The sequence below is a fragment of the Poromitra crassiceps genome (genome assembly GCF_964638095.1).
Source record: "Poromitra crassiceps genome assembly, chromosome: 4".
NCBI lineage: Eukaryota > Metazoa > Chordata > Actinopteri > Beryciformes > Melamphaidae > Poromitra > Poromitra crassiceps.
The window spans coordinates 33706574-33850583 of record NC_139626.1 but is presented as its reverse complement, the minus strand read 5'-3'; the positions used below and the strand labels follow the sequence as shown (position 1 = coordinate 33850583).

At 44.7% G+C, this 144010-nt stretch overlaps 3 protein-coding genes across 3 annotated transcripts in view; all 3 read right to left on the bottom strand.

Annotated features, from left to right (window-relative positions):
- Nucleotides 1–23808: 23808 nt before the first annotated feature.
- Nucleotides 23809–64646, bottom strand: mrtfba (myocardin related transcription factor Ba). Its single transcript, XM_083636204.1, has 16 exons — nucleotides 64542–64646; nucleotides 59283–59530; nucleotides 48533–48598; nucleotides 48263–48318; nucleotides 46853–46928; nucleotides 42546–42707; nucleotides 42056–42231; nucleotides 41495–41617; nucleotides 41139–41386; nucleotides 39286–39457; nucleotides 34969–35889; nucleotides 33377–33499; nucleotides 31869–32021; nucleotides 29208–29345; nucleotides 27819–27879; nucleotides 23809–27579 (listed from the first exon to the last, which is right to left on the bottom strand). The coding sequence occupies exons 2-16, from the start codon at nucleotides 59443–59445 to the stop codon at nucleotides 27074–27076; spliced, it is 3144 nt and encodes a 1047-aa protein (XP_083492330.1). The 5' UTR covers nucleotides 59446–59530; nucleotides 64542–64646; the 3' UTR covers nucleotides 23809–27073.
- Nucleotides 64647–67212: 2566 nt separating this feature from the next.
- ercc4 (excision repair cross-complementation group 4) lies at nucleotides 67213–79768 on the bottom strand (the record flags this gene model as incomplete). Its single annotated transcript, XM_083635893.1, has 12 exons — nucleotides 67213–68307; nucleotides 68557–68669; nucleotides 68821–68913; nucleotides 69008–69245; nucleotides 69703–70059; nucleotides 71081–71197; nucleotides 71654–71767; nucleotides 72103–72283; nucleotides 74913–75120; nucleotides 76269–76464; nucleotides 78465–78645; nucleotides 79589–79768. The coding sequence occupies 12 exons, from the start codon at nucleotides 79766–79768 to the stop codon at nucleotides 67550–67552; spliced, it is 2736 nt and encodes a 911-aa protein (XP_083492019.1). The 3' UTR covers nucleotides 67213–67549.
- A 23510-nt stretch (nucleotides 79769–103278) lies between these two features.
- The window catches only part of cpped1 (calcineurin-like phosphoesterase domain containing 1), a 92081-nt gene continuing 51349 nt past the window's right edge, over nucleotides 103279–144010 (bottom strand). The window contains exons 6-7 of the mRNA XM_083635370.1: nucleotides 105729–107383; nucleotides 103279–104754 (exon numbers count right to left, since the gene is read on the bottom strand). Of these exons, the coding sequence (XP_083491496.1) occupies nucleotides 107157–107383 (227 nt within the window). The 3' untranslated portion in view covers nucleotides 103279–104754; nucleotides 105729–107156. The remainder of the gene's footprint in view (nucleotides 104755–105728; nucleotides 107384–144010) is intronic.

The window sequence follows — 144010 nt, the reverse complement described above, 5'->3', positions numbered from 1 at the left end:
TTTATGAACGAAAGGCCTGAGAGCACTCACTCATAGGGTCTTTCAGTGGCCTACGGCCTTGAAACTCGGTGGGCACACCAGTGCCAACACCCTTAGGAACTCTACCAATTTTGGCCTTGACAGCCCAACGAATGACAATGCAGTATTGATTATAATTTTTGCTAAGCTAACCGCTAACGTCTAAAATCACACATTAATGGCATCTAGCTACTACTCATAAACAGTGAATCGTATTCACTCCCGATCACTTGTGGAAGCCTCTCACAGCGGTCTTGAGTGATTTTCTGATGCGGGTGCTGTATAGGCTAGCCTACTAGGCGGTGGCTGTAGCTACTGTGAATATCTTGAGGCTGCTTGCAGCTTTAATTATGGATTGTTTTATCTAAATGTATGATTATGATACCTGTTTTACTATACAATGGCATTGATTGGACACACACACACACACACACACACACACACACACACACACACACACACAAACACACACACACACACTCCAATCCTCCTTCTAACAGATAATCTGTGATATCATGTCCAGCAGGAAGCTAAAACCCAATGTACTACCAAAGCTCAACATCACTTTAATTAGGCTACCTAAATTCTGCTAGTTTTCAAGGTTGTGACTATTTTAACTGAGCAAGTGCATTCTTTGGGGAAGGCACCAGGAAAGTATCTCCGCTAATATAAACCCAACAAAAGCATTCAAAAAAGGAAAATGTCTCAAGAATAAACCATCGTGCCTCCAATTAGAATTTCCTTTAGTCTTCAACCTTGAATAAACTTGTTGGTTGAATGAGATATTAGCACAGGGATCTGAGCTGCCCACACCTTGTAGCTACATGGTACAGTAGGCTGCTTTTACCCAATTTACAATCATGCCAGCCTAGTGCATACACATGAATTTCAACTGAATATGTTTCCACCCTGTGCCCACTGGGTGGCAGTGTTGTCTTTCCCCATTACATATAGTTTACTATTAGGGGGATAACTAAGAGTAAGTGTTATAATTGATATACAGTAATGACATATTGCTTATTGTATTTCTTATGTCCGAATTGCTATCAGAGGATCCATCCATTAATTTTGATTGATTCTCGCAGTGAGGGTTGGGGTAGCGATAACTGGGTCAAATAAATGCTTATTTCTGCATATAGCTGCCAGGTGGGTTGATATGATAGATTACTAATACTTTTCTGTGATGGTCAACTATGCCCACCCATCTGGCACCCCATGCTCACATTTATTTGCATTGCAAATACTGTTTGACCCAGTGGAAATGAGTTCTTATGTTATGACCCAGGGGAAATGAGTTCTTATGTTATGACCCAGGGGAAATGAGTTCTTATGTTATGACTATGCATTCAAAGGACATCCCCATTTACTTAACACATAATGCAGCATAACTCATTATGAACACCTCAGAACCCAAAATCGGGCTTTATAAATCAACGCGTGATGTTCATAATAAATCATTCACTCATTCAGTTTTGTCCCAGAGTCCTACTGGTTGATTACTGTAACTACACCATGTTTTTGCATATAGCTACGTGTTTGGAGTTAAAAATCATTTGTGTTAATTGAACAGCCATATGGTAATGATAACATTTCAGGCTTATAAAATCTCATCCCATACTTTTTGAACTATACAAATATCACAACAAAACTTTAAATTATCATGAAGCTACTATGTGTCAACAATAAATTATATTATCCCTTTGTACTACCATTGGAGACAAAATAATAATAATACAATTGGGCTAAGGTTACGGTCACAATACATTTACAATTATTACAGATAGGCTACACTGTACGTCTCTATATGAATACATGTATATGAATTAGCCAATATGATCGTTTTTGTTAAGTGTAGTGGGCCAGATGCAAACCAAAATCACCCATTTACAATTTTAACACATAACTAGCTTGTATAGGGGCATATGTTTTTTGTCCATTAGATGGCGATGTTGACCATAAATTCAGACTAGAAAGTGTTGGGATGAGTATGGGATGAGACATTTCACAAGAATAAGTAATTCATTTTCTCAAGCTTCCCAGCAGAAATTCCTAGAGTCGTTGAGCACCAAGCAAAAGTTTAATAAATGCATGACACAGTGCAGCAAATTGTTTTATGAGGGTGGGCAGGGCAGAATCTTATTCAGCTAATGAGGACACTGTGTGATAGCCTACTGTAGCCTGGGTAAACCCAGCCCTCAGTGACCTGCTCTCAGGCCCTGCTTACAGTCACAAGGTGGCTAGTGACTGGGAACTGAGAGAGCAGGTCACGTGGGGGCTGGGTTTACCTAGGCTAAGCCTACTGTCCCTCCTTTTCATGTGTCTGGGCTGCCTGGCTCTGCAGGGACCTGTGTTAGAAGCAGCAACTTTAGGTCATTTTAGACTGTGGTGGTCCAGTGGCCAAAGTGTGTTGTGTCACCTCGTCTTTAATCTGATTGTCTCTCTCTCTATATATTTATATCTTGCACCATTTCTCTTTCTTTCCCCTCTCTCTCTTTCCTTGTGCAAAGTCCCCTGCTGGTGTTCCCTGCTGGTGTTCAAAGCGAGTCAGAAAAAAAACGTTGCTGTTAGCTCCCAGAGGGAGTCCAAAGGGACTAAATGATGGAAAAACGAGAGTGAAATCATTTTGACATTTTCAAACACACACACGCACACACTCACACGCACACACACGCACACGCACACGCACACGCTTGACGCAAAACAAGTTTGTGCCACTGTGTACTGTGTCCTGTGTCCGCTGCAGCCTCAATTCATTTGTATATTTTAGACAGACTTACAGTCCCTCATTTGGTTGTGCACACTGTTTACATCATTATCTAACCGCACTCAGTGTGGGCTGGGTTTTTGGGCTGTGAGATCCACCATGCAAGACATTGTGAGTGAACACAGCACAGCACAGCACAGCACACAGACCAGTGACCTAACATGGAGGGAACAGGAAACATTGTTCAGGTTGGTTGATGGTGTCGCTTTCACCACCTCAGCTTTGCATTTTTAGAATAAGCCGGAGAGAAGGTTACTTTTAATGAGACAACACTGACATATTTCGATACCGACGTCCCTGCCCTTGATCATTCAACATCCAACGTTGACATCCCAACCTTCTGGGCTGGATATCTGATGTAAAATCATGTTGGAATATTGCTCCAGGAGGACTCCATTCTGGGTTTGAATGTGATCCATTTGTGACTGTGACTGTGAAATCAGATCAGTTTTTAGGATTAAATAGTAAGGTTCGAACTGCTTCAGAGGTCTTAATTTTTTCAGTCTTGGTGTCGAATCCAGACCCGATCGTGGTAAACTTCCAGGTCTATGGGTCGACAGATCCTCCAAACCTGAAGAAGAAGAGGAGCAGGAGATGGATAGACCTTCTGGTTCAGAACCAGAAGAAGATGACTCTCCAGTCCAGGAGATGGGCAGACCCTCAAAACCAGAAGAAGAGCAGGAGTTGGACATACCCTCCAATTCAGAACCAGAAGAAGAGCAGCAGAACTCCACGGAGGCTGAGTCTCTGTCCTCTAGGCCTGGCCAGGAGACACCGGAGGCGGGGAGAGGTCCCACATCGGCATCGATGGCCCTCATTGAGCTCCGCAGACAACAGCTTCACAACAGACGTGTCATTCTGGTGAAGATGCAGCAGTTTAGGAAGAAGAGCGGGGAACATAACAGGGCCAAAGAGGAAGGTGAGTAGGCTAATTCCTTTAATTTTCTCCCATTTTACACAACATTCATTTGTTTAAAGGCCCAATTCAGGATTCTTATGTGTAACCTAAAAACGTTCTGGTAGAACTTGTTCGAAAATAATCTCTTCAAAGGTAGGATCTCATTTCAAAACACATTCTGATGTATCTCTATAGCGACCATATGTTATCTATTCTTACACTGAGTCATAGTCAGATGGTCAAAACAAATCCTCGGTCAAATCATAAAAGCCAGTAACAACTACAGTGCAAAGGTAGCCTCCAGGGCCGGCCTTTTTCTATCAGTCTGGTTTTAGAGCTTTACACAGTACTTCCTCAATGGTCAATATTGGGACCGATACTTTTTGACATCTATATGCTGCCCTTCGGTCAGGTTATTAATAATGTTCAATACCATTGTTATGCCAAAGATACCCAGTTATCAGGCACGGCTCCAGGAATTTTTCTAAGGGGGGGCTCGGGGGAGGCTAGACCAATATGTGGGGGTGCTAAGAAAATAGTCGATTTTCATGACTTCAAAGTTACTTTATAATGAATTAACTTTTCACAGTGCACTTTGAAAAGTTCGACCTGTCTGGTTTAACTTTTTACAGTGGGCTATTCAGCAAAACCTCTCTCTCTCTTTATCACTCTCTCTATGTCTCTCACCAAATTTCAGCACTCTCACCCAATTTCAGCTGTAAAGCAACATACATCTGTCAATAAAGTATACAATGGCTGAAAATATATTTTATAAATTATGGATGGAAGACAAAAAAGCACAAGTTAAAGGAAAATAACATAAAGAATGTGATGAAAGCACCTGACTTTAGTGTAAATATAATTTAACTTAATTTATTATTTAGCGTTGTTATTATTAAAAAACTATGATTATCTGCACTGTCAAACAATATTATTAGTTATTTATTATTATTATTATTATTATTATTATTATTATTATTACTGCAATTAGAAGTGTAATAAAAACTAAAAGAAGATTGTTACACCTATTTCCACTTTTATTCAAATACAAATAACTTTGCTGCCTCAAAAAGCACAGATGAAAGTTCAGTCTGTGCACATCCCAGGTTAGAGTTCACGACCTCTCTCTCTGAAGGCAGCTGACATACACAGTGAACCACAAAGTCACTGCCACTGATGCTGTATTTCTCTGTGTATGACTTTTGAAGTGTCTGGCTATAGGTCAAAATCTGGAAAAGGCTATATTTTAGCTTTTAGTCAATTTAGATATAGTTAAGTAGACTCGGTCCTCTCTATCCTCTGGCTGTCGCCATTCAAAACTGACTGAGACTTGAACCCACGACCTCAAAAGTGATTGAGGCCTCAATACTGCTGGGCAACAAGCTAACCCTCTGTGCCACCAGGCAGAGATGCTCACAAGTCATTTTTTGCAAGTCTAAGTCAAGTCTCAAGTCTTTGAGCTCAAGTCCAAGTCAAGTCTCAAGTCTTTGAGGAGCAAGTCCAAGTCAAGTCTCAAGTCTTTGGTCACAAGTCCAAGTCAAGTCTCAAGTCTCTTATGGATGAGCGTTCTATCATCTGCTGCATGCCATCCATTCTGTTTAGAACACTGCATAGCTAAAACCAAGGAATTCAAAGCATGTACTGTATTATCCTCACTCCTTTATCTATTAGCATACATTATCAGCATTGATTGGATGACATCAGTATAGATTTCCTTAATGTTAATGCACCAAAAAAATTAAATAAAAAATAAAGATTGTTCACAAGTCCCAAAACTCAAGTCCAAGTCAAGTCTCAAGTCTTTGAGGACGAGTCTCAAGTCAAGTCTCAAGTCACTGTCAGTGAGACTTAAGTGCGACTCAAGTCCAAGTCCCAAGTCCAAGTCCCCATCTCTGCCACCAGGTCAGACTTCTCAAGGCTGGTTTTCTCAGTGGTTTTCACTCTTTCCTCTGGCTGTTGCCATTCAAAAGTGAGTGAGGGTTGAGCGGGGAAGGGGGGGCTGACTGTCTGTAGGAGGCGCTTCCGGGGCAAATTACGTCACGAAAAGTCACGTACCTGTTGAGCTCTATGGTCGCATTGTTTAGTGACCTTCGTGTTCCTGTGTGGTGGCTCAGGGAGCAATGAGGATGCAGACCAGCCAGGTGAGCTGGAGGCCATCCAGAGGGAGCTGGAGGAGCTGCCACAGCAAGAAGGCGGCGCTGACCTGAGACCAGATGGAGGTACTGTACAGTAGGGCCGGCCAAGATGCCTCTCCTGTCAACTCTTAGAACCTACAGTTCAAACTGAGGCTTTAATCAGACATATCTGTTTCTATCATTTTTGACCAGCTGCTTCTTGCCTCGCAGGATGTGGTTGTGAGTGTTTTGTCTCACTTTTGTCATGTAGCATGCTGCATGCACACTAATACAGTTTAAAAACATCACATACATGAACTTCAAAATTACTGGAAACCTTTAGGCTACATTTGATTCTTGTCCATATTTTTCCACTCTAAATCAAATCAAATATAATAGCAGTGTAAACTGTAAAACATCACAGTGGTGAATTGCAGACACTTCACTATTTACGTTTCAAAGCCACCTGCAGTTCACCATAGCAGTAGCCTATCAAATGGTGCATGTTAATGTCTGCATCCAGTGTGTTTGGGCCTTTACAGAGTCACTTTAGGATGCATTACCTATACTGACAGTGACGGAAAGTTCTTTCATGCAGCTAACCTTCTAGCCGGAAGATCTTGGCTACATGGGGGCATCTACGTGCTGCCACAGGAAGTGACATCAGAACCACAAACTGAGCCTGAGCCGGAAAAACCAACGCTCACTCCAGGTGGGTCACACAAACTCACTCACACACACACACACACACACACACACACACACACACACACACACACACACACACACACACACACACACACACACACACACACACACACACACACACACACACACACACACACACACACTGTAGCAGTACACACAGGCACACACACATCAGACCATGGTCACTTTTCAGGACATTACATTACATTCATTCCCTGTCTGTGATTGTTGTCTTGTTGTAATTAAGACAATTAGTAATTGTGCATATTGTCTATTGTCTAGTGCATATTGTCTATTGTGTCAGTCATGCTGTGTTATGTCTGATGTTACCTGACACTGCTGTTTTGAGCTGACCAGTGGCGTGTGCAGGCCATTTTGACTGGGGTGGCCCAGGTGGGTCACAGACTCATCAAGGGTGACACTGAGTGCTAGACTGGTTACCCCTTCCGGTCACGTGAACTCATTCTGTTTCATTCTGCATTTCCGTCTGGCCTCCAGCCCTAGGCGGGCATTTTCATTAAGTACAGAGTTCACTAGCAAATCAGGGACCTGTCTCGTAGTTGACATCGTAACCGGCCAATCAGGAACGCCGCTGGCAAAAACAGTAAAGACTGGATCCATAGCTCTCCAGCTCGAGCAGTAACGTCAACGTTTGTCGAGTTTAAACAGCCATAAGTGCAGTTATTGTTTATATAGTTTAAACAGCCATAAGTACAGTTATTGTTTATATAGTTTAAACAGCCATAAGTGCAGTTATTGCAGAGATAGACTCAATAACAACAATTAAACAAGAACAGGAGTATAAGCAACAGCAGTTTATCGGCCGATAAGACATTATTTCGCCATTCTTCTAAATGGATTTGGATTGGACTGGATCCGACGCTGATTGGCTGAAGGACCGGCTACTTCCACCCACTGAAATGACTGCACAGTGCTGAGTCCAGACGGATCCACTAAACGAATCAGAATGTGAGTTCACAGATCCAGATGGTTTGAACCAGGCTAACATGAGTGCAGCATTTAGGAAGGATGTAGACACGTTTTTCCCTCGCCAAAAGCGTTAGCCCCCTTCCCAACCAGCTAGCATGACATTGGAGCAATTGATAGCAATGGCTGCCTTAAGTCTTCTAGTTCTACATGTCAGTATCTTCACTCTAGTTTTAAAAATGACAGCATGATGTGACATAACATGACGTGACATAACATGACAGCATGACTTGACATAACATGACGTGACATAACATGATGTGACATAACATGATGTGACATAACATGACAGCATGACTTGACATAACATGATGTGACATAACATGACAGCATGACTTGACATAACATGAAGTGACATAACATGACGTGACGTGACATAACATGACGTGACATAACATGATGTGACATAACATGACAGCATGACTTGACATAACATGATGTGACATAACATGACAGCATGACTTGACATAACATGACGTGACATAACATGACAGCATGACTTGACATAACCTGGAAGCTCTCTCTCTCTCTCTCAAGTGTTAGGTGTTAGATTCTTATTTTTTTATATTTGTGATGTATGTTAGTCCAGTAAGGCTGTCCTCTGTCTCTCCTGTGTTGCAGTGGACAGCCTCGCTCGGACCCCGGCCGTAGCCCAGTGCCAATCCTGTTTTGAGGTTGTCACCACGGAAACCCACAGCAAAGTGGGTGGAGCAGCGTGGTTAGTTTGTTGGGTGTCCTCCATGATAGGGTACGATGTCCTCTTGGACCTTTTTCCTTTCTGATTGGTTGTCGAGAGTTTTACCTGGCCGGACTCCTGGGTTGCCAAATTAGAACTAGTTTTAATTTAAATGTTCATGGGTTTAATAAGAAAATAAGCTTGTCAGTTCTTGGAAATTGTTCATCTATCATGATCATGTTCATCGATCATGATCATATATCATGTTATCTTTGAGGGCTTTAAAAGGGATGACAGATGAATACATCTGGGGGCCGGGGCTATTAAAAAAAAAAAAAAAAGAAAAAAAGATTTGGGGCTAAAACATTTGGGGCTATCCACCTTATTTCTAGCTGCCATGATGCCTGATGGGTGCTTCTTCCGCTTCCGGTGTAATAGACTGTTTTAACTTGACAAAAAAAACGTCTATGAGGATTTTACAGCAGAGCCATTCTGCTCTACAGCCGTGTTGTTCGGGTGCGGGATGTTTTTTTTTCCCATGATGGCGAAGGCATGACCCGCCCCTCTCTGCCTCTGATTGGCTGACTGTACTCGGCTGCTCCCACCTTCTTTCCAGGCGAGCCAGAAGTATCTCAAACGTGAGCAGCAGGTGCAAAACAATAATTAAATCAACAAGCATGAGTTATTTAGGCCTACATAGCCTATTGCACAGATGTGTAATTTTTTCTTGTCATTCCTAATTTAATCACATTGTTGCTCTGATTAAGTAGAAGTACAGTTATTTGTGTAAAAAAAAAGACTGGTAAAGCAGAAGTACTGATTCAACTTAATTACTCAAGTAAAAGGAAAAAAGTACAGGCTCTAAAATGTACTCAAGTATAAAAGTAAAAGGTGTTCTGTGCAAGGTGAATAGAAACTCACGTCATATTAATATAATTCAAATACTATTCAACTTAAAAGGTCCCTTCAAAACATATTTTAAGATAAAGATAAAGACTATACTTTAATCTTCTAATCTTAATCACTATGACCCACTAGCTCAGATAGTTGGATTACTGTCTAGCAGTTTGGAGCTTGTGGGTTTGCGCCTCAGTGACTTTTGAGGTTGTGGGTTCAATCCTCAGTCAGTTTTGAATGTCGACAGCCAGAGGAAAGAGTCATTTAAAGCCCTGAGAAAACCTCATTCAATCAGTCTGACTTGGTGGCACAGAGAGTAGGCTTGCTGCCTGGCAATATAGAGAGCTCCAGGGATGACGTATTTTTGTAGGCTGAATGCGGAAGTCCCGAACTTCCTGGTTCTTCACTGTTTCTGTCTATGGGATTTTTGAATGGGTTTTTGGCGCGATGCTTCAAATAATGTCTGTGGGCAACGCAAGTTTAATCAAACGCGAACCAAGGTTCAGCGGGATAATCTTCACACATGAGGACCACTTTCATGAGTTTTGAAGCATAACTGCGAGCCCTAGAGGTAAAAAGCTTGTGCTAAGATAATCCAGAACTACACACAGTGTCGCATAGGCGTCCACGCATTGATTGCGAGACAGAATTTCCGCGTTCACTCGTGATGACGTATAATATCCGCGTCGACATTGTAGTCTCATTTAGCCGTTTGCTAGCTAGCCACCCTTTTAACGGCACATAAAAGCTTCAAAACTCATAAAAGTGGTCTTCATGTGTGAAGATGATGTTACTAAACACTGGTTCGCATTTGATTAAGCCAGCATTGCCCAGAGAGATTATTAGAAGCATCGTGCCAAAAACCCATTCAAAACTCCCATAGGCGAAAACTGTGAAGAACCAGGGCTGTTAGCATCGATGATTTCCGGATTCGTTCCTGGACCTCTCTATGGAGACCTCAGCCACTTTCGCGGTCGTGGGTTCGAGCCTCAGTCAGTTTTGAACGATGACAGGCAGAGGAAAGAGACAAGAGCGCCCGGAGAAGAGCTGTGAGTGTGAAGGGCAGCTGGTGGTGTGAAGGAATAATACACACAGAGACACCGGGGCCAGAGGTTGTGGGTTCAATTCCCGCTCCGCTGCCACTACCTGGAGCTAAGGGGGAGGGCTGCTCTCCTCTGCAGAGACATGAGCTGAGGGTTATGAGACGGAAAGCGACAGAGAGCTGAAATTTCACTGACATCGGAAGTAGGCTACGTTTTAAGTTTTTGTGATGTGCCCTGGCTGCCGCAAGGTGTAAAAATAACTTTTTGAAAAACTGCTCTAGACTCTGTATAATGACATGTCTGTCCACAGTGTCCATTTCTGTGGATCTGTAGGAGGCGCTGTGTCGCTCTGTGTATCTGCCTATAGGAGGCGCTACGCTGGTGATGTTAACTCATTGAATGCCATGGACGTCCTTCGACGTCCAATTAAATAGTGACGTAGAATGCCACGGACGTCCTTCGACGTCCAATGCGTTTTTTGACGGTGGGACGTCGATCAAAGCCTTCCGCAGCTCCTGTACAACTATAGTAGCTATTGGAGGTGTATAACCTATTTTACGGACTCATTAGGTGGCGACAGTGCTTGCTCGGTGCAGTCCAGATTAGAGACAGGTCCGAGAAACAGCCTAAAAGCCGTGGATCAAAGACAAACCGATACATGCTCCCAGAGCCATTTGCTCTGTCGCGGGAGATTGGCTCCGAACAGGAGTCAATCCGCGCTCACAACTGAGCCCCTCTGTCCCTGTCTGTCTGTCTGTCTGTCTGTATAGTTTCCCCACCCGATTAGCAGACAGGAAAGCAGCCCCTGACGCCAAACCATTCAGCAATCCGGGTTGGCTCTTCCCTGCTGTGGCGCTGAGAGCCGACAGCAGCACACAAACGCAGCAGTCCGAAAATATAATGGTTGCGTGAGGCTGTGTGCAGTGTGGGGAGGAGTTTACGGGGGGAGGGGGGGAGGGGGGTGGTGCCGGGTGGTGCACGCAGGGCATCACACAACAACTACGTCACTACATCAGAAAATATTATCTTCAGACTCAGTGAATGTGCTTGAAATGCTGCATTTCACAAAAGGCGGATTATCTCAGCTAATAATTTGAAAAGCCTGAAAACGCTGAAAACAACCTATCTTCTCCGGCTCATAACTAAAGAACGGAAAATGGTATCAATAAACTTTTTTTTGCTGATGATACAATAGAGCCAGCTCGTTCTTGTGCGTGTTCGGTGTTTACATAGTAATATCACACAATATTCTGTGGGCCTCGAGAAATCACTGAAAACGCTCTGAAAACTCTGGCACTGGGAGCATCCGTTCTCCAAAAGTGGCTGGCACTGAATGAGTTAAAGACAGGGCAGTGCTGTAATATGTCTCCTCCATCGGGAATCGAACCAACAGTCTACCTGTCAGACCGAGACAGTAACACAGCCGACTGAGCTATGAGCTGTTGGGAGTTAAAGGGATAGTTCAGTTTGTTTGAAGTGGGGTCCTATGAGGTACTCTCATACAGTCAGTGCACTGGGTAAAGCACTCTGGACACATCATGCACTGAGATAGGAGAACTGCACTCCAGCTGTGGCAGGCACAGAGAGCTGTCTGCTGAGTGCGATGGGGGCCATGAGCAAAAACATACAAAACAACAGAAAGAATACATAAAGTGCTTCCATACTGCTCACCTGGCATAATGCAAGTCTCCACAAGCCCTGTGATGCCAAGTTGACTTGAAAATATGTCATTTACACCCTGTTTTTAGCTGAAATCGTCACTGGAGCTAGCAGCTGAAAGTTCAACAACTAGGGTACAACCTTGCTACAGTGACGATTTCAGCTAAAAACAGGGTGTAAATGACATCTTTTCAAGTCAACTTGGCATCTCAGGGCTTGTGGGAGACTTGCATTATGCCAGGTGAGCAGTATGGAAGCATTTCATGTATTTTTTCTGTTGTTTTGTATGTTTTTGCTCTTGGCCCCCATCACACTCAGCAGACAGCTCTCTGTGCCTGTTGCAGCTGGAGTGCAGTTCTCCTATCTCGGTGGGCGATGCGTCCAGAGTGCTTTACCCAGTGCACTGACTGTATGAGAGTACCTCATAGGACCCCACTTCAAACAAACTGAACTATCCCTTTAAGCTTCTGATTTCTACACACTGTATTTACACTGACAATAACACAGAGCATGAAGAGCGAGACAGGTGAGATTTGTACCAGTGAGTTGAGCTAGAGTCAGGGACTGACTAGTCTCCTTCATCAGCTTATTTCTATCAGTGTTCAAACTACTGGTGAGGATAAAGAAGGATTACTGCTGCAGCTTATAATGTGAGTACTTTTTAAGAAATTGCCCGAGGCTGGGATTGAACCAACAACCTTTGCATAACACACAACATTCACATGTTTATCTGCTATAATCCACTTTCTCTTAAGCTCTTATCATATTTAGTCAACCTCATCCTGATTTTATTTAGTCAAGTTTTCATCAACTAAGTGTCTAAGTATTTTCATCTCATCTTAGTCAAAGAAAACCGTAACTATTCATTAGAATTTCCAAACTTATTGTAAAGATATATTAATCTGTTATTCTGGATTTGTTTTAAGGTTTGAATGTGCAATACAGACACAGATGTTTAACGTTGTCTTCTCTTCTGATTGGATCTCTTCCCAATTCGTCCCTCCCTAACATTTTTAGTCTAGTTTTCACCAGTGAAAATAGGTAGTCGACTAACATTTTTCCTCATAGTTTTCGTCTACGAAATCAACACTGCTATGGATGCATGTCTCCACCTAGTGGTGCACTCCTCTTCCAAACTCACACACACTTTTCCACAACTACACCATGTAGCTGAAACAATGTTTACTTACTGTCAATCTCATCAAAGTTTCTGAAGACCATCTCCACGTGATCCCACTCCATAAAGCTGCATTTCCCAATGAAGGGCTGGGCAAACACCACATACTGATACATATTTAAATTCAAATACATGTCACTCTTGTGTTAGAATGAGTAAATGGGCATTGACACTGTTTTTATATAACCCTTGATCAATTCTCATTAATCTTTTATCTTTTCTTTTTTATTCGTCTGTAGGCTACATACGTGCACTGTCGAGAGTAGCGGCAGCATTCTAAACCAGAGACCAGACTATATCAAAAACATAAACACACAGTGGCGTCTTTCATGCATGCTAGCAAGCGAAACTGCTGTCTGTCTGACCACAGACTGTAGAAAGAGATGCAGGATAGCCAAGCGAATGTGATTGGATGAACGTTTGACGCTAGGCCAATCACAAGCAGAGAGGGTGCCTCCAGCCTTCGCCATCATCCGAAAAAAAATATTGCTTCGGGCGCTGGGATAACGTAATGCATTTTCGGTAGTCGGCTACTGTGGCTAATGCTAGCGGCTAGCGTAATAGTTACTTTACATGGCAGTAAAACACCACTGAATGACCAAATTGATTTAACTTTTAACCATTTCGAGTAACACTGTTTCCATACGGACCCCCGGCATTGGTTAGTTGTTTATAACGTGATTATATTTATAACTTTTATAACGTACCCCAGTTTCCGGTTTATAATTCGGGTCTGCAGCCAAGTATAACAAAGGAAATGGCAAGCTGCAACAATAAGTCACGTTAAACCGGACCTTGTACCCACAATTATTTTTTACAGTGGGGCATTAAAAAATAAGGTGGCTAGAGCTCAACAGTCACATGACTTTTCGTGACGTTTCCCATCCCGGAAGTAAGTTGAACAATTCATTTTCTGCACAGGAAAATTCTATTCACCCCCCCTCCCCTGGCTTGGTTCCAGCCTTAAAACTCGTTCTATAAGGATTTTTCAAAATGTCTATGGAGAAAATGAATGGGGAACTCGTCACGAAACGTCACGTGACTGTTGAGCTCTATAGCCCCCAGCTGCAGGGCCAGGGCCTAACGGCAGCCATGGTAACGCGCCGTCTGTGTGTTTTCTTTGGGACAACACACACTTGTGCTACTTTTCAACACAAGATATGTTCAAACAAATATGTGAAAAATATGTTGTAAGAAAAGTCAAGTCACTTGGGTCACCCCTTTTGAACAGTGGAACAACCTGAGCAGTCTTAAATACAGATGGGATTTCACCAGAAATAAATGTTAAGTTAAATATGTGGGCAAGCGGAGAGGCAACCTAATGAGCACTAAGACGGAGGAGACACGGATCAAGGTCATCCTCAGAGTAAGTAAAGAATCTGTGTACTTTTCCCGTCTGGTTACAGGACAAACTCTCGCCAGTAGTCGACTCAGCCTGCATGTTAACCTTTTGTAGGACTTGCTCCTCCCCTCCCCTCTCTGTCCTCCTCAGGTGTGTTGCTCTCTGTCCTCCTCAGGTGTGTTGACTTGCTCCTCCCCTCCCCTCTCTGTCCTCCTCAGGTGTGTTGCCGGCTGCTGTTTGATCCCGTTCTTCATAGATAGTCTGAGGGACGTCCATCACCAGTGTCCCCGGTGCCACTCACACATACACACCTGCGAGCGGCTCTGACATCAGTGTCCCCAACCCCCTTTGGACACAGTCTTGGAATTGACTTGGACTCAATTAAGGTGGTCTTGACTAACACCCCTGGCACAAGCTGTCCAAAGACTCATAATTACAAATCTCATTCACAAATGTGTTTTGTGATATCTGTGCCAGGACCCTTTTCAACAGCGATACTTCAACCTCTCTTTTAGACTGATTGAATGGGTCAGCCTCTGGACTCTGCATACTGTCTGAATAACAGACCTTATTCTTCAACACTGTAATAATGTAAATAATATTTACTCTGCAGCTCTTGGTGCGGTGACATTATCCACAATATATGTGTAAACAGAAAAGGGAATGAGAAATGCTCATCTCAAAACAGTTACCGGTAGATTAAAACACGGTGTTGACTTGGTTTGAAGCAATGCCAAATGGTAATAATAGCATATTACAGCTGCTGCATAATTGCCAAATGTTGTTCTGAATTGCTCCAGAGGTTATTCTACTGCCATCTGTTAAAATATAATTCAAATCTGATAAGGAGCAGTGAGGTGTGTCAAATATGGAAATATATTTGGAGAATGTATGTTATCTAAACAGGGAAGTGGAATTGGAACCTGAATAACCTGATAGGCAAAACGTTGTCTATCACCCAGTAGGAGGTACTATCAAAGAACTTATTTATTACAGTCTTCATGTGGATATATGCTATATGCTGCCAAATAAATAATGCAAAGGTAATGCTTTCCCTGTTACAGAGGAAGAGAGTATCAATTATTGATGATTCCATTATATTAAAACATGAAAATAATTCATTCAGCGCTTTTCACAGTACACCAAATTTTATTGACACACAAAGGCATACAGTACTTATATACATCTTTGAGACGAGTATTTACAAAATAGAGAGCCCGTGGATGTGTTACATGTATAAAAAATATGCATTACATCTATATAAATATGTACACAATGTGCAAAACATATGGCATACAAACAACGAGAGGCATGGCATGGTGGTGGTGTGGAAGAGAGGGAGACTAGACGGACGTTAAACTGACATGAACGACCTTCTCCTTTGAATCTCTGCGTCTACTTTGAAGAGAAGTCTTGTACAGAGATCGGTTCTGAAATTCAGCTATTCTGCTGAGAAGTCGACAATTGAACTACAATGATTGAGAACTAAGCGGATCAGAAGAGCTGAAGTCAAACACCTGGGATGACGATGGGAAAGCCCAAGCAGATATCTATCAGCTCCTTATACTGTACACGGTGAAATGTAAGGAGCTGATAGAAAAAGCTTGAGGAACCTTTGGGGGTTCTTCAGACTACAATCAAAGGGGAACCCCAGAATGTTCCCTGAGGAACCCCTTTATAAACGGGCTGTACTTCCACAACTCTCTAACATATGGGGATTCTTCTAGCAACCCATTAGAGATATAAACCCCAAATGAACCAATCAGATATGAAGTGCTTTGACTGGAACAACTCACAAGCTGTTGTATGACTTTGTGGTAAAGGCTCTTATGTTAAATACAGTACAGTATATGGAGGGAGAGCAGCCATTACACTTATTGCTTTTAGCTGTCCCTGTCTGGCCAATCAATAACCACGGTGGCCAATGGTTAAGTGGTGTCACATGATTGAGAGTAAATCGGTTCTAAAAATAATACACAGCAAACGTATCGTCGCTGTCGGGCAGAAACATTGCATCTCCAAAAAAGCTCTTTTTCACAAGGAAGAAAAAACATTGCCATTTTAACGTAGTGTAACAGTAATAACATGAATCATCAGTAATATAACATATTTCGCTGGTCCAAAGTACCTGAAACGTTCACAGGTGATTCTGGCTACCCACTAAATCCATTAATGAGGGGAAAAAGAGAAGAAAATGGCCGACTTTGGAGATACAAGGCCAACAGCGGTTTGTGTATGTTGGATATGAAAAGTTAACATACAATAGAGCACCGCAGGAGCAACACAGTCTCTTAGAAAATTGTGAAATAGCAACATTGGTCCACAGCCAAAAACGTTTGTATTTCACAATTTCGGCTCTAAAATTGTTAAATGGAAAAGTTTCTTTTGAATGGTAGTTTTTACAGGGGTGGGAGTTTTGAGAGGGGTGGGAGAGGTTAGATGTAGGCATGGGGGGGTGGGAGACGTTAGGTTTTGGGTTAGGGTTAGGTGTGGGAGAGGTTAGGTTTAGGCATGGGGGTGGGAGAGGTTAGGTTTTGGGTTAGGTGTGGGGGATGTTAGGTTTAGGCATGGGGGGTGGGGGAGGTTAGGTTTAGGCGTAGGGGGTGGGAGAGGTTAGGGTAAGGGGTTAGGGTTAGGCATGGGTGTGGGAGAGGGGTCCCCGACCCCCCCTACGACCCTCTAAACCAAAAACCCACCCAAAAAAAAGTTTCCATTTAAAAAATGTTTTTTTGTGAAATAGAAAAAATGTTAGGCCGTGGACAAACATTTCTATTTAACCTTTTTTTTAGACTGGGCTGGCAGGAATTAGTCCAGAAGTAACATGTTGTAGCTTACGGGAAAAGTGAATGGGGTTTTAGAATGGGGATTTCAATTAAATGCATAAAATTAGGTCTGTGGTTAGCAAAAGTTTATGGGAGTGGTAATTTGTGTTCAGCAGGATAATCTTCACAAACGTGAATTACTTTTATGACTTTTGAAATGCATTTTTTTAAACTCGATTTTTAGGAAATGCTTCAAAAGGCATAAAAGTGATTCACATTCGTGAAGATTATCCTACTGAACACAAATTCTGACTCCCATAAACTTTTGTTAACCATAGACCTTATAAAACCCATTCCCTTTTCCCCATAAGCTCCAACATGTCCGGGACTTCTGCCTTCCGACTACAAAAATACGTCATTCCTGTGGTACTCCATTAAAAACAAAAACAAACTATGCAAAGCAAAGATTTCTTTTACAGATTTTACATATGTTGAAAAAAGATTAAATGTTTTATACAAACCCTCCAAAAAAGTGATAAATAGAAAAAGTGTGAAATTAACAAAAGATACTCAACATAATATGTTCCACTGCCCTTTTTAGCAACACAATATGTACTTTGATAGCCATAAAGCGGACAGACGAAAACCACCACTATTAAAGATAATAATGAAAAATCATGAATTAAACACTGACGCTTACATCCTACACAGGATAAAAAAAATAATAATCTTGTAGCGATGTAAAAAAAAAAAAAAAAAAAAAGAGAAAAAGAAAAAGAAAAAGAAATACAAGCAAGCTCAGAAGCAAATGACAACACAAGCTCTTCATCGTAAATATTGAATGTGCAGTATTTGGCATTATTCTCTCAGGTGGTCGAGCTCACTGGATCACAATGCAACCAAGAGATCCAGTTTTGGAACTTTCAGATCTGCCAGTTAATGTGTCCGGCCCTGATCTCACAATAAAAGATGTGTCCGGCCCTGATCTCACAATAAAAGATGTGTCCGGCCCTGATCTCACAATAAAAGTGGAATTGCGGCAACAAGAGCACCATATTTCAGACAGACAGTAATGACATGGCCCTGCTTCCACCCCCCCATATCCAATCAAAACCACTAAACTATTTGGTTAGGTTACCCTAAATATGACCAACATTAGCAGCTAAATTGCATTTTACAGGCAGAAAATAACCTTGTTAAAAAAAACCAAAATCACCTCTTTTAACTCTTTTGTTGTTAGAAATCACCCTGAAATACCAAAAGCTGTGGAAATGAGCCGCAAAGCCACAACAGAACAATCAGAGGTGTGTCTCCCTCTAGTGCCCATGGACGTAATAACAGAACTCAAGTGGTTTAAATGGAGATGTGATCTAAAGATTGATTAAAACAACTGAATTGAGAGGGAAAAAAGCCATTGTATTTCAAAGTGCTATAGAGTAAAACTGTATCAATCCTATACAGCATTGACCAGAATATTTGGACTGAGATACTCAATCAGTAACTCAATAATTAGGTTTGACATGACATAGCAAGTGGGACTTGAGGAGATAATTTTAAAGGTGCAATCCATCAAAAATAAACATCTAAACCGCATCACAGCCTCACACGCCCCACTGTTAGTCACACGTCAAAGGTGTCTGTGCGTTTTGACTGTATAACAACCAAACAGCTAAAAAAAAAAGTCTCAGAAGCCTTTTAAAAAGTAAGGCTTTGAACATGTTAACCGGATAGCAAATGATTTGGTTTTATAGATATTAACCTTTACCAAATATCTTCAGACGGGTTGAAGGAGATGGCTGAGAAAGAGCCCCAAATAGCCCCAGATTAAACATCAATACAATCATGCACACGGAGACACGTAGACATGTACATGCAAAAAAGACAGGAAGACAAATTCACACGTACAAGCATACATCAACATGCTTACTTGCCACCAATATCTATCTATCTCTCTCTCTCTCTCTCTCTCTCTCACACTCACACAGAAGAAATGAACTTCTTTGTCCATAGGTCACAGTGGCTAGTGCATTTTGGGATGCACCAGTGACTAGCCACTTGTTTCAGCCTATTTCACCAGCCAAATATTATTTTCCGAATAGCACAAGACCTTCAAACGACGATTGGTTGAGTGTAATTTATGGCAGGGCGCTTGAACACTTTTGATAAGTGTCTCTCGACAGAAATAAAAGTCACACAGTTTTAAATTTATACTTCAGTGACAGGTTTCAGTCATCTCCACGGTAACAGCGAGCCGGCCGAGTTCAAATCACTGTGAAAACATCTTGCTAAATTGCTAAATTTAAAAAATAGCCACAGCCCCTCCATCTGCATCTCCCCACAACGGCTCGCCTCACTCCTCTTTTCAGAGAATCGTTCCACCTCCTCCAGACCTCCTCCAGACCTCCGTCCACACCAGTCCTCTCTCGGTTTTCCTCTGGGGAAGCAGCTGCTGGCCAGGCAGGCTGGCTGCCACACCGATACAATGACTGAACTCTCTCTCTCTAGCCAATCACAGTGCGTGACAAAATGACGGTGTCCACGACATGATGTTCTCCAGGTAGGTCACACCAAAGAAAAGTGTGGAGAGACACTTTTTTCTGTCTCTTCTGACATCATATCTGTCAGGAGAGATGGCATAAATTGGGCTTTACCTGCCACAGTGGCTGGTGGAGTAGTGATTCCCGACCAGGGGTATGAGTACCCCTAGGGCAGGGGTGCCCAATACGTCGATCGTATTGGGGGGGGGGGGGGGGGGGGGTTACATAGTGCCGTAGTGAGGATGGATGATAGGCTAATAGGCCCATTTGCCACTTGATTGACGTACAGGTAGCCAGTCAGATCTCATCTATACTGCGCATGCAAAAGTTAGCAGCCTATCATCCATCCTCACTATGGCATTTGCCACTTGATTGACGTACAGGTGCGCCAGTCAGATCTCGCTGTGGCAGCCAAGTTTGTATATATATATAAATAAATATGTTTGGTAGATCACTTTGACTTGGTCATTTTAAAAGTAGCTCCCAAGCTGAAAAAGTGTGGGCACCCCTGCCCTAGGGGTACTTGAGCAGCTTGCAGGGGGGTACTTGGAAAGTTGGGGATTACCATTTATTTCCAAAATGATAAAACAAATATCCCAAGTCATTTCATAATACCATTGCTAACATGGTACGTGCACGCCACAGCTAGCTCCCCCCGGCAGGTGTCAACTGTAACACTACTCTGTAAAGAGTAGCATGTCAAAACTGTGTGCAAAGCAACTAGCTACGGTAGCAACCACCATAGATAAATGGCTCATAGAGGCCATTTACACCTGGCATTAACATGCGTTTTCTGCCATCAGATTGCAATCAGATTGTGCTTGACCACATGAAAGTACAGGTGAAAACGCCCCCAAGACACATTGAAGACAGATTGCAATCTGATCAGCCAAACCACCTCCGGAGGTGGTCAGGGACGCATTGTGTACACATTGAACACAAGTGTAAATACAATGTGTCCTCTCAATCTGGATACAGCAACTGTATGCGGATTGAGAGGACACCCATTTTGGGTGATCAAATTGCCATCAGATTGCAATCTGATCACCTAAAACGCATGTTAATGCCAGGTGTAAATGAAATCCGGCTAATGTGGTCAAGCACAATCTGATTGCAATCTGATCACCTAAAACGCATGTTAACGCTAGGTGTAAATGGCCTCAAACTGTTTTCTTTGCAAGAACACAGGAGTGAGGGGGAACTATTGGCATTGGCAAAACCACTCAAGGGGAACATAAGACGAAAAAGGTTGGGAACCACTGATTATACCAATAGCCCTTTCACACCAGAGCCCTTTTCCCACATGCGCTTTGTACCGCAAAATGACCGGAACGTGGTCTAATGCCTGCATGTGAGAAAGGCGCCGTGCCGGTATAAGCGCGACCCCGTCGTCCCCGACATTTCACCACTTTCGACCCAGTCAGAAGAGCGGTATGCGCTTTAGCGGATACTAGTGAGAAACGGGTGCAGTCATTTTCCGCGACACTCTCATGGGCGAGGTGTACACACGTTGCTTAATGCTCCAGCGGGCATAATCTAATCATTCGCGCACATTAAAGCAAACTGGCGAAATGATCTTGTGATAATAAGAGCAGTAGCCTATGTCAGCTTCATGTGTGGGTGTGCTGATTTTCCCCTCTCCTCTCTGCTCGCTCTCTGGCCACAGTCCGTCCTCCTCCTTCAGTCACAGCCCGACAGGGACTAAGCAAATGCACGAAGCGAATTGTGGAAGTATTTTGCTTACGTTGCCGACAGCGAAGGCAAGCCCCCCAACCCCCCCCCCCCACATACAGGCAATTTCGCTGGTAGATTCCGACATGCGAGAGGAGAGGTGTGAAGGGAAATGTCCGATATTGACTTACAGGTAATTTTCCGGTATGCATGTGGGAAAAGGGCTCAAGAGTCGAAGCAGGTTGATTTTGTGTCTCATACCACTTTCATACCAACGACCAGGGTTGGGTCAGGGTTTCCTGACTCTTCTTTTGTGAATTCACAGCAAGTCAGTCGACACGGGTTAATCCCTGGTCATGACAATTCCCATAGGACCTGGGTCACAACCCGGGAATGACGCGTAACAGTGATCATAGGCTATTAGCATAACAAATATAGGGTCATATGATTCCTGCAAAACGGAAAAAAACCACGGATGGAATCATGGAATTTGGTAATAACAATTGAATCAACTGTATGTAAAACATGGAATATTGCAGAATTTTCCATCATTTGGCTGAAATTGATAAAAGTAGGCCTAATTATCGAAAATCAAAAGTAGACCTAAATAATTGTAGTAAATGAGTTCATAATTATAAAATTGGACTAGAGAAATAATTCTGTTTTCGATTTGGGTGTTTTTGAGAGGGGGTGTCGTTCTTGCGTGGGACCCTTACGTCACCTCACCATTTGGTTTTCACTTTGAGAAACATGTCAAAGAGACTGTCTGAGAGAGCCAAGTCTCATAGATAGGCATATATATATATAATATATATATATATATATATATTAGGGGTGTCACGATACACTCAGTTCACGATACGATACGTATCACGATACTGGGTTCACGATAACGATACGATACGATACGATTTTAACAATATTTTTTTTAACTTGAATAATGACAATATATGACTGGAAAAGTAGTATTTTATTTGAAATGCACAAATACAAAACATGCTGTTGTGGGAAATTGTTATTACAATAACAACTAGAAAAAACATGAGATTGGAGATAAGGCTTAATTATCTTGAAATAGAATGAGTTACACCGTCACTTAGATTTACTTTGAACTAAAAGGTTTCTCAGCAGTATAAATTCTCATTATGCATCTTCAGTTTTTCTTCAAACTCAAACAACAAGACTTTTCTTAATCTATTTTTTATGCATCTTCAGTTTTTCCTGTCAAGTAAACAGTTTTGCCAGAAACTCAATTGAATGGTTTCTCTCCTGTATAACTTCTCATGTGTCTCTTCAGAGACTTGTTCAACTGAACTACTTTCCACACATTGAACTTCAACAAACAAAGACGTTTCTTAGTCTATTTTTTGAAGACATTTTTTTTTTTTTTTTTTTGCGATATGAGATTTCATCTCAACGATACATATCGTGACGTTTTACTATCGCGAAATTTCGTGGGACGATATATTGTGACACCCCTAATAGATATATATATATATATATATATATATATATATATATATAGGATTAACCCTGATTTGCCCCTTGGTGTGAAAGGGGTATGAAAGGTTTAACCCGGGTTGCCCGACTCAGCTAGATGACCCACCTCTCAGTGTTGCTATTTGTTTGGCTGATAAACTCTCCCAGGTTGTGACCCAGGTCTGAATTGTCATGAGCAGGTTGTGACCCAGGTCTGAATTGTCATGAGCAGGTTGTGACCCAGGTCTGAATTGTCATGAGCAGGTTGTGACCCAGGTCTGAATTGTCATGAGCAGGGATGAACCCGTGTTGACGGACTTGGTGTGAATTGACAGAAGAAGGGTTGAACAAGGTCCGATCCTGGTCATTGGTGTGAAAGGGGTGTTACTTACCAGCCACAGGCAAAACATTGAACCAGCATTTGATTGGTGGTGACAGTCATTTCCCACCCTGACACACACAAAGTGCACAGACACTTAACCCATTGATACCTGATGCAGCATTTGCGTGTACCGGTATATCCTTTTAAGACCGCGAACCGCGTCTTAAAGGGACACACACACAGGGCCACTGCTGGCCATTTGGGTGCCCTAAGCGTAATTGTTTTGTGGTGCCCCCCCCCCGTAAAACTTTCAATAACTGTCAAACATAAGACTGCAAAATCATTAATTATGAACGATACTAGTGTATCTCACATTTCATTACATGTGGCAAACAAACAATTGTTAGAATTACTGTACATGTCAGCAAACAAGTGATTGTTAAACTGTACATGCAAGCAGGGGCAGACTGGGATCATAATTCAGGCCGGGCATTAGATACCAAGCAGGCCAGGCCGATACAGGCCGACGTGCGTGCCGGCGTCCGAAGGGTGGCGGCGAAAAATTTGGGCTGTATGAAGCCCAATTTGGGCCGTTTGAAGCCCAATTTGGGCCGTTTGAAGCCAGATTTGGGCTGTTGCACCAAAAAAAAAAAAAAAAAAAAAAAATTTTTTTTTTTGGTGCCCTCAGTCACATGATGCCCTACGCAGTCTGCGTACTCTGCGTAATGGGGTGCGGCGGGCCTGCACACACACAAATGAGGGATATACACGCAAATGTTGCATCAGGTATCAATGGGTTAAGGACAGCTCGATATAAAGCAAAGACATCTTCACTCTACTGTGTCGAGTGTCTCTGCAGACAGAGACACTCGACACAGTTCACATGTTACTGAGTGAGTTACTGCATGTCTCAGATTGGTAGTTGTTCCCTTGCCACTGTTGTATGTTAATTTTCTATCACACACACAAAAAAGCTGCCAACATTGTATTGTATTTTCGATTCGAGTATACATTCAAAAGACTTGGACAATAACTGCAGGATCTCTGGAGCAGAGGAGCGAGCCAATTGGCCGCATGGTCAAAATAGGATCGTTACGCTGATCATGATCTGTAGCGATCATTTCGTTTTAGCAATCGCCTTGGAGACGCAAAGTTCACATTTCCTTGTTCTGAAGTGAACAAGGCGTGTTGTCCGATAGCTCCGCCTCTTTAGTGCATAGCTCACAGAGTGGGAGGAGACTCCAGTCGAGTTTTTGTTCTTAGAGTCAGTTCATTGGTTCATCAGCTTGATTGGAGGGTCGTGATAGGTCAGAAGAAAACAGTCTCATCTGATACATTGCATCAGATTAGTCAGGACATGTGAAATCCATATCGTATACTGTAGTAAGGGGACCAGTGTGAACAGAGGCTAAAATTCATGGTTAAAGAATGCCTTTAAAATAGGTGTCAGTGACTGACTGCATGTCTGGAGCCGATTTAACCCACCATCCCTCAGTCTGAAGACCCTCCTGTCCAGCGCTCCAGAGAGGCTCAAGTCTTGTCAGAGTCTGGGTGTTGGGTAGATTTCCTGCCTACCAACATGAGGGTCGCAAGTTCGAGCCCCGTGTTGCCTCTGGCTTTGTTCGGGCGTCCATACAGGCACAATTGGCCGTGTCCGTCATTAAAAAAAAAGTGTTTGAAAACACTGGGACTGGAAGTATGATCTTTCCCAGGTCAGGTGGTACGTAGCTGAGGCTGTATAGACACCAGCAAGCTTCTAGAAAGCACTGATGCCCCAGACACAGATTACAGCCTAATCCAGACACAGATTACAGCCTAATCCTAGACTAGAACACATTTGATGTGGGAAATTAATCCACCCTCCACTGAAAGGGGTTTGGTAATCCAGAGCTAGGCTCAATCTATAGTGAGCCAACTGTCATTTAGAGTGACTTTTAGAACCTAGTATGGCACAGTATGCTTCAGTTGAGCAGTGGCTATCAACTAGGTCCAGACCCTGTACGATCCTCATGTTCTGATACTGTGCTCACAGTATGACAGATTCAGCACAGTCCTGGCCAGGCTTGTGCTTTTCTGAACACAGGCCAAACCTCCAGTCTGAGCTACTCCAGAATATTAGGCCTGTCCTAAAGTAAAGTTTTACAAGTGTAGTTTAAACACTATTTACATACACAGTCTGTGCCACCAGTAAAGTGTAGTTTAAACACTATTTACATACACAGTCTGTGCCACCAATAAAGTGTGGTTTATTTACATACACAGTCTGTGCCACCAGTAAAGTGTGGCTTATTTACATACACAGTCTGTGCCACCAGTATTCACTTGGCTCTGTCTCCTTGTCTCCGCAAACGATCGCTAAATTCATGACATTGTGAAAGTCTACTCTTTGTTTAAAAATCCCTTTATCACAAATCCTGTTCAGCCATGATGCAGCTTTTCTCTCAACTAAAGCTGTGCAAAGTCTGACTGAAGTCTATACAGTACACAGCCTGTACTGTGACTGAAGTCTATACAGTATCGATCTATCTATCTATTATCTATCTATCTATCTATCTATCTATCTATCTATCTATCTATCTATCTATCTATCTATCTATCTCCTTCATGGTCTCTCTCATCCATCGAGAACCTGCTGGGTGGTCTAATCACTCTTGATGATCGCCTTGGCATTTTGATTCCAATAAAAGAATAACAGAGTTAAGAGTGACGGTGCTGAGAACAGGGCGTGGTAGGGCTGTCACTTTTTATTCGAAATTCGAATTCAACTTCGAATGTGGGGGAGGAGGGCATGTTCGAATGTATAATTGACCTGTTCGATTTTTTTTTTTTTTTTTAATTATTATTATTACCGTATTATTATTTTTTTATTATTAACCAAAATTAACCAACTGCTGCTTGCTGGTAATGTTAATCCCATGTCAGAAAAAGTCTCCAGATTTGTCGCGTTAGTCTCTTCTGAGAAAGATTGTCTCCAGGGTCTGAAAAGTTGTCTCGAGTTGGATGCAGCCAAGTTTATGAGGCAGTGTTGTGACTGTGAGCGTCCAAGCTAACACGTCGGGCCGATGCCCGGTGGCCTGGCCTGCAATTTTTTTTTTTTTTTTTTTTTTTAATTAACCAATTCGAATTCGAACGATTTGCGGGCAATTAAAGTTCGTTCGAACTTTATTTTGGGAAAAAGTGACAGCCCTAGGGCGCGGTGGTAAATGGAATGAAACGGAAGCGCTGGCGGCGGAAGGCGATCTACCAGCACGGCCTTTGAGATCTACCGGTAGATGGCGATCGACGTATTGGCCGACCCTGATAAAGACTGTTTTTTGTTTTTGGTCGTTTTTGTGTAATAGGCCCTAATAATTTGGCATAAGTTATTGATTGATATTAATTTTGTGCAAGGGCAGACACATGTGTTCCACCTACTGTACATGTGGATTCACACTCATGTTCAGTAATCCTGGACTCTGACTCAGGTAATGGAGACTCTACTCTGACTCAAGACTCAACTTGGACTTGAGATACAGTGACTTGGCTACAACACTGGTATGGATCATGGATGGATGTATGGATGTAGATGTACTACTGAGAGAGACATGGCGTACTGATTTCTGCTTCTCTTTTAAACCTTTCAAACTCAGCCACTCTTCTCCTCCTCTGCTGTCAATCTCTCTTCCTTACTCTTCCTTTCATTGCTAAGAACTGAAGGCCAATAGGTTGTTCCATTGGAACATCAGCGCACAGCAAATCCACCATTTCGGCCGAACGCAATGACGTCAGTAAAACTTCCCGCCTACAAAGTGCCGTATAAAAGTACGTCTACCGAAATGGCCTGCGTTCTTCCCAGTCATGGTGTGTCTCTGCGTTCTTCCCAGTCATGGTGTGTCTCTCGGCGGCAGTGCTGTTGTCAAAAAAGCACCAGACTTCACCTATATCCTCTTTGCCTCGGTCCTAGCTCACCTGCTCCACCAATCCTCTGCCCTCAGTGTTTCTCTTTCAACCAACCCTCCACCCACCCATCGATCTGTCCATCAGTCCCAGTGCAGCTGCAGGTCGTGTGTATCCAGGAAGTCCGTTGGGATCCCCAGCGGCGTGAGGGCCCCCGCGGGTCCCGGAGGCATGGTGAGGTCCAGCCACTCCATATTGTCCAGCCCCATGTTGATGGAGGAGGAGGGCGGCGAGGATGAGTCGCAGAAGGACAGCTCTGACGTGTCCATGGGCGAGTAGGGCTGCTGCTCCATCAGCTGGGCCTGCAGCTCCTCCATCAGGCCCAGGGTGCGGGGGTCGGACGCGGGCGACGTCCCGGCCAGCGTCCCCTCCAGGAAGGCCTCCAGCTGGTTGTCAGTGGCCAGGGAGGAGAGGCTGTGCAGGCTGGACTGGGCCGTGGCGGGGCTGAGGGCGGGCGGAGGGGCCAGCTGGATCTGGGGAGGCGGTCTGGAGAGGGCTGTGCTCACCGGCAGGGTGGTGATGTTGGCCGTGACAGGCAGCGTCTTGGGGAGGGACGATGGGGGGTCCTGCTGGATGAACGGGGTGATCTCTGGAGCAGGGACGAGGACGAGTATGAAAACATGGATTAGCATCAGGGTTCCACCATTGTGGGCTTTTTCAAGGCCGATACAGACATTTTTGGATTAAGAATAGAAATAGATAGAAAAGTGTTCTAACAGTTTCCACAGTCCTTTGAATTTCTGTATATTTGTTCATACTACAGAAAAACGTGTCGCAGTCTGGTGCCTGTGTGTGTGTGTGTGTTTGTCAGTGTGAGTGCTGCCTTACCTCCACTCTTTATGAGGATGTCAAACAAGTCGTCCATTTGCTGACTCGTTGCCGTGGGAACCTGAGAAGAGAGCCAATCAGGTGAGAGAAGTGGAGCTGCGTAACAATTCCTCAATGCCGTCAACTGAAAACAGATTCCGACATTTATACCCGTCTTCAAAAACTCATTGCAATTAGTTGAAAACAACCCAGCAAACCGTTTTATTACTCACTGGATTCTCACAAACATGTCTCTATGTTATCCATATTGGAACAATCAACTGGCTGTATAAATAGGGTTAAAGGATTGGCTTTACCGGTAATCAACCCACTTTGTATCATTATAATCTCTGTAATATAAGCACATGGGAGGGTGTTATTTTATTGTATTGTATTGTACTGTACAATACTGTATTGTAATATCATCTGTCAAGGTTTCTGTCTTGTCTTTCCACTTGTGAATTTTATTTTTAAATGTTATATGATCTATAAACAAGTGTGAATTTGCAATAGCTGGGACCGACCGGCAGACAGGCCGACCAATGGGCAGAGTGACTTATAGAGAAAACAACATTTGATCACACACAAAAATACTTGTATACTTTGCTTTGTATTCTGAAGGATACAGTCTACAACTGACCAGTGATGTCTGCTGTGTGTGTGTGTGTGTGTGTGTGTGTGTGTGTGTGTGTGTGTGTGTGTGTGCGTGTTGTAGTAGTAGTAGATGAGTGAGTGTGTGTGTGTGTGTGTGTGTGTATGTGTGTGTTGTAGTAGTAGATGAGTGTGAGTGTGTGTGTGTGTGTGTCTTAAAGTCTTTCTGTGTGTGCGGGTGTATGTGTGTGTGTGTGTGTGTGTGTGTGTGCGTGTTGTAGTAGTAGTAGATGTAGAGTGTGTGTGTGTGTGTGTGTGCGTGTGTGTTGTAGTAGTAGTAGATGTAGAGTGTGTGTGTGTGTGTGTGTGTGTGTGTGTGTGTGTGCGTGTTGTTGTAGTAGTAGATGTAGTGTGTGTGTGTGCGTGCGTGTTGTAGTAGTAGTAGATGTAGAGTGTGTGTGTGTGCGTGTTGTAGTAGTAGTAGATGTAGAGTGTGTGTGTGTGTGTGTTGTGTGTGTGTGTGTTGTAGTAATAGTAGATGAGTGTGTGTGTGTGTGTGTGTGTGTGTTGTAGTAGTAGTAGATGTAGTGTGTGTGTGTGTGTGTGTGTGTGTGTGTGTGTTGTAGTAGTAGTAGATGTAGAGTGTGTGTGTGTGTGTGTGTGTGTGTGTGTGTGTGTGTGTGTGTGTGTGTGTACGTGTGTGTTGTAGTAGTAGTAGATGTAGAGTGTGTGTGTGTGTGTGTGTGTTGTAGTAGTAGTAGATGTAGAGTGTGTGTGTGTGTGTTGTAGTAGTAGTAGATGAGTGTGTGTGTGTCTAACCTGTGAAACATTGTTGATGTGCAGACTGCGGCTCAGTTTAACAGCGTCCTCATAGCGGGGGGGCTCTCTGGCCTTGGGAGGCTGAGGAACCAGGGAGGTGGACTGGAGGATGAAGGTAGGCTCTGACGGGGATGAAGACTGAGAGTTGAGAGTTGAGAGAGAGAGAGAGAGAGAGAGAACAGGCAACATGCATATTGATAAATGGACTGCATTTATATAGCGCTTTTATCCAAAGCGCTTTACAATGTGCCTACATTCACCCATTCACACACCGAGGGTGGCCAGCTGCCACGCAGGGTGCTGGCACAGCCATCGGGAGCAATTCGGGGTTCAGTGTCTTGCCCAAGGACACTTTGACATGCGGACTGGAGGAGCCGGGGATCGAACCCCCAACCTTCTGATTCGTGGACAACCCGCTCTACCTCCTGAGCCACAGCCGCCCCCTATATTCTCAGTGTCTGAGGAAACTGTAATAATGACATATTTACGAGGCAAAAATAATTAATATTTGAATAGTTCTACAAGGGCACCAACTTTGGTAATTTGGCCATTAACATGTCCTTTTTTAAATACTGAGATATGTAATTTAAACAATTCTAAAAGAGTGGAGCTAACTGTAATTCTCAAGCTTCTGATATCATATCACAAAACAATAAATGTAAAAACCTCCACACTCTCTCTTCTGTTATTCCTCCAGCAGCTGCAGAAGCAATGGTGTCATTGTCAAAGCTACACAAAAGCCTACCGTAGGCACATTTCAATTTCACATGTTTGTTGTGTCAGGCATGTTGTGTCAGGCATGTGAACGAGTTTTGGTGTGATAGCTTCAATGCTGACTCATCTCAAAAAAGCATCCAGCTATTTTTTACAAGCGACCAAGCCAAATTAAACTAACCCCTCCCCTTTCTAACCCCTCCCCTTTCCCCTCCAGTAAGACACTCAGTAAACTAACCCCTCCCCTTTCCCCTCCAGTAAGACACTCGGTAAACTAACCCCTCCCCTTTCCCCTCCAGTAAGGCCATGTCTACACTAGGCCGTATTGCACTTCGTTTGCACTTATTGTCCACACTACCTCTATTGTTTGGAGTGTTAAAGCCGTCTTAAAGACGATCAAACATCATCAAACTCCGTCTTCGAATACGAATGGAGATAGAGATTGTTGAAACGATGCAACTAACCTACTTGTACAGCAGGTGGCGGTAAGCAGCTTGAAGCTGTCGGCGACCCGCCTACAAACAACAGAAGAAGAAAGTGTGGCGACGCACTTTTTGTGGCGACGCACACTGCTCTGTTGCTACAGCTAGCTGTTACACGTAGCCTACTGCCCACAAAACAGAACGACCAGGTAACTTTTTAGCATAAAGAAAAAGCCAGTAGTTTGTGGCTATTATCTCCAGACCTCGCGTCACCAGCCTGCCCCGGCCGCAGAATTATATTGTTATTTGCTTGTTTTAATGCTTTTGTCAATAAACATTGCCAACAAATAGGCTTGTTGTTTGTGTACTTCGGTAAATCATAGGCTACCTGAATGTATCACAATATGATCGCAGAAGGAGCCCATTAGTTGTCAGAGGCAGGTTGGATAAAATGATCAGATGTGATATAATAAAGGTTGTTGATGTCGAGTGAACACGAACCAAAGATTGGACCAGAGGATAAGACGACGGCCGAAACAACCGACCAGCAGCCTGCTTCAAATCAATGCTTTATATTTATTGAAATTAAATATGGTAATATCTGTATAAATTCGGCATACATTACATAGACTACACCATAACATATATTTCAATATAATTCAAACAACGGTTCCTTTCCCATACCATGGTGTGCTGGACTGTAGCCTATAGTAGGCTATTGCTGTGAAAAAGTGACTACACATTTGATTGTGTTAAGTGTTACACTATCGATAAATGTTTTCCAATGACACATTAGCTTGCCATATTCTTAACTAAGCTTGGTGGAATTACCTCAAGACAAGTGTGTATCAGCTTAATGTCCAATACAGAAGAGCATGAAACAAATCTGCAAAAACTATATTTATTTAAATGTGATCGTCATGTTACATAATGTTATAGAGCCCAATTGGTCTGCCCATAGCGTCACTTTACATGGAGGCTATGTAAGAAATCATTTGCATCTGTTAAACCAACATATATCTTCCATAATGAATTAAATCATAATCATAATGCTACAAAGACATGAGCTAATCACCACAGAACCGCACAGACCATCTCGCCCGGTATCACGGACGTAAATGTGTCCAGGCCCTGCCCTCAAAAGTCCGATTTCGAAATAGGCTTATTTTTTGATAAACTGGCCTCATAACGGGGATCTATAGCCTACAGTTATGTGTCTACTAACATTATTAAAAGATCATAAAGGTAACGCTGTTTTCTGACAGTTTGCTGCTTCTTCTTCTTCTGCTTTTCTTCGACTTGAACGTAGGCGTAGTTGCTGCCCTCTCGTTGTGGACTCCAGTACTAAACAGTGGCATGCGCATGCCCAGTGTATGTAAAGCATCGTATTGCGGGCGTCTCGCATGAGCTAATATGGACGGAGACTGCTCGGAGCCTGCTCTAGTGTAGACTGGGAAGGCTTCAACTACGGGGTCTTTGAAAACGGCTTAGTGAAGATGTAGCCTAAGACACTCGGCTCTGATACCTTGTGGAGGGGTCCGTTGGAGAGGGTGTGGTTGGGTGAAGCCCGCGGAGAGACTCTGTTCTCTGGGGAACTCCTCAGGAAACACTGGGGACTCATCTGAGGGCTAGTCTGGATCTCCAAACCGGTAGTAGGATTGTTGCACATTGTCAGAGTCTGTCGGGACACAGTGATGACACAGTGTTGACACAACACAGAAGATACCAGCCCATGTGATGTGTTCAGTTCTAATGATGATACCACAGCAAAGAGAGAGAGAAAAAACTACACTTCAAGTTGTTAAAAAAGCATCAATTCTTTGAGATCCGCGGTTATTGTTTTGGTAGAAAAGGAGCAGAAGATACAGCACGTATTTCCCATAACAACTTCCCCTGCTGTCACATGAAGCATGGCCATCTTCAGTCATCTGGAGCAGGATTTTCTGATTTTCTGGCCAAATGTAAAGCAAGCTTAATCTGAAAGCAAATAAAAAAGTTCGGACATAGAGCTATGGACTTTTTGGACTTTTGTGCAAGCTGATGATACTGTATATGACGCCAAACAGCATAAAATACCAGTTCTGGGAAACTCATAATCTGTAGGCCAGTGGTTCTCAAATGGGGGTCCGGGGACCCGCAGGGGTGCGTGGCACTTTGCAAGGGGGTCCGCGAAAAGTTTTCAGGAAAATAAAAAAATGTATCCACCTTATTCTTGAATGCCCCACTGTAAAAAAGAATCGTGGGTACAAGGTCCGGTTTAACGTGACTCATTGTTGCCGTTTGCCATTTCCTTTGTTATACTCTGGCTGCAGACCCGAATTATAAACCGGAAGCTGGAGTCCGTTATAAAAGTTATAAATAAAGTCACGTTAGAAACAACTAACCAACGCTGGAGGTCCGTATGGAAACTCGAAATGTGTGTTACTCGAAATGGTTAAAAGTTAAATCAATTTGGTGGCGTTTTACTGCCATGTAACATAGCTAGCTAGCCGCTAACATTAGCCACAGTTAGTAGCAGACTAGAGACTACCCACAATGCATTAGGTTATCCCAGCACCCGAACGACACGGCTGTAGAGCAGAATGGCTCTGCTGTAAAAGGGTAAAATCCTCAGAAGTTAAAACCATAGACTGTAAAACAGTCTATTACACCGGAAGCGGAAGAGGCACCCATCAGGCATCATGGCAGCTAGAAATAAGGTGGATAGGCTATATTTTTTTTTGCAAAAACTTCATAGTTCAACGAAAATATTTCATGCTTTAAATCAAAAATGGTTCATGGACTACATTCTAATCTAACAAACCTATCAATTTAAAAGTCAAGCACGTTACCATGGAAACAATTAAGCTTAGCCCAAAATCACAAATCAGAATGAGGGGGTCCCCAGTATATTTTCTATCTTGTAAGGGGTCCTTGGCTGAAAAACATTTGAGAACCTCTGCTGTAGGCACACAGGAAAAATTATGGATTAGTGAAAGTCATTGAATCACTATTCCCCGTCAAAAGAGCAATACGTGCTATGCTGTGGCTGACCTGTAGCAGCGGGTTGTGGTTGGTTAAGTGCTGGGTGGATGCCGTCTCCATCTTGTTGCTCTGCAGCTGAGGAACTGAAGCCTGGACCAGGCCTGGATTTGACATTGTAGCCTGGAGCACAGGCTGAGATTCAGAGGAAATGGAAACTGTAAAATACCTGAGATTATGCAGCTAATTCTGCTACTGTAGTCTGTCTCATCATCATGAAATCTTCAGGTGAATTTGTTAGCGCTGGCTAAAAACAAAGCATGTCAACACACTAAAGCACAAAAATATAATGCTAATATAAAGATTACAGGTAGGGATAGAAATTCAATGTATCGCAATACAAAAAAGTGACAATAGTGAGGCAGAAAAATGTATCGCGATATTAGTCCATTTCATTCTGCTGTACTAGTCAGAATTTCACAAGCTCTCCATCCAAATGATATTATTTTCACTTTGCAATAAAAAATAATTATTGTCCTTTACATTTTAGCAAGCCAACGCCATTGCTAGGAATTTTACCTAGAGGCTTATATACTGTAAAGCCTAATAATCAGCATGTTGTTGTTATGTACCGTTCTGTCCACTAGAGGGCAGTCCAACTACTCAATGTGCTATTGTAACATTGACCATTGGATTAGAAGATGATATTAAATTTACTATTAAACTCATTTATGAAATGTGCGGTGACTGTCGCATCCATCTGTGGTCAAGGCAAACCTTTCTTCACTGATCATTTTTCTGATGTTGTGTTTTGTGCCTTGCCTAGGATACGTACACTATACAACTTTAAAAATCTTCACAGATTATGAAAAGACTGCAACTGAGCCCAACTGAACCCAACAAACTCACGTGAAAATAATGAGCTCTCGTGGCTACTAACCATACTAGCTAGATTATTTTATTTTCAAAATAAAAGCACTAATGTACTACTGCATGACTCTGCGGGCTAAAATGTACTTTTTGAAGGCACAACATTATGTTAATTTAAAACAGGTTTCTATGCAAATGTTTTCTTTATTTCCTCTTTGGTACTCGGGGTATTTTGGATCTCACTCAACGTTGCAATGGTACTTTTATTTTGAAAGTTTTAACAGGAAGTTTCCGTTCTATTCTGGCTGACTTGACAACTGTCAGCAAACTGCTTTTAGCGTGTTGTTGTCTTTGATGTTGTAATTGAGTCTTCCGCTTGTCCCTGTATTATTCACGTGTGCCTTGGTATCAGAAATATTGGATGAAGTAGTAGTAGTAGTAGTTCATCACATGTGACAAAATGATTTGTTTTCACACACTGGTTAGCCAAGGCGAGGCGGACGGGATTCACCGTAAAAAATAAATAATAATAAGATCAAAAACCTGAATAATTGAATTTTATTAATATTTATTAATCATCATCATGTTGTGGTTTCATCGAATCGCGAACCCCATGTCACGTATCGTGAGATAAGCATATCTTCCCCTCTCTGTAGAAAAAGACTTGCCCATGTGTGTTCAGTTCTAATTATTATTATGACACTTCAAGTTGTTAAAAAACAAACATTTATTTTAGATTAGCTATTATTGGTTTGTTTGAAGACATTACGCTGCTGTAGTGTCTCCTAACGTACCTGCAGGCTGACAGTGGTGGTAGGCAGCTGGATTGTGGTGGCGTTGCTGGGCAGTGAGACCGGGAGGAGGATCTGCGTTCCAGACTGGCCCTGGTGCCTGAGAAAGAACTGCTGCAGGCTGGGGGCCGCCTGCTGGGCCTGGGCCTGCAGGCGGGGACTTCTCTGGGTCTGGGACACTACCTGCAGGCTGGAGGTTGCTTGGGGCTTGGCCTGGCCTTGGATCTGGCTGAGGAGAGGCTTGCCGGAAGAGACTGTCACATCTTCCAACTTCACCATCATTGGCAGGTGGTTCGTGAGAGCCTGGGAGCCTAGGAAAGAGTTTGTGATGGAGGTGGCGGCGGTTGAACAGTTTGAAAGGACTCTGCCCTCCATTTTGACCATATTTGAGTTCAGTACAGTCGGTCCAGGAGTGAGTTTGGAGGGTACAGAGGCGGGGTCAGCGGTGGGACCTCCCTGTCCCCTCTTCCCCACCTCCAGCTGCATCTTCAACTCCTCCACCAGCCTCTGCTCGTGCTCCAGCTTTCTCATCAGCTCTTGGATCTGCCGCTCCTTCTCGTGGAGCCTCCGGTCCTTTTCCTCCGGGAGGGGAGAGGACCCAGCGCCCGCCCGGCCGCAGAGCGCCACCTGTGGGTCACACGGAGCCTCGGATATTCCTACATCCTGCTGGAGGACAGAGGAATCAGCAGGAACGGGTGAGACCGGAGGAGTGGAGCTCATGCTCTCTGGAGCCCCCTGCTGGATGGGAAGGAATATGGCAGCAGGGGTGGTCTTGGTGCTGGTGACTTCCATGGGGGCGGCAGTGGAGGTGGGAGCAGGGGTGCTGGGGCGGTCCTGGAAGGGCTTCAGTCTCTCGATCAGATCCGTCTTGGTTCCTGACACGGGGAGGCTGCGCAGCTTAAGCTCCATTTTTAGCTCAGCCACCTGTGAAGGCATTTACAATCACACCATCATCACATTTACAATCACACCATCATCACATTTACAATCACACCATCATCACATTTACAATCACACCATCATCACATTTACAATCACACCATCATCACATTTACAATCATTCCCATCATCACATTTACAATCACACTATCATCATATTTACAATCACACCATCACCACATTTACAATCACACTATCATCACATTTACAATCACACCATCATCACATTTACAATCACACTATCACCACATTTACAATCACACCATCATCACATTTACAATCACACTATCACCACATTTACAATCACACCATCATCACATTTACAATCACACTATCATCACATTTACAATCACACCATCATCACATTTACAATCACACCATCATCACATTTACAATCATTCCCATCATCACATTTACAATCACACTATCATCATATTTACAATCACACCATCACCACATTTACAATCACACTATCATCACATTTACAATCACACCATCATCACATTTACAATCACACTATCACCACATTTACAATCACACCATCATCACATTTACAATCACACTATCACCACATTTACAATCACACTATCATCACATTTACAATCACACTATCATCACATTTACAATCACACTATCATCACATTTACAATCACACCATCATCACATTTACAATCACACTATCACCACATTTACAATCACACCATCATCACATTTACAATCACACCATCACCACATTTACAATCACACCATCATCACATTTACAATCACACCATCACCACATTTACAATCACACCATCACCACATTTACAATCACACCATCACCACATTTACAATCACACCATCATCACATTTACAATCACACCATCACCACATTTACAATCACACCATCATCACATTTACAATCATACCATCATCACATTTACAATCACACCATCATCACATTTACAATCACACCATCATCACATTTACAATCACACCATCACCACATTTACAATCACACCATCACCACATTTACAATCATACCATCATCACATTTACAATCACACCATCATCACATTTACAATCATACCATCATCACATTTACAATCACACCATCATCACATTTACAATCACACCATCACCACATTTACAATCACACCATCATCACATTTACAATCATACCATCATCACATTTACAATCATACCATCATCACATTTACAACCACACCATCATCACATTTACAATCACACTATCATCACATTTACAATCACACCATCATCACATTTACAATCACACCATCATCACATTTACAATCATACCATCATCACATTTACAATCACACCATCATCACATTTACAATCATACCATAATCACATTTACAATCACACCATCATCACATTTACAATCATACCATCATCACTTTTACAATCATACCATCATCACATTTACAATCACACCATCATCACATTTACAATCACACCATCATCACATTTACAATCACACCATCATCACATTTACAATCATACCATCATCACATTTACAATCACACCATCATCACATTTACAATCACACCATCATCACATTTACAATCACACCATCATCACATTTACAATCACACCATCATCACATTTACAATCATACCATCATCACATTTACAATCACACCATCATCACATTTACAATCACACCATCACCACATTTACAACCACACCATCATCACATTTACAACCACACCATCATCACATTTACAATCACACTATCATCACATTCACAATCACACCATCATCACATTTACAATCACACTATCATCACATTTACAATCATACCATCATCACATTTACAATCATACCATCATCACATTTACAATCACACCATCATCACATTTACAATCACACTATCATCACATTTACAATCACACTATCATCACATTTACAATCACACCATCATCACATTTACAATCACACTATCATCACATTTACAATCACACTATCATCACATTTACAATCACACTATCATCACATTTACAATCACACTATCATCACATTTACAATCACACCATCATCATATTTACAATCACACCATCATCACATTTACAATCACACCATCATCACATTTACAATCATACCATCATCACATTTACAATCATACCATCATCACATTTACAATCACACCATCATCACATTTACAATCATACCATCATCACATTTACAATCACACCATCATCACATTTACAATCACACCATCATCACATTTACAATCATACCATCATCACATTTACAATCACACCATCATCACATTTACAATCACACCATCATCACATTTACAATCATACCATCATCACATTTACAATCATACCATCATCACATTTACAATCATACCATCATCACATTTACAATCACACTATCATCACATTTACAATCACACTATCATCACATTTACAATCACACCATCATCACATTTACAATGACCACACCATCATCATTACAATTTTGTTTTGACAATTCACAGAAGTAATCTGACATAGAGAGCTGCAAGCCCAAGCCCCTCGGGCCTGACCAATTCGGGCCGGGGCCGGGCTTTTTTCGAATCCATAGATAGGGCTTGGGCTCGGGCTTGGTAAAAAAAAAGAAAAAGAAAATAAAGTTGTATTTCTCGCTTAATTTTACACAGCAGACAGACACATTACAACAGCATAGCTTTTATTTTGAAAAATTCTGTCACAAAGTCCTCCAGCTGCCTGTGAAAAATAAACAAGCTAAGCGCTACGTCAGTGAGATGGACAAGCTAAAAAGCTAGGAGAGGGAGTTTTTGAAAGTTCCCAATGCGGCAGAGAAAACTGCAAAAGATACAATCATTTTCCTGCAGTGGCTGCAAATGTTAAATTAAAGTCTAAATAGTTTTACATGATTGTGGATTTAGCCAGTTGGCGAAGATTTGTGACACAATGTGAGGACACGAACGTTACTCAACAATTCTCATCATTTGCATGAGGTAGGACCAGGACAGAGTTTTTTGTGTGCAAATACAATGAATATAAAAAAACAAATTCCAGTATACTATACTATCATGCATTTACTTCGAAGATCAAAATGTGATCCATAGACAAGGAGTTTATAGCCTGGCTCCAGACCTTCAAATCTACGCCCACTCCTCTTGAGTAGAAGAGGAAATGAGTTCATGAGTTGATGATTCGGTCTGAATATCAGGCAGAGTTTACATCTTATTTGCCGATGCCTAGTAAAGAGGGAGCTAGTTGATTTTCTGATATTCTTCTTTTTTTTTTTTTTCTATTTTGAGAAAGGGTTTTCCACTTCGTATCGAGCCTGAGCATGCCGTGTCCAGCTAAAAGGCTCAGCGGTGCCATTGGCCTGTTACTGCTGGTACAACTGGGTTTCTAAATACCTTCATCTCCTCCAGGTTGGCAGGCAGGACCCCCGGCTTGCGGTTGGACAGCGAGTTGTTGGGTCGGGGCGGTGTCAGGCCCGGTGGCGGGGGTGGGGGGGCGGTGGGCAAAGAAACCATGATGGAGGTGGACAGGCTGCTGGCACTGCTGCCCTGACCCTCTGCCACCGCTCTACAGGCAGAAAGAAAGAAAACAGAGAAATGGTGCGAGTTGAGGCCATTGTCATTCAAGGCAATAATATCACATGAAAGCGAGAGAAAGATGAAATGGGAGAAAGAGGGAAGGTGGACTAGGCCTGGGCAATATATCGATATTATATCGATATCGCGATGTGAGACTAGATATCATCTTAGATTTTAGATATTGCAATATCGTGATATGTCATAAGTGTTGTCTTTTACTGGTTTTAAAGGCGGCATTACAGTAAAGACTTGTCATTTTCTAAACTTGACAGACTGTTTTAGCTGTTCTGTTGTTTGCCTTTACCCACTTAGTCATTAGATCCACATTACTGATGATTATTTATTTAAAAAAATCTCATTGTATCAATAGTCAGGAGAGACCGTATAACATTTCACTCGGACAAAAAAAGTATTTTTCTTTTACCAGCCTTCTACCCCCCCTAAGTTAAGTTGTGGTTTGAGTGAAATGCTCTATGGTCTTCCTGATTCCAAATATAGCTGAATCGCTTGGTTTGACCAATTAAAACGATTTTTATACGCATTTTACGAAATGGAAATATGAATGATAATCTCTTGGTGCGTATGCCGAAGCAGGAAGAGGGCGTGACTTTCACGCTGTGTTCAGATGTGTCATTATGAACAGGCTGCCCATCCTGCGCCTCGCTAACACAGCCAGTCGACCAAACAACCACCCCTGAGTGCAGTTCAAAGGCAGCTTCTACACTAGAGGGCAGTATGAAAACAACATCCTCCTCCTCTCATTAGAGGGAGGGTTGTTGTTGGAAACTAGCTAATGGCCCTCTGCCTCTGCGTCATTGAAAACAATATCTGGCGCTTGCTTTTCAGCTGTATTCAGACAATGATTGTGGGAGTAGGAAGACAAATAATGGGGGATGTCTGAGTCATGGAGCCCAGCCTTATTGCCTACCAAGGGTAGTATAACATAATATTATATAGTATTATATAGTATTAACATAATATAATTGGGGAAATTATCCTTGAAAAGCCATACTTTTTGTTCTACTGCCTGTTTACTACCTGTTCCATTGAGGTATTATGTCAATGAAAGAGGTAATAAAATTATAATATCAGCTTGATTAAGGCATAAATGAGGCAATCCTCCCTCCATTCCCTCCATTGTCATAACAGTCAGTGTGTTTCTACTTTTGTGTAGTTGTGCACAACGCTCTCATTTGATGTTATATAGACCAGGGGTTGCAAGGTAAGGCCCAGTCCGAGGTAAGGCCCAGTGCCGGCCACGGGCGGAGGCATGAAAACAAGGTAAGGCCCAGTGCCGAGGTAAGGCCCAGTGCCGGCCACGGGCGGAGGCAGGAAAACAAAGAAAACCAGCATTCATGAGTTCAGTATTCTTATTTATTCATTAATATTAATAAATAAGAATAATAATTCGTCTGGATGTCTAGTTTCTGCCAATACCAGAAGCTCCGCTCTAGCTGATAAACTAAGCTCGCCAGAACTCGTCAAACATGAACTGCCCACTCATTTTCTGAGCTTCGACTTGAAAATATCTCGCGGCCCACTCGACTCTAACCACTAAGTCACGCTGCAGTCCCCCAGTATAGCCTGGTATTTGTCATTTTTAAACATTATTTTAGAGCAGGAAATTACATTTTGTGTATAATGTATATATATTTTTTCTTGCAACATACTTGAGTGGTGCCGGTAATATCGTCTGATAGTTGTAGTGCTGCTGCTGCTGGCTGAGGATCTGCAGCTGGAGAAACAGCTGCTGCTGCTGCAGCAGCCGGGCGTAAGAGGAGTCCATGGGAGCCTCGCTGGCCTCCTGCTTCTGGTCCGGAGGAACGTACTGGTGGTACTTCAGCTTCTTCACCCTGGACTTGGCCTCCTTGCCCTTCTTACTGCGACTCTTCTCCGATGGCTGCTTGGGCTGGCTTTGCTGTTGTGGGAGGAATGAGATTCTTACCATAAAGAGCATTCAAGTATCCACAAGAACACGTCGGGTTACATTTCTTAAGGTGCAAATAAATGATGTTCTTGCCCATACCTTCACCAATGTTGGGCCCGGTTTGGAGGGAGCCACTGCTGTGATTGGCTGAGTGAAGGCAGGAGCTGGACGGCTGGCAGGCGGCTCATTGGCAGAGAACACTTTCAGGAAGTCTGTAGTTGCCTGAGGGAGCAGAACAAAAACATGCTCATATCTGCAATGCAGACACAGAATTCTTATAAACATTGTCAAGTCCAACATGAAACAATGTTATGAAGTTACATAAACCTTTAGGAGCTATCAGGTAGGGGAGGCTGCAGGCAATACATACACAAACTCCAGTATTACTAACACTCCTGCTCAATCCAAATGTCCACCCTCCGGACTCGTGGACTGAGCCCTCGTGGACTTCAGTCGTACTTACCATGACGTTATACTGTATAAGACAGGCCTTTATTTCTATACAACATATGGGCTACATGCTGTACATTCAAATACAGAAATGTTTGTAAATAAGGACCGGACCGGACTATAAATTGGGTATTTCTTACATTGCCCACAAAGTCTGCGAGCCTGCAAGTGCAATGAAGTCCGGACATTTGGATTCAGCCTCTGTCTCACCTGCAGCATGGTACTGGGTAGCAGTGGAGGGACCGGGGCTGGAGAGAGGGTCTCCAGCACCTTGATGTCCCCAGGTGACGGGACTGAACTCTGGGACTCCTGGCTGGCCGGCTGCTCCGGGGACAGAGCGTCACAGCTGTCTTCATCCAACACCTTGGGATAGTTCACCTGGCCCACTGATGATAGCACACAGCAGTGACAGCATAGTAACATATCATGGTTAGAGGAAAAATTACATGACATCTGTAGTTTTCAGTCTGTCACAGTCTGTCTTTCTAACTTACTAACTTCGCTGAAACGCTGCCTAATGTGCAATGAGTCAAACACAACTGATAGGAATAACGAAGTAAAAAGTCGATGATAGAAATGTCCGGTTTTTAATTAAGTTGCTGCTCCAACAGTAAAAACTTCTCATGCATATTCTTTTTTGATTAATTGCAACAGTTGCTGCCCACGGGGAGCAAAACCTTCTGCCTGAATACCCCCTCACCGATGATGGCCTCTTTGACGCTGGAGTCCACCGGCAGGATGTTCTTCTCCACCAGCTCCATGGGGCCGGGTCTCTGGGCGATCTTCTCGTTCAGGTTGTCAGCCAGCCGGGCACGCTTCAGCTTCATCTGGGTGGCCTGTAACGAGGGCTCCGCTCCCGTTTCTGGAAAACACACACGCAGACACACGCAGGCACGCAGGCACGCACGCACGCACGCACGCACACACACACACACACACACACACACACACACACACACACACACACACACACACACACACACACACACACACACACACACAAGACATCAAGAGACTGCAATCTCTAATATGAGCTTATGGGTAGCTTCTAGCTTGTCACTTATTTCTTAAGCCCATGGCACACCAATCAAACAAACACGGACAGACACAGATGTATGTTTGGTGTGCCATGGCTCTGTCCTTGTTTGGAGATGTTTGGTCAGACTCCACATCTCCACAGCTATTGGGCACCTTATCTCACAATAATAATAATAATAATAATAATAATAATAATAATAATCTATAGTATAATGACGGGATCGTCTGTCTGTCTGTCTTTCGCGTATCTCGAGAACCGTTGGTCGGATCGACTTGAAACTCGGGGGGTGCGCTGATGGCGACCCGACGGAGGGCGCTGCCCTGTTTCCATGCGATTCGGACGCGAAACGCGTTCGATATTTGAATATTTGTCTTCAGTTCTGCTCCTTCAGTTATGCTCCTTCAAGCCCTAAGCCGCAGCCCCAGCTTGACACTAATGAGAGTAAACAGTAGGGCTGTTTGACACCTACTGAGAGAGTAAACAGAGGAACGACCCTGTCGTTAAAGGGGCCCTTTACAAGAGGACAGTTTCTGAAAGAAACGACACAATAGCGTTTCCTTCACACCTTTTCCTTCACACCTTCTCCCTGTATACATGAGCGCTGTTGAATTTTTAAAACCCCCTAATGTACATGCCAGGTCGCTAGGTGGCAGTGTGATCACCTTATTCTTTGCCCATACAAGGACGTTCTGCATGACGTAATTTTGTAATCGTCTTTCCTGTTTTAAACGCGGAAGTAGAGTATGCCTACCGCAGTCATTTAGACTTGCCAAAAAGCTTTTTTCAAGCAAAAAAAAACCCAAACTGTTTTAACACGTTCACTGCCGTGGACGAGTTAACTCGTCAAAAAAACAACAACGGTTGACTGCCGTGGACGAGTTAACTCGTCAAAGAAAAAAAAAAAAATCTTTGACGGTGGGACGTTGATCAAAGCCCCCTACATCTCCTATATAAATATGGGAGCCACCGAACGTGTACAACCCATTCCACCGACCCACTAAGTGGCGACAGTGCTCTCCAGACTAGAGAAAGCCGAGCCAAAATGCAGGGAAAAGCGTGAGGAAACCATTCTCATACTGTAGAATGGTTTGGCGAAAACGCTTTCGCGCTGGCGCACAACGGTGGCGCACAACGGTGGGGGGTTCCAAAAATAGACTGGGTGCAACACACTTTGAAACACGCAGCATAAAGCCCAGAATCGCACGCAGCTTCATCCCAGCTCTCAACCGAAACCCCAAGAAACGAACGAGCCCCATCCAGACTCGCCCGACGAGGGGGCGCCAGGCAGCACAGACAGGCAGCAGAAACTCGCTTGTGACACAGGCTGCAGCCACCAGAGACACACCCACGGAGGGAGGAGTTTGAAGGAGAGGGGGGTGGGGGTGCTGTTATGGAGGAAATTACTGTTCAGAACTATTGTTTAGATGTCTGATGTCTTACTGATGCCAAAAATAAATGGTTAAAGTGACTGTTCTATCGAATTTCACAAAAAGGCATTTTTCTCAGCTTTCCTTTTCAGACGCTGAAACCATGCTGTATTCAACTGCTAATGCCTACATAACTACTAACTCTACAAACTAACTCTTTTAGACAGAGAAAGCACACATTCTATTAGTTCTTTTGAGATATTTTGTGTTCACAAAGTCCTAGCAGAAAATAATCCTCGGCTCTTGAAAGATGAGCCAGAATCCTCAAAAAAACCCTTGGCAGAAGCTACCTACAGTATTGAAAAAACTGTTGGCAGTGAATGTGTTAAAGTTTTAATATTTGTCGGGTGAGAATGTAACATATATGTGACCAGTTTATCAGAATAACGCCTATTGGAAATCTTTAACGAGCAGCGAGGACCGGGAGGCTCCCGGTCAGCGCAGCAGTCAGACTGTGCTGTCGGACTAGCTATCTGTCAAACCCTACTGTAGGCTACTGACAGTGAGAAAACACTGTCGACGTGCTTTTGTAACTAACGTTAAATGCCAACCGGGTACAGCCATCGGCTCCTCGCAGCAGTAACGTTATGAACATGTAACTGAAGTTGGCTGCAGTGTAGCTTAATTCTGAATGTTGCCAAATTTCATTCATACTGACGTTTTATTTGGTTGCCAACTCGCGCACGGCTATGGCGTGTGTCGCCTGTGCAGGCACGTCAGAGTTTTTGAAATGTGCCGTTCCAAAGCGATTACATGGAGCGCTCAGCGGGGAGCGTCACCAACAATTTCACTCTGGAGGGTGGTTTTAAAATGTGTCGTTTCCTAAGCGCGAATTCGCCGTCGCCGTCTTAACGGGAGGCACTAACAATAAAATAATTCCCCGTTTCCATAGGAAACCGTCCTCGGGTAAAGTGCCCTTAAGTCAAAATCGAGTCCTTGAGATTGAATGGAGGGGGGGGTGGGGAACATTTGAGAACCACTGCTCCAGGGCAAAACCACTTCCGGGAACCCGCATCCTGTGTAAGTAGGGTTCCCAGAGTAAAACCTGGCCATTTCCACCACTGCTTATATGGATGAGCATCATCTGCTGCATGCCATCGAGAACCGTTGGTCGGATCGACTTCAAACTTTGGGAGTGTGCCCTATTGTGCAGTGCAGTGCCCTGTTTTTGTGCAATTCGGCATAGCGCCACCTACTGGCAACATAGAAAATGTGGTTTATCTCAAGAACCATTCGTCAGATCGACTTCAACTTTGGGGAGTGTGCTGAGGGGAACTCGACACAGTGCAGTGCCGAATTTCGTGTAATTCGGCACAGCGCCACCTATTGGCCACACAAAAAGTGGTTTATCTTGAGAACCGTTCGTCCGATCGACTTCAAACTCGAGGAGTGTGCTTAGGGGGACTCAAGGAGGTGCAGGGAGCTGAATTATGTGCAATTTGGCATAGCACCACCTACTGGCAAGACAAAAAGCGCGTCCGATCGACTTCAAACTCGAGGAGTGCGCTTAGGGGGACTCAAGGAGGTGCAGGGAGCTGAATTATGTGCAATTTGGCATAGCGCCACCTACTGGCAAGACAAAAAGCGCTTTATCTCCATAGCCATTCATCTGATCGACTTCAAACTTCAAACTCAGGGAGTGCGCTTAGGGGGACTCAACCGAGTGCAGGGAGCTGAATTCCGTGTAATTTGGCATAGCGCCACCTACTGACAACACAAAAAGCGGTTTATCTCCATAGCCATTCATCTGATCGACTTCAAACTTGGTAAGTGTGCTGCTGGGAACCTGACATAGACCTGCCACCTACTGGCAACACAAAAGGTGGTTTATCTTGAGAACCGTTCATCCGATTGACTTCAAACTTGGGGAGTGTGCTCCTGGGAACTCGAAGTAGTGCGGCGCTGAATTGATTGCAATTTGACATAGTGCCAGCTGCTGGCAGCACAAAAAGCAGTTTATCTCGAGAAACATTTGTCCGATTGTGACTTCAAACTTGGGGAGTGCGCTGCTCGGACCCCGATGGAGTGCGGTGGAATGCAATTTGGACTCATTCAATTTGGACTTATTCCAGGACTGTCTGTATGTCTGTCCTTCGCGTATCTCGAGAACCGTTTGTCGGATCCACTTCAAACTTGGCTTAGCCTTAGGGGGACCTGACAGAGTGCAGTGTGTGTGCGGGGGGAAGCGACCACAGGGTGGTGCATGGGGGAACGGGCACTGCACTAGTAATAATAATAACTATAATAATATTATTAATTATTATCATTATTATTATAATAAAAATAATAATTCAGAGTTATTGGACACCTTATCTCACTACTATAACAAGATGAGGGGTTCCGCGCACAGGGCGCCGCACCACACAATTGCTCAACTGGCATGCGCCTCATGCTAGGCACGCTAGACATGATGCTAGCAATGAGCGTGCGATATAGTTATGGTAAAGGGTGTTAATTCCACATATCAGCGCATTATTGTCAAGTGTATCTAATTTTGTCGAGCAAATGCAAAGTAGGAAAAGTGAATGAGCGTATCAGTACCTTGGAGGATGTGCATCCTGACCAGCTCTGCTCTCTCTGGACGACTACATATCTTATGCTTCAGGAAGTTCTCTGTCTAAAGAGAGGGGAAAGACAGAGCATGTCAGAGAAACTGACCATTTACGTACTCTCATTTCAAAATTGCACAAACAATTGTTCTGCAGCCTTCATGCCAAATCATATTTTTATTCAATGCATTTAAAAAAACATGTTTAAACAATAGAATGTCTTCATACATTCTGCGTTTTTTTTTTATGTTTCAACATTGAGGCTACAAGCATGCATTGACTTCAGTTGTTATTGAAGTTTTGCTGCATCCAGAAGCTCAACAACCCAGGAATGTGTTCCCTCTACCTCTAAAGTCAAAATCTAACTGCTTATTTAGGAATGTGTTCCCTCTACCTCTAAAGTCAAAATCTAACTGCTTATTTAGGAATGTGTTCCCTCTACCTCTAGAGCCAAAATCGAACTGCTTATTTAGGAATGTGTTCCCTCTACCTCTAAAGTCAAAATCTAACTGCTTATTTAGGAATGTGTTCCCTCTACCTCTAAAGTCAAAATCGAACTGCTTATTTAGGAATGTGTTCCCTCTACCTCTAAAGTCAAAATCGAACTGCTTATTTAGGAATGTGTTCCCTCTACCTCTAGAGTCAAAATCTAACTGCTTATTTAGGAATGTGTTCCCTCTACCTCTAGAGTCAAAATCTAACTGCTTATTTAGGAATGTGTTCCCTCTACCTCTAGAGCCAACATGTAACTGCTTATTTAGGAATGTGTTCCCTCTACCTCTAGAGCCAACATGTAACTGCTTATTTAGGAATGTGTTCCCTCTACCTCTAAAGTCAACATGTAACTGCTTATTTAGGAATGTGTTCCCTCTACCTCTAAAGTCAAAATCTAACTGCTTATTTAGGAATGTGTTCCCTCTACCTCTAAAGTCAAAATCTATCTGCTTATTTAGGAATGTGTTCCCTCTACCTCTAAAGTCAAAATCTAACTGCTTATTTAGGAATGTGTTCCCTCTACCTCTAAAGTCAAAATCTAACTGCTTATTTAGGAATGTGTTCCCTCTACCTCTAAAGTCAAAATCTAACTGCTTATTTAGGAATGTTTTCCCTCTATCTCTAGAGCCAACATCTGACTGCTTATTTAGGAATGTGTTCTCTCTACCTCTAGAGCGAAAATCTAACTGCTTATTTAGGAATGTGTTCCCTCTATCTCTAGAGCCAAAATCTAACTGCTTATTTAGGAATGTGTTCCCTCTACCTCTAAAGTCAAAATCTAACTGCTTATTTAGGAATGTGTTCCCTCTACCTCTAAAGTCAAAATCTAACTGCTTAATTAGGAATGTGCTCCCTCTATCTCTAGAGCCAACATGTAACTGCTTATTTCTTCAATTGTGTGTCTTACCCTGGCTCTCTCCAAGCTGCGAATCTGCCCATGGAAAGCCGCCGGACTCTTCAGAGCTACAATATAGACACAACAGTTTAATCACTGCACAGGTCCAAACACAATATGTTATCGATAAATAACACCCTCCACATCAGACATGTTTATTATGCCACTCTTATCAGTATGAACCAGAGTTGGCACTTTGTTGATGTTATGCCCACACCCACCACTAGACTGTAGCATTTCTGTGCCGAGGCTAGTGGACTGGGGTGCGAGTAATGGACTCACGTGGCATGATGCCCTGGTCCACCAGCTGCTCCCGCGTTCGCCGCTGCTGTAGCCTCAACTGCAGCACTGGAAGAGAGAGGTGAGACAAGCTGTTATGAAGGCAGGAAGAGCCATTGTGATCCTAACAGGACTCAGAGGACAAAGGGAAGAGAGTGAAGAGACTAAAGCCCGTGGCACACCAATCAAACAATCTACAACAAACACAGACACAAACAGATGTTTGTTTGGTGTGCCATGGCTGTCTGTCCTTGCTCAATCCTTTAGCCCATGGCACACCAATCAAATATGTAAGGGTTAATGCACGACGAGGTGTCCATTATCACTTTTTAAGGGACGACGTGGAGGCGTGAACCGTCCGAGGCGAAGCCGAGGATGGTTGCCTCCGCGAAGTCCCTTAAAAAGTGATAATGGACACCTCGAAGTGCATTAACCCGCTTATACCATGGTCACTTGCCAAAGAAACAAAACAAGACCATTCATTTATATTTTCATGCATTTTGCAATCAAAATCTAGTTTTCATAACCGTGAATATGAGTTGAGAACCGGCGAGACAAAATAGTCCCCTCGAGATTAGGCTATCATTGGATAAAATGGCTGCTTAGTTTCTACACCTGGCACAATTCTAGAATCAAGCTAACTAATAATTTCGCCAATCGTAGCCTATGTAACAACATACAAAATAAAACGGCAATGTCTAAGAATGCAACGCCATGTAACTGGGTCGTTTAAACTCGCATTCCAGGGAATTGCGTTAACGTCTGCGGGGTCTTATAAGACGTAAATGGCGCGAGGCAGAGTGAAAACTATCTGCTTTCAGTATGTTGGAGTCCAGGTATGTTTTGTACAAGGACGTCTCTCAGTGTGTTGCTGTTAACTCCCCATTTCGTTGTTTTCTTTTTGTTGATCTTGTCTTTTTCCTCTTTGACTTGATTTGTATCAGTGATAAGAGGCAGCGCACGCTCTCCCGGAGCGCCTGGCTGCTGGTTGCTGCAAGTTGTAAACAGAGGGTTTGACAGTTGACAGCTGAGAGCCCGGCTTCGGTCAGCTGACCAGAACAGAGCCGGCTTCTCTCAGGAGAGGGAATCTCCGAAACGAAAATCAAAATGGTAAATAAGAGTTATTTTTGATAAACTGAGCACACAGGGGTGATTTAAATAGTTACTTTGACCGACTACATTTTTTTCTCAACTTCCAAAAGTGTCATATTAACCCTTAACGGGGGTATACCACTGTTGAAACTATGGCGCATTGATATTAATGGTGAACAGACCATTTGGCTGAATGACTTTACCAACTGTACATTATCACTTTTTAATGGACACCCTGCAGCCAATCAGAATAGAGCAGTGATTCCCAACCTGTGGGCCGCGGCCCCCTGGTGGGCCGCGAAGGTATTGCAAGTGGGCCGCCAAATCATTTCCAAAAAAGTATGATTTTTGAAAAAAAAAAAAAACATTTTTTTTTTCCATTTTTTTTGAAAGATTTAGAAAAATCATACTTGAAAAAGTATGATTTTTGTTTCTTTGATGTTATTGCTTTTGCTTGAATTGAAGTTTCATCTTTACATCATCTTTATATTGGGTTTGTGTTTATTTGTAACCCTATCGATTTAATGGACTTTCTTCTGATATTTGGATTTTGTTTGGATCTGATATTGGATGTCAAATTGTTATGAGAATGCATTTTTCCATTGTTGAAGGATACCGTTATTTATTTAATCATTTGTTAATTAGCCTGTTACAGACAGCCCCTTGCTTGTCATTTCTGACATCTGTGTGGTGCTGATGGACAGCTCCTTGAATGATTGGTGTGTGTGTGTGTGTGTGTGTGTGTGTGTGTGTGTCTGTGTGTGTGTGTGTGTGTGTGTGTGTGTGTGTGTGTGTGTGTGTGCGTGTGTGTGTGTGTGTGTGTGTATGTGTGTGTGTGTGTGTGGACAGCTCCTTGAAAACTGTAATACTGAAGGTGTTGCAACATGTTACAGGTGCTGTGTTAGTGACTGTGGAGCTTCCAACATGTTTCTCCTGTATTCAGTTCAGTCCTTTATGTTCAATTTTCAATAAAAAAGTGCTCTGAGAACGCATTATATGGCCTTTGTATTTATGGGGTCGGAGGTGGGCCGCGAACATTTTTGAGACATAAAAGTGGGCCCTGAGTTGGAAAAGGTTGGGAACCACTGGAATAGAGTATTCACCCAGACCATGGTATAAGATCCATTATGTTTTGAGAGGGTGCAACTTAACACATTGAGTGCCAAGGACGTCTGTGGACGTCCTAAAAAACGCAGGCTGCACAGAACCACACCACGCCACCACATCAGAAAACACCAGCCAGAGTCAGTGAATGTGCTTGAAATTAGAGTGCAAAAAGTATTCATAAAAGTGACTATATCTTGAAAAGTAAAAAAAAACAGCAGAAAACCCTTGAAAGTGCTCTTCTTTCAGAGGCTGTCATTTCATAATGGAACTGTCTAGAAACAAAATTTCTTCTTTGGAAGAAGCAGGAGTGTCCAATGTTTCATTAAAGTCCAGCCCTGTCAATATAGCCCTAATAGAAAAAATTCTATAGCTGTTTTCAACTGAATGGAAGTGAATCTGGCACAGGCTCCAGACAATTTTACTGAAGCGCTGTGGCACTCAATGTGTTAAAATGTTTGCATTAGTGCGAGTGCATGATGAGCATTAGGCTGTTTTGGTGCCCCCCCTCCCCCGGCACAGGTACTGCATTAGCCATTGAGGTTGAAAGTAGCTACTTTCCCTTCTTCATTGGCACATTGGCACTTTGTGGATCAGGAAAGTTCAGGAACTTCATAATCAACTCTGGGATATTTCTGTTCAGTTGTCGGTGGCCTGCCAATTCAATGTGCTCGTTCACATGAACTTTGTAGTGAAGCTCCAAACACCTCCTGTAGCCACTCTTCTAGAAGTCTCGCAGCATTCGCCCCTTCTGCTTTTTCAGAGAGGTTTACCAGCCGTAGGTTGTTTCGCCTATTTCGGTTTTCCAATTCGTCTGGCTTGGAGCTGAGCACCTCCACCTGGCTCTCAAGGGTGTGCACCATTTTCTGTATGCACTCAACGTTGTGTTCTGTGTTGCTTATTCATTGTTCAGCCTCAGACATCCTACCTGAAAAGTCATGAATGTCCTTCTTAATGTCTTGGATAGCGGTCAAGACATTGTGTCGTCTTTGACTTTGTATATGTTGGAGTTTTTGATAGCTAAATACAGGATTTGGGCTATTTGCGGTTTGGAGCACCTTCTAACGCAGCGTACATGCTTGCCCTCATGTTGGATCTCCCCACATAGGTGTGTTTTTAATTTTTGCTATGCATTAGCTATACAATAAAGGCTTTAAAAAATTTCCATCACAAGAGTGCCTATCTTTTTCTATCAACTTTATCACCCCTGGCCTGTACCAAAGAGCACCTTGCTGACCAGTCGATCTTCGTTCCTTCCCTCACCTATGGTCATGAAGGATGGGTCATCATGACCGATACAAGCAGCCAAAATGGGTTTTCTCAGGAGTTGTGGCTGGCATCTCCTTTAAGGAAAAAGTGAGAAGCTCAGTCATCCGTCATTTCGCTTAGAAGTAGCCAGTTGAGATGGTTGGGGCATCTGGTAAGGATTAGAGCTGTCGCGATTCCTCGAGTACCTCGAATAACTCGAATAATTAAATTGATCGAGGCCAAAATGATTCGCCTCGACACGGCATTTAGAGAGACTGTTTCTCACGGACGCTTACTGGTGTGGCACAGCGCTCTTCCTGTGTAAACACGTGAGGACACAGACAGACCAGAGAGCAGCTATAGCGACTAGCGAGCGGACCCCGCAAAATGGAACGAGGCGACGGAGAAAGCAGACAGGAGGAGCCGGGAAGGGAAGAACCAGGGCCGAAAAAGCGACCGAAACTGTCTAAAGTGTGGGATCATTTCACGCTGAAAAAGGACACGAACTCAGTGGTGTGCAAGTACTGTAAGACGATCCTTGCATATCACAACAGTCAATGCTTCAGCACCTGAACCGTAAACATCCAGTCTACGCATCCACCAGCGCATCTACGTCGAGCGGAGCAAGGTAACGTAACGTTAACTATACACAACGCTAATGTAAATGTATGCTAATGATTGCTACTTGATATTAAGACTAGTAGTAGTTGTGCTGCTGGCTTGCCACGTTGCCAATATGACTATTAGTAACTGCATTCACGCTGCATTTTTTTGATGTGGCTTGCCGTTTTCTGTGAGAAATACAAAGCTCAACCTAACGTTAACCTAACGTTAGCGGCTAATTTAACAGCGTTGTGTGTGTGTGTGTGTGTGTGTGTGTGTGTGTGTGTGTGATCACACTAGCCTGTTGGTGTGTGAGAGAGAGAGAGTGAGTGTGTGTGTGTGAGAGAGAAAGAGTGTGTATGTGGAGAATGTACATTTACACACCCTAGACCGGTCGACTCTTCTCATGATGATTGCAAACAACTATTTAATTGGTGCATTTTAGGCTCCAATTATTACACCACCTGACCTGTTATCTTGCTATTCTGATATTTGTGTCAATAATAGGCAACAGGTCTAGGGTGTGTAAATGCGCATTCTCCAGTTTTGTTATGAACTTACCTAATAAATATCAATATTAATTATTATTTCACCTCTTTTTCAGCGGATCACAGCGTACAATGGACAGCTTTATAAGGACGGGTCCATCATGTTCAAGTGAACAAGCAGCTGAGTTCAGCAATAGCATTTTGAATATGATTGTGACAGACATGCGCCCTCTGTCCATGGTGGAAGATAAAGGATTCAGAAAGATGATTTCGAGTTTCAACCCGAACTACACACTTCCCTCAAGGACCTTCTTCACGAATAAGATGGAGAAAAAGTATGAGGAGGTCAAAGGCAAGTTGATCGAGAGGCTTAAGACGCCAAACATGATGGCACTCACTACTGACATTTGGACAAGTGTAGCGACAGAGGCCTATATGGGGGTGACGTGTCACTTTCTGAGAGAGGATTGGGAAATGGAGTCCCACTGCCTTACAACCATGCCCCTTGAAGAGAGACACACGGGTGCACATATTGCAGAGTGGATTGAAGAGGTTATGTAGGCAGTGAAGGAGAGAGGAAGTGAAGTGGTGAAGGGTTAAAGGAAGTAGGCAGTGAAGGAGAGAGGAAGTGAAGTGGTGAAGGGTTAAAGGAAGTAGGCAGTGAAGGAGAGAGGAAGTGAAGTGGTGAAGGGTTAAAGGAAGTAGGCAGTGAAGGAGAGAGGAAGTGAAGTGGTGAAGGGCTAAAGGAAGTAGGCAGTGAAGGAGAGAGGAAGTGAAGTGGTGAAGGGTTAAAGGAAGTAGGCAGTGAAGGAGAGAGGAAGTGAAGTGGTGAAGGGCTAAAGGAAGTAGGCAGTGAAGGAGAGAGGAAGTGAAGTGGTGAAGGGTTAAAGGAAGTAGGCAGTGAAGGAGAGAGGAAGTGAAGTGGTGAAGGGCTAAAGGAAGTAGGCAGTGAAGGAGAGGAAGTGAAGTGGTGAAGGGTTAAAGGAAGTAGGCAGTGAAGGAGAGAGGAAGTGAAGTGGTGAAGGGCTAAAGGAAGTAGGCAGTGAAGGAGAGTGTTGTGAGGGACTTGGATTTTTTTTTTTCAATATTTTATATATAAAAAAATCAGCCCTCAAAGTCTTGGGACTTGACTTGGACTTGAGCTGAAGAAGACACTAGTTTAATACACACCAGTATGTGTAGAGACATTTATTTTTATTTATTTTATTTTTTAGGCACTGCTTAGCAAGGCAAGGCCCAGATTACGTCACCTCGCTCAATAATGACAGAAAAAAGAAAAAAAAGCACTGGTTGGGTTCATGTTAAAACTAAAGCAGTAAATATGTGCAATTACCTTGAGTTAATAAATACAGTTTTCTACAATTTAACTTGGTTGTGGTTTCCCCCTTTTTGCATGCAAGTTTGAAAGTGTTCCAATATAAACCACTAATGTGTGTACTCTTCCATTTTCCTTTGTTGTGAAGCTATCATACAGCGACCAGCGTGCTTGTGCACAGTTTACTGACATCACATTACAGGATTTCTGGGTCTTAAAGTTCAAATGTTTCAGTTATCTCCCGCTGCCATTTGGAAGCAGCAATGTGTGAAGTTGCCTCATGCAGCTGTAAGGTAAATGAACGATGTAAACTAGCTAGTAAGCCATTCATTCATATTATTTAACGGTTGCTGTACACTGGAAGAACTCAAACGTCAGGTTGAAAAGATGACACTGCCAGTTCTATGCAATTTAAAAATAAAAATGTTGTTTTTTCTAAGAAAGAAACTAATGTAGTTGTTTATTTGAAGAGATTTATCTTATTTTTTGGTGTATAGTTACGATAAGCCTTTGAAAACACAAAAAAGGGTTCTTATCCGATTACTCGATTAATCGATGGATTATTCGGTAGAATACTCGATTACTAAAAGAATCGATAGTTGCAGCTCTAGTAAGGATGCCACCTGGTCGCCTCCCTGGGTAGGTGTTCCCAGCACGTCCTGCTGGGAGGAGGCCCCGGGGCAGAGCGAGGACTAGGTGGAGAGATTATATCTCCACGCGGGCCGGAGAACGACTCGGGATGCCCCAGTCAGAGCTGGCTAATGTGGCCAGGGAAAGGGAAGTTTTGGGTTCCCTGCTGGAACTGCTACCTCCGCGACCTGATCCCGGATAAGCAGTTGAAGATGATGATAATTAAATGAATAAATAATAGGGGTGCACCGATCTATCGGCAAGCAATCTGTATCGGCTGATTTTGACCTCAAATATGCGATCGGCTGATTGCCGATATTTCGGCTGATTGCCGATATTTTTTTATATATATATTTTTTTTTTGGTATTATTAAAGGGGAGAAATAATCGACCGAAATAACGTTTCCAAACTTTTTTTGAGGAGTTTATATATCGGTGATCGGTAACGTTACAATAATGATTAATACCCCGTTAACGTTACTTGAGCTTACCTTTGATGAAATGTTGGCCGCAAAGAGCAAAGACGTGTGTACTTTGATGGTAGAAAAAAAAGCAATTTTTTTTGCCCTCTCCAGCGACTGAACCACGTCGCACAAATCCACAACCTCCTCCTTTCTTTCTCCGACGGGATTCTGTAAAACACAAGCCAGGCGTGTCTCCTCGTCGGTTTAGTGCAACCGATAGCACAACAGGTAGGCTATCCGGCACTTTGGCTGAACAAACAGCGTGAGTCGACTCGCAGGCAACGGAATGAACAAGTTTTTTTTGACCGCCAGGTGGGCGTTCCCGGCAGCACGTAACGCCCCTTGAAAGCTATGAATACAGGCCATGGTCTTAGTGTGGGAGAATCACTGTAGCCCCGCCCACCTCTATACAGGCCATGGTCTTAGTGTGGGAGAATCACTGTAGCCCCGCCCACCTCTATACAGGCCATGGTCTTAGTGTGGGAGAATCACTGTAGCCCCGCCCACCTCTATACAGGCCATGGTCTGAGTGTGGGAGAATCAGTGTAGCCCCGCCCACCTCTATACAGGCCATGGTCTTAGTGTGGGAGAATCACTGTAGCCCCACCCACCTCTATACAGGCCATGGTCTTAGTGTGGGAGAATCACTGGAGCCCCGCCCACCTCTATACATGCCATGGCCTTAGTGTGGGAGAATCACTGTTGCCCCGCCCACCTCTATACAGGCCATGGTCTGAGTGTGGGAGAATCACTGTAGCCCCGCCCACCTCTATACAGGCCATGGTCTTAGTGTGGGAGAATCACTGTAGCCCCGCCCACCTCTATACAGGCCATGGTCTGAGTGTGGGAGAATCACTGTAGCCCCGCCCACCTCTATACAGGACATGGTCTTAGTGTGGGAGAATCACTGTAGCCCCGCCCACCTCTATACAGGCCATGGTCTGAGTGTGGGAGAATCACTGTAGCCCCGCCCACCTCTATACAGGCCATGGTCTTAGTGTGGGAGAATCACTGTAGCCCCGCCCACCTCTATACAGGCCATGGTCTTAGTGTGGGAGAATCACTGTAGCCCCACCCACCTCTATACAGGCCATGGTCTTAGTGTGGGAGAATCACTGTAGCCCCGCCCACCTCTATACAGGCCATGGTCTTAGTGTGGGAGAATCACTGTAGCCCCGCCCACCTCTATACAGGCCATGGTCTTAGTGTGGGAGAATCACTGTAGCCCCGCCCACCTCTATACAGGCCATGGTCTTAGTGTGGGAGAATCACTGTAGCCCCGCCCGAGACAATGGACTACTCGAGTCAAACACCAGCTTGCCAGTAAGCCATTTGCTCAGAGCTCATCCCCCCCAGGAAAGTCCTGTATACATGTGCCAAAGGCGCAGGTGAAATGATGGAAGGTAAGATACGCTATATCAGCTATAGTCCTGTCTGTCTGTCTGTCTGTCTGTCTGTCTGTCTGTCTGTCTGTCTGTCTGTCTGTCTCAAATTCAAAAAGGGCTTTATTGGCATGATAAGGTGCATTCTCTCTCTCTCTCTCTCTCTCTCTTTTTCTATCATACAGCTACAGTATATACTAGCTCCCTCCTCCCCTCTCATCTCCTTCACTCTCACTTCTCTCTCTCTCTCAGCCAGTTTAGGTTGTATTATTTGTCTGTGCGTAAACGATCCAAACGCAGCCGGATGCATTGGACTACACAAGTTCCTTTTAACGCCTGAGGGACAGTAAAGTGTGGGAGTCAGCACTGACGAGACACACGTGAAGAGAATGGAAGATAACCGTTGATGACATCCTCAATCTGAAAGGACAAGCTTGTGTCAACAACACAAAGCAGGTGAGACTGTTCTGTCTTGAATCCCAAGCAGGGCTGCAACAGAGACAAGTGTCTTCTCACTTCTCCACCCACAGGAAGTGAGTAAACAAAACTTCAATCTGTCTCTGTGTTCTGTGTCGTCACACTTCTGGCTATTGACTGAAGTCAAATAAATAAATAAATAAATACCTCCCACTGTCATTTGAGCTGCCAACGTACAAGGTTGCCTATTGCAGCTTTAAAAATACAAAATCATATCTCAATTTGTTTAGAGCTACACTTTCCTGCAACAGATTGGCACAGCGTGTTTGCGTGATGTGGGCGTGTTTGGTTGAGGTGATTCATAAACAGCCAGTCGTATTGTCCTCAGTTCCTCCGGGAAATGACAAACACACACTGACCTGTGACCTACGCAGGCCGAGGAGAGGGATGGATCACATGACTGGGCTGTTGTATGCACACACACACACACACACACACACACACACACGCATCCACATACTCACGTACTACCTACACACACACACACACACACACACACACAGCGAAACCTGCCTCTGACACCCTACTCTGCTGATGGGCCAACACTCTCCCTCTCTCCCTCCAGACTGTGCATGCTGCAGCCTCCTGCCCCAGACAGCGATGACAGAGCGATAAACACCTGCGTGTTCAAATAGAGAGAGGGGATTGTGCAGCAGGCAGAGAGGGCTGAGGAGACGGCTCGCGGGGTGGAAAGTATGAGGCATGGCGTATGTGTGTGTTCTCTCAGGATAGGAAATGACAAGAGCCAAGATGATGAGTGGGTGCTACCTACTACTGTTGACATTCCACACAATGTTTCCACTGTCCAGACGTTTCACTTGCTTGCCCTCCTGCAAGCACTGGCCACGTCCCACACTGTTATCCAACACATGCTGAATGAACGCCAAACTTGGCAGATATATCCGTGTTGGGCAAGTTACTTTCAAAATGTAATATACTACATATTACTAGTTACTTTCATTTGAAAGTAATATGTTACTTCACAATATTACTGTCTGTGTAGAGTAACTCGTTACTTATTACACTACTTTTGCATTACTTTTACCAAAACAACAGCAGCAACAGAATGACATCGCCGCCCCGGAACCATCCCGAAAAATCATTTCAACCGCCTTGAAGTCAGTGTAACTAAATGTTATTCTTTTCCCTTGTTATTGTCATCTATAGTGGTTATTTGCATTAAAAACACACAGTTTGATTAGGAAATGATTGTATCTTTTTTTAATATGTGCTTCTTCTTTTTTTATAACTCAATTTGTAACTTGAGTTACTTGACAAAGTAGCTGGTATAATATTACTGAAATCCTATAAGTAATATGTTATATTACTGAGTTACTGTTAAAAGTAATATATTACATGTAATATGTTACTTTTGTAATGAGTTACCCCAACACTGGATATATCAAGGAGGCTGTACTAGTCAAAATCAGAAGTATTGTCATGATTGGTGAAAGTGGGCGGGGTCTATGTCATAACCATGTAATAGCGGTAAATCATTTCCATTCACATCATCGGTCCCAAACTGCTCAGGCTCACCTGGAATGGCCTTTCTGACATGCTAGTGTGCGATTTGAGCAAAAGGGGGCACCGCAGCTAACGACCGTAACTCCACGCCCGTTGGTTCAATGATCGCGAAACCTGGCAGATATACCAAGGGACATATTTGGACCATGTATCAGAACCACTGCCACTTTGTTGTGGTGTCAGTGCAGTTGTGGAAACGCTCCTGTAGTGGCCGCTTGCGGCTCTATTCTTTATTGCTGCTGACAAATACCCGCTACACTGCATCTTCTTCCCCTATATTTGTCTTCCTTTTATAGTGTAATTCAAACACCCTACAAATTGGTATTTGTTGTTGTTTTTCTCAAGTACAAAGAGGTGAACATTCAAATCTGGTTTTGTTGTCACATAACATAACTCCTCTCTCTCTGTAGAACAGTGTCTTCTCACCATTCTTGCGTTCGTTGAGCGGAGGCAGGTTCTGCGTGGGCTGCAGAGTCAGCTCCTCCAGCTCGTGGGTGACCGCCTCGCTCTGGGGACTGGGCACCAGCAGACTCAACATCCCACAGTCCCCCTCTGCTGCCAGCAGCCCCTGGGAAGCCTGGGGCTCCATCCTGCCTCGGGGAGGGGATGGGGGGTGTGGGGGCCAGGGGGTCCCAACAGGGGTCACTGTCCCCTTAGGCTCGGCTCGGCGCTACCTGTGTCGATACAAGAAGAAGAGGAGAGTGAGTATCGTGAGTTGGGGAAAACAAAAACAAAACTCTACTCCTCTCGCTGCAGAAATGACATAGGAATACATCATACATGCCTCAAGAATATTTTGTGGGCCCTTAATAAGAAACCCCAAGTAATTCAGAATAATAATCATCTGCTGGCATTCAGAATACTAATTATCTGCTGGCATTCCTACTTTGCCCAACTGCTGAAATGTTACGGGTGGCATTACACTGCAGCCATCTGGAAGAGCTCAGACCCTCTCGCCCGTGTTCTTCCTTCAGCGAGCGGGCACGGCCATTACACAAAGTAATGGCTTCAAAGCGCGCAGCTCCTGAGAAACAACAGCAGTGTGTGGATGAAGGTTCCTTCTGTTCAGACGCACTTCATCATCTGACTGGAATATGACGTCGCTGTGGCGCTTTCAAACGGGGGGGAAACATTTTGGGGAGCAAAACAAACAGTTTAGTATCCATGGCTTCCCAACAGCCTCTTAACCAGTGGATGACAGATTGCTTAGTTATAACATGAAAAGCATTTGATCGCTCTCCAGCAGCACCCACACATCCATCCATTCCAGGGTCTAAGTGGTTTTTACTAAGCGTCCCGGTGTGTTTCTGTTGGCCCAGAAGCACCCAGTGTCCCTCGATTAATTTCCCCCACATGAAGACGACACGGAGAGAGTGCTGGACCTAACTGTCCTCGACCACATGAAGACGACACGGAGAGAGTGCTGGACCTAACTGTCCTCGGCCACATTAAGACGACACGGAGAGAGGACAGGACCTAACTGTCCTCGGCCACATTAAGACGATACGGAGAGAGCGCTGGACCTAACTGTCCTCGGCCACATTAAGACGACACGGAGAGAGGACAGGACCTAACTGTCCTCGGCCAGACGGCCACACGAAGACGATACGGATAGAGTGCTGGACCTAACTGTCCTCGGCCACATTAAGACGACACGGAGAGAGGACAGGACCTAACTGTCCTCGGCCACATGAAGACGATACGGAGAGAGGACAGGACCTAACTGTCCTCGGCCACATTAAGACGACACGGAGAGAGGACAGGACCTAACTGTCCTCGGCCACACGAAGACGATACGGAGAGAGGACAGGACCTAACTGTCCTCGGCCACATGAAGACGATACGGAGAGAGGACAGGACCTAACTGTCCTCGGCCACATGAAGACGACACGGAGGGAGGACAGGACCTAACTGTCCTCGACCACATGAAGACGACACGGAGAGAGGACAGGACCTAACTGTCCTCGGCCACATGAAGACGATACGGAGAGAGGACAGGACCTAACTGTCCTCGGCCACACGAAGACGACACGGAGAGAGGACAGGACCTAACTGTCCTCGGCCACATGAAGACGACACGGAGAGAGGACAGGACCTAACTGTCCTCGGCCACATGAAGACGACACGGAGAGAGGACAGGACCTAACTGTCCTCGGCCACAATTGGTTACAAAGCGTCCAAATGATGTTGATGCTGGTAACTGAACGCTGAGTCCTTGTAATAAGCTAAATCCAAACACAACAAACCCCAAACAGAGTGCAGCTTTTTCAACATCAGACCAGTCTGGAGATCTGTTGTTGTACCACTCGAACGCATTACATTAAAATGCATTCTTCTCTCCATGCAAGTCAAATATTTATTTTCACAAAGACATGTTTCAGTTGTACGCTTTCATCAGGGTGCCACACATGAAGAAAGAATATACCCAAACATCTTGGTGATAGTGGATTTATTCGCCTGGAAAAGAGTTTGCATTTTTGGTTATTTCTTTTATGCGGGTGTGAATTATTTTTGAGATATTTCCTAATATGATCAAATATAGCACATAGAGTGACTCATTCTCCACTGGCAGATATCTGTCACTTTAAATAATTTATACAATCTTAAATTTGGGGCTACACCATACTTAGGCCGTATAATAAATATGGATGTAGCTACTAGGGGTGTCACGGTACGTGTATTCGTCCTGTGACTTCACGGTATAGGCGTCATGGTTCGGTGCATGTAGCTATACGAAGAATACGTCAATACACACTCTGTTTATGAACATTTCACATCAGAAAACATAGACAACTCACACTAGCACCATGTATTCAGGCTAAATATAGTCCATTTAACTTTGCCCTCAACAAAGTTGAGTGGAAGCGTCTTGCGCAGTCATTCATTGCCTATGAGCTGCGTTATCTTGTCTGGCTAATGCGTTAGCAATGCTATAGCATCAGGTCCTGCTGTCCTTCCTTGTGTCCACATGTCTGCAGGTTGTGTCAGATAAAACTGGCATATAACTTTAACCACTCAACCGACATTCAGCAACCATGTTTTCATTTACTGGATCAAAATACTGCCAAACTGCGCTGGTTTTATCAGATGCCATCTCCCTTCTGCTCCTTTGACTACTGCCTGGTTTGTTTACATCCGGGCATTAGAGGAGGGGGGCTGTAGTGGCTGGTGGCTGGTAAAGACGCATCAGTTCCTGCCCACATTGTTCATTATTATGATAATTTAATTATTAGTTTAACCGAGACGGGTCAATCACAAGCGTTTGATACGATGGAGATGATGGAGACGGGTCAATCACAAGCGTTTGATACGATGGAGATGATGGAGACGGGTCAATCACAAGCGTTTGATACAATGGAGACGGGTCAATCACAAGCGTTTGATACGATGGAGACGGGCCAATCACAAGCGTTTGATACGATGGAGACGGGCCAATCACAAGCGTTTGATACGATGGAGACGGGCCAATCACAAGCGTTTGATACGATGGAGACGGGTCAATCACAAGCGTTTGATACGATGGAGACGGGCCAATCACAAGCGTTTGATACGATGGAGACGGGTCAATCACAAGCGTTTGATACAATGGAGACGGGTCAATCACAAGCGTTTGATACGATGGAGACGGGTGTCAATCACAAGCGTTTGATACGATGGAGACGGGCCAATCACAAGCATTTGATACGATGGAGACGGGCCAATCACAAGCGTTTGATACGATGGAGACGGGTCAATCACAAGCGTTTGATACGATGGAGATGGGTCAATCACAAGCGTTTGATACAATGGAGACGGGTCAATCACAAGCGTTTGATACGATGGAGATGGGCCAATCACAAGCGTTTGATACGATGGAGACGGGCCAATCACAAGCGTTTGATACGATGGAGACGGGCCAATCACAAGCGTTTGATACGATGGAGACGGGCCACTTTCAGACGCCTGATTAAAAGTAGCCGGCAATCAAGGCAGTATCTGGGTCTGACAATTGATGCTGGCAGGTTGCTAAGGGAACCTGCGGTGGTCTCTATGACGATGGAGGTGGATACTCCGTGCAGAGACAATGGTGGGACAAGCTCAAGAGTCTCTTCTTGGCACTGATGAGCAAAGTGCTGCAGCATCATCACATTGGGGTTGAGGAGAGAGACGCCCGCAGGATGACAAACGATTTCAATATCACATCTGTCACATTTTTCAGTGCAGAAAAAACAAAGCTGATGACTAACAACAACAATGGCATCACCTCAGACATCAAAGTCAATGGACAAGCAATTGACACTGTGTCCAGCAGCTTCAAATACCTTGGAACAATCGGGTCTGACGAAGGTTCCAAGCAGGAAGTCCTTGCCAGAATAGCACAAACAACTCATGCCCTGACACAACTCAAGCCCATATGGAAGCACAGAAACATCAGCCTGGGATCAAAAGTGAGACTACTGCACTCACTTGTCATCTCAATATTCCTACGCGTGTGAATCATGGACCCTCACAGCAGAACTACAGCAGAGAATACAGAGTATGGAAATGAGATGCTACAGACGACTCTTGGGCATCTCCTACACCCAGCACATTACAAACAAGGAAGTCTGGCAAATGATCAGCCAAGCCATCGGTCCTCAAGATGACCTGCTTACCACTGTGAAAAAGCGAAAACTGAGGTGGTATGGACACATCACCAGATCATCAGGCCTTGCTAAGACCATCCTGCAAGGCACTGTACAAGGAGGAAGGAAACGGGGGAGACAAAAGAAAAGATGGGAGGATAACATCCAAGAATGGACTCAATTAAAACTCTGTGAAACATTGAGAGCTGCTGCATCTGAGAGATGGAGAGCGCTTGTCAACAGATCGCCCCAACGACCCTCCGGGGTTATGGGATAGGTGAAGGTGAAAGTCACCTGCGGGCACATCAACTAGGTGCCGAATAGCAGTTAACGAAAAATGTCCACAGTGCCAAGGATAAAATTTACAGTGAAAGGCTTTCATGCTTATAATTCACACTTTTCAATGTAGCCCGTTGTAAAATAGGGCTGCCTCTGAAAACAGCACATCCTGTGTGAGTGTACCAGACCGGTTTGATTTGTTTAAGACCTAACTACCTCACTTTAATCTCTGGGTGATTGGAGGTTATAAAGATATTATAACACCATGGGGCTATGAGTGAGAGGGAGTGTCCCCGTGACATGCAGTTTACCTGGCCAGCATTACCTGAGTACCGGTGACACAAACACTGCCCTGTTCTTCAGCGAGCATCTGGACTGAACAGCGAATGTACAAAACAGTACAAACATAACATTACACGAAAATAGTAGCTTGGCAACACCACACCCACTTTACTGACAAAATAACAATGTTGCTCAGGAAGTACTGAGTGGCAGCCAGCACAGCTACCTAGCGCGTCAGTGTAGGTGGGTGCGGGATACGCTAACGTTAACGTTGGCTAGCTCCTTTAAATCTGACAGGTGAGTGAGTTGCAGACAGTGGGCATCAAAAGATGGTGAAGTGTTTCCATGGCCATAATTTCTACGTTTACCCAACTTAACAGTCAGCAGCTAACGTCAGCCGAGCTGTGTAGTCTTTCTTCCTAGCCCTCTCTCGGCACATCATGAACGCTCCTCAACAACAAGGATCCTCACATTAGCTAACTGGCTAAAAACAACACACCAGCCGGTTATCGGATCTTACCTATCTTATTGCAAAGACTTGACCGATTCCCGAAGCCGACTGTGCTCCTCTCTGCGAGACAGCCGGTTAGTGTCAGCGGAAAAATCTGCTGTGTTTTTATTATGGGGATCCAAGTTTATTTCACGGAGTAAAATGGCTGCGACTGATCTGTTCGGATGCAGGGTGACGTAATGACACTGGGAGACCGGAAGCGTTGCGGGGGGCGCTGTCCCCTCGTGAACCTCACAAAGTTTTTTTTTAAATTAGTGTTATTAAAAAGTCAAAACATACATGGAAATGCAGTGTAAACAAAATATGTATAGAGAGGTATTTGTAACATTGAGATACAAAAGAAAAAAACATAAAATAATAACTAAAGACATCCGCCAGAGGACATTGTCACATATTCCTTAGGAGTGACAGGAATCATAAACACAGAAAGGAATTCCTCATAAGTGAGAAGAAACCCTCTAGGATTAAACAATTGGAATGCATCTATCAATAAGATTATCCATAGTGATGTTGAAATCCCCACCAATCACAATGTATGAGGATGGATAGTCATCCATAAGAGGATATGGCTATCTTAGAACTGGATGTAAAATGCTTAATGAGAATTTGTTTTTTAAAGTGCACCTGCTGAGTGCTCAGAACCATGAGCTAACCAGAGGTCATTACCCCACTGAGATTTCCAGAGTTTGGCATCATTAATTGTCGAATAAGATTCTTGAAGGAAACACAAATCAGTATTACATGTTTGGCAAAAAGAAATTATGCCTTGCGTTTAGAGATATCTCTTAACCCCGCGGCGTTAATAGAAACAACTGAAGTAGACAAAGTTTAAACCTTAAGAGAGGTAGTGCAAATAAGAGGCAAGAGTGGAACCTAACACGTCACATAGTTCAATAAAAACCTGTGAGAACCTAAACAGAGAAATTGGAAAACATATATATTCCTGCATAAATCCCTGAGTGAGAACTGGCGGCCAGGCAATAGCTACTCTCGGTGATACCTTACAGAAAAAAGGCCAACAGAGATGCAGATGTAGCGTAAATGTATATTCACGTATAAGCATTAAACAGTGTGTACAACAGTGTTGTAGTCAGAAAAATAACCATTGCATGTAGACTACATTTAAGTCATGTAAGAAGGGAAATGAAGTGTTCTGCAATAAGGAAAACAAAATGTTGCCTGCTTGTATGATACGATACCCCCAGACACACAGACATCACATGCCCATTTCTTAAGATTTTGTCCTAACCCCATCTGAGGCGACTTATCTGTACATACTGTAACTGTAGGACTTATCTGTACATACTGTAACTGTAGGACTTCATACAGCATTGCATAACTGTTTACAGTGTAGCTGGGCATACAGTATATCCATTGAGTTAACTATTCCTCTGAGGACCTCCTGGTACTCCTAAGGACCCCTGGAGGTCCCCTCACCCCACTTTCACTAGAAATGTAGATTTGATTCAGAAAATACTGTATTTACTGTGTTTGCCTCATCAAAAAGAAAAATACTGTATGTACTGTGTTTGCCTCATCAAAAAGAAAAATACTGTATGTACTGTGTTTGCATCATCAAAAAGAAAAATACTGTATGTACTGTGTTTGCCTCATCAAAAAGAAAAATACTGTATGTACTGTAAGTGTTTGCCTCATCAAAAAGAAAAATACTGTATGTACTGTGTTTGCGTCATCAAAAAGAAAAATACTGTATGTACTGTGTTTGCCTCATCAAAAAGAAAAATACTGTATGTACTGTGTTTGCCTCATCAAAAAGAAAAATACTGTATGTACTGTGTTTGCATCATCAAAAAGAAAAATACTGTATGTACTGTGTTTGCGTCATCAAAAAGAAAAATACTGTATGTACTGTGTTTGCCTTATCAAAAAGAAAAATACTGTATGTACTGTGTTTGCCTCATCAAAAAGAAAAATACTGTATGTACTGTGTTTGCATCATCAAAAAGAAAAATACTGTATGTACTGTGTTTGCCTCATCAAAAAGAAAAATACTGTATGTACTGTGTTTGCCTCATCAAAAAGAAAAATACTGTATGTACTGTGTTTGCCTCATCAAAAAGAAAAATACTGTATGTACTGTGTTTGCATCATCAAAAAGAAAAATACTGTATGTACTGTGTTTGCCTCATCAAAAAGAAAAATACTGTATGTACTGTGTTTGCCTCATCAAAAAGAAAAATACTGTATGTACTGTGTTTGCCTCATCAAAAAGAAAAATACTGTATGTACTGTGTTTGCCTCATCAAAAAGAAAAATACTGTATGTACTGTGTTTGCCTCATCAAAAAGAAAAATACTGTATGTACTGTGTTTGCATCATCAAAAAGAAAAATACTGTATGTACTGTGTTTGCCTCATCAAAAAGAAAAATACTGTATGTACTGTGTTTGCATCATCAAAAAGAAAAATACTGTATGTACTGTGTTTGCCTCATCAAAAAGAAAAATGTTGAAAACTATTCCCCCCCAATTTGACTAGAACTATTTAGTCTTGACCATTCATCTCTATGGTGAAAAAGAAAAAAGTTAGTTCCAGTCAACATTTTATATAGATGAGGAATGACTGTGGATAGCATGTACATGTGTTATACTGCTTTTCAACTAGCCACTTTTTTCTTTCTTTTTTTGGTGTTAAATAAGATACCTCAAAGTTGTTCTATAAAGCTTTATTTTTGGAGAAAGGGTAAAAACTGTGTAATAATCACTTAAGCTAAGTACTTTACAGGTAATTTCTTCCATGTCATTAATAATCTCTTAAAATGTCCACATTGCAAACACCAACTGAATATTTACCAAATACAATATACAATCCATTTTTTCCAATTAATTCTGTACACCACTAACATAATTTACAAATTCCACGTTGACAAATGCCTCGTAGAAATGAGGGATGTGAGTTCAGTCTACAAACACTTCCATCCAGTTTCACAAAGCAAAACCAATCCTGATGTTAAAAACACTGTAGCCTAGAATATATCAAATAATAAAATATATCAAATCAAAAATTACAAAACTTTGATGTTTGTTTCCCCTTCTGCACAGGAGCAGGTACATTAGCGACATTATGCAGGAAATCATACAGCAACTTCGCATTGTTGACATTCCCGAGTATTTGCGCTAGCTTGTCCTGGCCGAGTTTGGCTAGATCTGCCATGCTGTCAGCGTTGTTAACAAGACTCCTGTAGTTCTTCATATTGACCCCTGGCATTTTTAACAGGAAGTCATAAGGCCCAGGGTTGTAGAGAGCGGCCGATTCAGCCACTGTGTCCGACTCGGCTGTGATGGCCTGTGCTGCCGCCGCATCCGGCTCAGGGCGGCCTTTCTTCAGTTCCTGGAAGAGCTCGGCAGTGGCGTGCGGGGAGGGGCACCACAGGATTCGGAGCCGGGGGAAGTGCAGCGTGAGCAGGGTCAGTTTTGAAGTGACATCATTGGATGATATCTCTTGACGGAAATCTGAGCGGGCTATTAAGGAGAACGGTTTAGCTGGGTCAAACTCGATGAGCAGCACCGGTTTCCTGTAGTACCGGGTCATGGAGAGGCACTGGGTGTAGAGGCGCCCGCTCTGCAACGAGCCAATCAGATCGCTGACGCTCTTGCGCTCCACACAAATGTCCGAGGTCAGGATGTAGTCGCCTACTTCCAGGGTGACGGGTTCGATGTCCAGCCCGCGCCGGTGGAGCAGGGAAGGGAGTTCGCTGCGGAACTCGCGCATGTCCACGATGACTCGAGAAGGCTCTGTGGGCTGCTCCTGCCCACCTGGGTATCAGAGAGGGAATGTAAATACAAATACAAACCGATCAGTGGAACCATTTAATTTTCCCCATGGTGGTAAATATTAGATCAGAAAGAGAAGAATACTTCTGGAAAGATGTCAAGGAATTCAGAGGAGAAAAAAGTAGAGAATACAACTAGACACTTTGGAAAGGCAGAAGCCATTGAAAGCAGTTCAAGCGGAACAGGCATAACCAGTAGAGCAAAGCAGAGTCACAAATCAAACAGACGTGCCTGCTTTGCGGGTGTTGGTGGTGGCGTTGGCCGGCTCCAGATTTCGAGCCAGGTACAGGTTGGTGTCTTCTCGCCCCTCTCTCTCCTCTGGGACCACCATAGTAGCCTTTTCCCTGCAATATCACACAGGCATAAGTCTAAATGAGAAACTGACACCAACAAAACTCAAATGAGCACATATTTAATTTAAACATTTATTCGAAATTAACAGATATTACCAGTCACAGCTAAGTCTACTTGAAGTGTTAGGGAAATGCTTTTGACCTGATCAGGTGTTCGAAGGCTTTCTTCTCCTTGGACAGCGCTGTCAGGTACTTCTGTTCCTCTGTTGAGCCTCCATAGATGAGGAAATACACCCTGAGAGGAAAAAGGAGAAATCAGGAGTTGAAAATGAGGACTGTGCCATCTAAACGCTGTCAAATAAGATCACGGTTTGCTCTTGCTGACAAACCTAAGTGGCTTTCCCGGCCGACTAGCTTTGTAGATCTCCAGCTGGCGAACGAAACTGAGCTCGGCGTCGTACAGCACCACGAAACTGGGCTCCACCTCGTGCAGTACCCGGGTCAAACTGTAGGGGTCCGTGCAGCCCTTCAGCGGGTGAATGACGGTCAGCGGCTCCTTCAGGACGCCATAGTAGGCATCGGACGACAAATCCAACTTCAGCTGTTCCTCCTCGCCTTCATCTAGGTCTGGGCGATATGGACACCTCAGTGTTTTTAGGCTGAATGGCGATACACAATACATATCTCGCTATTTTCTACAAAGTGGGCTAAATTGCAGTCTAAGCGGAAGTGGGCGGGCTCATTTGGAAGTCAAAGGCACATGTGAGCTGTCACAAGCACTTTTATAAAAACAAGACCGTGATCAAAGATAGGCTTTCACAATGATTTTTATTTTATTTTATAAATAATCATCAGTAATGTGGATATAATGACGTGAGTAAAGGCAAATAATTAGGAGAGGTAGAACAGTCTGGTCAGTACAGAAAAGTACATCACTTTACTGTAATGCAGCCTTTAAAACCAGGAAAAGACAACACTTATGCGATATCATGATATTACAATATCCCAAATTGAAGACGATTTCTACTAGTCTCATATCACGATATCGATATAATATCGATATCGATATATTGCCCAGTCCTACCTTTATCTTCCTCCAACAGTTCGTCTTCGTCTCCACTGCTGCCCATCACCTCTGCCGCCTCCTTTCCTTCCTTCCCCACCATCTGTGTCAGGGTTAGAGATGGCCTGCTGACACTCTTGCCGGCCTGCTTGCTTGTCTTCTGTGCGGGCTTCTTTCCCTTGGATCCTTTCTGCGGACATGTTTTCCAGCCTTTGCCCTGTTTGTGTGAGTCGAGCTCGAAGGCAGCGGCGGCGGCAGCGTCCCGTTTACCGATGGTGCGGGTGTACAGCCGGTTGAGCAGCGCGTCCGAGCCGCGGTTGATGTACTGATGGAGCTGGGCACAAGTCCTGTCGTCACTGCCACAGATCAGCACGCGACCTGGGGAGACATGTACAGCAGTTGGACAAGGAGCAAAACTATCTCAAGATACAAATTATATTAAAAAAAATACTTTAATAACAGTACTATAATATACCATACTTAAACACATTTATCATATCAATCAGAAGACATTTTTCTTAAATAACAAAATTCTGAAATGCTGGTTTAGCTTATAGAAACTAAGGCTAGTTTTAAACAACACAAATAAAAATACCGTTAACCGTTAACGTTAAGAGCGTGACTGACTACTTAACAAGAGAACCGTTTGGTCACACTGGTGTTTTGAGCCCGGTTTCGGTGAAGTGGTTACAGCAGCAGTAGTGGGCTAGGCTAACGTAGCTAACAGCTAGTAACATACAGGTGTGGGTTTTTGGCGGGGGGGTTCCTATCTGGAGGAAACCCCAGGGGAGCACATGCAAACTCCACAAGGCCCTTTTTGGGCACATGGGAATGGGGATTGGGGACACACCCTCAGTGCCCACAGCGCCCCGGGTGGGAATCGAACCCAGGACCTTCTTGCTGTGAGGCGACAGCGCTACCACTGCTCCACCGTGCCTCGTACAGGTGTGTTTTTGCAGCATTCTATAATGCGTCATCAGTAACGTTAGATTAGGTTCCCCTGCCTATCGACCAACCAATCAGGTGTCCCGGACAGTATCTGCCCTGAATAATCAATAGTGGATGGGCTTGGGTCCAGACCCATATGAAGAGTGATGACAACTGTGATTCATACGGGGCTGGATACCAGGCTAACACGCAGGTGAAATGAGAGTGAAATGAATGACTGTTTTGATAAGATTCTGTTTATGTAGCACATTTTCATGTGAATCCATGCAATAGAGATGACCTGCATTTAATGGACTCAAGCAGCACTCATGTCTAATAATAATTCATAATTGATTGGATTTATATAGCGCCTTTTAAGACACTCAAAGCGCTTCACATATCAGGGGAGGGAGGGGGAGGGGCTTCACATATCAGGGGAGGGAGCTCAACTCGACCACCACCGATGTCGCACCTGGTTCATGTTGAGAGCTCTTGTTCTCCCTCTCAATCTCTTGCAGTACTTCAGTCAGAGCCTCCCACTTTGGGCTCTTCTCCAGTACAAGCTCCCGCTTCACCTCTGAAACTGAAACTGAAACTGAAACACACACACACACACACACACACACACACACACACACACACACACACACACACACACACACACACACACACACACACACACACACACACACACACACACGATTTCCTCGTTGCCACCAAGTAAAACAAAGATTTTCTGAGCAGATGAACACAAAGTTACAGACAAAGTCATTAACAAGTAGATGCCCCGTGCACAGCGCTGTCAGCCTTTTAATTCCTGGTGCAGGTGATGCCAGGGAACATCAGGTGAGTAGTTGAAGGAGAGTCACCGCACACAGGTAGGCTGAATTTCTTCACTTTAATTCATATTAGAAACAAGTACAAAAAAAGGACATGCGAACAACGCGTTTCGCCTGCTGGCTTCTTCAGGCTCGCTCTGTCTGTAACAAAGTTACAGACATTTACTCTGGGGGAGAAGTTTTCTGGTCACTGCTTTGCTTGTTACCTGAGTCAGAGCTCTGCTGTTTCACTTTGAGTTTCTTGCAGCTCTCTGGGATGCGGTACACTCGGCTCCTGGTGTTCACAAACATGGAGGTGCTGGAGTCCAGGAACAGCCACCCTGATGGAGACAGCACCCGAGGCACTCACTCAAACAGGGCCAAAGTGGATTCAAGGGGCAATAAGTACTGCCCCGTGTGTGTGAGCAGCAGAGAAGTACATTCATTCTACTGGACTTTTCTACCCTGAGCAGCAGAGAAGTACATTCATTCTACTGGACTTTTCTACCCTGAGCAGCAGAGAAGTACATTCATTCTACTTGACTTTTCTACCCTGAGCAGCAGAGAAGTACATTCATTCTACTTGACTTTTCTACCCTGAGCAGCAGAGAAGTACATTCATTCTACTTGACTTTTCTACCCTGAGCAGCAGAGAAGTACATTCTTTCTAATTTACCAGAGTTGCAGCCAAAGTTCTTCTGGCTGGAGCGCAGCGACTCGAGGAGGTTGAGGAAGGTGACGCAGTCGTATTGGGTGAGGTAGAGCAGGAGCACCCGCAGTACCTTGAGGTCCTGGACCAGGGCCTTGGTCTTGGCCCCCAGCTGGTGCCACAGGGGGTCCAGGTAGTGACGGATGGTCTGATGAGGGAAAACTTCACTTCAAACACACAGATTCACAGTAAAGACTCAGAGGATGAGAGACATCAACAATGCATATGAAGCATTGTACTGGGTGTTGTGGATGAGAACCGTCCCCAGATAGGAAATACAAGTGTTCTGTTGTGAAAACTGATGATTTTTAAAGCTCAATCTCGAACCGATTTGAATTTAAGTTTCTTAAAAGATGCAGTCAGAAGCCAGTTTCTTTTGGAAAAAGATTATTGCTACTGGCATTTACAAGGTAGCACAGCATGACGTGAAGTGGGACGTCTCCTCTAGTGAGTGGGAGGATTAAAAGAAAATGGAATACAGTCTGTCATAGGTGTATGAGAATGGGTGGGATGAGACTTTAAAGAGCATGGTGGATGTTGGAGACCACATTGCATTAATATGTGGGAGGGGTATACAGTATAGCAAAAAATAAATAAATAAATCAAAATAAATAAATAAAATAAAATAAAATAAAATAACTGCATCTAGACTCGTTTTTGTAAAGCGGCCAGCTGGACCAAGCAACAGAACCAGCAACAAGTGATGTCACAGGTGGAGAATGTCCAGGAGTTCTAATTGGGCGGCACCTTAGAATGCCACCTGTTTCTTAATATTTTTGCCATGGGGGCCTGTGAAAAAAAAATATATATATTGGCAGTGTATTTTTGTACTAATCATGAGCTCTTTAATAAAAAAAAATATATGTAATAATAATAATAATAATGAATGAAAATGATAAAATATACCGTAAATTCCGGACTATAAGCCGCGGCTTTTTTCCCGTTTTTTGGCCCCTGCGGCTTATATAACGGTGCGTCTTATCTATGGATTTTTTCAGAAAAAAAAAAAAAAAAAAAAAAAAATCTCTCTTTTTTAGCACTCTTTCTAACTATAAATCCACTTCTGTTTTAATTTCCTCTCTTGCCCTCTTTTCACCACACCGCGGACACTGTGTGCACTGTAAAAATAAACAACGGTGGTGTTGTGTTATGTTGTTTTGTTGAAATGTTACGGTAATACGGTAAATGGGAGCTTCCTCAAACAGCCATCTCTTTCCCGACAATCCCCTCTGTGCGTGACCACTTACATATGGTAATTACGGTAAGCAAACGGCCACAAGCCCATCAACTCCCTCCCCCGACTACCAGGAGAAAATCACAAACTTCGGCGAATTCACACAAAGGAAGATCAAGGAATATTCCATCGAACCGGAGCAGATCATAAATATGGATGAAGTGCCTTTGACGTTCGACCTGCCACTCACTCGGACTGTTAACAAGAAGCGCCCTGGAGGATTCTTTCACCAAAAAAAAGCTTTGCTCGTTCTCGACAGCATGAGAACGAGAGAGATGAGAGGATGAAAAGCACACACTGGTGCGGTGGTGCTGTCTGAAGTGAATACAGTGACTGTGAGTAGGCTAATACATTGCACACGTTTCAGGTGCAATTATAGAACCAAATCAGCCTTTTCCCCCCTCCATCTCTAAATCGGACCAGTTGTAGGCTATTAGGCTACCTTTTTTCCTCTGCCTGTCGCGCTGACTGCATTCACGCAGCCAGCAACATTTTGCGACTCATTTTCTTTTGAATTGATAATCAGGCTCGTTTATATGCATTGTAACTTCATGTTGGGATTTCCATTGACCATTGGTTGGATTTGAGCATGCAGGGGACGGGATATGGGGCAGATCCCCGTGCGTAATCACTGTGGCAGCTGCTGCAACGGGGAATCACTCAAACGCAACTTCAATGGAAACGCCTACAAGTCGCAATTGTACATTGTCGAAGTTGTAGAAATATCGCAATTCTTTTGCGAAAAACTGAAATGGAAACACAGCTATAGATGAAGAGGAGTTCGTTGGTTTTGAGTGACAATGAAGGAGAGAGGAGAGTGGTTGACGAAGCCACCCTGAACCTGTTCGTTTCCGACACTGAAGATGAGGACTTTGGTGGTTTCAGTACGCAGGAAGAAGAGGAAGACGAGCATTAGTGACTTGACTTCTCTGGTTACAGGTTTGCTGCACATATAGCCTATTGTTGTGTGATTTTGTCTGGGGATTAGTGACCTGACTTTTGTTTTGTTTTGTTGAAATGTTAATAAATGGGAGCTTCCCCAAACAGCCATCGCTTTCCCGACATTCCTCTCTGTGCACGAACCCTTTCATATGGTAATTAAACATCAAAACACCCGCGGCTTATAGTCCGGTGCGGCTTATAGAAGAAAAAAATAGTAAATTTTGGTCCCGCGGCTTATACACCGGTGCGTCTTATAGTCCGGAATTTACGGTACATAAAATGCTGCCTATATAACTTTTACTCAATTAACTTGCACTGATTATTAAACTGTTCAACTGTAAAATACCAATTGTTTTGATACCCATTGGAGCATGCAATCAATGAGTGTGTGTGTGTGTGTGTGTGTGTGTGTGTGTGTGTGTGTGTGTGTGTGCATGTGCGTGCGTGAGTCCATGAGCTGAATCTTAGGACTTCTTGGATTTTTAATGTTGTCTTTTAGCTCAGACACATTCTAGAGATGTCTATGTTCTACTACAGTTGGGCTTGGGAGGAACTTGACAATAGGGTTGTATCTAAGTCAGCTGGGTGGCGCGGGGCGGACCTTATCGAAGGCGCTCCCCAACGTGTTCTCCAGGGAGAGGTCCTCGGCCTCCAGCGAGGGGTTGTAGCGCTTCAGCTCCTTCAGGCAGGCACTCATGATGTCCAGGATGGCGCTCTGGATGGCCCTCATGGCCGGCGTCAGCGACACGTGGAGCTCCACCACCTCCGGCTTGTGCCTGTCCAGAGCCGTGTTCACTGAGGCCTGGAACCTGACGAGAGGCCGGGAGTGAGACAGGAGATTAGGAGAGGAGAGGAGAGGAGAGGAGAGGAGAGGAGAGGAGAGGAGAGGAGAGGAGAGGAAGAGAGACATGATTGCAGATTGTAAGCTTGCAAATAATGTATCATACATTGAAATCTGAAAGTACCTAATTGAAGAAGATATTTGAACGTTCGTACTCCTAAAAGCATCCTTCAGAGAAAATCGCCCTGGAAGTTTGTCCTGAACAAACTTAGTTTGCTAACAAATTCTAAGCACTTAGTGATCCAAAACTGCGGTTTGTTAGATTGAGTGGGCTCTCCAACATCTAAACTCTCATGACGTGTGCATGTGTGTGTGTGTGTGTGTGTGGGGGGGGGGGGTCACCACCAGACCGTGTCACAAATTAATTTAATCGTCAATGCAGCTCTCACATCTCAAAGGAAGGCTTTGCCGATTTTCAACCCACTTTATCACTTTATCACCCACTTTGTCAGTAGTCTCACTTGCCAGAGTCTCTCCCTGCACTGGGAGAGAGTCTGGCTGCTAATACCTCCACTCTGGGCTAGTGGGGTAAAAAGGCTCCATAACCTTTACAACCATCCACCAAAAGTACCAAGCAGGCCTGCTTTGTTGCACATTGCCAAATCTTCGTCAAAACTTGCCATTTTCAGCATGTAGCAAAGAGCTAGCATTGTTGTTGTTTCACAGCCGCGGAGGCATTTCGTTTTGGCGGAACATCACGGTCGCTTCTGTGTACGGTGTAAGGTGAGTAACAGACCCCTCCATCATATAACAGTGAAAACACAGATTGATGTATTTTCACATCATTGAAGATGGAAGCGTTGTCTCATAAATGATGTGAAAAGACGTCAATGGCGGGGAAAGAGATAAATGTGAATATTTCTAGTTTCTTTAGTCTTATATGAAAGTAAGCTGATTATCTTTGGGGTGTGGACTGTTGGTCAGGGAAAAGTGATTGACATTTCTCACCATTTGGTGACATTTTATAGACCAAATGTCCAATCAATTAGTTGAGAAAACAATCGTCAGATTGTTAGTTGCAGCCCTAAAACCATTACAGCCTTACCACAGAGACCCATGCTTGGTTACTGTCCGTCTCACCTGGGCCAGAGGTCTCACCTTGGCCAGAGGTCTCACCTGGGCCAGAGGTAAAGCTTCTTGACAAACAGGTTCCTCATGACGCGCTCCACCTGGCAGAAGCCGGAGCAGAAGGCTGTGGCCTTGTCAGTGAAGGCCTTGATGAAGCCCGTCTTGTTCTTCTGTCTGTACAGACGCAGGATGAAGGCTTCCTGACACGACTCGATGATCTTATGGGCGCGGTACACCAGGATGCCTGAAGGGGGCGACGCAGAAACATGCTCTGAGTATGTTACTCTAGGTCAGGGGTACTGGAGCCATTATGATTTCCGCAATCGCAGGAGCACGGACGGAATGGCGGAATTGACCAATAAAAATTGAATCACCTGTAAAACGTGGAATACTGCAGAATTTGACATAATGACCCTATTTCAGCCCAAATATGAGCATTCTACATCGGACCATCGTGATTAATTACCTGTTCAAATTAAAAATGAGCAGATTTAATCATGAAAAAGGCTAGGGATGCACAGATATATCGGCCGTATATCGGTATCGACCGATATTGGCCTTGTTGACTGCAATCGGCTATCGGCAAAAAAAGGTGCTGTTCCGATGCACCGATTGCAGTGGCCGATATTTTAGCCTTGGGTCATTTGGGTCACATAATTTGTTTGTTTGTTTCATAATTTGTGCTCATTCAAAGACAGTGTGATGAAGGGCTCAAAAGAATGTGTACGTGAGTTTCATGTTTACAACGCCAGCTCTTTCAGGTCCGCACTCCGCAGCTCTGTCTGTGGCTGCTGCCTGCTGCTGGGTGTGAGTTCTTGTGATAGAATCTGTGTTGGCCCGAAGGACCCCGCCAAGCCAGAAAACTAGAGACTGTCTCACGAAGCTACACCTCATGTTAGCCGGCTGTGCACCTAAACACACCGCAGTTGTAATTTTACATGATGACTATTTTGGGACTCGCCATGTGGCGTCTGAGTGTTACTCTGTAGTCGCCAGAGCGTAAAATCTAGTCGCATTTGGCGCTTGGCGTTCATTTCGGGCCCTGGTCCACTCCAGAAGCAGCTACAGGTGGGATTTACTGTAGGTGTGACAACAGCGAGCCCGTGATAGACAGATGGTTCATCCAATCACCTGCCAGGTATTTTTCGAAGGCACCTGCCTTCAAAGGACAAGTTCCAGATGGTTCTGTGTAACACACAATCTGGCAACGTCAGGTTACACAACTCAACTTCTCGTCCAAGCACTTGTCATATCTCGCCTTGATTACTGCAATGTCCTCCTTGCCGGCCTCCTTGCCTCCGCTACTCATCCCCTTCAGCTCATCCAGAACGCTGCAGCCCGCCTGATCTTTAATCAATCCAAATTCTCCCATGTCCCTCCCCTTTTCCGTGACCTTCATTGGCTACCCATCTCAGCACGCATCAAATTCAAGACTTTAGTACTGACCTTCAAGGCAGTTCACTCCACAGCTCCTCCATACCTACAATCCATGATCAAATTCCAAACCCCCCACCGTTCCCTCCGCCAGTGCAGGCCGTCTCGCCCCTCCGCCGCTTCATGGATCATATCGCTGCACCTCACGACTGTTCCCTCACCTTGCGCCAAAATGGTGGAACGAACTCCCCCCCGCAATCAGACCCACAGAAACATTACCCTCTTTTAACAAAAAACTAAAAACACATCTTTTTAGATCCCATCTGATTCCCCCCTGACCAATCTCTTCATGCACCACCTATTCACTGTTTTTAAACACTGAACTGTATACACTTTTATATTTTGTTTCATCTGATTGTGTTGTGAATCTGTTTTTATTACTGCTGTCTATACATTTTGTTTGCTGCTGGTTTTTTACTGTTTTTCTATCTGTTTTTATTGCTGTGCTGTACATAATCTCTGTACGTCGCTTTGGATAAAAGCGTCTGCTAAATGCCAATAAAGTAAAATAAAGTAAAGTAAAGGAATTGCTCCAGGACAGCGCACGCGTGCACACACGCACACGCACGCACACACACGCACGCACACACACACACACACACACACACACACACACACACACACACACACACTTTTCTCTGTGCACTCCAATAACTTTATCATTCTTTATTTTTATAAAAACTGATAAAGTTATTGGAGTGCTGTCCTGGATCAATTCCTTTCTGTGATATGTTTTTGGAGGATTCAGCACCCAATAGAAGCCTTTGAGGGTTGTACTTTAACGTCAGGTTACAGCCACAGTGCTCTGACCTGATATGAGGTGTGCAGGGATGCGGTCAGTGAGGAAGTCGACCACCAAGATCCTGCTGGTGACAAACAGCACCCCTCCCCCGGTGTAGACATTATAGCGCTCGGTGCTCTGAATGTCGCTGGTCACCGTCCTGGGCAGGTGGGTCACACCCTCCACTCGCAACTGTTCTGTGAAATACTCCTGAGAACAGAGGAGAGGGAGGAAGAGAAACGTCAGGCACCTGTTCTGTTGAAGATGTACTAGGTAGGAGAGCATTTTAAAAGCTCGAGCCACTCCGCCAGATGGGGCGGTATTGAGTTCACAAGTTCACAAACAAATGTGAAGCAACCTACATCCATCTGGCAGCATCAACTGACATCAAGCAAGCAAGAGAGGCAGGAAGGGGACAGGTGTCATGCCGAGTTTTGCACCCCTGCTGAGAATTGCACCCCCACCATATTTTGGGACTGTTTTAACTTAAAAACAGGAATGCAAATCTCGGCAGGTACAAACGAGATTTGCACCCCCCTCCATAAAGTCAGGAGAGATCCCCAGATCTCGAGGTCACCTGTCGGTCTCCATGAGCCAGGACAGACCCCCTGGCTTGGAGATCACGTCTACCCTGACAATTATATCATCATATATATTTTAAACAGTTAAGTTGCCATATAAATCATTACAATATGCTCCCGGAAGTTAGGGATGCAATTCTCGGCGGGGGTGCAAAACTCGGCATAACACCGGAACTGGGGGTAACCCGCCATTCAAAACAATGAGCGTGGAAGTGAATTTAGTAAATAAACAAGACACGTAGCTTAGAAACACATGTAGCTGAGCTTCGGTTTTTAGCCCGAATATTACAAAATACCCCACTGATTCATAACAGGTCTAAAGTCATATACCAGTCGAGCGCACTTAGTGACATAAGCAAGACAACAGTAAAACGGACTGGTTTTCGTATTGAGTTTGGCGTCGGTGGGTGAAACCCTACCTTTGCCAAGCAATAAGCAATGACACACTACTGTAAATGGCGTGCATGAATTTCTCTCGATACCACAAATAAACAGTTATTAGGCAGTCAAAACGAGATAGTAGTTATCACAGTCGATCGTTACCAACCACATGTAGCGTATCCTTTCCTCACCTGCTCCGGGGTGGTTGTGTTGAGCAAGAGGACCAGGCTGCCCTCCTCGGAGTAAACCCGCATGAACTGCAGCAGTATGCGGTCTAACCCCATGCCCTCCGCCGCCACCAGCAGCCCGTCACAGCCGAACAGAGCCAGGAACATCTCCGTCTCAAACTCCAGCAAACGACCCGCCGCCATGTTGAAGCCAACGAAACTCAGCTGCTTCAGACTAGACCTGATAGAGACACCCCACTCCAGGCTCCGCTAATAGTATTGTATTGTATAATAAATTGTACTCTTCCGGGCTCCTAAATGGACGTGGTCATCGCTTGTGATTGGCCGTCTGTCAATGGTATAAAACGTCATTGGCTAACCAGTCTCCTAAGTGGGCGTGGCAGTGGCGAAAGTACAGATACAGAAAATGACTGGAAGTTGGGGTGTCTTGCTTTGATATCCCATCGTCTCATCGTCTTTGCCTTCTTCTTCTTCGATTTCTTCTTCTTCTTTCTTTTTAAGAGTTATTGGCGGTTGGCAAACAACGAATTGGTGCATTACCTCCACCAACTGGTATGGAGTGTGGATCAGACTCTAGTACTGTCTATTATTTACAAAAAGAAAACAAATAAATAAATAAATAAATAAATAAATAAATACATACACAAATAAATAAATAAATAAATACATAAATAAATACATAAATAATAATGATAATAAATCATAAATCATAATAAATAACATCCTCAATGCCCACAAAACTTTATGCGTGGTCAATGGGTCAGTCCGCATGGGGGAAATACTCCTGTTCTCCCCATTTAGCATAGTTAGCATTTAGCTGCTAGCCCAGCCCAGGCAGACAGGATCGGGGATTCAACCACCGTGCAGTAAACGCACATCTGAACAGACGTCTATGTACCAGCTCTTGAATCTCAAATCCTGTAGTGTAGATCCGCAGCACCGTCCTTTGGTGAGTCAGCCCATTGAGATATGGGGGGTTTCCCCCACCGTCTAGTCAGGCGCGCCAGCCGTAGTGACATTTTGTGGGCATTCCCATACAGACCGATTGTAAGTGTATCTATGGTGTGGGGGAGACCATTAACCACCAATATATCTCAATGATCTGACCCACCAGCAGAAGGCGCCGTGGCTCCACAAGAAGTCCCCTAGGCACCCAGAGCCAGAGTCTCGGTGAGAGAGCGAAAGCAATGCACTGTCACGGACAAGCCTCTAGAGAGCAGTGGAGAGCTTTGTTTCACAAGTTCCCACATCTTTGCTTTAGACGCCTGTGGGCTGATCTGGGTGAGAACATTCAGTGAGCGGGCCCAACCACACACTGTCCAACCTCTTCTGGAGACAATCAGCAGCTTAGTGTCAGGAGGAAAACATGGCATCAGGATGGAGAAGAGAGAGCAGCTTGCACCATCATCTCTTCTGCATTTATTACAAGTTTATTGCACATGAAATTGAATCAAATGAGCCGTGAATGTGCTTGGAGGAAGCAGCGTGTTCCCACGGACGCAGACGCCACGTCTGGCACACGTGAAGGAGCGAGACAAAGCCATTCACACGCCACTCTCTCTCCTCACTGCCAGATGAGTCACAAAGTGTACATTTGGCAGCCGGTGACGTGGCGCGTCCTGATGTCATTACGGATGGCACGGCACCACTATGAGAGGAGAACCGTTTGAAATTGAAGGCAGGCTGGAGGGTAAAATGAGATGAGATATTTAACGCTGCCTGCTGACTGCAGTGTAGAAGGGAGAGAGAGAGAGAGAGAGAGAAACAGCTAAAGGCACATTACTTCCCTCCAACAACCCTCATTAGGAAGAGAGAGAAGCAGCAGGGTTTTGTCGTAAATGGAGGGCTAAGCCTGAGAGCCAACTAGGCTGTGAGGGCCGACCCGGAGACCTCATGAGGCTCAAACTGGAATTATGCTTCCCGCATCGGCGAGGACCGCGAGTGTCCGTGCGGAAAAGTGATGTCAAATCAGCGGCTGGGCGGACAAAGTAGAGTTTTCAAGACTCCCGCTCACTGCGAGCAGAAACCTGCACAGAGTATAAAAGCTCCACACGTTTTCTCGTCAGGATTCCGTGTATCTCATTTCCGTGCAACAGTCCAAACGTCAAGCATAATTCTAGCTTCAAGGCGCCTACACATGATCTACAGCTCTGCGTCGCCCCCTACCCATGATCCAAGGTAAAACAGCTTTGTGCCCGCTGTCCCCTTGTTTTCCTATGGGGGAGAACGGCGCTTCTCCACTAGACGACAGCACTACCCTTGGTGACGGCAGCACTACCCTTGGTGACGGCAGCACTACCCTTGGTGACGCAGCACTACCCTTGGTGACGGCAGCACTACCCTTGGTGATGCAGCACTACCCTTGGTGACGGCAGCACTACCCTTGGTGATGCAGCACTACCCTTGGTGACGGCAGCACTACCCTTGGAGACGCATCACTACCCTTGGTGATGGAAGCACTACCCTTGGTGACGGCAGCAGTACCCTTGGTGACGCAGCACTACCCTTGGTGACGCAACAATACCCTTGGTGACGCAGCACTACCCTCACAGACGCCAGCACTACCCTCACAGACGACAGCACTACCCTTGGTGACGCGCACAGCTGGATATTAGCACTTTGCTCTGCGCTCAAAGGTCAAAATGTATGCTGTATGTGACGTAGTGCCAGAGTCGACACAGCAGAGCAGAGCCACAGGGCTGCGGGCCGGGTTGTGCCGCTGCTGCACGCCTCTTGTCCTGCAGATTTGCGCTCCACTCACCACATGGCTCTACCTCACCACATGGCTCTATCTCACCACATGACTCTATCTCACCACATGGCTCTACCTCACCACATGTCTCTATCTCACCACATGGCTCTACCTCACCACATGGCTCTACCTCACCACATGTCTCTATCTCACCACATGGCTCTATCTCACCACATGGCTCTACCTCACCACATGACTCTACCTCACCACATGGCTTTACCTCACCACATGTCTCTATCTCACCACATGGCTCTACCTCACCACATGGCTCTACCTCACCACATGGCTCTATCTCACCACATGACTCTATCTCACCACATGGCTCTACCTCACCACATGTCTATCTCACCACATGGCTCTACCTCACCACATGGCTCTACCTCACCACATGTCTCTATCTCACCACATGGCTCTACCTCACCACATGACTCTACCTCACCACATGGCTCTACCTCACCACATGGCTCTATCTCACCACATGGCTCTACCTCACCACATGGCTCTATCTCACCACATGGCTCTACCTCACCACATGGCTCTACCTCACCACATGGCTCTACCTCACCACATGGCTCTACCTCACCACATGGCTCTACCTCACCACATGGCTCTACCTCACCACATGGCCCTATCTCACCACATGGCTCTATCTCACCACATGACTCTACCTCACCACATGGCTCTACCTCACCACATGGCTCTACCTCACCACATGGCTCTACCTCACTACATGGCTCTACCTCACCACATCGCTCTACCTCACCACATGACTCTACCTCACCACATGGCTCTACCTCACCACATGGCTCTACCTCACCACATGGCTCTACCTCACCACATGGCTCTACCTCACTACATGGCTCTACCTCACCACATGGCTCTACCTCACTACATGGCTCTACCTCACCACATCGCTCTACCTCACCACATCGCTCTACTTCGCGGTGAGAAAAGTGCAGAGCTCTTATGAAGGTGCCTTAACGTGCACTCTCTAAAGGGCAGCCCTGCTGTCAAAAAGGCAAGATGCAGAGATCATTTTCAATCCAAATCTTTTCTCTTTCTTTCGCAAATCTCTGCATGCAAGGGTTGAAAGCTCTTGACGGCTGCAGAGGGATTTTATGCGTTGAAAGGATGAAAAATCTGACTATGTTCCCATTGGCAAATAGGGGTAAATAAACCTATATTCACAGTCGGGATAAGGATTTTCCAAATAAAAGGCTGTGGAGTGTATAGTACACCAGGCCATCATTGAGTAACCATCATTGAGGTGATTTCACTGAACAATTCAGGATACAATTGTGAGGAGTAGAATTGGCTGAAAGGCTTGTAGCACTAAAAGCAGCCACACAGGATTGAGGTACATTGTGGAGGCAGAGGAAGAGGAGTTTCAGTGGAGATAAAAGTACTCCAGCTACACAGAAGATGGCTGCTGCCGGCACTATAATCAGAATCAGAATCACAATCAGAAAGACTTTAATGATCCCCGGGGGGAAATTGGGACAAGTTACAGTAGCTCGCTCACAGAACACACATAGCATAAAATAAAATAAAATAAAAATGAACCGTAGTAAATGCAATATTAAGCAAGTAAGCAGAAAAACACAACATAGCATAGAATAACTAGTAAATGCGATAGAAGCAAAAAGCAAAAATAAGTAGAATGTCTAAGTAGCAAAATACAAATACGTAGAGTAAGTATAGTATACATTCCGTGTCAATTATCCTTATTGCACGTGACATATTGCACATATTGCATGTGATTTATATTAAGTCGGCTTGCCCTATACGTTACACGTGGCTCAGCCAGGCACAGTTAACCTATCGGCTGGCTCAGTCTCAGGGAGACTGAGCGTCTCCGAGGTGCTCTTTTAAGAGAGGCATTAAATAGACCAATGGCCACAGGCAGGAATGATTTCCTGTGCCTCTCCGTATTGCATCTAGGTGGAATCAGTCTCTCACTGAACGTACTCCTGTGTTTGACTAGCACGTCGTGGAGTGGGTGCGAGTCATTGTTCATGATGGAGCGTAGCCTGGACAATGTTCTCTTCTCTGACACCGCAGTCAGAGAGCCCAGATCCAGCCCCACAATGTCCCTGGCCTTACGGATCAGTTTGTTGAGTCTGTTGGCATCCGCTGCCTTCAGCCTGCTGCCCCAGCACACAATAGCATACAGGAAGGCACTAGCCACTACCGACTCGTAGAACATCCTCAGCATGGTCCGGCAGACGTTGAAGGACCTCAGCCGTCTCAGAAAGTAGAGACGGCTTTGCCCCTTCTTGTAGAGTGCATCAGAGTTCTTAGCCCAGTCTAGTTTATTGTCAATGTACACTCCAAGGTATACATGACATGGAGAGCATTTTCAATCTGCCACGACCCTTGTTGCTCGACCACCTTTAGCGGAATGATGTGAGGAAAGATGACGGCGCGGGGAAATGGCTCTGCTACGTGTTCCCACACTGAGATGATTACAGCTCAAATCTAGATGAGGGAGAGGAGCGCTTTGGCAGCCTGAGTTGGGCAGATCACAAGTCAAGCAGCCTCTGTGATGCTCAGTGGGCATGATGACACACAGGTCATTGCTTTGTTTACAAAATGGTGGGAGCTGGTTACCAAAACGCAAGGAGAGCCACTTCTCCACCGCTACTATTTGCATATTGTCAGTGACAAAAGAAGAGGGGAATAAACAGTATAGAGGGGGAAAAGCCCTCCCATGGTCAAGATAGCTCTGCTATGCTAGATAGCAATGTACTCTGAATATATATATATATATATATATATATATATATATATATATAACTATATATATATATATAGTTATGTCAATTGTAAAATAATAAAATAATACATTAATAAATGTATAAAATCTAAATAAAGGGACACGAGCTGGAAGAGAATGCGTTGGAGCATCAGGCTAACGACCCTTTGGATCTACTTATTTGTGTGAAACAGCCGTTTCTGCAATAATCAAAATGAAGCACAGAGAAGAGCCTGATCACTGCCACCCAGAATGACAAGCATCTTCACTGAAGCACAAGCCTTGTCTTCATTGATAGATAGGACAGTGGAGGCAGACAGGAGAGGTGGGGGGAGAGAGAGGATGACATGCAGAAAAAGGACCACGGATAAGGACTAAGCCTTTGTGGTACGCGCTCTAGCAGGTGAGCCACCGGGATGCCCCGCAAGCCCATGTTTCTCACTAAACTGTAAAAGTATTAAATGTATAAAAAGTATAAAATGATTTGACATGATGATTAATTGATGTACTCGCTTTCCTAACACACCCTGACGAAGACCCTGCGTGGTTGAAACTTTTTTGTACTTTCAAAGACTTTGATGCCCTAAATAATATGAAATACATTTGACCTTCACCCCTGGCTCTGTGAGTGCCCGTAGCAAGCCAAGAGGCTTTCCGTTTGGTTCAAGTATTACAAACTGAATTGCCCGTGGGCGTCTGGGTAGTGTAGTGGTACAGTAGGTAAAAGCAAGAGAACCAGATTCAATTCCCGGCAGCGGTACTTCCGGGTTGGTCAGACGTTCCTACAGACATTGGCCGTTTCTGCGAGTGGTTGGCCGTGTCTGCGGGTGGGAATCCTATGGGCTATGAGTCCTGGTTCCTGCCCACCAGCCGGTTGGGGCGCCTGTTTGAGGGGGCGACTGCGGCGAATAGTGTGATCCTCCCACACCCTATGTTCTCTCTGTGAACCCCCTCGCTGTTGGGTGAAAAGAAAACTGACTGCACATGTATTGGAGGAGGCATATAGTCTCCCGGCTCTCCCCAAATCGGCAGAGGGGGTGGAGAACGACAGCAGGGGGAGTTGGCCTAGTATTATTGTGGAGAAAATGGGAGAGAAATCTGGGGGAGTCGGGGATAATATTGGCTGACCTAATTAATGTTCATGTTTACTCTGCCAAATAGCATGCGCATATACATTATTTATAACCCCTCTCCCTACCCAAAATGTTTGTGCTGGTGAGAGGGGTACTTGGCTGAAAATATGCCTGAAACTAAGTACATTTGTAAAAAAAATAAAAAATAAAACGTTGAGAACCACTGGCATATAGGGAGGAGAAGAAAAGGCGGAGCAAATGAAAATTCCATTCAAGCAAATGTATGGCTTTGATGAGAGGCATGATGTCTGATCCACTTGAGCAAATCACTGTTTTCACAGCACATGCCAATAAAGAAGAAAGGAATATGGATGTTTGGAGGCAAAGATGAGAAAAACAGACAGGATGGAGAGGATAGAGAGTGAAGGAGAGACAAGTAAACACACTGTGGTCTGTAATGTTGGTGAACGAGCACAACACTCCAACAGCATATTAGATGAATACTAATAGGAGGCTGGGAGGTTTGGAGGCTTGGGCGGCATCTATTGTTTCATACCCCGGTATACTGTATGGTATTGACGGTATTGGTTTCATTAGCGCAAGTTATCATCCAAACCAATTTTCCTGTTGGCTGGTTCCTGCTGTAATACATTTATATCTTTTATTTTCATATAGAAAATAAAAATAAATAGACCTAAATATATAGCTTATATATTTAGGCTAAGAGTCAGTTGCCATTTTTCTCTCAGCTCAGCTGCGCTTGCGCACAGTGCTGCCTCTTGTCTGTTCCACCAATAGACTGCCCTCTACTGACGTGCTGTGAGCACTACAACATCACCTCAATGCAGCATCTCATTCTCCATAATTCAATTTAATAGAAAGAGGAGCATCTGCGTCTTTTGACGGTATTGAAAATCATACCCCTGTATGATCTATCGGGTATACCGGTAGATACCCCCGGTATACCGCCCAAGCCTAGTTGGAGGGACAGTGTCAGCAGGTGGCAGGGGAGGCACGTTACAGAGGGATGTGTCAGCAGGTGGCAGGGGAGGCACATTACAGAGGGATGTGTCAGCAGGTGGCAGGGGAGGCACGTTACAGAGGGACAGTGTCAGCAGGTGGCAGGGGGGGGCACGTTACAGAGGGATAGTGTCAGCAGGTGGCAGGGGAGGCACGTTACAGAGGGATGTGTCAGCAGGTGGCAGGGGAGGCATGTTACAGAGGGACAGTGTCAGCAGGTGGCAGGGGGGGCACGTTACAGAGGGACAGTGTCAGCAGGTGGCAGGGGGGGCACGTTACAGAGGGACAGTGTCAGCAGGTGGCAGGGGAGGCATGTTACAGAGGGACAGTGTCAGCAGGTGGCAGGGGAGGCATGTTACAGAGGGACAGTGTCAGCAGGTGGCAGGGGAGGCACGTTACAGAGGGACAGTGTCAGCAGGTGGCAGGGGAGGCACGTTACAGAGGGACAGTGTCAGCAGGTGGCAGGGGGGCACATTACAGAGGGACAGTGTCAGCAGGTGGCAGGGGAGGCACGTTACAGAGGGACAGTGTCAGCAGGTGGCAGGGGGGGCACGTTACAGAGAGACAGTGTCAGCAGGTGGCAGGGGAGGCACGTTACAGAGGGACAGTGTCAGCAGGTGGCAGGGGAGGCACGTTACAGAGGGATGTGTCAGCAGGTGGCAGGGGAGGCACGTTACAGAGGGACAGTGTCAGCAGGTGGCAGGGGAGGCACGTTACAGAGGGATGTGTCAGCAGGTGGCAGGGGAGGCACGTTACAGAGGGATGTGTCAGCAGGTGGCAGGGGAGGCATGTTACAGAGGGACAGTGTCAGCAGGTGGCAGGGGAGGCACGTTACAGAGGGATGTGTCAGCAGGTGGCAGGGGAGGCACGTTACAGAGGGACAGTGTCAGCAGGTGGCAGGGGAGGCACGTTACAGAGGGACAGTGTCAGCAGGTGGCAGGGGAGGCACGTTACAGAGGGACAGTGTCAGCAGGTGGCAGGGGAGGCACGTTACAGAGGGACAGTGTCAGCAGGTGGCAGGGGAGGCACGTTACAGAGGGACGGTGTCAGCGGGTGGCAGGGGAGGCACGTTACAGCCTGGATGTCACTGATGCATTAGAGCAGTGGTTCCCAACCTTTTTACACCAAGTACCACCTGAGAAAGTAGTTGGCTCTCCAAGTACCACCATATGACCGACGTTAAAATACAGTCTATTCAGCTATGCACAGTTCACGCAGGAGGCAAATTTATTCCAACCTGCAGCCTATGTGCAACCTGCAGCAGCTGCACTTGTGCTGGGTTGACTGCTGTCTTCACCTCCTTGTGCTTCATCGTTGCTGCTCTCCTCTACTACAGCTCTTTTACGATTCCCTCCCGTTTTGATCCACTTTAGCATCCCTCCTCGTCTTTGTTCACCACTTGTGTAACCATGCGGGGCAGGCAGGTAATTGTGCATGCGCAACAGGTATAGTGTCCGTCAGAAACAAATATTTGTTTCTAAATCTCAAGACAACAAAATAAACCTCAATTTCAATGATCACAAGTTTATTTTCATTCGTAGTATAATTTTGATAGATAAACATGTTTTACAATTGATTTTAAAGTTGGGTTTATTTCATAATTTAAACATTGGGATTCCAGGGATCAAGTACCACCAGCAGGGGGGGGCGCAAGTACCACCTACCTTGAGAAACACTGCCAATAATATTAATAATTATTATTATTATTTCACTTTCACATGTTTGAAAACTACTACTAATGACCACCATGGATTTTGAAAAAAAAAAAAAAAAAAAAAAAAAAAAAACATTTTTTTTTTTCACAGAGCCTTCCAAGTACCACCAGCAGGGGGCGCAAGTACCACCTACGGTACGCGTACCGTAGGTTGGGAACCACTGCATTAGAGGAAATGGCTGTTCTGTGAGAGAGAGAGGTGAGGAATGTTTGTAAGAGAGAGAGAGGGAGCGACTGTGTGTCACACTGCAGTGGGACTCACATAGAGAGTTTCAGGCTGGCTCATTAGCATAATATTCCTCACTCATGGCCAGCTTTGATGTTGTAGGACATATGTTTTAGAGAGGACGCTGAATTTCACAATTGACACACAATTGGATATTCTGTGGTGTGTTATGTGAATCTGTTTGGACCTTAGATGCCTTTTTGTGATTGGCTACCCCCATTATCACGCCCCCTTATGGCCAGTGAGTGTATAAAGTTAATCAGTTCGTCCTTGGCCCATGACCAAACTTTCTACAAAGTTTTGTGATGTTACGTCAATCCGTGTGGAAGTTGGGGACCTTTTGGACACGCCCCCTTTTGGCTAGCGGGCGGTGAAAGTTAATCAGTTCGTCCTTGGCCCATGATCAACCTTTCTGCCAAGTTTTGTGCAAATCCGGGTTGACTGGAAGACGAGATAGTGCAAAATATGTATTTTATAATGGCCATTTTGAAAACCCAAAATGGCGGCTGTGCAAGTGTCTGTGCAAATGCCTACATTGATTTTCGGACTCTCCAACGATTTTTTTTTATATATAGTTTTGATAATGCCCAAAAACTTTTGAACGAAAAAACATAGTGAACCTAATAGCTGTCAAGCATCTGATGCAGTAAATCAAAGGCAACGGAGGATTTCAAACATTAGCATTCCTCCATAATTCCTCCTAATCCAAACAGTAACATAACAGCAGGGAGTTCAATCTCATTGAGGAGGGGATGAAAGCCAAGGATATCCTGTGTGGGAAAAGATATCTGGATTAATTAGCATTGTTACAAACAGGGTTGTGTGTGTGTGTGTGTGTGTGTGTGTGTGTGTGTGTGTGTGTGTGTGTGTGTGTGTGTGTGTGTGTGTGTGTGTGTGTCTTCGAGGGTAATTGTTAGTGCAGTCTGTGTATGTGGAGCAGCCACCTCATCAGTGAATGTTGGCTGTCATAAGAAGCATGTTTGATTGGATTTTCCTGGTTTAATCACACTGCCTCTATTTTTACTTAGTGGTTAATTACAAGGAACAAACACTCTCAGAGGGGAATCGTGAGAAATGAAACAACCTGCATGGTGTGTGTGTGCGCGTGTGTGTGTGTGTGTGTGTGTGTGTGTGTGTGTGTGTGTGTTTTCACATTAGTTTAGGGTTAGGATTTGGATTAGGATTCAGGCCCGAGTTGATTTAAGTTGTGGGCCAGTGATGTCATTCATGCACAAAATGACAAATGACATCACTGGCAAGAAACTTGACTCAAATCAACTCTCAATAACTGTCCAAATAAATCAATGTCTGCAAAACTGTTCAGAGTTTTCAATCATAATAATAAATAATAATAATCAGCATTGTTTTTCGGTGAAGTGTCCCTTTAAGTCCAATTTGGAGGTGTACTGGCAGTTCAATATTTCCATCATACTTTGAATCCATGACATTTCAGAGGAAATCCACTTTGCATGCAAAACATATGAGAAGCTCATATGTTGGATTGTTAAGAGTTTTAAAGGGTGTGGAAATTGGTACGGCCGTGTCCCACAACCTCAAACCCCTCCTGCCGAGTTACTGGATCAAATCCGAAGAGAGTGTGCCAAGGAATTTAGAATCGTAGCATGAATGGGGCTGGAAAAGTTAGAAGCTTATCGCATAATAATGAATTGTAATGTAATCAAATCATAATCATGTATAACCAGGCACGTGCACACATAGACATCAGAGGGGGCTTGAGCCCTTGCCGTTTTGCCACTCTGTAGGTAAGTGCCCTTTTTCTAAGCTCTCCTGTCCATGAACGCAGAATAGCCCTCTGCAGAGAAGTGCCTCATTTCTGCGCTGCCCCTGAAGGCAGCAATTCAAAGATGGACATTGTGGGCGTGTGCCCAGGGGTCCACCAGGCTTGGATTTTCAAGTAAAAAGCCGCCACAGTAGCGGACTCACTAGCTGTGTTCCGTGTTTGTCATCTATATGGGGAATGATCAAATGAGTTTCGGACACTACCTCACTCTTCTTCTGCTTCGGTAAACACGACAGAATTGCATTGTGGTATATGGGAGAAATTGTAGGGTATTCTCTGTTCACTAGAAATTGCTCTGCATTGTGGGTATTTTACAGTGAATCAAATTAACAGTTGAGAATTTGGACACTAGTACAAAATGGCCAACACACTATATAGTCCACTATTTCTGTAACAGGCACCGGTTTCATGTAGCAGCATTGATTGACAGACACGCGACAAGTGCTTTCAGTGTGTGTGTGTGTGTGTGTGTGTGTGTACACGCGCGCGGTGCACCCACGGTGCTGGTCACGTGTTTCTGTTCCAAGTTGCCCATGTGATGTAATGAGTTTCTAGCCCACAGGGGATGAGCGAGCGAGCGAGGGCCTTCCTTTCCTCCTTCCCTGAGAAACGGAGGAGCAGAATATTAATATGTAGAGTGATTGTTGCCTCGCCCCGGCCGCGGGCGTTTTCGGCGATGCGCGGCACGCCGGCGCTCGTCAGTTTAGCGCGCTCTCAGCCCGCATCTCGGCTGCTAATGTTCCCCCGCAGTTTATTGCTTGGTAAAATGGCTCCATTAACCCACGGCGATGGCGTGCAGATGGGCCGGCGTCTGCGAAGCCATGCTCAAAAAGAGGGGAGAAAGTCTACTTGGTTGTGTGCTGGGTCTGTGTTTGTGTGTGAGAGAGCGTCTTTGCGAGTGAGTGAGTGAGAATGAATGAATGAATGTATAAGGTAAGGCCTATTGTAAGTGTGTGTGTGTGTGTGTGTGTGTGTGTGTGTGTGTGTGTTATGCAGCCCAGTCTGTGTGTGTGTGTGTGTGTGTGTGTGTGTGTGTGTGTGTGTGTGTGTGTGTGTGTGAGAGAGAGAGAGAATAATGTATGTGGCATATAAGGAGTGTTTCTGAGTGTATGTGTGTGAGAAAGATATTGTGTGTGTGTGTGTGTGTGTGTGTGTGTGTGTGTCTGTGTCTGTGTGTGAGAGAGTGTGTGTGTGCATGATAGAATGTTTCTGAGTGTGTTTATTCATGTACCTGTATGTGTGTGCGAGGGAGAGAGAGTGTGTGTGGATTAGATAAGCAGTTGGAATGCCCTGCCAGCTAAAAGAAACTCTGTAGCCATATATTCCTCTTATACCCCGTTCAAGACAACTCGGACCACCGGAAAAAAGTTGGGTTCCGACCTGTAAAAAGTGAATTGAACGGTCGTCTAGGCTGGAATTACAGCTCGGAAATTCGGGTATCATTCAGAGCTCCGCTTTGTCCGAGTTGACGTCATATCCACACATCTCATCCAAAATGTTGCATTATACCGCCTCCACTTCCCAGAACCCTCCTTGGTTTTTCCCTGTGTTTTCCCTCCAACAGGGAAGTGCAGCATGAACGCAAATATGCCAGGGGTGGAGGTTCCGAGATGAAACCTCTGTGGTCCGAGTTGTCATCAATGTGGTATTACAATGGAAGCAAAACACTAATGAGGGTTTCCAACTTCCATGATTGGGAAGTTGGAAACCCTCATTACTGTGTTTTGCTTGCACCTGTGTTTACCCTGCCTTTTTGACACAAAATGGCCCCCGTGAAAAGGGTCTATATGAATACAAGCACCAAGATGATGAAACCACAATGAAACAAGGCAGTGGTAAACATGTTTTCAAATGAAGAGCACAGTCCCACTCTGCTCCAATCAGAAACAAATACAGTATGTCACCTGTTTACCTGTGATGATAGTCCCACCCTTTAGATAAATCAGTGGAATTTTAAAATGCTGGAGTGTAGTCATGAAGTTTGAAGTCTCGTCAGAATCTGATCAGTCTGAGATATCAGGTGTGACAGATGTCTGTGATCAGTCTGAGATATCAGGTGTGACAGATGTCTGTGATCAGTCTGAGATATCAGGTGTGACAGATGTCTGTGATCAGTCTGAGATATCAGGTGTGACAGATGTCTGTGATCAGTCTGAGATATCAGGTGTGACAGATGTCTGAACCAGTGTTGTCGTCGAGTCACTATGTCTCGAGTCCAAGTCGAGTCTCGAGTCCCCATTACCCGAGTTACTGAACATGAGCACCAATCAGCATGGAGGTACAACACACATGAACATTTGGAGGTCTTGTTATTTATAGGTTATTTTGCATTGATTTTCTTTGCTTGGCTCACTTGAGACCAAATTGGGTGGCATGTGACAGTGGTCCGTTGACTAAAATGAGATTTTGACACCTCTGTGCTAAAGGGACAGCATGTGGAAATTAGCCTTTGGCTATAATCTGGCATGTTTATGTTTTCTCTGTCTAGAAACATTCATTAATATGCACTGTCCCTCCCAAATAAACACATTTGAGTGTTAGTTTGAAATCTATCATCTATCTGTGATCACGTCTCTCGTTTAGTCCTGTCAGGTTCAAAGATGTGTGTGTGTGTGTGTGTGTGTGTGTGTGTGTGTGTGTGTGTGTGTGTGTGTGTGTGTGTGTGTGTGTGTGTGTGTGTGTGTGTGTGTGTGTGTGTGTGAAATGGTTTCACTGTCATTCACACATCACTAGAGCATCTAATGTGATCCTGAGTGGATACATTGTTGAATTAGTATTGGGTTGAAGTGTTGTCTGAAGACGTGACCTGACATTCAGTTCAACTAAACCCTTCTACTTAAGCTGCTGCTAATCATATCACAGAATTAGCAGAAAGCCTAAATCCGTTTAGAAAACAGTTCTGCGTTTGGGTATAATTTTAGATAAAGCTCTTATTTGTGTCATTGTTTACCACACAAATCTTCCAATTACCACGAGTCCTTCTAGACTTTGGCATGGAGTAATTTGAGCCAACAAAACAATAGTGGATTCCACTCCTCCTCAGGCGCCGTACTAGGGAAAATTGGTGTCAAGAAATTACTTTCTCTATTTTCAATCATAGCAATGGCAGCTCTAATTTCTGGAGCATGTAATTTAGCTGTCCTAGTTGTCGCAACTTTCCAATTTGAAGACTATCATTTCCTTCGACCTCGAATGAACTTAGCTTCACCTTGGCTGCGGCTTTTACATTATTCATTAGAGACACACATACGTCACACATGTGCCACGCCCACATGGGAGCCAGTCAGAATAATTTTGGGTGCAAACATCCAGGGTGTTTAAACAGGGCAGGCGCTGTTTTGATGCTCTTTTTAACGGTTTCTTTCGTAAATTTGTCGTGATGTCGTCTGATTACATGAACATGATCCAGCTCCAGGACGATCTAAGCAAAAACTGAAGTTTTGTAGACTGATTGATTGATTGATTTTATTATGGATATAACAAAATCCAAGGGATAAACATGTAAAAGTGCGGACGGACACTTTCCAACATGGTCCCATGGACTGCAGGATGCAAAGTATGACAAAAGTAAGCTGCTTGTCACCTTACCTATGAGCTTCAAAACTAGATTTAGCGTTCGATTTCACAATCATCTTTACGATTATTGTCAAATCACATGATGCAGGTCACATTTTGTCTAATCTAATTCATCCATCTTTTAATTTCGTTTTGTCAACATGCTCTTCTGGGAGACAGAACACTTCTCATGTTCCAAATCTATAACCTTGTGCCACACTTTTGCCATTAGGGACCGAAAAGGATAATAATCTATTAAACAAATGAACTGGTTTTTACGCTAGGACCGAAAAAGACAGCAATGTTGAACTTTGCCGTTACAAACATGCAATCTTTTACAGCTTAAAACAATATGCCTAACTCATCTTTTACAGTCATAACAAATAAATATCACAAAATAATCACAGCATACTGAAGAAAGAGTATATAATAAGTGTTCCAAAGTGTGAGAATATCACAACGTACGTTTCTTTGTTTAGTTTGTTTCCGCTGATTGGAAAAGCGTCAAGTTTTAACAAATGTTTACCAGTTCTAATTACCAAGAGCATATGTATTCGACAGGAGGAAGCCTCGACTATAATCCGGCTCTGTCTGTAGAAGCCTTGTGAACTATGAAAACTGATGGAATCCAAACTTAAAACAAGCTGCACACCTGTAAACAGTCTTGGGCTAACCACTGAGCTAAATAAATATGGAGAGATGATCTCTATCTCCTCCCTGTATGGTCTATTGAAGCCCAAATCTTCTCAGATCAGAGAACCAGAGTCTGCACACTAGCTCCGTTGAGTTAGAACCTGTGTGAGCTCCCCGCCCCTCTGAACCTTCTTATGTAGAGCTGCTGTTTCTAGAATGCGCACAGTGCGTTGTGTATTTATATACAGTCTAGCTCTGTAAATATGGCACTTTAAGTTGTAATATTTTTTGTCTCGCCAAAAGTAACCAGGAAGATTCCCACTATGAGATCAGTTTATCAAAATGACGCCTGTACGAAAATCTGATTTTAGTTGTCGGAGATTGAGCTGTATCAGCCAGACAAGTCAGACCTCCGGGCTAGAGCAGCCCGGAAGAGGAGCCAGGGCTACCTGCTCTCAGCCTCTCACTGGGGGAAATTATCGGATCTTATTTATGTCAATGGTATATCATTACAACAGCTGAGGAGCTTGTGAAGAACGAACATCCCCACAGTCAAAGCATTTCTCTGAGATATCCATATAAAAACGTTTGTTGCTTTAATACCAAAAAAAAACCTCTGTTTGTATGTGACGCTAACGGCTAACCCGTTAGCGATTAGCTAATGGCTGGTGGTTGCGTACTAGGCCCCATCTTACCCGGGACGGGAGTTAACGTTATAAAACACATTTCCTGGCAGTTGGACAACCTGGTAAGTTCTGAAAATATGTGTATATTATTGTGTTATTCCAGCTATCGTTATCGGTTGTTAAGTTATAGTAATATTAAGCCGAAAAATAATGAAAAACAGCCAACTAGTGAAAGCGGCTAACGCTATTGCTATGTTAAAAACCATTGTGTACCGATAACGCTGGAGTAAATAATAAAACACATTTTCTGAACTTACTTCAGTCCCCAACCAACGTTAATTCCTCGCACACCTTTCTCAAAACAATGTTCTTTCTATTGCGGTCCATTGATATGTCTGGTAGCCAGCACAGCCACCCCATGAGCCACCCCGACCTCCAGGGAGCCACTACCCATGCTAAGAGCCCCTGTCCCGGCCCCACACACCCAGCAGAGCCACCCAGACCTCCAGGCAGCGTTAGATAACAGATGAAGCTGTGTGTCTTGTCTATGACGATAGATCTATAATATGAAGAGCCTGTCCAGCCAATGACGGCTTGAGACTGGCTGCCACAGCTGTCAATCATCGATTTTTATATGTCAAATAACTACTTAAAAACAAACTGATCAGAAAAATGACCACTTGCACAGGCATTAGCGTGATAATAACTATCTACAAAGCACCTTTGGGAAAAAACTATCTGACGTACACTGTGATTGTTCCGGTTGTCCATTTCCCCATCCACTAACATGGGGAGGCGGGCCTTGTGACCTATACTGGCACCTGCTGCCAGAGCGGCGATCTAACATGCAGCGGCCTCACTGAACGGGACCAGAGCTGCACCCCTGGGGCTAACATGTGGCTGTCCTCCCCTCCTGCAGTAAGTGCGTTGGGGGACCATTGGTTTTAGCATGCCGTGCTCTCCTCTCCGGCTCCTTTTCATGGCTAGGGAGGAACTTGAAAAAAATACTATTTTTCATAAGATGGTGGTTGTGGTATGCCCCTGCACTACACCACTTCAACAAAGCTTTGCACTATACGACCGAAAAATATGGCAATTCACACATTTTCTAGTGTTCTCAATGGGACTTCCGCCCCAACTTTTTGATGCCCCACCCCTAAATGCAGCCAAATACCCGTATGTGTCTGAAAGAATACCCCTTATGCTATCAGACATCTACAGTAGCACACCATGGACCTCTCGTGTGCTTTCACAAACAGGGGGTCTTTGATCCTGGTCCCCCACATCCACTTCATGTGTGTACTTGTATCAGGAAAACGCTAGGGGAAAACTTCAGCACCACACTGCTGGAAGAAGGAAGTTAGTCAAGGCATTCTGGATTGTAAGTGTGTGTGTGTGTGTGTGTGTGTGTGTGTGTGTGTGTGTGTGTGTGTGTGTGTGTGTGTGTGCGTGCGTGCGTGCGTGCGCGTGTGTTGGGGCAACACTTTACAAGCATTGGATCAATAAACAGGAGCTGACTTTCATCGGTCACGGCAGAGCAGAGAGCAAAGTGGACGACCTCCAGTCCCTCTGGAGATCTGCCATTTTGCAATGGAAACATTTTTCTGCTAAATCAACCACCCGGTGCTATTTGCAATAGCTCGAAATTGCGGCCGCACTTTTACCACAAAAAAAAAGCTTTAATTTCCTTTCAAAGCAGTGACAGGGATGGCAATTTCTTTACAAATCATTGTAATTTTGCAGCAAGAAGAGACAAGTCCTCGCTTTTCAATACAGAATTGCTCCTGGTGAGCGGCAGCAAGGTGGATACAGACAGTCCTGCAAGCAGAATGGCCCAGACTCAGTCTACTCTCAATGTCCTTGACCAAGCAGCCACTCATTGTTAGTTGCTTTATGGACCCCAGTATGCAGAAATGGGGTTAGGGTTATACACCATTATACACCATTTTTGCAATATGCAGAAATTATACTTTTTTAGGCCTATTGCAAAAAACTGCATGGTTCTTGCCCAAGACTGCATGGGATTCACATGAAGCTTAGCAAAAATTCTTTAAGAGAGACCTGTAGTGTCATTCATTCACTCTCTTAGAAGAACCCTTCTAGTTGTCATACCTACTTCTTAATCACCCCACTTTTCCTGCTTCTAGGAGAAACCCTTTAGTTGTCACACCCACTCATTCATAAAACTCAGTCATCAATCACCCCTTTCCCGCTTCTAACTAGCGTCACTGTTTGTGGGCGGCAACGCTTAGATTAAGCCAATCAGAGTAAGACATCTTCCCATTCAGCCTATCATCGTCTACCTGTCATAGCTAAACACCCCTTGTTTCTCTGTGGTCTGCTGGGTTTCAGTGCGTTCCTGCGTCCCTCCTCCACCCCATTCTCCTCCAGTCCTCTCCGAGGTCTTCAGATTCAGAAGCCTTCTCCAGCAGACCAAGACACCACCACCAGGTCTAGACTCCACGTGGGGGATATTCAATCCTACTCCTCCTGACTGCATCTACCCCTGCTGATCATGACGTCATAATCAAGCCGACGTCATGATGGAGTCTAATCGCCAAAATATATCTATATCTTCTGTGCCTACAGGCTCATGTCTGGCTGTAATCATCTAATAAATCATTGTTATTCTAGAAATGTGTCTCTCTGGATGAAATAGATGTGGCATGTCTATACAGGGGAGGCTTGTGGGTACCCATGTAACCCATTTCCATTCAAATATATTCAGGTGACAGGTCAAGGGACCATTTGGAAAATGGTCATGGTAGTTCTTCCCTTGCCAAAGTTTGCCTAACTTTGAAGCATTAGTTATTTAGCCCCCTTCCCGACAAGCTAACATGACAAGATTGGTCCCATTGGAAACCTGGTTGTCTAGTTTCAAATGCTAGCCCTACCTTTGCCCTAGCTCGGACTCCTAAACAGCAGTGAGCAGCCGGACTGTGCGAACGTTAGATCTCCTCCTCTCTCGTCTCTTTAGTTTCCTTTGGTGTGAAGCATCACAGACCGACCGGTTGGTAAACACGAGCTGCTGTGTGACATTTACTGTCACCATGTCACAGGATTTCTGGGTATTGAAGTTCAAACCATTTCTATCTCTCGCTGCCATTTGGAGCCGCTGACAATGCTGCCAACAATTTGCCTAGTGCAGCTATAATGCACAAATGAAGGCCTGCTGCTACAGTACAGCAAGTCATTAAAACTCATCACTGCAACACCCCCCCCCCCCCCCCCCGCCGATTTTTTATCCCATTTTTATCCCCCATTAGTGCTAATTTTAATTTATTTATCCTGGTTGCTGCTCCACCCTCTGCCGATCTGGGGAGAGCCGAAAACTGGCTCCATGCTTCCTCCGAGACATGGGCAGTTAGCCAGCCGCTTCTTTTCACCTGACAGGGGAAGCTTCACCGGTAGGACATAGCACGTGGGAGGATCACGCTATTCCAACGAGTTCCCCTCCCTCCGAATAGGCGCCCTTAACGACCAGAGGAGGAACCACATCAGCAACCAGGATATTGCATGTTTTTGGTGAAGGGGGTTCCTATATGAAGGAAACCCCCGGGAGGCACGGGGAGAACATGCAAACTCCACACAGAAAGGCCCTTTTGACGACCCCACCCGGGCGGTGGGCACTCGAGCACGCATTCCTTCAGCGTTCACAGCGTCCCAGGTGGGAATCGAACCCAGGACCTTCGAGCTGTGAGGTGACAGCGCTTACCCCTGCACCACCGTACCCCCACGATAAAATCAACATTTAATATAAAAACACAACCAATCGTGTTACACACGGTATTCAGTATGGTTGTGGGAACATGCGATGATATATGTTCCACAATGCATCGAGCAAATGTGCTCAAAGAACAAAACAAACATCATCACAGAAATAAACAATAAAGCAGTGGTTCTCAAAGTGGGGTCCAGGGACCCCCGGGGGTCCTTGAGAGGTTCCCAGCAAAAAGGGGAATCATTTATTTTCACTATAAATCCACAAGTAACACAATGACAGAATATACGAGGGATCAGTGTTTATAAACAAACAGCAGCTTATAATGGGACCCTATGGAGCAGGCCGAGTGTCTCGCGCTAGCAGGCTTTTACTAAATTCACTTAGTTTTAAAAACTGCGACTGGTCTCCCTCAGAATGTCAAGATATAAGCGATGTGATGTATAGTTTTTGAAAGAAATTCACAGGTCACGAGCACACTCAAAATGGATGAAAAACTCAGTGGGTGCAAGCAAAGAGTTCAGTCAAGAGAGAAAAGCCAGCACTCCAAATGTCCTCCGATAGGTTTGAATAATTCCTCAAACCCGGGCAGCAGCAACGAACGTTTCAGCCAAAGACCTTCCTCAGCTTCCTCAGCGTTGCCGAATTTAATGAGCGAGCTTTGTTCACAAATGGCATGGCAACCAATTCTATGGCATGGCAGCATGGCAACTGATTCTTTGGCGTAATGACTCTGTGGTAAGATGCCTCTCTTCTTGTGGTGAGAGAGGAGGGCATCTGCTCAGACTAGGATAGAGAATCGCCCAAACGTGAACGCTGAGGAAGGCCTTTGGCTGAAACGGTCGTTGCTGCTGCCCGGGTTTGAGGAATTATTAAAACCTATCAAAGGACATTTGGAGTGCTGGCATGTATAGTTTTTGAGACTAGGCCGCTGCGTGCCTGTTGAGTGCCCGTTTCTGGTCAGCTGATTATTTTTTCTCGCTTAATCTGTACTGGTTTTGACCCGGTGACTTGAGTTCGATTGAAAGAACATGGCTATGTGTGTTAATAATTTTTTCTTATATATAGCCTCAGACCGACATAACATCGTCACTGATGACATCACATCATTAGGTAATTAGGGCAATCACCTAATAAGAAAATCTGGCTGCATCATCACTGATGACATCACTGAACTATAGCCTATCAGCCTTAGGGCAATTTGGGCAATTAATCTGCCCTAATTAAAACATCCGGCTCCGTCACCCCCTGAAAGTTTCAGCCCGATCGTACGTAAAACAGCATAGCTGTGGCCGAACACAGAACTTGAAACAGAGCCCACATACTCAATTTTATATAGATAGATAGATAGATATGAGTTTCTTTGGCACAACTCATACTAGTTAACTGCCGCGGTTCCGGCTGGCATAACCGGGTGTCATGATGTCACGCTGATCCCTCATATAGGCATATGACTATTGACTATTTTTGTCATGGGTTTCATACACCTTCTATAATAAAACATCTAAAAGCTAAAATCTGCTCAGATTGGGGACCGTGGGACAAAATCTTTTCAAGTGGGGGTCCATGGTCTAATATGTGTCAGTTTAGTTGTGAAAAGTTTGAGAACCGCTACAAGAAAGAACAATGTGATTGAGCTGTGTGACTGTGAGTATATAAAAATTTAAGGACAGAAGGTTCCTTCTTGGACAGGACATGAAGGAGATGGACTGAGTGGTCTTTCACACATCATCAGTGTCATTCTCCTCCTCTCATCACAGGCTCCTCCTCTCACTCCTCCCTCATCACAGGCTCCTCCTCTCACTCCTCCCTCCATCACAGGCTCCTCCTCTCACTCCTCCATCACAGGCTGACTTTTAGGAAGCGACAGAATCTGTCAGTGTGAAATGAGGTCAGCGATTGCCTTGCTGATGGGGAAAACAATCACCTACAGTACCCTCTGCACCACACGCACACGCACACACACATTCTCTCTGACACACACTGTGACACAGACACAGGTGTGTCGCTAAAGGGTTGCCATGACAACTCTGCATTCCCAGTCAGTCAGGGTCCAGGAGAATGTGTGTGTGTGTGAGAGCGAGAGAAGGGCGTAATGGAGTGGAGTAATTTAAAGCTCGCAGAGAAAGTCATTTCGTCACCAAAATATCCATTTTAAAAGATTTCAGTACTGTGAACATCCAAATAAGCCTGTGGCTACGAGGCTGTGTGTAACACAGTGAGGTTAATACTGCTATGGCTGAACAGGCTGGCGACACCACTCATTTACTTTGACGTTTAATGCGGCAATTAGACTTAATTCATAACACATTTAACTAACATCTTTTCAAAAGATCCCAATCTCAAATGTTCTGAGATGAAACCGATTAAGCGTGGTTTGTGATTGTAGTGTTATGACATTCGTTTTCATTGCAACTCTGGTTCTGTTTTCATCATGAAAACAACCCAAAGCATAAGCAGATCTTTTTGCATATCAGCAAAAAGCAGGTAGAACAACATTCAGTTTGCTCTGCACATTCATAAAGTACAATACATCCAACGCACCCCAAACACTCACGCCGCAATGCAATGTATCTAGCCAGCTAGATAACTGATTGGTTGCTTTGGATTTTTAAATGAGGGAGAAAGAGGGGAAGTCATTTTAATGATTTGACAAGATAATGTAACCTTTTTTGTGGGAAAAACCATCAGACAGGTTGAAAGGGAAAAATGATACAGTACGCACATCACTATAACCTAGGTGCAAGGCTGGAGCAGAAACGCTCAGGTATCAATGGAAGAAGGTAGAGCCTGTGTGCAGGCTTCTTCCAAAAAAACCTTCAGACACAAGTTCTTATTCATAGTAAAGTATTTTATACACATCTTGAAACATGACTTTAGGGGGTCTTTAAGCTTTCTGTTAGAATGGTGATGTAGGTTACTGTCACTTTAAGCGATTCAATTAGGTCCTAATTGAAGGATTATTAGGAGGTCCCTTGTTTTTACTAGGGTGAACTGATGGGTTTGAGAAGTTGAGGCTCAATTAACTGACCAACTATCTGGCCAACTGTTTGATGGCAACTTTAGCACAGCATAAGGCCTGAGAAGTCGACTTCCAATGAGTGAGTAACGTTAACGTAACAATGAGTAAAGTTAACGTAACAATGAGTGAGTAACGTTAACGTAACAATGAGTGAGTAACGTTACGGTTTTCAGTTTGTTTTGGGAAGGAATTGGACACTGAACACGTGCTGTATGTTTCATAGCGTGTAGGAGTGTGTTGGCCTATATTGTGAGTATTGTTCTTTGTGATGCTTGTTTGTTTTGTGATTCTTGTCATTATTGGAGAGAATTGGGCTCAATACCCTGGCCAAGTGAGAGATATATGTTGCTGTGTGTTGTGTTGCTGGAGGCAATATGAGGGAAGTTTGTTTGAGATCAGAGGGCTGCTGACCTGACTTCTGTTTATTTCTGTAATTCTGTGGGTGCTATGCCTGCTAATCGGTGTATGATGCAGAAGGTGGTAGTGTAGTAGTCTAACAGTAGTGTGTGTGGAGTTGCTTGATGTTTTTGTTAGGGCTGGATGATAATTCAATAGTATCGTTTATCTTTTTTCAGTGGAATCATTTCATGATGATAATAGTAGTGCCTGACCAATATCAATATCAGAATTGTTTTAAAATAAAAAAATAAAACAATCCAGTATCAGTCGGGCTCTAGATAATGTAGATATTTTAATACAGTATGGTGACACATTTCTGCTGATGACAAGCAATTTGGAATTTTATTTAAAAATGTTCATTATCATTGGGTTCAATGAGATTCATTTGATCATTTAACATGATTTTGCATACATGAACCATATCATGCAATATACAGTATTTATATAGAGAAAAAACCCTTGTGATTATGATATTGATTTCAACCATATTGCCGGCCATATTTTTGGTACAGCCTCCCCTGGACAAAAATGCACCAGCTGCCACTGGTGACAATGTGTTACAGGTGCCGTGGGCCTGTACAAGATCTGTACTTGTTTACATCGGAGTCCTGTCGAAGTTTTTCCTCCTCAAGTTAATTTAACTTTATGTGAGTTAAGCCTAGGCCATCATTGAGTTTCAACCAATCACAGTCTGGAAACTACATACAAGATGAGCATATAGCGGCTCTAAGGCTAAATAGTGAGTGATTTCAAATGACGTGTGTCTTACAAATCTTGTAGTGTGTGCATGTTTGAGATTATAGGGAAGATAATCTGGGAAGATTCTTCTTATGTGTGTGTCACAGCCAGATTTCAAAATCGGATAGGATTTTCAAAATCCTGTAGTCTGAGCTCAGTTTAAGTCAGGCAAGTTTTCTGTCGACTGTTAAAATTTACATGAAATACTGTGTGGGAGACGGAGACGAATAAGACCTGAAATAGTTCGAAAAATAAACCTGGCTGCATCAGCTATTAATTAAATTTCTTTCTGTTTTTGTTATGAATCTAAAGAGCATAAGAATAAACTTTTGAATATTAAAAGATCTGTGTTCTTACTTAATGCTACTCACCTACTATCAGGTGAGTAGAAATGACCAGGATTTGCTCTTGGAACCCTACTTACGCAGGGTGGGGGTCCCTGGACGTGACGCCGCCCACCTCCGCCCGATATGTTATGTCTGTATGCTTGAATGTTTTTTCTTATTGATTTTACTCATGACCGTGACAGCTACATAAACATCTCTACTAACCTAATCTACTGATTATTTCCCCTTGATTTTATTCATGACAGACTTGATGGAACATTGTTATTAACATTGCTTATTCAGCTTCCAAATACGTATTTTCCTACTATTCTCTGCTCCTTCCATGCTGTCCTCTCCACTGGCATGGCGCCTTCAGGTGTAGTCAGATTTATGAAAATGCTTTAGAGAAACGGTGCTTAATATCTATAAGTGTTTTTTTTTTTAGGAAAACAAAACTTGGACCGTGAGGAAGAGGCGAAGAGCGTTCGCACAGCGTTCCCACACAATGATCTCTCTGGGAACCTCGTTCACAACCGTTCAATGCCATTTCCACCACTGACTATCACTCAGCATAGTGTATAATACTAAAGAGTTGGAACAGATTGATGATTTTGGTGTGTATGTTCTCATCACATAATGTGCCAGCCTCCCCAAAACTCAGTGTATTCCTTTAAGAAAAGAAAAACTCACTGTATTCCTTTAAGAATAGAAAAGAAAGAAATTTCCTAGGGCATTCACGACTAGTGAATTTTACTAGTCGTCCCTAAAGGTAGTCGACATTTTTTTTTTTTTATCTTTAACTCATTCACTGCCAACAACGTATGAACACGTTTTCAGAATCCAGCTGTTCCCTGCCAACAACGTGTTTACACGTTTTTGGCATCGATTTTTTTTTTTTGACGGTGGGTTGTGCATCTAAGCCTTTTACATCTCTTATATAATTATTGGAGCCACCGAACGTTTACAACCCATTCCACCGACCCACTAAGTGGCAACAGTGCTCTCCTTGCTAGAGGAAGGAAAGCATTTTTTTAACTTGTCAAGCCATTCTCAGCCCAGCCATTCTCCTTTTCGCGCTGATTGCTGGCGATGCGGGATTGCAAATTTACATAATAGATTCAGCCGATCTACTATGATCGGGTGATAGATTACAGGTGGACGAACACACTTTGAAACACGCAGCATAAATATGACCAGAATCGCAAAAGCTTCTCTCAACCAAAACTCCAAACGAGTGAGTCCATCCCGACTTCCTCAAACAGCGGCTGTGCAGACAGGCACAGGAGAGCAGCAAAGCACTGACTGGTGACAAGCTTGTCCGCCCACGGAGGGCGGAGTTGAAGCAACTCGAGAGGGAGGGAGAGAGAGAGAGAGAGAGAGAGAGAGAGAGAGAGGGAGGGAGAGCGAGAGGGAGGGAGAGAGAGAGAGAGAGCGAGAGGGGGAGGGAGAGAGAGAGAGAGAGAGCCAAAAATGAATGGTTAAAGTGACAGTTCCATCCAATTTCACAAAAAGCCGTTTATCTCTGAATATTCTTTTTCACGCTAAAACCATGCTGTATTCAACTGCTAATGCTTACATAACTACTAACTCTACAAACTAACTCTTTTAGACAGAGAAAGTACACATTCTATTAGTACTTTTGAGATATTGTATGTTCACAAACTCCAAGCTGAAACGAATCCTCGGCTCTTATAAAATGAGCCATAATCCTCAAAAAACGGCTTGGCAGAAGCTATCTACAGCAAAAAAAAACGTCTGGCAGTCAATGTGTTAAGAAAGAACATGAGGTATTTACACGACATACATGGACTATCATATCCCATATCCCCCACAAAGAATTGGACAAACAACCAAACAAAAACAATGCATTCAGCTCCTATCCTGATAAGCCTAATGACACTGGGGTAAAAAGTTCTTAAAGTCAAACTCTGTATGTGGTTGCCATATTTTGGGGATGTCTAAGAATCTGCCTTTGCTCTTGTAGTAAATGTTATCCAATGTATGGTAGCTTGAGAGTTTATTCCACCAGTGAACTACAGCTGAGGGATTGGATGCTTTCCAATTTAAAACTATGCATTTCCTAGCTGCCAACAGGGCAAGATCTATGTATTTACTTTGAATGCATTGTTTTTGTTTGGTTGTTTGTCCAATAGTCTTGTTTGTTCTTGGATTATTGTGTATCTTATGCAGTTTTCTTGTTTTGTTTTGTTTTGATGTTCTTTGTGGGGGATATGGGATATGATAGTCCATGTATGTTGTGTAAATACCTCATGTTCTTTCTTAAAGATAAAAAAGAAAAAAGAAACGACTCGTCGACTACTAAGCAGTGTCGACTAGTGGTTTTACTAGTCGACTAGTCTGTGAATGCCCTACTGTATTCCTTTAACCCATTGATACCTGATGCAGCATTTGCATGTACTGTATATCCCTCATTTGTGTGCATATCCCTTTAAGACCGCGTGGTTCGCGGTCTTAAAGGGATACACACACAAATGCTGCATCAGGTATCAATGGGTTAAGAAAAGAAAAACGGTATTCCTTTACGAAAAGGAGCTCAAACGTCGTCACATTAAATCAAAGCAATTCACAAATTGAACAGCCAGCTCATTGGGCACACACGCAACCTTCCTGCTTTTCCCCAAAGTAACTTATAAGAGACATCACTCACGTCACAGCATTCAACTTTTCGTCCTTTGGGACCATTTCTATTGAAGTGAATGGGGCGGGCAGGGTAAGTCACACTATAAACCATCATATCTCTGACATTTCACCTTTGATTGAAAAATCCACCAGATTAAAAAACATGCGATGTTGACTGTTTTTTTTAAATCTAAATGTGTGCATTAGTTTTCTTTATTATTGGTCTCCAAACAGATCATGGGTCTGTCCAGCAGCTGCATATTGCTCAGCTCATGCTCCTGTTTGGTCCAAAATTGAGCTAGATTAGCTAATTAACTGCACCATGATACATGACCGAATGGGCTATCAGTCAACATCACGTAATGTGTTTTCTTTAATGTGGTGGAAGCATTTTTCAATCCAAGATGAAATGACACATGACGGTTTATAGTTAAGACTTTCCATGCCATTCACTTCAATAGAACTGACCCCAAAGTCTGGCCCATATGCCCAAAAGTCTCTCTCTACGCTGTGACGTAGTGATGTCTTATCCTTCTTATTAAGGGTCCTTGGTTTTCCCTTGGCCGGCGCTCAGCCCTGCAGCAGCTTCCTGAGGTCCTGGTCCATGCCCCGCCCACTCAGCTGCTCCAGGCTGTGGTAGCGGTGAATGATGTCATCGGCGGTCACAAGCACCACCCTGACGCCGTGCGTGTCCTCGCCAAGCTGACAGCCGATGGCCGAGCTCACCACCATGTCCAGGCCGTCGTGACAGCCCCCGGCGTTCCGGTGATAGTGGCCGGAGAAGACCGCCTTCACACCTACAGAGAGGAGGGGGGTAATGTGAGTGTGCAATGCACAAATTGCAAGTGTTGGTGGTCTGTGGTCTAATTTGTGTCAGTTTAGGGGTCCTTGATGTGAACTAGTTGGCGAGCCCGCACAGCCGACGAGCTGCAGGGTGGGCGAGGCCGCACAGCGGGCGAGCCTAGGAATCGAGTGCGCATAGCCTGCAAGATTTCTAATTCCAATAAATACCAACAACTTTTCCTTTGATTCCATCTTATTTTCCCGTTTTCCCAAATGAATCAGCCTTACCGGAGTGGAGTAATTGACAGATTGTGCGGCAGCTGGTGGTCGATATTAAGACAAAACAAACCAATACAATACAATCAAATGAATGTTGAGTGCTAAGAAGCGGTCTAAAACTGTATAGCTGCGTACCTACCTGGTGAAGCCCACCCGCCATAAACAAGGTGCAGCAGTCACCTGCCTGACAAGGGGCGGGGGTGCCAACAAATGCCACAGCCAATCCCTCCAGGATCCAGCGTGCATCAGTAATCTCAACAATCAACATCCCCGATCATCAATCAATCATAATTAGTAATAGACAAAAAAACAATCTATAGCACATAACAACACTTCATATTGCTTGCTGAATGTTAATTTCTCAATAAACAAAATCTAAATATTCAATAAATTGTTAACTCAAATATTTGGCTCCAACATAAGTCCCCCCCAAACATTTATCCTGCATGTATCCCAGAAGAAACCCACCCACATAGCACTAACTCACAAATATATCTGCATACTGCATATTTATATCTGCATATTTTTATATATATATATATATATACATATACATATACACACACACACAAACAAACAACACATCACAAATATATCTGCAGGGCTTGAAAAGATACCACTGACTCATGGTTACGCCACCAGGAGACTTGCGGCTTTAAATAACTGGCTTGTCGGCCCAGACTCTGTTTTGGAACAAAAACTCCCTGCTCTGCTCGATTGTCGATTCCTCGGTCGCAGACACAGGTCGATATATTATATCTATATATATATATATATATATAAAATATATATATATATAGATGGGCGATACATGCGGTACGGAAAAATTACGCACCTGTTCTATTTTTGTTGGATCCCGCATCTGTCTGATAGATTACGAGTGTGGGTCTGTTCACAGCGGTACCACATCTGTTCCGGAGGCGGTCTACATTAGCCCTTAGTTTAGGGTGAAGCAACCGGGTTTAGGGTTAAGATTAGGATTAGATTAGGGTAAAGGTTTAGCAAGCACTTTTTGTTTGGTCAAGAATTTACCACGTTTTATTTTTTTTATAATTTTGTGTGTGCACCTTTTTGTTACATGTTTGAAATAAATACACTTGGGTTAAGGTTAGGTTAAGGGTTAAGTTTGTGATGAGGGTTAACATAGTGGAAAGAGTTAAGGTTTGGGTTATTAGTCAGGGAATGAGCATAATCAACAGAAGGTCTCCACAAGTATACTAATACCAAAGGGGTGTGTGTGTGTGTGTGTGTGTGTGTGTGTGTGTGTGTGTGTGTGTGTGTGCGTGTGTATGTATGTATATGTGCATGCATGTATGCATGAGAGTATAGGTAAGGGGATTTTAAAATGAGTTCACCGCAGGCTTTGGCAGAGGAAATGAGCTGCTCCATTTTTGAGCGGCAAGTCTCTGCCTGCTAGCTGCCACGTCTCCAGAGAGATGCCAGCCCAGCCTGCTAGCTGCGGGGTCATCCCTATGTTCCCCGGGTCCTATGTTCCCCGGGTCCTATGTTCCCCGTTTTTAACACTCTCCGTAACATTTGGGGTGTCTATCCGCAATGCCGACCTAAGGTTGCCGACCCAACCTAGGTTTAGGCGTGAGGGGTGGGAGAGGTTAGGTTTTGGGTTAGGGTCTGGGGGAGGTTAGGAAGGGTTCTATGTTCCCCGGTCCCACAAAAACGGGGAACATAGGACCCGGGGAATATAGGACCCGGGGAACATAGGTACGCTCCCCTAGCTGCCACGTCTCCGGAGAGATGCCAGCCCAGCCTGCTAGCTGCCACGTCTCCGGAGAGATGCCAGCCCAGCCAGCCTGCTAGCTGCCACGTCTCCGGAGAGATGCCAGCCCAGCCTGCTAGCTGCCTCGTCTCTGGAGAGATGCCAGCCCAGCCAGCTGCCACATCTCCAGAGAGATGCCAGCCCAGCCTGCTAGCTGCCTCGTCTCCGGAGAGATGCCAGCCCAGCCTGCTAGCTGCCTCGTCTCCAGAGAGATGCCAGCCCAGCCTGCTAGCTGCCTCGTCTCCAGAGAGATGCCAGCCCAGCCTGCTAGCTGCCTCGTCTCCAGAGAGATGCCAGCCCAGCCTGCTAGCTGCCTCGTCTCCAGAGAGATGCCAGCCCAGCCTGCTAGCTGCCGCGTCTCCAGAGAGATGCCAGCCCAGCCTGCTAGCTGCCGCGTCTCCAGAGAGATGCCAGCCCAGCCTGCTAGCTGCCGTGTCTCCAGAGAGATGCCAGCCCAGCCTGCTAGCTGCCGCGTCTCCAGAGAGATACCAGCCCAGCCTGCTAGCTGCCTCGTCTCCGGAGAGATGCCAGCCCAGCCTGCTAGCTGCCTCGTCTCCAGAGAGATGCCAGCCCAGCCTGCTAGCTGCCGCGTCTCCAGAGAGATGCCAGCCCAGCCTGCTAGCTGCCGTGTCTCCAGAGAGATGCCAGCCCAGCCTGCTAGCTGCCGCGTCTCCAGAGAGATGCCAGCCCAGCCTGCTAGCTGCCGTGTCTCCAGAGAGATGCCAGCCCAGCCTGCTAGCTGCCTCGTCTCCAGAGCGATGCCAGCACAGCCTGCTAGCTGCCTCGTCTCCAGAGCGATGCCAGCACAGCCTGCTAGCTGCCTCGTCTCCAGAGCGATGCCAGCACAGCCTGCTAGCTGCCTCGTCTCCAGAGCGATGCCAGCACAGCCTGCTAGCTGCCTCGTGTCCAGAGAGATGCCAGCCCAGCCTGCTAGCTGCCGCGTCTCCAGAGAGATGCCAGCACAGCCTGCTAGCTGCCTCGTCTCCAGAGAGATGCCAGCCCAGCCTGCTAGCTTCAGCATCTCCAGAGAGATGCCAGCCCAGCCTGCTAGCTGCCTCGTCTCCGGAGAGATGCCAGCCCAGCCTGCTAGCTGCCTCGTCTCCAGAGAGATGCCAGCCCAGCCAAAACAAATCATGCAAACTGCCAACGCAAGAGGCTAAACTGCAGCCTGTGCACGAGAGAGACATCGGCCTGTCCCACAAATCTGCACCCAATAAAGACGGGGAAGATCCCTCCAAAACGTACCCGTTGGTTTTACTACTTCAGTGTCACCAGCGTGAAATTGGCCTGAATCCTCATGTCCACCGCGCTACGTAATCACATGACACCAGCATACAAATGTGACCTCAATTGATATTAATAGTCAGAAGGACGGGAGGACGGCAGCTGCCCATGCTGGACCATTGAATTATTAATCCACGCCGAGATTAGAATTGCTGATTCAGGCCTATATTATGTGTGTGTATGCTTGGGCTAAATTCATTTGCGGTCTGAGTTCAGGGAGAGCAATGCTGTGTGACGCCCACTCTCCTGTGATGTGTGGGTGGGCCTGTGGTTAGATCATTATGGGCTAAATAAACATTCCTGACCATTTTTACTGCCAGTCCCGCATCACCTTCTATTATCTTGAATAGGTCAACTTAGTTTTATGCATGTTGTTGAAAACATATACACGTCAAATACTGAGACTGATGAGACCAAATAAATGCATTTAGGCAGAGTTAACAGGCTGTGTCTCATTGTTTTTATGTCCTCTGAATAAAACTATATACACATTTTACACAGTAAAACTATATACACATTTTAAATAAAAGACTGGTAGAACTTCTGCTAATTTAATTGGCGACCCAGATTAAAAACTAGAACGACCGCAAGGCGGACTTATGCCTCCACCATTAGTTCATTCTGGGGTCCAAATCGCCATTTGAGGCAAATTGGAAGAGATTCCGTCAAGGCGCTCCTGTGATGTTGCGTTACAGAGCTTGGAAATTGGGTGTGTGAGAGGTCACAGTGACCTTGAACTTTGACCACCAAAATGTAATCAGTTCATCCTTGAGTCCAAGTCGGTGTTTGAGACAAGTTTGATTAAATTCCGTCAAGGCATTCCTGAGATATCGCGTTAACAAGCTTGAAAATGGCGTTCGAGAGCTCACCTTGACCTTTGACCACCAAAGTCTAATCAGATCATCCTTGAGTCTAAGGCGATGTTTGAGGCAAATTTGATGAAAGTCCGCCAAGGCATTTGTGAGATATCGCGTTAACAAGCTGGAAAATGGCGTTTGAGAGGTCACAGTGACCATGACCTTTGACCTTTGACCAGCAAAATTTAATCAGTTCATCATTGAGTCCAAGTCGATGTTTGAGACAAGTTTGATTAAATTCCGTCAAGGCATTCCTGAGATATCACGTTAACAAGCTTGAAAATGGCGTTCGAGAGGTGACAGTGACCTTGACCTTTGACTTTTGACCACCAAAATGTAATCAGTTCATCCTTGAGTCTAAGTAGATGTTTGAGGCAAATTTGATGAAATTCCGTCAAGGCATTCATGAGATATCGCGTTAACAAGCTGGAAAATGGCGTTTGAGAGGTCACAGTGACCTTGACCTTTGACCACCAAAATGTAATCAGTTCATCCTTGAGTCCAAGTCGATGTTTGAGACAAGTTTGATTAAATTCCGTCAAGGCATTCCTGAGATATCACGTTAACAAGCTTGAAAATGGCATTCGAGAAGTCACAGTGACCTTGACCTTTGACCACCAAAATCTAATCAGTTCATCCTTGAGTCCAAGTCGATGTTTGAGACAAGTTTGATTAAATTCCGTCAAGGCATTCCTGAGATATCGCGTTAACAAGCTTGAAAATGGCGTTCGAGAGGTCACAGTGACCTTGAACTTTGACCTTTGACCACCAAAATCTAATCAAATCATCCTTGAGTCTAAGTCGATGTTTGAGGCAAATTTGATGAAATTCCGTCCAGGCGTTCCTCAGATATCGCGTTAACAAACATCGTACGGACGGACGGACGGCCGTACGGCCGTACGGACGGACAACCCGGATCCATAATGCCTCCGGCCTGGCTATCGCCGGCGGAGGCATAAAAACTCCTGCGACCGACTTGGGGGTCCTGACCCAGACTTTGGGAAACACTCTTCTATACAGCTACAGTATCTTAGTGAGGGGGACCCATTTGAGTTATATACCTATCCCGACTTGAGGACATTTCGGCAAAGTAAAGCACTGAAAATTGCCAAAATATATCGTACATGTACACTGACATTGATTTGTTCAGGTGAGCTTCTCTCTTTTTCTCTGCCGACTTGAATCCACCAAGGGTGCTTTTAGGGACTGCACTTGGACTGCTCACCTGTGTAATGTGTAGCTGGTGGAAGGCTATGTCATCGCCCCCCGCTAGGTCATTATGACACACTACTGCCCCCGCTGGGTCATTATGACATACTACACACGTTCCTCCTAGCTCTTAGTTGGGAGCTGAATTGGACTGAATCAAGAGACAATGTGACTGTCGCGGGATGAATCGGCTCATTCCGCCGGCTCTTATCGGGCGAAAGTGATTTGAGAGAAACAATTTGGCCACGGCTGAGTGATAAGACGCTGGCCTGAATCCATTGGAGCACGTTCCTCTCAGGGCGGTGTCATTATGGTGGCTTTTAAAGCCAACCACTCTAAGTGGGCCTCTCCCATCTGAAAACAATGCCAGAGAAAAGATGCCCTCTCCAGGGTAAAAAGGCTGATTTTCAATCCCCGAAAGAATGTCTGTATGAATAAAAGATGATCAATTGGAAAAAAAAATAAGAAATAAAAACAGAATAAGGATTTGAGAAAGCTGTGACACAAAAGGAAGACAGGCAGGCAGGCAGGCAGAGAGACTTCGCTTTAGGCAGGGGTAGGGACTGATATGTGATTGCCGGCATAGAAATGAAAAATATATGAAAAAATAAATGAAATAAAAACAGAATTTAAGGTTCTCAAAAGATACATACTGCAACAGCGCATCAAAGACATGATAGAACATGTAGATATTGATTGGAAGTGATGCTTAACCAGCAAAAGGAAGACATTTAAAAGGAGTGGTTGGTGACAAGTGAGTGTTGCTGTGAGCGGTAATGGGGGAGATCATGTTGTGATTAGAGGCCACAGTCACATTGTCATTAGCGTTATTAGTCACCATGGAGCAAGCTAACGGCAGCAGGCAGCGACAGACGCACCATGGAGCAAGCTAACGGCAGCAGGCAGCGACAGACGTCGTGGGAAGGCAGGTAGGGCGTTTCAGACAGCTAAGGCCCCCGAGGAACTTGAGCCCATTAAAGAAATTATGAAGGCTTTTTATTCCAAAATATTTGTTGAAAAATGTTCTACATTAATCAGTTAACATTTGAATGAATATGATGGTTATATCCTCAAAAACATACCTATTACCTACACATACTTTTACGTCTGACGGAATTGCATCCAATTGCTGACGGTATCCATTTGCAGACATTCTCCATCTCGCATAGTTTTTCCCCGGTGCATTTTTATACGGAATTCCCAACCGAAAGCTAAGTGACAAAGTTTTGTTGCTCAAACCTTCTGGTCACACTTCTCTAACCTCGAGGCCAGTGAGGCCCAAGAGTCTGCAGCTTTTACTCCAACAAAACACCACAGGAGCTGATGGTCCCTTTTCACAAACATGGCTGGGTGGAGGGGACTACCGGTAATAAAGCCACTGCTGTAGTGTTTGGTTGGACTGAATACCGACAGGCTCTTGGAGCACGATGGCTCATGGCCTCAGATGGTGATAGCCGGCTCCCTTCTGGGAGCAGAAAAAACGGGGGTGATTTGACAGTGCTGGAATAAGATACACACCTCATTTCACTTCACTTCAATCCAATCATACTAACACTTTGCCACTTGCCACTCTGTGATCCAAAGTGCTTTGCTGTACAGGTACCATCGTACGTTTCTGGCATAGGTGGCGTGGGAGTCAAACCCCTAACTGCCTTAATGTGAGAGTACTAGGAAATTAAATCAGTAGGCAATGAAGTAACCTAACCTTAACCCTTACAGTGGCTGTGTTTACATGAGCCATATTTAACCTAACCTTAACCCTTATAGTAGCTGTGTTTACATGAGTGATATTTAACCTAACCTTAACCCTTACAGTAGCTGTGTTTACATGAGCCATATTTAACACGTTCACTGCCACTGACGTATTAATACGTCAAAAAAAATCCAGCGGTTCACTGCCATTGACGTATTAATACGTCAAAAAAATTCGTCGATTTTTTTTTTTTGACGGTGGGATGTGCATCTAACCCTTTTACATCTCTTATATAAGTATTGGACGTGTACAACGTGTACAACCCATTCCACCGACCCACTAAGTGGCGACAAGGAAGGAGGAAGGCAAGCTAAAAGCAGTGTGACGAATCCATTCTCATGAAAATGGATTGGCGAAAACGCTTTCGTTTTCGCGCTGATTGCTGGCAGTGCGGGATTGCAAATTTGCATAATAGATCACGGATGGAACACACTTTGAAACACGCAGCATAAATATGACCAGAATCGCAAAAGCTTGATCAAAGCTCTCAACCAAAACTCCAAGAAGCGAGCGAGTCCAACCAGACTTCCTCAAAGAGCGGCCGCTCAGACAGGCACAGCCGCACAGCAGCTGCAAAGCAGTGAGACTGGTGACAAGCTTGTGACACGGCCGCTGGCTGCAGCCAAGAGGAACGCCCACGGAGGGAGGAGTTGGAAGCAGAGGGGAGTTTCCTGCTGTTATGGAGGAAATTACTGTTCAAAACTATTGTTTAGGTCTTACTGATGCCAAAAATGAATGGTTAAAGTGACTGTTCTATCGAATTTCACAAAAAGCCGTTTATCTCTGAATTATTTTTCTGACGCTGAAACCATGCTGTATTCAACTGCTAATGCTTACATAACTACTAACTCTACAAACTAACTCTTTTAGACAGAGAAAGCACACATTCTATTAGTTGTTTTGAGATATTGTGTGTTCACAAAATCTTAGCAGAAAAGAATCCTCGGCTCTTGTAAAATGAGCCAGAATCCTCAAAAAAAAACCTGGCAGAACCTACCTACAGCATTGAAAAAAGGGCTGGCAGTCAATGTGTTAACCTAACCTTAACCCTTACAGTAGCTGTCTTTACATGAGCGATATTTAACCTAACCTTAACCCTTACAGTAGCTGTGTTTACATGAGCCATATTTAACCTAACCTTAACCCTTACAGTAGCTGTGTTTACATGAGCCATATTTAACCTAACCTTAACCCTTACAGTAGCTGTGTTTACATGAGCCATATTTAACCTAACCTTAACCCTTACAGTAGCTGTGTTTACATGAGCCATATTTAACCTAACTGTAACCCTTACAGTAGCTGTGTTTACATGAGCCATATTTAACCTAACCTTAACCCTTACAGTAGCTGTGTTTACATGAGCCATATTTAACCTAACCTTAACCCTTACAGTAGCTGTGTTTACATGAGCGATATTTAACCTAACCTTAACCCTTACAGTAGCTGTGTTTACATGAGCCATATTTAACCTAACCTTAACCCTTACAGTAGCTGTGTTTACATGAGCGATATTTAACCTAACCTTAACCCTTACAGTAGCTGTTTACATGAGCGATATTTAACCTAACCTTAACCCTTACAGTAGCTGTGTTTACATGAGCGATATTTAACCTAACCTTAACCCTTACAGTAGCTGTTTACATGAGCGATATTTAACCTAACCTTAACCCTTACAGTAGCTGTGTTTACATGAGCGATATTTAACCTAACCTTAACCCTTACAGTAGCTGTTTACATGAGCGATATTTAACCTAACCTTAACCCTTACAGTAGCTGTGTTTACATGAGCGATATTTAACCTAACCTTAACCCTTACAGTAGCTGTGTTTACATGAGCCATATTTAACCTAACCTTAACCCTTACAGTAGCTGTGTTTACATGAGCGATATTTAACCTAACCTTAACCCTTACAGTAGCTGTGTTTACATGAGCCATATTTAACCTAACCTTAACCCTTACAGTAGTTGTGTTTACATGAGCGATATTTAACCTAACCTTAACCCTTACAGTAGTTGTGTTTACATGAGCGATATTTAACCTAACCTTAACCCTTACAGCAGTTGTGTTTACATGAGCGATATTTAACCTAACCTTAACCCTTACAGTAGCTGTCTTTACATGAGCCATATTTAACCTAACCTTAACCCTTACAGTAGCTGTCTTTACATGAGCGATATTTAACCTAACCTTAACCCTTACAGTAGTTGTGTTTACATGAGCGATATTTAACCTAACCTTAACCCTTACAGTAGCTGTGTTTACATGAGCCATATTTAACCTAACCTTAACCCTTACAGTAGCTGTCTTTACATGAGCGATATTTAACCTAACCTTAACCCTTACAGTAGTTGTGTTTACATGAGCCATATTTAACCTAACCTTAACCCTTACAGTAGCTGTGTTTACATGAGCCATATTTAACCTAACCTTAACCCTTACAGTAGCTGTCTTTACATGAGCGATATTTAACCTAACCTTAACCCTTACAGTAGTTGTGTTTACATGAGCGATATTTAACCTAACCTTAACCCTTACAGTAGCTGTGTTTACATGAGCCATATTTAACCTAACCTTAACCCTTACAGTAGCTGTCTTTACATGAGCGATATTTAACCTAACCTTAACCCTTACAGTAGTTGTGTTTACATGAGCGATATTTAACCTAACCTTAACCCTTACAGTAGCTGTGTTTACATGAGCCATATTTAACCTAACCTTAACCCTTACAGTAGCTGTCTTTACATGAGCGATATTTAACCTAACCTTAACCCTTACAGTAGCTGTCTTTACATGAGCCATATTTAACCTAACCTTAACCCTTACAGTAGCTGTCTTTACATGAGCCATATTTAACCTAACCTTAACCCTTACAGTAGCTGTGTTTACATGAGCCATATTTAACCTAACCTTAACCCTTACAGTAGTTGTGTTTACATGAGCCATATTTAACCTAACCTTAACCCTTACAGTAGTTGTGTTTACATGAGCCATATTTAACCTAACCTTAACCCTTACAGTAGCTGTGTTTACATGAGCGATATTTAACCTAACCTTAACCCTTACAGTAGCTGTGTTTACATGAGCCATATTTAACCTAACCTTAACCCTTACAGTAGTTGTGTTTACATGAGCGATATTTAACCTAACCTTAACCCTTACAGTAGTTGTGTTTACATGAGCGATATTTAACCTAACCTTAACCCTTACAGTAGTTGTGTTTACATGAGCGATATTTAACCTAACCTTAACCCTTACAGTAGCTGTGTTTACATGAGCCATATTTAACCTAACCTTAACCCTTACAGTAGCTGTCTTTACATGAGCGATATTTAACCTAACCTTAACCCTTACAGTAGCTGTCTTTACATGAGCCATATTTAACCTAACCTTAACCCTTACAGTAGCTGTCTTTACATGAGCGATATTTAACCTAACCTTAACCCTAACAGTAGCTGTGTTTACATGAGCCATATTTAACCTAACCTTAACCCTTACAGTAGCTGTCTTTACATGAGCCATATTTAACCTAACCTTAACCCTTACAGTAGCTGTGTTTACATGAGCCATATTTAACCTAACCTTAACCCTTACAGTAGTTGTGTTTACATGAGCCATATTTAACCTAACCTTAACCCTTACAGTAGTTGTGTTTACATGAGCCATATTTAACCTAACCTTAACCCTTACAGTAGCTGTGTTTACATGAGCGATATTTAACCTAACCTTAACCCTTACAGTAGCTGTGTTTACATGAGCCATATTTAACCTAACCTTAACCCTTACAGTAGTTGTGTTTACATGAGCCATATTTAACCTAACCTTAACCCTTACAGTAGTTGTGTTTACATGAGCCATATTTAACCTAACCTTAACCCTTACAGTAGCTGTGTTTACATGAGCGATATTTAACCTAACCTTAACCCTTACAGTAGTTGTGTTTACATGAGCCATATTTAACCTAACCTTAACCCTTACAGTAGTTGTGTTTACATGAGCCATATTTAACCTAACCTTAACCCTTACAGTAGTTGTGTTTACATGAGCCATATTTAACCTAACCTTAACCCTAACAGTAGTTGTGTTTACATGAGCGATATTTAACCTAACCTTAACCCTAACCCTACTGTGTAAACACAGATAGATGTAGATTCAAGATACCTGAATCTTGAATCTTGAGCGACATTTAACCTAACCTTAACCCTTACAGTAGCTGTGTTTACATGAGCCATATTTAACCTAACCTTAACCCTTACAGTAGCTGTGTTAACATGAGCCATATTTTTTCATTCTAAAGGAAATCATTCTGATTGAATATTCCCCAGCAAGTGTTTACATGAGCACTAAATAAAAGGATTGAATGGTGTTTGTTTACATTGTCCAACATATGTAATCAGAATAAAATGTTGTGACATGCGCAAAAATACCGAATTCAGCGCTCTTGCATGGCCTACATTTGTTAAAAGATGGACCTGCGTTGGTCCTTGGCACAGTTAGGTTTTACTCCTGTTCTTTGAGGAAGCAGCAGTTTGATCAGGAGTCAGGACACACAACTCAAACAGTGTCTGCAACATTTGGCCTGATGTCAAATGGGCAAGCAGAAAGAGTACACATATTCAAATCATAGACACATTTGATTTGTGTGAAACGTTCTTTATGTGCTGATCAGGACTCCCTGGAATCAGATATCTTGTATCTTAATGGGACCTTGCTGGATAAACAGGGAAAAAAGTATAAATAAAATAAAATTGGACAGCGATCGGAATGAGCGTTTACATGATGACATTTTAACCACTGAATGGACTATAAGATAAATAAAAGCATTGGACCATGGATTGTACTCTCAAAAGGAATGAAATGAATAGAAGCAGGCCATTTTATTCTGATTGAGATGGTTTTAAGGAGGAGGCAAACACAAAAAATGTGGACCAAAGCAGCTCAGCAGGCAAAATAGAATACAAGGCACAAAAAAAAGGAGCTACTTGGAGATTGAAAAGAATATATTATTTAATAAGAAGTAATTGTATCTGCGTACTGCAAAGAGTTACAAACCAGAATACATCTTCAATTGATGCGGGCAAACACAAAAACGCAACGCGTTTCAACAGTTGGTCTTCGTCAGGCTGTACTGAGATGGTTATGAGCCATTTTTATTCTGACTGGGTTACTATTCTGATTACAAGTGGAATAAAAGGCTCCATGTAAATGCAGCTAGTGATGGTGCCATGCTCTACCCATTCATCTGTACAGGGAATGGAACCCACAACCCGTTAGTGCCTTGCTCTACCCATTTATCTGTACAGGGAATGGAACCCACAACCCGTTAGTGCCTTGCTCTACCCATTCATCTGTACAGGGAATGGAACCCACAACCCGTTAGTGCCTTGCTCTACCCATTGAGCTACACAGGGAAGACAGATGTGTGTCATGATGGAGCGAGTTTGTCACAGTCAGTGTGTTCAGAGAGAATGTAGCAGTATCGCATACAGTCAAGGACTGTTAAGTCTTATTTCTTCTCTGTTGACCGTGCTTGGCTGCATTCTCCTCTCTCTTAGCTGATGCTGTTCTTGCTGAGTGGGCGCCCTCGCGTATCAAAAATACATGCACTCTTTCTGCGCTAATAATTCCACGTCTCTCCTCCGTCTCCGTGGAAATCCCATTTACCTGTCAGCCATTAAACTGTACTGGTTCTTTTGTGCTTTTCTTTGTGATAAAGACTGTCCCCTGGGGACCGGCCTGTGCTTTGACAGACAGGAGGCAGAGGAGAGAGGGGAGGAGGGGGGGGGCAGGTGGGGTGCAGAGTAAGCAGTCAGAGAAATAAAAAACATATCGAAAGCCAAGGGAGGAAAATTACCCCGAGTCAAATTGAATTCCGGCCGGGGTCGCAGAAAAATGCACGGTGAGGACTGGGGAGTCCCTCTCAGTATGCGCCTGTATGTTTTTCATATTTCGATTGTGTGTGTGTGTGTGTGTGTGTGTGTGTGTGTGTGTGTGTGGCGGGGGGAGACCATAGTCTGTATAAAAGAGATGGACGGAGTGAGTGTGACATCACCCATGGGTTTGTGGACTCTTGTTCTGAAGCAGTTCGCTGCCATCTTTCTTTCGCTAGCGCAAGAGCAAGGGCTTCCCCACAGAGCCATCTTTCTTCCGCTAGCGCAAGAGCAAGGGCTTCCCCACAGAGCTATTGGTCCGTGTCCGTGATCAGCAAGCTGGACACTGGACAGACGACCGTTTATCTTATCGTCTATTTGACTATAAACGGCTGAGTTACAGTATATAAAAATTCACCCCCCACTCCGCACTGTTGTCATTAACGGTGAAAGTAGCTAGAGACCAAAAAAAAATTTTTTTTTACCAGGCTGTAAATGTTTAGTTCTGCTGTAAAGTCGGGCATTTTAACATGGGGCTTAATGGGACTGTGACTCGATTGTCCTGCCAGCCTCAAGAGGGCCTGCAGCTTTTAGTACGTTGCGTTGGCGTCCGTGCCAGGGGGCCTTTAATTAATTGCGGGGTCTGCTCGAATATTCTGTAATTACAAACATGCTTCGTTATTTAAATGCTAATTGTGCTCGACGTTGCGGACCGCAAAATAAAAGAATAAGGAAAATGAAGAAAGGTCTGTCCACATCTAATCATGTTTGATGTTTCTACCTCTTCCTTCCTTCTGCCCACCATCTCTCTTCATCTTCCTTTCATCTCTTGGTCAGTGATTTGGATGGGCTCATTGCAATCAAAGTTCCTGTCTCGTCAGTGAAGCTACCTCCTCATATCAGTGATTAGCTCAAGGAGAAGTCTTCCCCCCCCCCACTTCAAACCTTTCATCTGGCTCGCTCCCTCTTCCTGCCGCGTCTTTCTCTGCAGCAGTGAACAAAGCTGTCATCTGCACATCTGTGAGAATGGGCTGGCGTGGGCGTGGAGTGAAGGGCGGTTGTCATTAGAGTACAGGTCTGGGAAATCATTCATCATGAAATGGGGGCTGTGGACGATTTGCATGACAGAGAGCGATACAAAAATGATGTAGTGTACCGAGACATCGCTCTGCTCCGGAAACGCATACATCACTCACACCCATCAATCACCGAGCAGCATCCCATCTCTGTGTCCTCCAGTCAGTCAGTCACACACACACACACACACACACACACACACACACATACACACACACTCAGTCAGTCAGTCAGTCAGTCAGTCACACACACACACACACACACACACACACACACACACAAACAAACAAACAAAGCAGGCTGGGAAATGAAACCATGTAGTAAACACATCATCTCTTCCTCTACACAAAAACTGTAGCAATCGGGGCATCCGGATGGTGCAGCAGTAACCAACACCCTGCAACCAACAGGAGGGTCGCAGGTTCGAGCCCCCGTGTTACCTCCGGCTTGGTTGGGGCATCCATAAAGGGCACAATTGGCCGTGTCTCCGGGTGGGAATCCAGATTAGGGGTATGTGTCCTGGTCGCTGCACGAGCGCCTCCTCTGGCCGGTCGGTCGGGGAACTGGGGGAAAAGCTAGCACGTGCTGCTACGTCCTGCCAGTGACACTTCTCGCTGTCAGGTGAAAAGAAGTGGCTGGAAACTGGCTGCACATGTAGCAAGAATGTGCTAGTCTCCAACTCTCCCCAGATCGCTATGTGGGAAAGATCCGGAGAAGGAGAAGGAGAAGGGGGGGAACAGTTGATCTGGATGCCTTTTTACATCAAAACGCTGAACCTAATGACCCTAAAAACCACAACCTTACATCATTGGCCTTTCTCTAAGCCAATGGTTCCGAAAACTGGGGTACGCGTGCTGTTAGGGGTAAGTGGAGGTACTACAAGGGGTATTTGAGAGAAAGAGGAAAATGAAAAAAACTTAAGTATAAATCATGAAAATAAACGACTTTAAATTAAATCTGCTCAGGAGGCACTAATTGCAACTCTTTCACTGCATTTCTTATTTTATATTGTTCTATTCTTCAAAGGGTGGGTTATCATTCATTCATTGCATTAGCTTCAACACAAGACTCATCAGTCATTCTTCCTTCTTCGTCTCGGATGCCCAGCCCCTATATCCACTGGGAGGTCGGCTCAAATGGCTGCATGCGATATACACGTTATCAATCACAATAAAACTGTACCCACCTCCGACACAATGTTGTTATCCAAGATTTTGGGGCCATAGTTTCCAATACCGAGCCCTTATTCACATGCCGAAGCCGATGCTCAAAATGGTAAACTGCAGTACACCACCAAAACACTGAGCACCGAACTGATACATCCGGCGTTGTGGAGCAATTGAAACCCAAAATGACACAGCTGAAGAAGGCTAAAAACTTTGACACTGTCATATGAATAAGGGCTCGATATTGGAAACTATGGAATATTTTTGTAATACCATGGCCCAGAAATCTTGGATAACGACATTGTGTTGGAGGTGGGTACAATTCTATTGTGATATTGGGTACGGTGGCGCAGTCGGTAGCGCTGTCGCCTCACAGCTAGAAGGTCCTGAGTTCGATTCTCGCCTGGGACGCTGTGGGCGCTGGAGTTGTGACCACCCCCATATCTTCAGTGCCTACTGCCCAGGTGGGCTATCTCGTCGAAAGGGCCTTTCTGTGTGGAGTTTGCATGTTCTCCCCGTACCCCCCAGGGGGTTCCTCTGTACATAACCCCCCACTAAAAACATGCAGAAGATCGTCATCCGACCAGTGACGACAACATCTGAAGTTGGTCCCCGGGCGCTGGAAAGAAAAAGCGACCACTGCTCCTGGCCTGGCCCCTGGAGGAAAGGATAAGCCTGGATGGGTCAAATGCAGAGGACATATTTCACCGGCCACCGTCAGCATCAGTGTGTGTTGTGGCCGCATGCATGTGTTGTAGTGTTCGTGTGACAATAAAGACGGGCTTCCGTCTGGAATCGTGTTAATCGTGATAACGTGTATATCAACATTGTGTTGGAGGTGGGTACAATTCTATTGTGATTGATAACGTGTTTATCGCGTGCAGCCATTTTAGCCGATCTTCCAGTGGATATAGACGGTTTTCACCAGAGCGCAACCCCACAGCACTTCCTTTTTCTCAGCATTTGGCAAACTGCAGAAATATTAACTCGACATCGTTACTTTTGTTTTCGCCGCTCAGCTGTATAGACGGTTTTCACGGAATGGTCAGTCCTGCACTTGAATGTTTTTTTTTCTTTTATGTCCATAGCAAACACTGCAACAGGAAGTGAGTGGGGGTTCAATTTAGAATGTTTTTGTTGTCAAGTTAAAACCGTCTATAGGGGCTGCCCATTCGAGACTGAGAAGGAAGAATGGCTGATGAGTCTCACATTGAGGCTATCATTGCGCTATATAGTTTTCTCTTGCAGTTTTCTAAGCAAAATGTTGTAGTCGGGTAAAGGGGGTACTTGGATTCAGAAATCAGGGAAAGGGGGTACTGAAGCCAAATAAGTTTGAGAACCACTGCTCTAAGCGATTGGGCCTCAGCACAGTTAATGTCAGATTTATCTGTGGGGACCTCTGGGTGCAATCAATAATGAATCAGATAAGATGAGAAGGATGAAACCATGTTTATTTAAATCAAATTCTCCTTGAGACGCTGCCTGGGAGAAGCGGAGATGGTCAAGTTACATCACGATTATGCAAAACCCGGGAAGGGAAGCGCACAGCCGGGGAGCGACGCAGTCATACATCTATGAAAGCCCATTCAATAGAGATGACTTCCGACAAGTTGAGGATGATAAAAGCCTCGGCGCCGCGCGGTAAAGAGGCGAGACTTTCATCAGCGGCTCGATCAATTAAATAGTAGAACTCTGCGGGGAGTGCGACGTGTCGTAGATTCCCCCTATAGATGTGGACCACTGCAATGGTTCCACTTCCCTTTGAGTCTAAAGCACAAAACTACCGCATCAGTAAATTAAGCAATTGCCAACACCCACCTTTGATTGCAACCGTGAGCGAGAGACTGAGAGAAACCGAGAGAGAGACCGAAAAAGCAACAGCATTATTCAGTCTCATCACTAAAACAATAGGGTTAAAGGCTTATCCATGGCCTCTTATCAAATCCCCAGGGGGTGATAAATGTGTCTTCGGTTCTGAACACACCAGGACGCTTGCTGATAAAGACAACCAGTGGCAGCAGCAGAGAGAGAAAGAGAGAGATGCAGAGCACTACAGCACATACCTAGCCTGGCTCCAGACCTTTGACCTTCGAAGCTTTAGCTGCTTAACATGGAGAAACTGACTAGCATTAGCTAGCTACGTTAGCTTGTGCTTGTGACTAGCAAGACTGCTGCAGCTGCCCTGCCGATTGGTTAGGGAAGACCGAAGCCCGCCCCCTCATAGAAATGCTCTGAAGTGAGCGCAATCTCAGACGAAGAGGCAATGAGTTTATGAATTGACGATGCAGTTTGAATATCAGGCTAGCACATACCGGTACTCTAATTAGCCATGTACAACTGAGCAGCTGCTACCAACGTTGGGAATTCCAATATGTCTCTCAGCTGCACTCCTCCATGTTGTTTTTTCCCCTTCCAAAACATGCTAACGAAGGCAGCGTGGTGGGAGCGTCTACATGTCAATTGATTGGTCCTTGTGTGTGCTGAAGGTAAACTCGAATGTAGGATATGAACCTCAGAGGCAGCGGGGAGAAGAAAGCTAATTACAGTGCTCCATCTATGAGGAGGAGGGGAGTAGGGGGATGGGGAAGGGGGGTGTTTGAAGAGGGAGGCTGAAGAGGGATTTTGTGCCACTCTCTCCACAGGATCCGCTCACCTCACTCTCTCCACAGGATCCGCTCACTCTCCACAGAATCCGCTCACCTCACTCTCTCCACAGGATCCACAGGATCCGCTCACCTCACTCTCTCCACAGGATCCACTCACTCTCCACAGGATCCGCTCACCTCACTCTCTCCACAGGATCCGCTCACCTCACGGAGAGACCGCTACCCACAGCCGTGGGAAATCATCACTCTCCAAAGAGAATATTCACGAATATATAAAAAATATATATAAAAAAATGTCAGGAATATATACGGAAACTAGAAGTGCATTCGGAGAGCACAGACTTCCAAGGCCAATCAATAGTCCTGTCTGCTATGATATGCACATTTTGTGAGTCGGATCAGATCGACTCCAAAATGTAATGGGTTCTACTTTTCCCATCAATATCAACAAAATGACCTTTTGACAATAGAATAGGGTGGGGTTAGGGGAGAGTCAGGAATAGAACTGAGAAACTAAGTTAATGGAGAGCTCTTTCTTTTCTCTTTCTTTTCTTTCTTTTTCTTTAATGTTTTGGATCTGTATGTGTACATGTTCAATAAAAAAAAGAGCATTTCATGGTCGAACCTATATCTGTACAAGTGGAATAGAATGTACTGTATGTACATATAGTATATAATGTATATTGTCATGCTCAAATAAAACATATTTGAAATCAAAATGTAAAGGGTTCTTGCTTGGCCCATGCTACACCCTTCCACCAGATTTCATGAAATTCGGCCCAGTAGTTTTTCCGTCATCCTGCTAACAAACAAACAGACAAACATACAGACAAACAAACAGACAAGCAAACAGACAAGCAAACAGACAAGCAAACAGACAAACGGCACTGAAACTCTAACATCACCTCCTTGGCGGAAGTAAAGAAATGAAAAGGAGGGGGGTAAATCAGTCTCCTTTCCAAATTCAACATCCTCCACAAGCGAGCAGCCTACACTTCTCTTCTGGGCTGCATTGATCCACTGCCATAGGTATGGGTGGGGGGTGTGGGGGTGCATAACAATAAAACCTGGAGCAAGTTATTTACTGTGGTTATGGGGTATGACAGTGATGAGCCAGTACAGAAGTACCAATAATCAGAGTTGTCTCCCATGAGAGGAAAGTTGCCTCCCATGTAGGAAATAAAAATTATAATAAAAATTCTGAGAACACAAAAGGTTGTTATCTAGTTGCCTGGTTACCATAAGAGTTGGCATAGCAACCCATAAAGTACCGAATTATCAGCACAGTTGGAATCTGTCTTTGACCAATCAGGCTGCTTGGCTCGGTCTAACAAGAGATATTAAACACAGAGAGCAAGCGGGCGATTAAAGGAAAGATTTGATATCAACCCAATCAATGTCAAATCAGAAACCATAGTAATTGCTTGTGCAATTAAAAACAGGATTTGTGAGTTCCTTTACTTGCCCAGGAGGGGGTGATCACAGAGAGCCAGTGTATTGTGAAGATGAGCCGGGAGGCACTCGGCAGTTCCCAGGGTGGAAGCGCGCTCCGATGAGCCAGGGGAACACTAATTGGTGTCGCACCTTTCCCATGTGCAGCTGGTGTGCTGCGATAACATATACGCTAACCCCCCGGAATATATCATGCATGCAGACACATCACTGCGTACAGATTTCTATGCAAACGCAAGCACGCGCAAGGACATAAACAAGTACAAAGCACACGCGCGCGCGCGCACACACACACACACACACACACACACACACACACACACACACACACACACACAATATATAAACACACGCAAATCATATGAGAGGAAGAGGTAGGGGAGAGAAATGAAAAATACCTCACTGAGGGAAATTCAATTAAACGTATTTCTTTGTCTGCAGGGGCCTGCATTCTCCATTTCCATGTGGGTGTAGTGGAGGGGGGCCAGGAAAACCCAACAGCAGCAATAACAACCCCACACATTTGGAGCCAAATCCCCTGTTACTAGTCAAGCGACTGCACAGTTGTCACAGAGTGCGGTTACAAACGGCACGGTCTCACATTGTGTTACTTGCTTATGAGGACTGATTTGATGCCAAGGAGACATCTGTACGACATCCAGCTATCCCATTTCAAGCCCGCTTTCTGTGGAATTGGAATTAGTAGACAAGCTGTCCAATTTCACTTTTCCCTGTTGCCAGACTTCTGTGTCGCTATGCTCAAATCACCATTGGAGATAGAAAACTAGGGGTTCAGCTGGGGTTCTTCTAAGATCCAAAGGAAACCAGGAAGAACCCTACTGCGGGGGGGGGGGGGGGAGGGGGCAGTACTCGTGTACTCCCCCCCCCCCCCCCTCGTGTACTCACCACACGATGAAATAATGATCCAAAGTTATGGGAAGCGATCATACATGTGCCTCAGGCGAGGAAGTCACTTTGGTTAGAGAGGGAACCCTCTTTGTTAGTTCTCGCTATGGATTTACTTTGAAAATGACCATTTCCTTTAACTTTGGATTATTGGTGAGTACACGAGTCACAACATGTAGATGTGAGTGTTTCTGGCGCTGTTGCAATGTGTATTTTGGGTGACTGAACAGGGGGTAGGCAGCTTACTATGCTAGTTATACTATTGGGAATATGGCAAATAGGCGATTCTCCAAAAATGTTGGCCTATCCCTTTAACTCATTGAGTGCCAGCCACTTTTGGAGGACGGATGCTCCCAGTGCCAGAGTTTCAGAGCGTTTTCAGTGATTTCTCGAGGCCCACAGAATATTGTGTGATATTACTATGTAAACACTGAACACGCACAAAGAACGATGAGACTCTATTCTATCATCTGCAAAAAAAAGTTTATTGATCCCATTTTCCGTTCTTTAGTTATGAGCCGGAGAAGATAGCTTGATTCATCCAGAAACAGCAATTTTTTTCTAGAAGCTGAGATAATTGGCCTTTTGTGAAATTAAACATTTCAAGCACATCACTGACTCTGAAGCTAATCTTTTCTAATGTAGTCACACCTCAAAAATAATTTCCTTCAATAAAACAGTGAAGGCCAGGGAATTCTGTTTGGCAGAATAATATTTTTTAGCTACAACCAGCAGCGCTGGCCCCTGCGTGCGCTGCTGGTTGCAGCTTCTTGCTGGTCTTCATTTGCTGCTGGTGGGCATCGGATATTCTGGCTTGCGTTTGTCAATCCTGTCCTGCTGCCTGGGTCTGTCTGGGTGTTGTGTGTGTGCTGCTCTGCGTGCCCCCTCCCCCCCCCCCCCCCCCCGCCCCGCCCCGCCTCGCCTCAACTGCACACTCCTCCTCCTGTCTGTGGTGGCTCTCTGCTGAGTTTGCTGTGCGCACAGTGAAGGGTGCTAGACATCCTGCTTTTTTACAGCGTTCCGCGTGTGTTTGTCACCGGCAACGATGCTTCCAGTTGAATAATAACAACTCCACGGTGTGGATGTGCGGATTTGCTGTCGCAACCGACACGGAGCGGCTCAATTGTGGGAGCAGATTGGCTGCTGCAGGCACAGCTGCAGTAACGTGCTTCAGCATATCGATGCATACGGATGCGATGCGATTTCCGTTTCCATAACGACTTCTTCTTTGTTTTTTCCTTGCCTTTCTGTTATGTGGAGAGCACTGTCGCCACCTAAGGGTTCTGTAAAATAGGTTAGACACATCCAATAGCTATAATATTTGTACATCAGAGGCAGAAGGCTTTGATCGACGCCCCACCGTCAAAAAACGCAATTGACGAACATGTCCGTCCTTGGCACTCTACGTTACTAATTGAAATGACGAACATGTCCGTCCTTGGCACTCAATGAGTTAAAAGGAGAATTCCAGTTTTTTACAACCTAAAGAACGGCCTAAAACTAAAGCCGTAGGAGTACCTGCTATGCGTACATTTACATCCTGTATAGCTAATTTTCTGCCACGCAGCGGCTCGAAGGGAAGTTGTAGCTTCCGCTTATTATGTGCTGGATTATTTAAATAGGAACTCACCACAGGTGATTGGTTAGAATCACAGAGATGTCTTCCAAGCTTTATTGGAGCAAACAGGCTGAGTGAGGTAAGGCAGCCGATCAAGTACGTAGCAGTCGAACAACACAGAAAAAAGACTAGACATTGCTTAATATTTATGTCTTGACGTGTATGACATCACCGATGACATCACAACTGCTTATGACATCATCAATGACCTCACACTCGCAGAGACATCATCGATGAACTGACAGTTGAGTGGCACCAATGACGGTGGTCCAGTCCATGACATCGGTTCATTAGGTCACCAGTTCGCATCCGGCCCATGGGTGTTCCAATGTGTATGGTCTCATCGCTCGGTATGAGAGGGCCTTTGGTACAGCCGCCCTTTAGTTCCTCCTCAGCTACTGGTGTATCCTCATGGCATCTTCGGTGGCATTGATGAAGTCACTGAAGGTTGTGAACTGGGTGGCGCAGAAGTAGGTCCATTGAAGGCTGGACTGCAGGTTGGCCCCTTAGCTGGTCTGAGGGGGCTGGAGCGCTAGGCTCGTTGAGATGTTAGGCCACGCCCTCTGGTATTTCGTCCGGGATGTATCAATCAATCAAGCACTGGGCCGCCCCATCGATAGGCGCAGAAGGGGTCCTGGCCTTAAGCTGGCATTCAGTGCATTCCTGCAGGCAGCGACAAACAGTTTCACGTAGAGTCGGCAAACACAGAAGACAACGGCTAATGCTGGGGTCACGTTACGTTACTTACCGTTTATGATTAATGTGCTTCAATAACGTTAGAACGGGAGCTTACCTCTTGAAATTCCTTATAGAGGAAAATTGGTCGCATAGGATTTGCTACCATGTTGACAAGACTCCTTCCTTCGGGAAGCGCACACTGTTTTGCTAGCGACCACCATGCGGTCAAGACAACAACAAGCTGGCCGGAGCACGTTGAGAGGAGGGAGGGGCTGAGCTGCAGCGGGGCTAGGTGTGTGTGTGTGTGTGTGTGTGGAGGAGGCAGAGGAAGCGCTGCTGGTATCGATAAACTCGATACTGTAGCAAAGGAGTATTGTATCCATTTAAAATGTTTAGTACAGAAGAGTAAGTACCGAAGTATCAATATTTTTGACAACCCTAAGTAGTGACTCTGTTTATCAAAATGGCTGCGGGAAATCAGTTTAAAATCCTGCATATTTTATTAAAATATCGATACTTGGCGCTAGTGTATCGATAACATATTGCAAGTAGAAATATCGCGATATCGTGAGTATCGATATTTACATTTTGTCCGACCCCTAGTGGCGAGTTCCAATTTAAACAATCTAACACATAATAAGTGGAAGCTACAACTTCCAATCAACCCTTCACTAGTTGTGTTTCCATTACCCTCAGAAATGCGCAAAATCTAAATATCGCAATAGAAATTGGGTAATGGAAACACGTGAATTTCGAAAAACCTCCCAAATATCGCAAAAAGTTTTTTCGCTCTCATGAGGTGGTTTTTCAGACGTGTCGATATAGAAGTTTATCGCAAAAGTGTAATGGAAACACATTTTTCGCATTTGCACGTCATGTGACCCATATTATCCCTTGGAAAAGGAGCGGAAAATAAGTTTGGTAAGTAAGGTTCGATAGCCGTGTCAAAACCTCCGCAGCAAGTGGAAAACTTTGAAGCAACGCTACCTAGCAGAAAGACGAGTGTTATGCAAAAGCGTAGCCGGGCAAATTAGATAATGTTTAATGGCAGAAATCGGTCCATGGTGACAGCAGGCTGCCTGTGTGCGCGCATTTGGCACAGCGGCGAGATGAGAGGATGAAAAGCACACACTGGTGCGGTGGTGCTGTCTGAAGTGAATACAGTGACTGTGAGTAGGCTAATACATTGCACACGTTTCAGGTGCAATTATAGAACCAAATCAGCCTTTTCCCCCCTCCATCTCTAAATCGGACCAGTTGTAGGCTATTAGGCTACCTTTTTTCCTCTGCCTGTCGCGCTGACTGCATTCACGCAGCCAGCAACATTTTGCGACTCATTTTCTTTTGAATTGATAATCAGGCTCGTTTATATGCATTGTAACTTCATGTTGGGATTTGCATTGACCATTGGTTGGATTTGAGCATGCAGGGGACGGGATATGGGGCAGATCCCCGTGCGTAATCACTGTGGCAGCTGCTGCAACGGGGAATCACTCAAACGCAACTTCAATGGAAACGCCTACAAGTCGCAATTGTACATTGTCGAAGTTGTAGAAATATCGCAATTCTTTTGCGAAAAACTGTAATGGAAACACAGCTAGTGACACGGCTCATCAACTCCCAGCTGCCAGTGGACCACTTCCTGGCTGGCTCCTCCGAGCCCGCCACGAGGTTCCTCCCCGACCAGGTAGGCATGGTGGACATCGATCCCAACAGCTCAGACCACAGTCATCTAGCTGGGCATCTTGGCGGTATGGTTGGTAGACGAAACCGACCTCCAGGAAGATGTAACACAGCATGACGACGGCTTAAGGAGAGATGTCACCCGGAGAGACCTCACCCCAAGGAGCAGAGAGATGCACAGAGACTACAAGTCAACTTCCAAGGCTTCCGTTCTGCTGCTGGGCACTCGACCAATCGATTGGTTGATGAGTTGATCGAATTTTGGTTGACCAAGATTTTCTTTGGTTGAATGCAGCGCTACTTCTATCTTCTGTACCAATGTGAAGGACAGCAGACAGAGACAGGGTGAACCCGCTGGCTGCAGCAAGGTCAATGCACTGTTCATTTTCTCAATGTCTCTATTAAGGATGCAAATTGTAAGCAAATTCCTGAATTGATCATTGGTAACGTTAACGAGCAAGCAATCAATTAATTAAAATGCTAGATTTACCAAACAATACCAAATGTGTCTTGTTTTTGCTCAATAAAATGCTTCATTTCCACAGCAGCAACATATTGCATATTCCCACAGCATTGCATAGCCTGTGAAACATATAAAAACGTAGAAGCCTAGATAGAAACACGTTGTGTCGGCTTTAAGCTGCATATATGTGGCTACAACTCACTTTAAACTGCATCGCAGCTGTTCCTCGCAAGCAGAGCTGATGCTGCCACGTTGATGCAGATGAGATGAGGAGCCAGTGGTCGAGCGTTGCGGTTGTTGTGTTGTATGTGTAACGTTACACAGAATTACAGCGTTTGCAGGTGGCATTATTTTCTCCTTTCTGTTCACTTCGCCCGCTTTATATTTGCAAAAGGTGCCGTTTTCGTCTCTTTGTCCTCTCTTTGCAGACATGGAGATGACTGCCTGGTCATACATGTAGGTATATTGTGCTGGGTGGCATGCTCATTGAAACATGCTTTGAAAATACACCATTTTCCTGACAGCAAGAATGTAATATGAGACTACACGTTGTTTGATAGATCGAGTGCATTTCGATTCAGTGTTTGCATCCCTAGTCTCTATGATATAATAAGGATATGAGCTGGTGTGTGGCAGAAAATAACAATTTACAGGACGTTAATGTCGCTTAGCAGGTCCCCCTACAGCCGCTGTTTCAGGCCGTTCTAGCTCTATAATGCTTTATTTTCAGAAAATTCTGTTCAGGGTGACTTGTAAAACATAAATCCAACTGGAAATAAGGTCCAGGTTGTAAAAAAAGATTAATTGTATCATTACAATGTCAGTAATATGATGCACAGCCTTTACCTTGTCTTCATGTTTTCCTACGGTGAGAGCTCTGCAGTTTATTCCAGGCACTTCCGTATCAGGGTCATTCTAGACATTCTGGACGCAGAAGTGAACAGATGTTGCTTGAGGGCGGCTGTTATACTTTCTTTTTCTTTTTTCTGTATGCACACTCCACGGAGAATCGCATTGAGAGCCTTAACGAGCCTTAATGAGTCATACCAGCTGGCGGGGGCTGAGTCTCTGCAGGCAGAAAAAATGATATTTCTCGGCGTGGAAAAGAAGATGGATATAGATAGATATAGTCAGAGATGGTAAGCACTGTCCATCTGCTTATATTACCGAAATTATAATGATACAAAGTGGGTTGAAAATTGGCAAAAACCTTCCTTTAAAAGGTTCCTCAAAGCTCTTACTGTAGAACATGGAAATGGTAAATTGTTGGAATAGCAATAGCAATTTGTCTTACAGGCATACACATGACAGCTAATTGTGCAAACAGACAAAGATAGATTGACTCTTCCTTGGCAATCGCTTACACTGCAAAAAATGTCAATCTTAAATCATTAATCTCATATTCAGCCTTCAAATCTTACTTTTCTTAAACCAAGAGAAACTTAGGCCAGTAAATCTGTGGGGAAAAATGCCTAACCGAGAACAAATTCATACAAAGGGGTTTTCAATTAATTATATTACCATTGGGTAGGTTAAATAACATACTAAAAGTCTAGCCAAAGGAACATTTTGGAAAGTGGTCGTTTTCAAGATGGCGACTGCCGGGAGCTTGAAATGGCTATCCACCATCTTGAAAATGACCCCTTTCCGGAATTTTCATTTTGGTAGACTTTTACTATGTTATTTAACATGCCCAATAGTACCAGAATCCATTGAAAAAACGTTTGTATTAATTTGTGGAGGGTTAGTTGCTCTGTTTTTCCCCCATTATTGACTGGCCTAATGGGTTAGAAATTTCAGAAAACTTGTAATACATTTTTTTTTTCTTAATGTAAGTAATCAACTGGGGAAGTTTCATGATGATACATAATAGTTAAAAAATGTACCCTATTCACCGGAATTTGGGGGCACCTCTTGGGACGCCATCTTGGATTTGTCAATAAATAATTAACTGAAGTTAATTTCACTAATTCAGTTGTATTCCTTGAGCCATAAAACCTAGGGTCACTGGGGAATCGCACTGGTTGCATTTGCGTTGCGTGCTCTGTGCTCCGCCAACACTAACCGGCTGCGTGCAGAGCACGTCACGGCTCCGCTCCGCCAGACAGCTAGAGTGACGAGACCGACAAGTTCTCGCGGTGAAATCGCGCGAGACAATTTGTATGTGGGATAAATACAACAACAAACAGGCAGAAGATCATTGTTCCCAACTGGAGAAGCAGAGGAGGGGTGGACTTGCTTGGTGTTGTCCTTGTAAAAAGGATGTGTCGTGTCATATTCAGTGTTTCCCACAGGATTTTGAGTATTTGTGGTGGGGGACCGCAGACCCCCTAGGGGGGTGCGGGGACATGCCCCCCCGCGATATTTTTTTAAACATTTTAAAGTAAAATGCATGAATTTGGTGTACTTTGAGAAAGCTTAAGAGCAAAATTAAAAGGCTAGATCTATGAAGAACATGTCATCATTACTGTGCTGTGGGTTTACAATGACAAACTAAATTTCTCCCTATAGGTCAGGGATACTCAACTTGCTTTGCCACTTTCGTGAAATGATAGAAGGCGAGGGGCCAGTTAATAAACAAACAATATACATTTTTCTGTAGCGGATTGTAGGTTTTTGGGGTGTCAGCCGGAGTTTAGGCTGACAGTGTTGTGCACACCGGATAGTTAGGTTAAGTTAGTTAGGTTAAGTACATACATAAGTGCCTGGGTAGCGAGCAGATGGCGGTATTTGACAATTTAGCAGCTAAATCATAGATTATTGAAAGATATTCCATATTCCAGACTGAAATGCTATAACAGAAGTATTGGCCAGAATGACATGAACATTTATTGGACACTTATTCAGCGGATATCTTGCATGTTGCGTTCAGGTGCACTGTAAACATCTTATTGTGGCGGTCAAAATATTATTGTGGCGGCCCGCCACAAATTCCTTTATGTATGGGAAACACTGATATTATTTTGTGGTTTTCCACTTCAATGATTAACTTTTCTTTGACTTTGACTTTGATTTGTTTATTTGGACGGGACAGTGCAAAATGAATGGACACAAAGAACATAATCAGAGTGTAAAAATTGCCGGATTTAGCACGAGACTCGAGCACGAGGCTCGAGCACGTTGCACGTGGCATGAGGCTAATTTCCATCCGTTGTCCCCGAAACAAACAAGACATACATGGACATACCTACATACAATACAAACATACATACATACATACTGATAGAGAATAAAATCTATTCTTTACATCCGCTAAATGTGATAATTAACAGCTTATCTAACCAAATTAATTGAAGCCTTGAGTCCAGGACTGTTTAACATAAAAGTATATTTAATACAATATTCTCTGCAATATGCATATTGACAGAGGGCATGAATCTCAATGTACACATGTCTGATCGATGTACAGAGTCAAATATTCAGCCAATGGCCGACAGTGAACATATGCTTTATACTGTAAAAAGAAGAGGAGGAGGAAAAGGCAGAGAGGAGGGGGTGATGACTTGACTTGGAGCCTACAGGGCTGCCTGTCTGACTGAGAGACTGTTATCAATTGTTATGGGACTTGATGCACTGTCCAAGGTTTCAGCAATTGGAGCAGTCCCTGCTATGGGTGAAATGGGGTGAAATGTCATGGGCCAATGCAAAGGGACTAATGACTCATAGCATTAATTATGTGTATGCAAATAGCTTATTGGGAAATGCCAATGGAACTTATATTTTTCTCCAACACATACATACACACATATATACTGCCGGCAGTAATGGTTTCAAAATTTACTCAGATTAGCAAACATGGAAACATTATTACTGTTTTGAACGAGTAACAAGGCACACTTCAATATTATACAGGTACAATCCATTTGTCGAAAATGTACAGGGATTACAGGCCGAAACTGCTCCAATACTGACGGCTGGGTTAAAGGCAGGGGGGAATACAGCGCCAGTTATGGATGTATCCGAGGAAAACAGGGGTGAGGGGGAGGAGGGTGCAAGATAGGGTGTAACAAGGCGGGGGGTTTGGGTGGGGGGAGAGGATGGTGGGATGGGGTGGGATGTGCGTGTGTGCGTGTTCCTCATACATGTTTGTCCTCTGGCTTGATATTGAATGCTGTAAACACCTCTGCCCTGTTGACTGACTCCATGCCTGGCTCCGCCCAACTTGCTGCAGCTTTGCTCCGACATCCGTGAAAAATAGAAGCCTTGTGTATCTTTTTCGGAGAGCTCCGGATCGTCAGAGCTGGGACGGAGTAGACACGCAACGCAGCGGAGTAGGTGGGAGGTGACACAATGATTAGAGTGGAAACGTATCGGCTCCGAAGCCGTACCGCAGCGCAGACGGACCGAACACGGACCTAGTGGAATGTGGCCGTTAGACACCAAAACCACCTTTCTAGGTTGAATAGTAATTGGGATATAGCCATTTTAAGCTCCATCTGGGACACCATCTTGAAAACTATCCCTTTTGTTAATTCTCCTTTGGGTAGACTTTTAGGTCGCTTTCACATAAGCTGTTTGGTCCGCTTTAAACGCGCCAGAGTTCATTTCCTCAGATACTCATCTCATCTGCAGAATGAAATGTTTAACAGGTCGCTGCCTCATCTGTTGCTCATATTGGGCACATTCTTGTAAATTATTTATTTGATAGTAACACCAAAGTGAAACCAGAAATCCAAATATCATAGGTGGTGTTGCTCCATGGTTTGTGTGTTGCGGATTCACTTGTGTTGTTCAGTCAGCCCTCAGCCAGGCAAGAAGCCTGCTGAAGAGAGGAGAGATTTCCCTTCTCTATTCTGTCCAATAGATGACTGTTTCCACCACGTGACATTGTTTAGAAAGTTTGCTGCGCTTGTGACAAATTGCTGTGTGAAAGTGAACCAGACCAAATGAAAAATGCAACAATGTTGCAACTTCACCCCCCTGGATCACACCGAGTCCACCAGCTGATTATGTGAAAGCGACCTTAGTGTTATTTAATATGCCCAATGGTACCAGAATCCATTGAAAAACCTTTTGTGGCACTGCACTGCTTTTGCGGGGGTACAGTGGTGCAGTGGTAAGCGCTGTCGCCTCACAGCTCGAAGGTCCTGGGTTCGATTCCCACCTGGGACGCTGTCAACGCTGAAGGAATGCGTGCCCATTCGCATGTCCTCGAGTGCCCACCACCCGTCGTCAAAAGGGCCTTTCTGTGTGGAGTTTGCATGTTCTCCCCGTGCCTCCCGGGGGTTTCCTTCATATAGGAACCCCCTTCACCAAAACATGCAATATCCTGGTTGCTAATGTGGTTCCTCCTCTGGTCGTTAAGGGCGCCTGTTCAGAGGGAGGGGAACTGGTTGGAATAGCGTGAACCTCCCACGTGCTATGTCCTACCGGTGAAGCTTCCCCTGTCAGGTGAAAAGAAGCGGCTGGCTAACTGCCCATGTCTCGGAGGAAGCATGGAGCCAGTTTCGGCTCTCCCCAGATCGGCAGAGGGTGGAGTAGCAACCAGGATAAAGAAATTAGCACTAATGGGGGATAAAAATTGGATCGGGGGGGGGGGGGGGGGGACCTTTTGTATCAATTTGTACTCAGTTAGGTATTTTTTGTCACAGATTTACTGGCCTATTACTAGATACTGTAGCTCCACTTGTTTCCATTCAGCTTCACTTGCTTCAGGAATGATCTAGAAATAAGTGTCAGTATGTTGAAGCCAGGCAGGACAAGACATATCACTGCACTGCTGTCCAGACAGATCACTGTACTGCTGTCCAGACATCTCACTGCACTGCTGTCCAGACATATCACTGCACTGCTGTCCAGACATATCACTGCACTGCTGCCCAGATAGATCACTGCACTGCTGTCCAGACATATCACTGCACTGCTGCCCAGATAGATCACTGCACTGCTGTCCAGACATATCACTGCACTGCTGTCCAGACAGATCACTGCACTGCTGCCCAGACAGATCACTGCACTGCTGCCCAGACAGATCACTGCACTGCTGTCCAGACAGAGCACTGCACTGCTGCCCAGACATATCACTGCACTGCTGCCCAGACATATCACTGCACTGCTGCCCAGACAGATCACTGCACTGCTGCCCAGACATATCACTGCAGACATATCACTGCACTGCTGTCCAGACATATCACTGCAGACATATCACTACACTGCTGTCCAGACAGATCACTGCAGACATATCACTGCACTGCTGTCCAGACATATCACTGCACTGCTGTCCAGACAGATCACTGCACTGCTGCCCAGACAGATCACTGCACTGCTGCCCAGACATATCACTGCAGACATATCACTGCACTGCTGTCCAGACATATCACTGCAGACATATCACTACACTGCTGTCCAGACAGATCACTGCAGACATATCACTGCACTGCTGTCCAGACATATCACTGCACTGCTGTCCAGACAGATCACTGCACTGCTGTCCAGACAGATCACTGCAGACATATCACTGCACTGCTGTCCAGACATATCACTGCACTGCTGTCCAGACAGATCACTGCACTGCTGCCCAGACAGATCACTGCACTGCTGTCCAGACATATCACTGCACTGCTGTCCAGACATATCACTGCACTGCTGTTCAGACAGATCACTGCACTGCTGTCCAGACATATCACTGCACTGCTGTCCAGACAGATCACTGCACTGCTGTCCAGACAGATCACTGCACTGCTGTCCAGACATATCACTGCACTGCTGTCCAGACATATCACTGCACTGCTGTCCAGACATATCACTGCACTGCTGCCCAGACATATCACTGCACTGCTGTCCAGACATATCACTGCACTGCTGCCCAGACATATCACTGCACTGCTGTCCAGACATATCACTGCACTGCTGCCCAGACATATCACTGCACTGCTGCCCAGACATATCACTGCACTGCTGTCCAGACATATCACTGCACTGCTGTCCAGACATATCACTGCACTGCTGTCCAGACATATCACTACACTGCTGTTCAGACAGATCACTGCACTGCTGTCCAGACATATCACTGCACTGCTGTCCAGACAGATCACTGCACTGCTGTCCAGACATATCACTGCACTGCTGTCCAGACATATCACTGCACTGCTGTCCAGACATATCACTGCACTGCTGTCCAGACATATCACTGCACTGCTGTCCAGACATATCACTGCACTGCTGCCCAGACATATCACTGCACTGCTGTCCAGACAGATCACTGCAGACATATCACTGCACTGCTGTCCAGACATATCACTGCACTGCTGTTCAGACAGATCACTGCAGACAGATCACTGCACTGCTGCCCAGACATATCACTGCACTGCTGTCCAGACAGATCACTGCAGACAGATCACTGCACTGCTGCCCAGACATATCACTGCACTGCTGCCCAGACAGATCACTGCAGACAGATCACTGCACTGCTGCCCAGACATATCACTGCACTGCTGTCCAGACATATCACTACACTGCTGTTCAGACAGATCACTGCACTGCTGTCCAGACATATCACTGCACTGCTGTCCAGACAGATCACTGCACTGCTGTCCAGACATATCACTGTACTGCTGTCCAGACATATCACTGCACTGCTGTCCAGACAGATCACTGCACTGCTGTCCAGACAGATCACTGCACTGCTGTCCAGACATATCACTGTACTGCTGTCCAGACAGATCACTGCACTGCTGTCCAGACATATCACTGTACTGCTGTCCAGACATATCACTGCACTGCTGTCCAGACATATCACTGCACTGCTGTCCAGACATATCACTGCACTGCTGCCCAGACAGATCACTGCAGACAGATCACTGCACTGCTGCCCAGACATATCACTGCACTGCTGTCCAGACATATCACTACACTGCTGTTCAGACAGATCACTGCACTGCTGTCCAGACATATCAACTGCACTGCTGTCCAGACATATCACTGCACTGCTGTCCAGACATATCACTGCACTGCTGTCCAGACATATCACTGCACTGCTGTCCAGACATATCACTGCACTGCTGTCCAGACATATCACTGCACTGCTGCCCAGACATATCACTGCACTGCTGTCCAGACAGATCACTGCAGACATATCACTGCACTGCTGTCCAGACATATCACTGCACTGCTGTTCAGACAGATCACTGCAGACAGATCACTGCACTGCTGCCCAGACATATCACTGCACTGCTGTCCAGACAGATCACTGCAGACAGATCACTGCACTGCTGCCCAGACATATCACTGCACTGCTGCCCAGACAGATCACTGCAGACAGATCACTGCACTGCTGCCCAGACATATCACTGCACTGCTGTCCAGACAGATCACTGCAGACAGATCACTGCACTGCTGCCCAGACATATCACTGCACTGCTGTCCAGACATATCACTGTACTGCTGTCCAGACATATCACTGCACTGCTGTCCAGACAGATCACTGCACTGCTGTCCAGACAGATCACTGCACTGCTGTCCAGACATATCACTGTACTGCTGTCCAGACAGATCACTGCACTGCTGTCCAGACATATCACTGTACTGCTGTCCAGACAGATCACTGCACTGCTGTCCAGACATATCACTGTACTGCTGTCCAGACATATCACTGCACTGCTGTCCAGACATATCACTGCACTGCTGTCCAGACATATCACTGCACTGCTGCCCAGACAGATCACTGCAGACAGATCACTGCACTGCTGTCCAGACAGATCACTGCACTGCTGTCCAGACAGATCACTGCACTGCTGTCCAGACAGATCACTTTCATTTGGAAAGTGTTTATTTAAGACACAGACCGAGAGAGAAGTTGAGTCATTTTTCCATAGAGAATAATGCATAGACATGTCCTTCCTAACGAGTTATTGCAGAAATAGAGTCAACAACAACAATTAAACAAGAACACAAGGATGCAACAGCGGAGTTTCGCTGTGGGAAAAATGTTCTTCTGACTGGATTTGGCGATGCTGATAGGTTGAATGAGCTGTCTGTCATTACATTACATTACATTACATTACATTACGTCATTTGGCAGACGCTTTTATCCAAAGCGACTTACAATAACACATTTTTTGTCAGCAATAGAGCAATCAACTATGGAGCACAGTCTATGACAACTACAACTTCTGAAGGAACAGTGGTACAAGTTTAGGTTAGTGGTACAAGGTTGGTTAGTTTTTTTTTTTTTTTAAGAAAGAGAGAGAACGAAGTTAGATCAAGAAGGGCCCAGATGGAGCCTGAAAAGGTGTGTCTTTAGTCTTTTCCGAAAGATCGGCAGTGATTCATTTGTCTGTCAAGGCAAATACTCCCGCCCACTGATCCACAGAATGCAGATTGATCCGCAGAACAGAACAGAACAGAATGTGAGTTCATGTGATCAGTATGGTTTCACCAGGCTAAGACTAGAGTTCATGTGATCATTATGGTTTCACCAGGCTAAGACTAGAGTTCATGTGATCAGTGTGGTTTCACCAGGCTAAGACTAGAGTTCATGTGATCAGTGTGGTTTCACCAGGCTAAGACTAGAGTTCATGTGATCAGTGTGGTTTCACCAGGCTAAGACTAGAGTTCATGTGATCAGTGTGGTTTCACCAGGCTAAGACTAGAGTTCATGTGATCAGTATGGTTTCACCAGGCTAAGACTAGAGTTCATGTGATCAGTGTGGTTTCACCAGGCTAAGACTAGAGTTCATGTGATCAGTGTGGTTTCACCAGGCTAAGACTAGAGTTCATGTGATCAGTGTGGTTTCACCAGGCTAAGACTAGAGTTCATGTGATCAGTGTGGTTTCACCAGGCTAAGACTAGAGTTCATGTGATCAGTGTGGTTTCACCAGGCTAAGACTAGAGTTCATGTGATCATTATGGTTTCACCAGGCTAAGACTAGAGTTCATGTGATCAGTGTGGTTTCACCAGGCTAAGACTAGAGTTCATGTGATCATTATGGTTTCACCAGGCTAAGACTAGAGTTCATGTGATCAGTGTGGTTTCACCAGGCTAAGACTAGAGTTCATGTGATCAGTGTGGTTTCACCAGGCTAAGACTAGAGTTCATGTGATCAGTGTGGTTTCACCAGGCTAAGACTAGGCTTCATCTGTAATGAGTATGGTTTCACCAGGCTAAGACTAGGCTTCATCTGTGCCAAGATTAAACTAATTGCCAGTGTCCTTAAATCTTTCTGAGGGGAAGAGTTTAAACACAGTTTTTTAAACACAGTTAGTAGACGGACAAGCCCGTCTTTTATTGTCACACGAACACTTCAACACATGCATGCGGCCACAAACACACACTCATGCTGACGGTGGCCGGTGAAATTTGTCCTCTGCATTTAACCCATCCAGGCTTGTCCTTTCCTCTGAGGGGCAGGCCAGGAGCAGTGGTCGCTTTTTCTTTCCAGCGCCCGGGGACCAACTTCGGGTGTTGTCGTCACTGGTCGGATGGCGATGACGATCTTCTGCATGTTTTTAGTGGGGGGTTATGTACGGAGGAACCCCCTGGGGAGCACGGGGAGAACATGCAAACTCCACACAGAAAGGCCATTTCGACGAGATAGCCCACCTGGGCAGTGGGCACTGAAGATATGGGGGGGTCACAACCCCAGCGCCCACAGCGTCCCAGGCGAGAATTGAACTCAGGACCTTCTAGCTGTGAGGCGACAGCGCTACCGACTGCGCCACCATAAGAGTGCAATCACGTGTGTGTGTGTGTGTGTGTGTGAGGTTAATGATGTGGCTGCTACTGTAATGACAGTAATGACCACCAGAGTACAGGAGGGGCCCATCTGGAGGCCAGGGACCAGAGGCTGCAGGGATCAGAGGCTGCAGGGACCAGAGGCTGCAGGGACCAGAGGATGCAGGGATCAGAGGCTGCAGGGACCAGAGGCTGCAGGGACCAGAGGATGCGGGGATCAGAGGCTGCGGGGATCAGAGGCTGCGGGGACCAGAGGCTGCGGGGATCAGAGGCTGCGGGGATCAGAGGCTGCGGGGATCAGAGGCTGCAGGGACCAGAGGCTGCAGGGACCAGAGGCTGCAGGGATCAGAGGCTGCAGGGACCAGAGGCTGCAGGGATCAGAGGCTGCAGGGATCAGAGGCTGCAGGGATCAGAGGCTGCAGGGACCAGAGGCTGCAGGGATCAGAGGCTGCAGGGATCAGAGGCTGCAGGGACCAGAGGCTGCAGGGACCAGAGGCTGCAGGGACCAGAGGCTGCAGGGACCAGAGGCTGCAGGGACCAGAGGCTGCAGGGACCAGAGGCTGCAGGGACCAGAGGCTGCAGGGATCAGAGGCTGCAGGGACCAGAGGCTGCAGGGACCAGAGGCTGCAGGGACCAGAGGCTGCAGGGACCAGAGGCTGCAGGGACCAGAGGCTGCAGGGACCAGCAGGGACCAGAGGCTACATGGACCAGAGGCTGCAGGGATCAGAGGCTGCAGGGACCAGAGGCTGCAGGGACCAGAGGCTGCAGGGATCAGAGGCTGCAGGGATCAGAGGCTGCAGGGATCAGAGGCTGCAGGGACCAGAGGCTGCAGGGATCAGAGGCTGCAGGGATCAGAGGCTGCAGGGACCAGAGGCTGCAGGGATCAGAGGCTGCAGGGACCAGAGGCTGCAGGGACCAGAGGCTGCAGGGACCAGAGGCTGCAGGGACCAGAGGCTGCAGGGACCAGAGGCTGCAGGGATCAGAGGCTGCAGGGACCAGAGGCTGCAGGGACCAGAGGCTGCAGGGACCAGAGGCTGCAGGGACCAGAGGCTGCAGGGACCAGAGGCTGCAGGGACCAGAGGCTGCAGGGACCAGCAGGGACCAGAGGCTACATGGACCAGAGGCTGCAGGGATCAGAGGCTGCAGGGACCAGAGGCTGCAGGGACCAGAGGCTGCAGGGACCAGAGGCTGCAGCGGTGAGGACAGGCCGACAGGGGAGGGAGATGATGCGTGAATAACGCAACGCAAAGAGGGGGCGGAATTACCACAGCCAACGTCCAGAGGAGACATCATTT

Bases quoted from the DNA above. Each gene is read 5' to 3' on its own strand.
- mrtfba (XM_083636204.1), bottom strand. From the start codon at position 59,445: ATGGAGCCCCAGGCTTCCCAGGGGCTGCTGGCAGCAGAGGGGGACTGT. The intron at 48,319-48,532 runs GTGAGTCCATTA...TCTATATTGTAG, and splicing joins GGACCAGGGCATCATGCCAC to CTCTGAAGAGTCCGGCGGCT. The intron at 42,232-42,545 runs GTGAGGGGGTAT...TGCTATCATCAG, and splicing joins CGTCAAAGAGGCCATCATCG to TGGGCCAGGTGAACTATCCC.